Source organism: Ranitomeya variabilis, chromosome 5, assembly GCF_051348905.1.
Source record: "Ranitomeya variabilis isolate aRanVar5 chromosome 5, aRanVar5.hap1, whole genome shotgun sequence".
NCBI lineage: Eukaryota > Metazoa > Chordata > Amphibia > Anura > Dendrobatidae > Ranitomeya > Ranitomeya variabilis.
The window spans coordinates 649,153,703-649,297,881 of NC_135236.1; the positions used below are offsets into that span (position 1 = coordinate 649,153,703).

The following is a 144,179-nucleotide window of genomic DNA, read 5'->3' on the forward strand; positions in this document are numbered from 1 at the left end:
TAGTACATGTGAATCTTAAGAAAATTTGTATAATTTCTGATTACAAAAGTCTGCTTCTTTCTCCACTTATGAGCCACTTTACACCCTCCCTCTGTCTCCTGTACTTGTCATACGCTCTGAAGAAACAGCTCACCTTGTTTTGCTCAAGACAAGATTGAGAACAAGCACAGTGAGATGTCAGGTTACACCTATTATACTTTATGGAGAGGAGAGGAGGAGCAGAAGAGTGAGAATGCAAGCAGAGGGAGACACAGAAAGATCGTGCTGAGCTTTTTAACAAGTCTTTTTTTCTCACGCCAGAGAAGGATTCACATGTACACAGCCTAGAACTACTGTCTAATGTCCTCCATGCTGTTGATCATTCAGTCTGTGTGCTAAGGTATGAAGAGCAGGAATACCTCTCGGTGTGCTGCACTGTGCATGATTGACGTCATAACAGTTGTTCTCCATCCACCAGTTCAGTCAATTGCAATTTAGGAGATAATGACTGCAAAAGGGAAAACTGATGAAAATGCAGGATATCATAGAATGAGTAACAAAAAAACACAACAAAGAAGAACATAGCTGTGACAAATCCCAATATAATTGCCAAAGGGCTAACAGAATGGCAAAACTATGGACAAACCCTAAAAAAGGGGGGAGGACTATAGCACAGGACAAGTCGCTAATCAGACACAAGAAAGGATATGGGTCACAGGGGACCCACATGAAGAAACGACCAATAAGTCCAAATAAAGTAATGTATTAAAAGTACAAACTTTTATTAAATCGTAAATTACATAATACATCAATGTACACTATAATTACAAAGGAACAGTGAGGTATAGTGCTGCAAAGTGCCTAGGCACCACATAGGTTTAAAAACATGTTAAGGGCGCATGGAACCGAGGACAAACCCACCCATATAAATTATTACATGTGCCGACCATGAAAAAATGGATGTGTAGCACGTATTAATAGGTGAATACCCATAATTGGACCTAACGCAAAGTCCAGCTAATACCAGCAAAGTCTAAAACATCCAGTATCAGGTACCTGCTCAGGGCACAAAAATGAAAAGATATAGCGTTTTTTTACCTTTTAGTAGGAAGCTGAGTGGGATGTACACAGGATCCGGGCGCCCTCCCCGACGCACGTTTTGGTTTTTACACCTTCCTCAGGGGGCATGATGAATAGGACTAAGTGCGGTGTTATATAGCAATATGTACCGGAAGTGACCGGGACTAACCCGGAAGTAACTAGCGGTAACTATGGCGACCACTATACATTACCCTTAATGGCTAAAAAAGATCGTATAATAGTATTGTAACGATATAGGGCGCACGCCGCGGACCGCCGACCGCCGGACAATCACAGGGCCCTGTGAAGTCCAGCGGCGGACGCACACACGGTGCGTGCCCAAACCGAAACACAAAGCAAAACTGCGCATGCGCGGAACGTCCGCAAAACCGGAACCGCCATCTTATAAGAGGGAAAAGAGTGCCCAAACCATGGTGAGTTTCACTCCAAAAAATAAAGACAGAACTATACAAAATAGAGATACTACTAAGACAGATGGATGCTAGTAAATATTATATTATACATAAGGATAGAGATTTAAATAAATATCCATTTACATACTATTCCATGGCTGGATAATAAATAAGACGAAATGATGTATTATGTAATTTACGATTTAATAAAAGTTTGTACTTTTAATACATTACTTCATTTGGACTTATTGGTCGTTTCTTCATGTGGGTCCCCTGTGACCCATATCCTTTCTGATATCATAGAATGGTAGAGTTGGAAGGGACCTCCATGATCATCGTGTCCAACCCCCTGCTCAATGCAGATGTCTGTCCAGCCTCTGTTTGAAGACCTCTATTGAAGGAGAACTCAACACAGCTTGTTTGCTCATTACAAACCATCAGTCATTTACCTTCGATCTAATAGTACGGAGAACAGAGCATAAATCGGCCCCACTCTCCAGTCACCTCTCTATCCCCATGACCAAATTGTATCTGCTCATTGCAAAAAATGGATTAAATGGATATTGGGGAATTTGATTTGTAAGTGATCCCCTAGTATGTAAGAATAGGTGAACCTTTGTTACACATAGAGGGCATTCTTTTCAACACAGATTTTCCATACAGATATCAGTGTTGTTTCCAATCATTGTCGTCTCGTATTGGCTGATGCATGTTCAGTATTTCTCAGTTGGGTCTCGATGACCCATGGCACGTTTCTGCAGCCAAACTGGTTCAGAGGTGAAAACAGCTGAACTCAACTAATTTTGTGGTGCTGAAAATGAGTATGACGCTTACATTTGCTGATTGGCTCCAATTTTCGAGATCCAGAGGTGGATGTAATACTTATGACACCTTTCATACAGGCTTTTTGAAAAATTGTCTTTATTATTTCATCCCCTGCATAATTTCCCCTGTATAATGGCCCCGACCCTGTAGGAGGGGCCCCCATACTTTGATTCCCCCACAGTCCCACCACACGTTTTTAAATAACATAAAAATATACTCACCTAATCCAAAGCGTGCGTAGACCAACGAGCTGTCATCCCTCGCACAGGACATCAAAGTCTCTGTGCGGCACGATGACGTCACCGCTGCGGGAATCTGAAAGTCTGGTGTTTAGATCGTGTCTCCCTACTGTACCGCGGAGGCTGCGCATGCTGATATAGTTAACAGTGAGAGTAGCTCCAGGAGGGGCCCTCCGAACGCGGGGCCCAGGGTGACTGCACCCTCTGCTATCCTCCCGGTAGCTATGCTACTGGATATACCATACATTTTAGATAGGTACGGGTCCTACATCTGGGGCCAACATTTGTATCATCCCATCTTGTGGCCGGGGACTATATGCCACAGATGCCTAGTCTGAGGTGGGTTCCCAGTGGCTTCTCCCCACCCTGATCCCCATACACAATACAATGTACAAATAAGGGAGGAACCTATCAGTCTAGAGGAGCTGGAATAGGAGAAGCTGCCGGGGACCTGCCTGGTACTAGTCATCTGAAACACGCAATTCCTGTCCAACTCTTCAAAGTATATGTTCTGTGAAATGCAGGGTTTGAGTTAGGCTGTGTTCACACGTTGCTTTTTTTCTGCAGCTAAATTCTACTCTCTTGGCAATAAAAATGTGGAGCTCAAAACACCCATTTTGCGGTGTTCAAAACGCCTGTTTTCCGGTGTTCAAAACACCTGTTTTTGGAGTTTTGGTCACTTTTTTTCGACGTTATTTTTGAGTAAAGATTAATATTTGTGATTTATCTGCAGTACTTGTTAAGTTATATTTATTAACATTTTTTTGTGTTTTTTATTTCACTTTCTCATTGCTTCCCATGGGTGAAAAAACTGCAAAAACGATGAAAGAATTGAAATGCTACAAATTTAAAAAATACTGCGGTTCTTCAGTTTGTCAGGAAAAAAAAAATGAAGCGTGTGCATGAGATTCCCAAAATTCATAGCTTTTGCTGGTACTTTAAGGCTATGTGCTCATGTTCAGGATTTCTTGCACAAATTTCCTGAGCAAAACAGGACATTTTCTGCAAGAAATCCACATGCGTTTTTACCACGTTTTTGGTGCGTTTTTTTTGCGGATTTTTTCCGGAGTTTCCCAATGCAATAATATAGTGGGAAATCCGCAAAAATCAGCAAAATTAGTGAACATGCTGCGTTTTTTTACCAGAAAAAACGCATCATGTGCACAGAATGCATTCTAAATGATGGGATGCATAATGTATGCTTTTTTTTATAGTGAAAAAACGTGAAAAAAACGTGAAAAATATGCAACGTGTGCACACAACCTAAAAAGCAGCTTCTTTTCTGCCACCCAAAATATGCTGCAAAAACGCAACATGTGAACATACCCTAAGCATTTTTGCACAGGTTGAGTATTTGCAGCAGATTTTTGTGCCGCAATAACCGGAGTGTTGGCAGGAAAAACGCTGCGTAAACTAGGCACGTTATTATATGCATTTGTGATGCGCTTTTAAATGCGTTTTTTTTTCTATTCTTTTGAATGAGTGAAACCGTTGAAGGAAATTTACATCCTGCAGATTGGATAAAAAGGCTTTGATGGCTCAAATCCACAAAGAAAAAATAAGCAGCGTGTGAATGAGATGTCAGAAATCGCATTCACTTTGCTGGTGAAGTAAAATGCTGCGTTTCTTTTTTTCCTGTAGCAAAAATACATAAAAAATTAGCCGCAAGAACGCAGCATATGAACAAGCCCTAAACCGTACATGGATGCAATCACGAGGCCAGTGTCTGATTCATGCTGCTCGAAATTCCAGGATGGGACCCTCATTGTCCCCTTTAGAACATAATCTCCTATGTACAAGAAAAACTATTGAGAATGAAATTACGACTTTTGGGATTAAGTTGAGATCATCTCCAAAAAATTGTACAAACTTTTTTTAAAAAGTTCTAAATGTTCTAATTCTAGAAGACAACATCTGTGTGTAGATGGAGGAGTCTGTTCCGGGAGTCGTTCATTCACCTTTCCCTCCATGAAATCCAACAAATCGAATGAAATGGATGTGAAATATGTATAAATGTAAAAGAAAATGTTCACCTGCTTTTCGAAGTTTCTTGTTCCGGAACACAGATGTGATGACCAGAAGGTTCCCAAAGATGTCACCACTGATGGTCAGAATGAGGATTGTAGCGAGGGTGTTGACCAGCCAGGTGGGGTATTCTCCTTCTTCTTCCTCGGGGTCCCCAGGTGAGTGCTGGCTGTGGGTAGGGACCACCTGTTCCATCTCCCTGACCTCTGTCTCCCCCCTACATTGTGGATACAGTCAAGACATCTTATAGCTGGAACGTCCTTCACTTCAACCTGTCAGCGCCAGAAAGACAAGGAACTCGTCAGTCTCCCCTTCCCTGCATCACAGTATGGGTGGGATTTATCGTTTCCTCCATTCAGCTTTTCGTGGTCCATGGGAACGACTCTTCCCCCAGAGTGACAGCTCTGATAGTACAGATGGATGTATTGATTTTCAGCTCGCGTGCTCTACCATTACTACCGTCATTCCTTCATGTAAAGGGCAGTAAACTCCTTCAAGACCATGCATTACGGCTATAGGAGCTGGTGCAGATCGTTAGATTGTCATTTTCTTATTTGCGCCCTCGGTGGATAGCCCTTATAGTGTGCACTGGGGTCTTCACTCTCCACTTCTCACCTTTCCTTTGTGTTTGGTGAATGTTTTTTCGTAAATGAATGTGTATGCACTTTCGGGGAAAAAAAAGTACAATAAACAGTACAGAGTTAAATTTATGATCAAGGGCAATTTTTACATCACTTTTTTTGGAATGCACTGTGTTTCTGATGTTGCATTTTGCACCAATAGTTTTTTTTCTACATTTTGCAAGATACTGTAAAGTTCCAAACAATGTGGAAAGATTGAAGCACCCTCTGATGGGCGACGGGTCTCTTAAGATCTCATTCATTAAAAAATGTAATCTGTAACGGTACAAACTAAAAAAATCAAACTATTTTACACTAACTGTGAACGTCATAAAATACAAAAATGTCTAAAGCCAGACAAAAAATGAATATTCCTACTGGATTTGTACCACAAAATTCCAAGAAGAACAACTCATCATGGGGAAAAAAACCCTCATACTACTCCATCTCATGTAAAAATATACAAAATGCCTTTAAGAATAAGTGGTAAAACAATTACATTTTCATAAAAATATCTCAAAGGGGTTGTCCACTACTAGGACAAATCCTTCTTGAACTAAATGTTTGGCCCCGACAAAATAAACTATACTCTCCTCCCATGCCGGCGCCGTTCCAGCAGTGTGCTCAAAAGTTTACATACCCGGCAGAATTTTTGCTTTCTTGGCCTTTTTTCAGAGAATATGAATGATAAGACCAAAACTTTTTCTCCACTCATGGTTAGTGGTTGGGTGAAGCCATTTATTGTCAAACTACTGTGTTTTCTCTTTTTAAATCATTATGACAACCCAAAACATCCAAATGATCCTGATCAAAGTTCACATACCCCATTTCTTAATACCGTGTATTGACCCCTCTAACATCAATGATAGCTAGAAGTCTTTTGTGGTAGTTGTGGATGAGGTTCTTTATTTTCTCAGATGGTAAAGCTTCCCACTCTTCTTGGCAACAAGCCTCCAGGTCCTGTAAATTCCTGGGCTGTCTAGCATGAACTGAGATCTCTCCAGAGAGGCTCATTGATATTGAGGTCAGGAGACTGAGATGGCCCCTCCAGAACCTTCACTTTGTCTGGCTGTAGCCAATGACAGGTGGACTTGTCCTTGTGTTTTGGATCGTTGTCATGTTGGAACATCCAAGTACGTCCCATGCGCAACCTTCGGGCTGATGAGTGCAAATTTGCCTCCAGTATTTGCTGATAACGTGCTGCATTCATCTTTCCTTCAACTTTGACCTTGTTTCCTGTACCTTTTGTAGCTCACACATCCTCAAAACATCAGCGATTCACCTCCATGCTTTACAGTAGGAATGGTGTTCCTTTCATCATAGGCATTGTTGACCTCTCTCCAAATGTATCGTTTATGGTTGTTGCCAAAAAGTTCAATTTTGGTCTGATCACTCCAAACTACATTGTTCCTGAAGTTTTGAGGCTTGTCTCTGTGCTGCTTTGCGTATTATAGGCAAGATACTTTGTGGCATTTGTGCAGTAATGGCTTTCTTCTGGCGACTCGACCATACAGCCCATTTTTCTTCAAGTGCCTCCTTATTGTGCATCTTGAAACAGCCACACCGCTAGTTTTCAGAGAGTCCTGTATTTCAGATGTTATTTGTGAGTTTTTCTTTGCATCCCGAACAATTTTCCTGGCAGTTGTGGACGACATTTTTGTTGGTCTACCTGACCGTGGTTTTGTTTTTATAGAGCCCCTGATTTTCCATTTGTTAATCATAGTTTGAACGCTGCTGACTGGCATTATCAATTCCTTGGATATCTTTTTGTATCCATTTCCTGTTTTATACAGTTCAACTACCTGTTCCTGTAGATCCGTTGACAATTCTTTTGCTTTCGCCATCATCACAATCCAGAAACGTCAGTGGCTGGATGAAAGATGCAAGAGTCTGTCTGGATCCTGGAAACTCACTCAGCTTTTATGCTCACACACTGATTACAACAGGTCACAGGTGAGGATGTTACCTTTAGTAGCCATTCAAACCCATTTGTTTCATCTTCTGTGCATTTAATCAGGCCAAAATCACCAGGGTATGTGAAGTTTTTATCAGGGTCATTTGGATGTTTTGGGTTGTCATTATGATTTAAAAAGAGAAAACACAGTAGTCTGACAATAAATGGCTTCTCCCAACCACTAACCATGAGTGGAGAAAAAGTTTTGGTATTATCATTCATATTCTCTGAAAAAAGGCCAAGAAAGCAAAAATTCTGCCGGGGTATGTAAACTTTTGAGCACAACTCTGTGACCGCAAGCATACAATTTGTATACTTCCAGGCATATTCTGACTAGACTGTATCCGGCCTCGCTCAATATACCATACTTGTTGTCACGCGCCGGCTAGCATCAGAGAAACGTGACGGTGTGCACACTGCGAGTATTCGCAAGTCTGCAGTCACATAGTGACTTGTCATGATTCCCAATGGCAGGGACATTGGCAAAAACGGACTAGCTCTAGGAAGATGGTATCTCAGGTAACCGCGATGCTGAACCTAACACGCAAATAAAAGTAGCCAGGGGGTGTGCCTACGTTGTATCCCTAGACACCTCGCGCCAGCCGGAGAGCTAACTACCCCTAGAAGAGGAATACACAGACCTGGCTTGCCTCCAGGGAAACCCCAAAAGTTATAGTAGCCCCCCACATGTAATAACGGTTAGGTAAGAGGAAAACACAAACGCAGTATGAATATAGATTCAGCAAAGTGAGGCCCTCTGACTAGATAGATGAAAATACAAAAGAGGACTTCGCGGTTACCTCAAAACCCTAAGCAGCCATCCTGAAACTACCTTAACTCCGTTATCAACTCATGACACCGGAGTAGTAATTTCAGATCACTAGAGCTTCCAGCAGCACGAGAAATATAAATGCATGCTGGACAAAACAAACACAAAAAAGCCAAAGATTTCAACTTAGCTGAATTGCAGACTTGGAGCAGGTAGCAAGCAACAGAGATGCTCTGGTAACATTGATTGTCGGCACTAGAGTGACTGAGAAGCCAGACTAAATAGGAAACTCCCAATTTCCTGATGAAAACAGGTGCACTGGAAACACAAGACCAAAGTCAACCAGTACCACCAGTAGCCACCAGAGGGAGCCAAAAACAGAATTCACAACAGTACACCCCCCTTAAGGAGGGGGCACCGAACCCTCATGAGAACCACCAGGGCGATCTGGATGCGCCCTATGAAAGGCGCGAACCAAATCAGAGGCATGAACATCAGAGGCAGTCACCCAAGAATTATCCTCCTGACCGTATCCCTTCCATTTAACCAGATATTGAAGTCTCCGTCTGGAAATACGAGAGTCCAAAATCTTCTCCACAACATACTCCAATTCACCCTCCACCAGCACAGGAGCAGGAGGCTCAACAGAAGGAACAACCGGTACCTCGTACCTCCGCAACAACGACCTATGGAAGACATTATGAATGGTGAAAGATGCTGGAAGGTCCAAATACACAATCATAAACTTATCCAGGTATTTACGGAAAATATCGTGCATAAAGGACTGAAAGACTGAAGGAGCATTAGAAAGACCAAAAGGCATTACCAAATACTCAAAATGGCCCTCGGGCGTATTAAATGCAGTTTTCCACTCATCTCCCTGCTTGATCCGCACCAAATTATACGCACCCCGAAGATCAACCTTAGAGAACCACTTTGCCCCTTTAATACGAGCAAATAAATCAGTCAATAGTGGCAAAGGATACTGGTATTTGACTGTAATCTTATTCAACAGGCGATAATCAATACAGGGCCTCAGGGAGCCATCTTTTTTACCCACGAAAAAAAAACCTGCTCCTAAAGGGGATGAGGATGGACGGATATGTCCCTTTTCCAAGGACTCCTTAATATACTCTCGCATAGCAGCATGCTCAGGCACAGATAGATTGAACAAACGACCCTTGGGAAACTTGCTGCCCGGAATCAAGTCTATAGCACAATCGCAATCCCGGTGAGGGGGGAGAGAACTAAGTTTAGGCTCCTCAAAAACATCACAATAGTCAGACAAAAATGCCGGAATTTCAGAGGGAGTAGATGAAGCAATGGAAACCAAAGGTACTTCCCCATGAGCCCCCTGACATCCCCAGCTTAACACAGACATTGTTTTCCAGTCAAGGACTGGATTATGAGTTTGCAACCATGGCAATCCAAGCACTAAGACATCATGCAAGTTATGCAACACAAGGAAGCGAATCACCTCCCGATGGTCAGGAGTCATACACATAGTCACTTGTGTCCAGAACTGTGGTTTATTCCTAGCCAAAGGTGTGGAGTCGATACCCTTCAGAGGGATAGGAACTTCCAAAGGCTCTAGGCTAAACCCACAACGTCTGGCAAAGGACCAATCCATAAGACTCAAGGAAGCGCCAAAATCCACATAGGCATCCACAGTAATAGTTGATAATGAACAGATCAAAGTTACAGACAAAATAAACTTAGACTGTAAGGTGCCAATTGCAAAAGACTTATCAACCTTTTTTGTGCGTTTAGAGCATGCTGATATAACATGAGCAGAATCACCACAGTAGAAGCACAACCCATTTTTACGCCTATAATTCTGTCGTTCACTTCTGGACAGAATTCTATCACATTGCATAATCTCCGGTGCCTGCTCAGAAGACACCGCCAAATGGTGCACAGGTTTGCGCTCCCGTAAACGCCGATCAATCTGAATAGCCATAGTCATGGATTCATTCAGACCTGTGGGCGTAGGAAACCCCACCATGACATCTTTAACGGCGTCAGAGAGACCTTCTCTGAAATTCGCCGCCAGGGCGCACTCATTCCACTGAGTAAGCACAGACCATTTTCGAAATTTTTGACAATATACTTCAGCTTCATCATGCCCTTGAGAGAGGGCTAGCAAGGCCTTTTCAGCCTGAATCTCCAAATTAGGTTCCTCATAGAGCAACCCCAGTGCCAGAAAAAACGCATCCACATTGAGCAGCGCAGGATCCCCTGGTGCCAATGCAAATGCCCAATTCTGGGGGTCACCCCGCAACAAGGAAATAACAATTTTAACCTGCTGAGCGGGGTCTCCAGCGGAACGAGATCTCAGAGAAAGATACAATTTACAATTGTGCTTAAAATTCAAAAAGCGAGATCTATCTCCAGAAAAGAACTCAGGTATAGGGATCTTGGGTTCAGACATAGGAGCATGTATAACATAGTCTTGGATATTTTGAACCTTAGAGGCAAGAGTATTAAGATTAGAAGCTAAACTCTGGATATCCATTTCTCAACAGCAGAGATCTGAGCCATTCAGGGGTTAAGAGGAGAGAAAAAAAAACAAAAAAAAAACAGCAGATTGCAATTATGGCTAGACAGAACCTCTGAGTAAAAAAAAAAAAAAAAAGTGTCAGAAACTTCTTTTTCCTCTCCTTCTTTAGCCAATACCTTTAATACATTCTGGCCGGCAATACTGTCATGATTCCCAATGGCAGGGACATGGGCAAAAACGGACTAGCTCTAGGAAGATGGTATCTCAGGTAACCGCGATGCTGAACCTAACACGCAAATAAAAGTAGCCAGGGGGTGTGCCTACGTTGATCTCTAGACACCTCGCGCCAGCCGGAGAGCTAACTACCCCTAGAAGAGGAATACAGACCTGGCTTGCCTCCAGGGAAACCCCAAAAGTTATAGTAGCCCCCCACATGTAATAACGGTTAGGTAAGAGGAAAACACAAACGCAGTATGAATATAGATTCAGCAAAGTGAGGCCCTCTGACTAGATAGATGAAAATACAAAAGAGGACTTCGCGGTTACCTCAAAACCCTAAGCAGCCATCCTGAAACTACCTTAACTCCGTTATCAACTCATGACACCGGAGTAGTAATTTCAGATCACTAGAGCTTCCAGCAGCACGAGAAATATAAATGCATGCTGGACAAAACAAACACAAAAAAGCCAAAGATTTCAACTTAGCTGAATTGCAGACTTGGAGCAGGTAGCAAGCAACAGAGATGCTCTGGTAACATTGATTGCCGGCACTAGAGTGACTGAGAAGCCAGACTAAATAGGAAACTCCCAATTTCCTGATGAAAACAGGTGCACTGGAAACACAAGACCAAAGTCAACCAGTACCACCAGTAGCCACCAGAGGGAGCCAAAAACAGAATTCACAACAGTGACTGCAGTCTTGAACCTCAAGGCCAGGCAACCTCTTTAAAACATCTGACTTGAAAAACAAGTTCTTCCAGAGTGAGAAACGCTTTTTGTAAATGCTCCTCAATGAGGACAATGTTGATGCGTAACAGAGGACTCTCTTCTATTAACTCAAAGTTCCTTAAAGGGAATCTGTCAGCAGGTTGTTTTTTTATGTAATCTGACAGCAGTATGATGTAGGGAAAGAGACCCCGATTCAAGCGACGTGTCCTTTACTGGGCTGTTCCATATTCATGAGCTCTGTATAACTCTGCCCCCAGCACTGATTCATTGGCAGTTTTCTGCCTATGCACAGTATACACCGAAATCTGCCAATCAGTGATGTGGGCGGGGTTATACAGAGCTCAGCATTGAGAGAACTGGTGATCTGCAGCAGAGAAAACAAGGATTTTATCAAAATGATAGCAAGCAGCTCAGTAAGTGGCACATCACTGGAATCAGAGTCTCTGTCTCTACATTATGCTGCTCTCAGATGTGGTAGGTAACCTGGTGGACCGATTCCCTTTAATAGGGTGTATGTAGATACTATAGATTGTCTAAACCAGACAGCCACCTCTCGGTATTATTTCTTGGATATTGCATATTTTCTCGCCAGTGTATGTATGGTGGTGCTATTTGGTCTCTATATGACACTTTTTCTTTGGTTTTATGTAGTTGAAATATATGATGTGTAAGTTGAAATTGGGAGAAAAAAACATTCCAAAATTTGCAGTGGGTTCTCCCCAAATTTGACAAAATTGGCCTTAGCTGTGGATCGAGGAGCTCATTCACCAATGAACTAAAGGTTCATTTTTTATAAAAGTCAAAGGTATTTTCCGAGCATAAAATATTGATAACCTAACTTTAATATATCTCATTAATATCAGATCAGTGGGGGTCCAACACCTGACAACTCTACCGATCATATGTCATTAGCTCCAGAAGTAAACGTTAAGCAGAGCTGAACAGCACTGCTCCATTTCACATGTAGCGGCCGCTGCCGAGTGCTGCAGATCAGCTTCTGCTTTAGCGAATAGGAGCAGTAGTTCACAATGCACATAGTACACAATGAATGGAGCTGGGCTGCTCAGCGTCGCTCATTGCTTACATGCTGCCATCAATGGAGCTAATAACAGTTGGTCAATGGTAGTGCCAATGTTAGATCCCCACCAATTTGATATTGATGACTTATCCATTGGACAGGTCATCAATATCGTAAGGCAGGGTAACCCTTTTAGGCTGGCTACCAGCTCTCAGGAAAATGTGCATGAGAAGAATAAGGCTGGCGGTACACGTTAGATTCACATCAGCCGAATTGTCCATTTTCAGTGCGATCGGTCAACTGCCCTGGTGTTAAATGGATTGTCTAGCATTATTTATTTAATTTTTTTTTTTTACTACGTGGATCTCTACCAGCCAGAGTGGTCACAGATCACTACTGCAGGTGATTTAGCAACTTGTGCTGACGTCATGTCGACAGGGCAGCGGCTTCTCTTCCGCTCTGCTCAGCCCACGTCTGGCTGATTGACAGCTGAATTGCTGGCAGGAGCAGTCAGAGACAGTTCGGGGCTGGCTAAGGGTAGAACAGGTAGTTAGTGGTCTCTGTTAGCAGCTATCTGCCTGTTAGGTTTTTAGGCCCATTGTAAAAAATAACAAAAGCAATAATCCTGGACAACCCCTTTAAGCAAAATAGAGATCAGAGAGATGGACTACAAGGTTGCCCAGTCATTGTGTTCTCATGGCACATAAATTACTGCCAGAGTTGTCTTGCTCCCTGTAATCCAAGGAAAAGAAGTTCATGCTCAGCTGAGCTGAGCGTGCATGTATATGAGGAAGCCGGAAAGATCGAAAGTTCGGTTAACTGGTATCTAAGGCATATGAGAGCACCTGAATCTGCTATCAGACCCCTGGATTGTTGGGAGCTTCTCTTACACATTGGATCATCTGCCAGTCTTGATGAAACATGCGTGTTCTGTCTACTTTCATGTAATGTTTGACCATCTTTAGATCAGATATGGACAGTGATGAAGAAGAGAATTTGGATTTCTCCCGCGCATCCGCCCTACTCTGGAACTCTCTACCCCAACATCAGACTCTCGCCTACCATAGAAACCTTCAAAAGGAACCTTGAAGACCTACCTCTTCCGACAAGCCTACAACCTTCACTAACCATCCTTCCACCAAACCACTGTACGACCAGCTCTACCCTCACCTACTGTATCCTCACCCATCCCTTGTAGATTGTGAGCCCTCGCAGGCAGGGTTCTCTCTCCTCCTGTACCAGTCATGACTTGTATTGTTTAAGATTATTGTACTTGTTTTTATTATGTATACCTCTCCTCACATGTAAAGCGCCATGGAATAAATGGCGCTATAATAAATAATAATAATCCTTCCAATATTCCTATGAAGAGATTGAACTGTTACAATACACCTTGGTTGTATTGTCAGTTCCAGCTTAGAAGCTCCAGTCTTTCAACTTGTTAGATCCATTACAACCCTACACACGAATATGGTCATTAAAATGTTCCCTATTATAGTGACCTGTTAGAAGGTTTAATCGATGGGGATCGGGATACTGAGATCCCATCTGATCAATGGGACCAGAGCTATGTATGGACACCCCTCTCCTTGCTCTCCGAGAGCTGGAGAAGCACCATGCACAGTTGATCACTTCTGTCTCTTTGTTTCAACGATTGATGGGGTTGTCATGACCCGGACCCACACTTAGCACAATTTCTCACTGAAGTGTTTTTGATAGGTAAACTTTAATGTGTAGTACTGTAATATTTGTTAAATACTTTACTTAGTCTTGGGTTGTTGATCAGTCATTGAGCGTTTGGTGCTGGGTAGACTTTGATGACCCTTCAAGGGTCTTGTCACCACTTCAAGAGTCTTTTTGCATAAAGTCCATGGATTTACACTCACAAAGTGCCAGGAATTTTAGTGTAGAACATGAGTATTAACCATCTCCACTATTACACCGTAAGGAGATTGCTGAAACTTGTCCTGTCATTGAGTCGTGGTGTCACTGTCCCAACTTGCATCTATTTACATGATGTCATCAAACAAGAAGCCATTGATCGCTCTAATTCCTGGTATTCTACGTCTTGATCATATAAGGCCGTAAATAATTCAAACAGGATTTCACCACTTGAAACTAACGTAGATGTCCTGAAATTATAGGTGGTTCCTCATAAAAGGACTGACTGCACCTGCTGACCTTTATGTGGGATTCCTCTCATCAAGCAGGTGATGGCTGACATCATTGATGGGCTGAGATGACAGCAGGTGACTGGGACCTTTAAGTACAGAAACAACTTTGAACATTTATTGTTTTGACTGCAAATTATTATCTTTTTTCACCATATGATGATCTGCGATAATCCTGTAATCTAGAATAGTTACGGTAATTATCGAAAATCCACAACTGCATTTTCCACCCCACCACCCGACTAACTAACAGAAACTGGACGAGTTATACACAGCAACAATCTTGATACTGACGTTATATCATGTACATTATTGGGTGTTGTCCATCTTCTTTAAGTGATTTTTCCCTTGGAGACTCTTGGTGTTTACTTGTTTGTGAATTATTACATGACAACCATTGAGATGAATGCCGTAGGTGGATACCAACGATCCATAAGCGCATGAGCCCACTTTTTTCAGCAACTTTCTACTCTGGTTAATAGATAGTGGGTCCTCATCCTGAATGTGTGATTGGATGTACTGCGGCCCCATCTGATGACCGAGCATCTTAATATCACGCACAATAAACCTTCTGTAAGTCTCGATATCACGCACAATAAACCTGCAAGTCTCGATATCACGCACAATAAACCTTCTGGAAGTCTGGATATCACGCACAATAAACCTTCTGGAAGTCTGGATATCACGCACAATAAACCTTCTGGAAGTCTCGATATCACGCACAATAAACCTGTAAGTTTCGATATCACGCACAATAAACCTTCTGTAAGTCTCGATATCACGCACAATAAACCCTCTGGAAGTCTCGATATCACACACAATAAACCTTCTGTAAGTCTCGATATCACGCACAATAAACCTGTAAGTCTCGATATCAGACACAATAAACCTTCTGGAAGTCTCGATATCACTCAAGAAACATTCTGTAAGTCTTGATATCACGCACAATAAACCTGGAAGTCTCGATATCACGCACAATAAACCTTCTGGAAGTCTCGATATCACACACAATAAACCTTCTGTAAGTCTCGATATCACGCACAATAAACCTGTAAGTCTCGATATCAGACACAATAAACCTTCTGGAAGTCTCGATATCACTCAAGAAACCTTCTGTAAGTCTTGATATCACGCACAATAAACCTGGAAGTCTCGATATCACGCACAATAAACCTGTAAGTCTCGATATCAGACACAATAAACCTTCTGGAAGTCTCGATATCACTCACAAGAAACCTTCTGTAAGTCTTGATATCACGCACAATAAACCTGGAAGTCTCGATATCACGCACAATAAACCTTCTGTAAGTCTCGATATCACTCACAAGAAACCTTCTGTAAGTCTCGATATCATGCACAATAAACCTGGAAGTCACGATATCACGCACAATAAACCTTCTGGAAGTCACGATATCACACACAATAAACCCTCTGGAAGTCTTGCTATCACACACAATAAACCCTCTGGAAGTCACGATATCACGCACAATAAACCTTCTGGAAGTCTCTGTCACGCACAATAAACCTACTGGAAGTCACGATATCATGCACAATAAACCTGTAAGTCTCGATATTGTGCACAATAAACCTGGAAGTCTCGATATCATGCAAAATAAACCTGGAAGTCTCGATATCGCCCACAATAAATCATCTGGAAGTCTCGATATCACGCACAATTAACCTGGAAGTACTTGTTTTGCTGCTGCCGGGGAAATTTGCCATCTTTCAGGAGGTCTTCCCTCTTTTCCAGAATTCCTGAATTCATGGCTATTATTAGCCTTGTACATTATTAATTTGCTCTACAATTATGTTCATGTCTATTAGTTCTATGACATCACTGTTTTCATTATAGATGTTCTGTGACATCACAGCTGTAAAACAGCTGTTTGCATGAGACCTCATATCTTTGTACCAGGTGCATGATCCTTTAAGATAAGATTATATTATATATTTTCATTAACAGAAGTATTTAAAAAATTATATTTAATGTTTTTAAAAATACAGCTATATACACAAAATGATACAATATAACAATATTATACATTTATGGAGGGAATAGAAGTGTCCATTACCCTCAATGGCAGCAAACACAATATACATAACTTACAGTATCACTGTTGTAATATTTGTATACACCCTGGTGACAGTAGTATATGTCTTAGTCATGAGATTCACTGTTTTCCAAAAGTTGTTTCTTTTTGATAAAAAAAAAAAGACTTTAAGGTGTGGTCACCTTCAAAGGGCTCACAACTAAATTCCCTGCCAGAGGTAATAATACTGTGTGCCGTGTGGCTTTTTAATGTCACCAGGACTTAAATGTTTCATGCTCAGCATGTTATAGGAATATTTGAGTTCTGTATAATCTTATTTCAAGATATTACCCTCTTCCATAGTTCCTTTATTCCACAAACTGAATGAATACATTCTCCACAGTATTACATAGTATTTAGATGCTTAAAGATATTCTTCCTGATGATGGCACAGATGAGAACCCCATGGCGGTTCCCAATTTTTTGCTGCAGAATACCTAGATCATCTACGTAGTCTTACTGTAGCAATCTTGTGTATGGCCTCTCTTCTTTGTTTTCTCTAGGTCTTTTCTTGACCTTCTATAACCAATCACTGCTCAGTTTTAAAACATAACTTCTTCACAGCTGCCATAGTCACTTTCTGCCAGATCTGGAGCCCGGAAAGTTGAATTGGTCATTGGTGGGACACTACAGTCAGCATAAGAGGGCTGTGCCACACTCAGCCGTACGTTAAGACGTTGGACTCCATTCTCAGTTGGATAAGGTAAGCCTTTAGGCTGCATGAGTTGTGAGGGATAATAGCTGATGGCAGTGTATTGGTCATTACAAGTAGATGGTTGTTCAAGAAAATCATCCAGGTTGCGGTTGCTATAACAAGGAGAAATTGGGGCTCTTCTTTTGCTTGTTTCCAAAGGAAATGGGAACCCACCAAATAAGGGCTCCTGCTCCGGTTGTCTTGGAAGAGGTGGGATAGGAGGTGCAGTTGAGGGTTTTGATTGTGGATATCTCTGTATTTCCATAGGATTATAGCCAGACTGCCAAAATGATGAATCTCCTGCATACACTGGAACATAAGAAGACAAACAGTATAAGAAGGGGGATAATGGCCAAGGAGTAGGCTACTAGCTCTTAAAGGGCATTTTCATCTGAGATCGAAAAAACCCAATTAAGTCCCAAGTTGTTTTCTTATATCAACTGAGCAAAAATTATATTTAGTCATTTCTTAGGTATTAGGTATATTGTGCAAAAACAGGAGTGGAAACCAATATGATCGGAATTATGGTTTTAACGGAAGTTGTCACCTAGCTTTATAAATGGCAGATCTGCCCAGTTGTGCAGCTTTACATCCTCCATTTCCGTATTGGGCATATCTGGAAAACATCGTATGCTATACAAAATAACAGACCTAGTTCTCCTTACTGATTGGGGAAAAAAATTGCATTCATTAGACTACTTGTCACAAAGGGTAAAGCTAGAACGTGTGATAATGTCATAGCGTTCCACTCCCAGAGCCGACAAACAAAGGTAGCGAAATGACTCCGACATTCCTGGAGCTTACAGAGAGTAAGGGCTGTCAATCAAAAACATGTAGATACACTGCAGGGAATTCCAGGCCTCTGACTGAAGGGAGTGACAACAAGTAGCATCTTTGCTGCTGTCACTCAGACCGGCCACAAGGGGTCAGTAACATCACAAGTCTACACCTCGCAGTGCTGCCTTCTGGCAGATTGGCATTCCTCTTAAAGGGACTCTTTATAAAAGTTTAGAAAAGGTGTAATATCTGGGGAAAATCAGCTTATAGCAAGAGTTAAAGGGGTTTTCTAGGAAGTAAAAAATTGATTACTAATTTTTAGACTTGTTCATCATTATTAAATTGGTGGGGGTCTGACTTCAGGCACCCCTGCTGGTTAGCCGCTTCAATAGTATGTGGTGCTCCTCTAAATTGTCCAGTTATAGCTCCATACTGTTACTAGTGGCTGTGCGCGGTATTACACGTCAGTCCTATTCACTGTAATACAAAGTACAGACACTGCTTTGCCTGGTAATCAAATAAAGGTAGTTGATTACTGTTGGACTCTCAATGATTCAGTATTGTTAAGCCGTTAATATTGTAGTCCTAGGAAACCACTTGAGGAGCTGTGTTTAATTCTTTAATGGGAACCTATCATCACATTTTCCCTATAAAAGCCATTGGCACCATGCTTTTCAGCCTTTTAAGGGGAATCTGTTTCTAGGATTTTGCTATCCCATCTGAGAACAGCATGATGAAGGAGCAGAGACCTTGATTCCAGCGATGTGTCACTTATCTGGCTGCTTGCTGCAGTTTTGATTAAAATCACTTTTGCAGATCTAGCGGTTCTCTGATTGTTGAGCTCTGTATAACCGCGCCCACACCACTGATTGGCTGCTTTCTGTGTACCCTGTGCAAAGGCAGAAAGCTGCGAATCAGTGGTGGGGACGGGGTTATACAGCTTTCATGAATATGGAGGACTACATGGCAGCAGGTTTGCTAGTGAAAATCTCCTGCTGATGACAGTGGTTTTATCAACTACAGCAAGCAGCCGAGTAATTGACACATCACTGGAATCAGGGTCTCTGTCGCTACATTATGATGCTCTCAGAGTATGTGGCACAAATCTGGTGACAGAGTCCCTTTAATACATTTCTAACATGCCCACTATGTCCCCCAGACAGCGCCATTTCCCTTTCATCCTAATGAGCACCAAGCGTTCTGATGGTAATTTCAGGACCATGCTTGGCGCCCCCTCTTATAACACCTCTTCTCCATCTATGATTGATGGCTTTGTGGGTGAAGTAGAAGACATCCTCCACGTTATTCATGGGTGGAAGGGTGGCACTAAAAGGCAGAGATGGCACCGAGCATGGTCAGAAGAGGCACATTGGACCTCTCGGGGCTCACTGGACAAATCCAAACTTTTTCATAAGGTATACACCGCTGTTTTTGGGAATAGTGAGCTTGTTAAGAATATATTAAAAGGCTGAAGAACGTGGTGGCAACGGCTTTAATAGGGAAAAGCTGATTACTGATTCCCTTTCAAAAATTATTTCAGTGCTAGACATAATATTAGAGTATATTCTTGACTAACTTGCCTGTCTACGATATGGGCCTTTGCCCCAAGAAAGCCCATCTACGGCTTTGTCTCATGTGTTGGTTCCTTCTAGCTGCAACATTAGACCATACAGATATCATAGACTGGGGTTCCCAATTTGGGACCCTATTTTAGCCCTTCTTATCCATACAGATGGCACATTGATGTTCTCTGTGACCCTATCTTTAGGTCAGGGTTAGCTTGAGCCTACTCTTTCTTTACCATCTAGTGGAGCTTGGTATCTGAGAAGATAGAAGAAACACTTACTGCTCTCGTCACAATCCCAGTTGTTCTTGGCAATGGACTCGTTGTCAGAACTGGACGGAGGAGCTGGAGGTAGATTAGGAGCCACACTGCAGACGGCCGGACCCCGGGCTCCCTGTGGTTTACAGAAGATGAGTAGCTCTGGAACATTGTTTCTCCTTGATTGACCTTCAGCATCCAACTGATTCCGAGGTACAGAACTGAGAAGGTTAAGTTCCATGGGTGCCCCTTGGGTGCCCACTCCTATGTCCCTGGATATATATTGCTTGATGTCTGGATCTTCTTGTGGAGTAGCTTTATGGCTACTGGCTCGTTTGCAAATACGTTTTCTGAAAATGACGAAAAGCCCCACTAAGAACAGGACTGCAAGGACTCCTCCTAGGATCTCAACGATCTCCTGAGCTCCAGAGATAAGGGATCTTTTATCTTTTCCTGGCATATCCACCTCGGCACACAGCTGCCCACCATTAACATCACTGCAGTTGCACGTGCCGCTGGGTGTGCAGAGGTCAGCCGGTCCACAGGACCCATCTTCACAGCTTCTCGACGCAACGTGACATCTGAAAGAAAAAAAGGATAATTATAAATGCTGAATTCAAAATGGCTAGCATTCGCATTAAAGGGGCTTGTTTGTGTATCTTTAGTAAAAGGGAACCACTTCTGGGGCTGGTTGACACCCTCACAACCTTAACCATCTTAGACCAGAGTGCTTGTCGTAACGCTTGTTAGTCCTCTACTTTCAAGAATTCTTGAGTTGATACCCACACTCAAAGTGAGAAATCTGGATGAAGCCACCTTTGATAACCAAACGTTGGTCCCAATTCTCCAGGACATCACACTACTGCTAAAAGCTACCTAATCTTGTATAAAATAGTGCTGGATACTCACCTCTCACCCTCATATCCCGGAGGGCAGCTGCAGGTGAAACCATTGGACATAGGTGTACACGTTCTCCCATGCATGCAGGAAGATGTGGCACATGGGTCCACATCCAGATTGCATTTTGGACCCATAAATGGAGAATGACAAAGGCATGAATATCCTGGAGGAATAAGGGTAATATAAGTATATATATTTGCATACCGAGTACTGATCAGATAACTCTTCGTAGCTGTTTGGTAAAGTACTTACCACCATTGACCAAGTCTACGCACATCCTGCCACTGGCGCACGGCTCTTGGCCACAGGCGTGGGTATGTTCACAGCAGGGCATTATCCCTTTCTGATGAAGAGTTGGTCCCAGGCTTGCCGCTGTTTGCCCATTAATGATTATGTCGTCCATACAGCCCTGAAATCCCCGAGAGACGAGGTCTTCTAGTATGAGACCACCAATGATCAGGTGAGATGTCGGCCCAGGGCATGGTGGTAGTGGTTGCTCCATGTCCACACCATCCACATGCAGTTTGACTTTGGCACTTGTTACCTCTAGCAGAATGGTATGAAAAGCCCCATCATTTACTTGTGACTTCAGTAGCAGATTGTGGGTGGTAGCTCCTTGGCAGAGATGCTTATAATGCAGGTAGCCATTATCAACCTGCGAAAGGGTCAAAGAAAAAAATAAATATTGCGATAGGCCATATACTCATATGTGACAAGACAATATTGCCCAACTGTATATTCACTATTTAAGACCGAAAAATCCATCTTTAAAGTGAAACTCAACCCATCGAAACCATTTTATTTTTTTTAGTCTAAATGGATCTAGTTGTACTAATAAGCGTTAAAGGGGCAGTATCATCAGAGGCCCCTGGGGTGATCAGCTGATCGCCTGCGGGAGAGTCGATCTCTTGGTACCCCTGGCAAACAGCTCTCCGATCTGACTCAAGGATGGGCCTCCTATCGGAGGAACCTTGTTATAATGCTCATGTGCTCTACTATAGCACCTGGACAGGTGTTATCTTCATGAGACAACCCCTTTAAAGAGGACCTGCCACTTGCTATAGATTTTTTATATATACCTGTTGTAAACGCTGCTGTTCTCCTGAATCCGACGATGTTCTCCTTTTGTTCCTGCGCCTCTCCATTCCTGAGATATGGCCTTTTCATCCTCCTGTATCAATCTGGTCTTGTTAGCCAAGTGGGCTGATCCTCAATTCTTTTCTGGGGGTGTCTTCTTGAGGACCACACCCCCTTGTCTTAAATAACTAGATTTAGATGCAGTCAAGAAGGGGCCATATCTCAGGAACGGAGAGGCGCAGGAATAAAAGAAAAACATCGCCGGATTCAGGAGAACAGCGGCATTTATGCCAGATAATGAAAAGACATATTTATGGTAAGTGATAAGTCTTCAATAAGTGTCAATATTTTGGTTTTCCTGCAGCCACCACTAGGAGGAGCGTAAAAAATCTTGACAAGACTAAAAATGTATCCGGCATTCAGGTCTGAACGTAATGGCAGTGCACCCTGTCACATGGTTAAACAATCTCTTAATTATATCAATTATCATTGAAGCTAAGTGTCTACTCATGGCAAATGCCGCTACTGAATTAACGAGCAGTACCCAGAGTGACCAGCAGGGGGCAGTCATAAAACCATAGCGCCATCTCCAGCGTTTTGATAACTGAAGTGATTGTGTAACTGAATAATGACTTCTTCAAGGACACGAACAGATTCTAGGAGTACAGAGAGTCGTCTTAATTACTTCTCGGACCAGGTGCCAAATCTTCAAGCACTTAGCAAGCAGAAACCAGAAGCAGCGAGTCCGGCGGCGCACACGTTTACGGACAAATTTTGAAACTAATTTATTTTATCAGCTACAAAATGTCAAAAACACCCAGAACTTGTTTTCTCTTGTAGCGATCAGAGACAATGCCAGCCGCCGCTGCCGCCCGAGGTGCATGAACTCGGGAGTCTCCTACTCGTTGGTTTGGCAGCAGATCAGGGACTGGTTGTAGATATAGTAATGATTGACACTTCTGATATGGCCGCCACCAGTGATGAATCTCCTCTCCTGCTAAATCATGAAGTCTTCACTTTCCATGTTTCAAAAAAAAAAGGACAAGAATTCTAGTTAAGAAGACATCTGGGCAAGCGGAGACGTGTCGGGATCAGGACGCCTCTGGGCAAAGCTGCCTGCTCATCCATACATCCTTCCTGGTCACATTAGGTCTTGTGTCGTAGCTATAAAAACGTCAACAGCGGGCAGGAACATGGCAGATGAATTGTAATGCTGGTTAAAGTCATGCAACTAAACCGTAGTATGCTACATGTATAATAAATGGGAAAAAACAAAGAAGGACTTGTGTGTTCTGGTTACGAGAATGCTCAGCAGCAGCGCTCAATGCCAAGCAGCAGCTGCAAAAGCAAAGAACATTTTAGGGTATGTAAAAAAAGCTAAACTTGTGACCTCAATGTAATATTACCCCTCTATAAATCCCTTTTAGGAGCACATCTCGAATATGGAGTCCAATTTTGACTTCCACCTAGTAAAAAACAGCGTTTGAGAGCGTTTAAAGGCGAGCAACAGGAATGGGGTAGAAGATCTCTCTTAGGGTACGTGAATATGAATCGCCGTCAAGTTTTCCAAGACAGTTCAAAAAAATGCGGGGCATTGTGTTAATTGTTTGAACATTTTTTTTAGCTCTTTTTTTTTAGATGGAATCCACCTGAAAAAGAGGGTGTGTAACCCTTAGTTTGTGTTCAGACTGAGTTTTTTTTATTTAGGAGTTTTTGGAGCAGAAACTGTACGGAAACTCTCAAAATCCTCCTGAGAATTGGAGGTTTCCACTCCGTTTCTGCTCCAAAAAGTCTTAGGTGTGTGCATACCCTTAGGTTGGTCAAAAAGTTTTCTCATTGGAAACTCGTTTACGAAAACCTCCTTGGTGGGGGAGTTTTTGGAGGAGTTTTATATTTCCCGATGCAGTTTTGAAGAGTTTTTTAAAGCATTTTGGAAGAGTTTTTTTTTCCTCAAACATTTTTTATAGCCTTTTTGTGCCACTTCAAAGTGGTGACACGGATGTTCATTTTTCCCAGTATGGGTATGTTCATACTGGGTCTTTTGCCGCTTGTTTTTAAGAGGGTCTAGTCAAAATAATGGACCTAACAAATCGATCAAAAGAATGTTGCTATTTGTAGGGGAAAATTATCGTGTTTGTTTTCTAACCCTTTTTCTCATTTTTTAAGGGATTTAATAAAAACAGAATTAATTAAAAATGTGCTCCAAAAAAGCAGGAAAAAAGTTTCAATAAAACAAGTGGAAAAAAGCGCTCAAGAAGCAACCAAAAAAATTCTAAAAATAAGATTTTTCAGCTTTATAAAATTCCTGAGAAAAGGAGAGGTGTTAGCCGAGTGTCTTTGGCGTGCCAGAAAAATATTTCCGAGTTGTATGTCTCACGGCTGTTCGACAGCCTAATAAACAGACAATCCCTCCAGCCGCGAGACATGGAGCCGCGGGGACTCGGACATATTTTTCGAGCACGCTGAAGACACTCAGATAGCGCCTGAGCATGCTCAGATAACACCTGATCCCAGTATGTTCGCTCATCAGTAACTGCAATACCAGACACAACCTGTTAACAAGTGTGGCACTGTTTCTAGAAAAAAAAAAAAACTTTTTTTTTTCTATTCCTGGAAAATCCCCGTTAAAGAAGGTGTAAAAGATTAGTGGGGGTTCTGTTTTGGAGAAGCTTATCTGCAGCTGCACAATGGACGCTGAAAGATTGGTACTGAAAACTTGGCATCCTGTTATAGCAGGAATTTGGCACGTGTAACGACGGCTACTATAACAGCGGAGGAGGACGGGGAAAGAGATTACAGGGGGCTGAAAACTCCAACTATCCTCTGCCACCTGCGCAGGAGATTAATGACCCGATCCCACAGGTCTATGAATTCCCTAATTGGAGCAAATAAAAGATCTAATAATCTTCCATCCTGAGGCTGGGGTCACACATGCGTGTTTTACGGACGTAAGAGCGCAGAAACTACGTCCGTAAAACTCGCATTACATACGGCACAATTATTCTCAATGGGGCTGCTCCTATTAGCCGTATATTACGGTTCAGTATTATACGGCTTTCTACGGCCGTACAAAATCGCAGCATGCTGCGTTTGTCAGCGTATTGCGCAAAAAAATCGCCAATGAAAGTCTATGGGGGCGAGAAAAATACGGATTCCACACGGACCAGCAGTGTGACTTGCGAGAAATACGCAGCGGTGTTAGTGAAAAGCCGGTAATTCAATTGCCGGCTTCTCATTTCTCCTGCACAAACCCGACATGATATGAGACATGATTACATACAGTAAACCATCTCATATCCCCTTTTTTTTTTTGCATATTCCACACTACTAATGTTAGTAGTGTGTATGTGCAAAATTTCCGCGCTGTAGCTGCTAAAATAAAGGGTTAAATGGCGGAAAAAATTGGCGTGGGCTCCCGCGCAATTTTCTCCGCCAGAATGGTAAAGCCAGTGACTGAGGGCAGATATTAATAGCCAGGAGAGGGTCCATGGTTATTGGCCCCCCCGTGGCTAAAAACATCTGCCCCCAGCCACCCCAGAAAAGGCACATCTGGAAGATGCGCCTATTCTGGCACTTGGCCACTCTCTTCCCACTCCTGTGTAGCGGTGGGATATGGGATAATGAAGGGTTAATGTCACCTTGCTATTGTAAGGTGACATTAAGCCAGATTAATAATGGAGAGGCGTCAATTATGACACCTATCCTTTATTAATCCAATTGTTTGAAAGGGTTAAAACACACACACACATGATTTAAAAGTATTTTAATGAAATAAACACAGCGGTTGTTGTAATAATTTATTGTTCTCTCAATCCATTAGGAAACCCTCACTTGGCAAAATAATAAACGCACAAGATACATACCTTCTGATGTCCGATCACTTCCCACGATGTAATCCATCTGAAGGGGTTAATTATTTTACAGGCACGAGCCCTGCTAATGCACTCGCTCGTGCCTGTAATTCCCCGGCGAATGAATGAAATGTAGGTCATTGACCTACATTTCCTTCAGTCGCGGTGATGCGCCCCCTGGTGGATGTCCTCATATGACCTGGAGCGTGGGAAAAAGTTCCCAGGCTGCAGTTCATGAGAACATCCACCAGAGGGCGCATCACCGCGACTCAATGTAAGTACAGATCCAGCTTTCCTTTCAGCACCCGGGGATTACAGGCACGAGCGAGTGGTTTATCGCAGCTCGTGCCTGTAATATTAGTTAACCCCTTCAGATGGATTACCTCGTTGGACGTGATCTGACATCAGAAGGTATGTATCTTGTGCGTTTATTATTTTGCCAAGCGAGGGCCTGGAAATGGATTGAGAGAGCAATAAATTATTACAACAACCGCTGTGTTTATTTCATTAAAATACTTTTAAATCATGTGTGTGTGTGTGTTTTTTAACCCTTTCAAACAATTGGATTAATAATGGATAGGTGTCATAATTGACGCCTCTCCATTATTAATCTGGCTTAATGTCACCTTACAATAGCAAGGTGACATTAACCCTTCATTACCCCATATCCCACCGCTACAGGGAGTGGGAAGAGAGTGGCCAAGTGCCAGAATAGGCGCATCTTCCAGATGTGCCTTTTCTGGGGTGGCTGGGGGCAGATGTTTGTAGCCACGGGGGGGCCAATAACCATGGACCCTCTCCTGGCTATTAATATCTGCCCTCAGTCACTGGCTTTACCATTCTGGCGGAGAAAATTGCGCGGGAGCCCACGCCAATTTTTTCCGCCATTTAACCCTTTATTTTAGCAGCTACAGCGCGGAAATTTTGCACATACACACTACTAACATTAGTAGTGTGGAATATGCAAAAAAAAAAAGGGGGATATGAGATGGTTTACTGTATGTAACCATGTCTCATATCATGTCGGGTTTGTGCAGGAGAAATGAAAAGCCGGCAATTGAATTACCGGCTTTTCACAGATATCGCGCTGAATGAAATCTAAATACAGAATATATATATATGTGTCTCAATGACATATACACTCACTGGCCACTTTATTAGGTACACCTGTCCAACTTCTTGTTAACACTTAATTTCTAATCAGCCAATCACATGGCGGCAACTCAGTGCATTTAGGCATGTAGACATGGTCAAGACAATCTCCTGCAGTTCAAACCGAGCATCAGTATGGGGAAGAAAGGTGATTTGAGTGCCTTTGAACGTGGCATGGTTGTTGGTGCCAGAAGGGCTGGTCTGAGTATTTCAGAAACTGCTGATCTACTGGGATTTTCACGCACAACCATCTCTAGGGTTTACAGAGAATGGTCCGAAAAAGAAAAAAAATCCAGTGAGCGGCAGTTCTGTGGGCGGAAATGCCTTGTTGATGCCAGAGGTCAGAGGAGAATGGGCAGACTGGTTCGAGCTGATAGAAAGGCAACAGTGACTCAAATCGCCACCCGTTACAACCAAGGTAGGCCTAAGAGCATCTCTGAACGCACAGTGCGTCGAACTTTGAGGCAGATGGGCTACAGCAGCAGAAGACCACACCGGGTACCACTCCTTTCAGCTAAGAACAGGAAACTGAGGCTACAATTTGTACAAGCTCATCGAAATTGGACAGTAGAAGATTGGAAAAACGTTGCTTGGTCTGATGAGTCTCGATTTCTGCTGCGACATTCGGATGGTAGGGTCAGAATTTGGCGTAAACAACATGAAAGCATGGATCCATCCTGCCTTGTATGGAGCATCTTTGGGATGTGCAGCCGACAAATCTGCGGCAACTGTGTGATGCCATCATGTCAATATGGACCAAAATCTCTGAGGAATGCTTCCAGCACCTTGTTGAATCTATGCCACGAAGAATTGAGGCAGTTCTGAAGGCAAAAGGGGTCCAACCCGTTACTAGCATGGTGTACCTAATAAAGTGGCCGGTGAGTGTATATATATATATATATATATATATATATATATATATATATATATATATATATACTGTATATATGTTTTCCCGAACATTTGAGCACATAAATCCATTAGATGTCGGTTTTGCAAGCCTGCGTGAAAATCTCGCAGTACGGATGCCATACGGATTACATACGGAGGATGCCATGCGCAAAATACGCTGACACACCCTGACTACGGATCAATATTTTGGGAACATTTCTCCGTATTACGGCCGTAGTACAGACGTATAATACGTGGCGTATTGTCTTACGCCAAGTGTGACTCCAGCCTGAAGCTGATGTCTGCTAAGGCTCTGTTCACACATTATTTCCCTTTTTTGGATCCGTTTTGATCATAAAAAACAGAAATAAAACCGTCCAGTACAGGACACATTTATCTGAAGGGGGACAGAAAAGTCATAATATTTTTTATATTTGTTACCTTTCTAGCCGCTATAAAAAAAAAAATGGATAGGAACTTGGAAATGGATCATATCCAATGTTCATCCATTATTTAATCTGTTAACAGATCCGTTTTTTTCAGCACAGAACACTACCTCTACAGTAGGAAAACCGGATCTGTTCAAAAGGGAACGAAAACAGATGCAAAATGGAAGTTTTTAAACTTATCCTTTTTTTTCGGGGGCTTTTGTAACAATTTTTATTTTTTTATTGCATTTATTTTGGGCTCAAAATCATGTTTTGCAATTGGGTTCCGTTACAAATTTTGCACCATTTGCCTTCTATAGTCTCGGTTTGACACTGTCTATTGCCGGCTGCAGAAAGAGTTAACCGAGGACCCATCAGTGAGCCCGCTTATGATAATCTGATGGAGAAATAGTTATCGTTTTATCTGCTGACTTATCGTCACATTAATTCTGAATGTGCAGGGGAAACAAGAAGACTGTAAAAACCTAATAATGATTTTTTTTTTATAAAACTCAATTGCTTAAAAGATTTTTAGCCCCAAATACATGCATTTAAGTAAAAAAATATATATATATATTGGGCCAAAAGATGGACAACCCTGGTTTTGATTTTGCATTCATTTTTTGCTTCTTTTTGTAAGGGATCCAGGTTTTTTTTCAGTGTTACAGACAGGTGATGACTGGACGTGTGAACGGAGCCTTAACCTATATATACTGTATAATCTTACAGATCGTGATACTAAATGGTTCCACAATTGTCGGTAAAATGTTATATTACATATTATTAGGAGTAAGATAAATACCACAAAAAAACACCCATCAACTGGATTTGTATGAATTGGGGATCGAGCATGCCCACTACTGCTCCATACAACTCTATGGGAGTCATGAAAGAACTTGGATGACAGTTCTTGGTGGAGAGGAAGTGGAGAACGTGGTCTACTAGCACTTGTCTCTTGGCTTGTTCCTTAACTATCATGGAGCTGCGTGGAGTGGTAGTGGGCATGCTTGACCTCCAAATAGCTAAGTTTCTAAGGAATGGAAATGTTCCCGGGGCTTAGATCTTGAAATGTTCTACCATTTCTTTCTATTCCAGACTTAAACTCAGTTGGACGAAGTCAGGTGCCCTCGTTCTAGAGATAGGTCCAGGTCTCAGACTTGTCTGATTTCCCATGGATCTGTCGTAAATGTCTAAGGTAGAGATAAGGGCTCCATAACTAGTTAACCTTACAATAAAAAAATAGTTTATTTAGTAATACTTTTTGACATACATCCATTAATTTTTTCCATCTTTTTAGCTTACCTCCAGCAGAGAAGAGGCAGAACCATTAATATGCAACACGACAAATTGAGGTTGATGGGTCTTAAGCTTTAGCTTGATCTTCCATTCTCTGGAGATGTCTTGACGATAATGCAAAAAGCTTTGCCCATCAAATCTTGAGGCAGTACCTAATGATAAAAGTTTGGATGTTTAGATGTTTAGAACTTTAGATGTTATCAGATAGTTGAACATGTATGCCAAAGACTTTGACATTTTTCTAGTCCTTCTTGACAAAGAGAAACCAAAATAATTTCATAGGAATGAAGAAAGCCCCCTCCCGTAAGGATACATCTAGAATGATGGACTTACTGTTGCACGTGCAGACTTGTTGTAGACTGTATTGTGGTGTAATAACGCTCAGACGGGCAGTGCTGTAAGAAGATAATACTGACTGGTCCAGTTTTATCACCTCATGGCAGGTACGACTTTTGCATTGGGCTCCATGACAGGGCAGGTAAAATATGTTGTCCATGTGTAACCCCACAGTCTGGTCCAGCTCACGCCTGGCCGCACTGATTTTCTCTGAAATAATTTGAGGACTTCTAATTGAGTTGGAACCTGTTCCAGTCACCAATACAAGGTCCAAAGAAGAAGACTCCTCATTCTTCTGTAGACTGGCCATCTGAATCTGTTGGCGGTCCATGGTTAGAAGGTTTCCAAGAAACCTTTGGAAACTTCTCCAATGGTCACCTATGAAGTCCTCCGGAGATAGTTTTCTGAAACGTAGAACCAATGCTTGCTGAAGAGCTTCGTCACTAAAGCACCATACATAGATATGTACCGAAGCTATAGATGAAAATGTCCCATCGCTGACTGTGACGTTGAAGAAGTAATGTCCATGTTGAAGACTTTCAAGCGCTATCACTTTGCCATCTGTTATTCCTACAGAGAAGAGGCCTTTTCTCATTTCCTCTTCGGCCAACCTGTACATCAATGTGTCATGAGGATCCTGGTCTGTGGCATGAAGCTTGCCCAAAACACTGCCATGGAAAGACACCTCACTACTGGTGATGAAGATCTCTAATGGCAGCACTGTAGGCGAGTGTCGGCTTCGGTCAATGACTTGAATACTGATAAATGTGGATGAGGAGAGATGAGGAGTGCCACTGTCCGTAACCTACAAAATAATAATTAGAAATAAGTGGGGGCTAATGCTATTTTAGAGAACCCAAGCTGTCGATACATTTTTATTTCCAAGTTGACAGCAAGATCCAAGGTTGGACACATAATTTTAACTACTTTTATGGACCTATTGGCACGGCATTGTCAATACAGACCATGAGTGATGGACACATTACTTATTGTTTTCAAGACATTCAAGAAAAAGAAGTCATGGGTTTCAAATCAGATGACCCTCGTCACCTACTAAGCCTTATTTCATATAAATACTTCTTAATTACGGGCTTTAGTAATAAAAGGAACCCATCTAATTGAAAATCCTGTACACTCTGTAGTCACCATCTTTTAGCCAAACAGACCAATATATAGTTTGTGGGAAAAGATTCAGTAAAACTGATAATTTAGGAGTGCAGTGGGTGGTCCTATGGGCTGTCAAACACTGAACAGGACCATGTACGGGACTCCTAAACCTAAAGTGAATGTTCTTCTACAAAATATATTTCAATCTTCTCAGCTCATTTTGCTCTAAAACATGGTGTCTCCAGGCCCTTTTAAGCAATTGGGCACTATGTTTGGAGTCCAGGGTTGTATATTATATTATTATCTGCAACTTTTATTTTTTCCACTTGAAGTACATTGTGGTTAATTATATATTCTAATATGAAGAACACATTCTTACCTGGATCTTTAACACATACTTCTCCCTCACACTTTTGGTGAGAATAGACGTTGTAGACAGGAGACCGTCTTGGCTAATGTGAAACACGTTGTCCTCATTTCCTTTAAGGATCCGGAAATTGAAGGGTGGTCCATGCTTGGGGGAATCCTTGTCGATGACAATGAGTGTCATAACACTAGTCCCGGCTGGAGATCCATTCTGAGGAAATGAAGTCAAAAGTCAAGTAAGAGAAATCTTTAGGAGTTGATGAAGAAGCTCGCACATAATAGTGACCCGTACCTGAAGCACAAGACTGTAGTTGGACTGTAAGAACATGGGAGGGTTGTCATTCACATCCAGTACGTGGACATGGACGAGTCCTTCACTGAAGAGAGACGGGACACCGTTGTCTGTGGCTCGCACCGCAAGGGAATATTTGGATTTCTGGTAAGGAAGAAGAACATAGAAATATGTATCATGGAGAGGAACAGATCTACATATTAGATGGTCTCCAGGAGAAGAAGACATTTAGAGATCATCAAATCTTTTGAACTTCGAACTTGGTAGCTTTAGTGATTTTTTTACCAAAAATATTTACTCCAATTGCCCTAAACACTTTGAAGACTCCAAGTACTGTATCCAACGCATTTTAGTCTCACAAACACAGGGTTAATAATGTCAAAATGACCCCAAACTTTATGACTTTGGCTAAACACAGTAATGTTCCTCTTTCCTGACTTGTCACTCACAATATCTGTACAGTATATTTAGAGATTTTTTTACTTTTTCACCCTATTTCTATTGCTAAACAGTGACATTCTCTCACTAAACAGATTCACCCCAAAATGGTTGCAGCGCTTCATTCCCTGCTTTGGCTTTTATATAGGATATGATAGCCTGTGCCATACTATATAATGGGATAGCTGCCTGGCGTTAAAATGCCCGATCGCGCCCAAGGTCATGTAAGCCTTCTATGGCTAATGCAATCTTCTGAATTGTAGCAGTCAGAATATTTGGCGATTCACGCAAAATCTCAGATTGTTCGAATTTGCCAGGTCTAATTTCCAAAAATTCAATATGAACTCGATTGGTTCATCTTGAGAAGCATTTTATTATATTTTGTGCTGTGTTTATTGCTAATATTTAATTTCATACTTTACTTTATCACCAGCAGAATATCATTTGCTAAGAGGATGTTTTTTTTACCATCATTTTCACGTGCAGATCAATGAGGGATGGGATCTGGGCACAGTTCATCATTTTAGATCCTCCAAGAAAGTGGGCAAAATGTATATACAGATTATTTTACAATTCCCATGTGCTGAAATCCAATCCCAATTTTGTACAAATGATGTATGGAAGAGCCATCTCTCAAAAATGAAGCGCAAAGGTCCTTAGACTGACACTGATTAGTACATGGAACAAGATGCTTCAATGTGATAAGACGTACATTATACAGGCAGCATAGCATGTGAAGAGTAAATTAACCAGAACAGGACACACATCAAAGCTAAAAACTCACATAACATTTTCAATCAAACTCTAAAAATAGCTGGAAGAACAGAACCAGACATGTCCTGAACGTTTCGGTGCGTTTTACTTATGATGTAGGACTTTCAAAGTTTACGAGACAGGCTCAACCATTTTGTGCACAAGATCTCACCTTCTCTCTATCTAGCCGACTTAAAACCCTTAGGTCTCCTCGCTCGGGGTGTATTGAAAAGTGGCCCATAGGGTCCCCTCTCACAATTTGGAAGGTGACCTTATTGTTGCTTGGTCCATCCAAATCGATAGCCGATACCTACAGGAGGTAAGAAAATTTAACCAATGGAAAAAAAAACACACATACATAGCATTACTGACATGAAAAGAACATGTCAGGTCACTGTCTCCTGCATTATCAACATACTCATCTCCTGCTGTAAACATTCTAGTGATAAGGTCACCACACACAACAGATAAAAGTGGACCAATGAATGACCTCGTGTTGGTTTGTCAGTTGTAAAAAAAAAAAAGCATTTCAGGCCTCCTCAACCTTGTTTGATGATACAGCCAGCGCTGATCTTCGGATAAAAAAAGTCCAACATGCTCGATTAGTATTTTGAACAATAATAATCACTTGTTGGACGACCATAGCCATAAGGTGTCCATGCACATTAGATAAAGGTGGCCCGATGAATGACGTTTCATTGGTCAGAAGAACGGTTGTTCATTGGTGGTAATAAAAAGTCTCTCAGGCCTGGTTGATAGTGTTATATTTTTTTTCAGTCAATGCAGCCAGTGCTGATCATCTGCCGAAAAGTGATGTTTGAAACAATAATTTAAGATCAGGCAGTGACCAAAAGGAACATTCATTAGCTTCACCAAAACAGTCGAGGAACATTTTTACGGTCAAAATTTTGGCCAACTTTAATCTTATGTCTTTGGGGTCCTATAGGCTCAGTTTGAAGGTAATGGGTCCAACATACCACGTGCCAATTCTGGTGTCTCATTTGGCAAAAGAGCCTTTAGGGACTTTCAGGGAAAAAGGCCCATGTGCTACTGCTACCTCTGTATTCCCTTGATTTCAATAATGTAATTTTGCCCTCTTTAAAACCACTTCAATAAAATGGCTCCACAAATTTGTAAGTCCTCGTAAAGAACCATAGCTGGGAACCCAAGAAGAATAACATCCTGGCTGCACTTCGCTATTTTATAGTGTATAGTAAAATTGAAGAATGATCTTATTCACCATCACAATTAGGTCGCCCACAACAGCATCCTCTCGGATTTCGGTCTCGTACTCCTCCAGGCTGAAGATAGGCTTGTTGTCATTTACATCGGTGATGTTGACCACAAGGACCGTGACGTCACTCAGGGGTGGAGAACTCGCCCTTGTGCCTTCGACTGACAGGTAGAACTGATGTTGAGATTCATAATCCAACTTTTTGTTCAAGTATAACTTGCCTGTGATCGAAACACAACAATAAGTTACACCTATCTGAATGAAACCTAAAGAAAATGGAACAAGCAAATAATGTCTCCAAACATTGGGATCCAGGATGGATCATCTGGGTCAAGACGTATTTGGTATGCTAGGTTAGATATCAATTTAGCATTAAAAAAAAAGTTTATGAAATCACATTAAAATCACTGCTTTCTTTCAAAAACAGCGCCACTATTGTAAGTGGGTGGTGATTACACTTTTAGCTGCATACACACAGCTCATGAAAACATTTGGTGGTATTAATGGGAAAAAACGGCCTCTATGTAATCTGGGCACAGCACGAAGTAGGGACAGAGACCATTATTTAAGCCATGTATCACTTACTAAGCTGCTTGCTGTAGTTTTGATAAATTCACTGCTTTCTCTGCTGCAGATCTAGCAGTTCTCTGAATGCTGAGCTCTACATAACTCCGCCCACACCACTGATTGGCAGCTTTCTGTGTACATTTGCATAGGCAGAAAGCTGCCAATCAGTGGTGGGGGCGGGGTTAAATACAGCAGAAGGACTACATGTCATGACACAGCTAGTTCCCAAGTGATAATCTTCTGCTGATATAACAGTGATTGTATTGAAACAACAACAACCAGCCCAGTAAGTGACACATCACTGGAATCAGGGCATTGTCCCCTTCATTGTGCTGCTCTCAGATTACATAGCAAAAACCTAAGACAGATTCCCTTTAAGTACAACTATGTTTTGTCTTCCCTTAGGTTATTACATGCAGAACTGTTTTCTAAGTAGACAGAGAATTCAAAGCTTTTCATGACGTATTGCTCTTAGTTTTACTAGAAACAAGCCTAAAATAGTTTACAACAAGAAAATTATGCCTGTAGGGATTGAAGACTTTTCCAACATTGGTGCCCGGGGTGCCGAAACAGCTTGTGTTCCTACTAATTTGACCTACCGTAATTTCTGTAGTCAAGTAAATCTAAACTTCTCAACATACAGACGACCGTACCTGTATCATGCAGAAGGAATATCCCATTTTCATTCCCACTCAAGATTTCATAAGTGATCTTTGATTTGCCATCCAAGTCTTGAGTCAACTCTGACAGATTCAAGAGCTCTGATCCTAAAGCCTGGTTTTCCGGCACCAATATAATTTTTTCAGGGTTTCCGAAAACCGACCGGTAATAACTCAGAGACACCACAGATACTGAAATGGGCTGACATGTTGAAAGTGGACGGGGCAAACCACGGTCCGTGGCACAGATGATCAACTCAATCACTTGGTCTTCCATGTTTTCTAGAGGCTTTTCAAGATAGATCACTCCGGTGTTTTCGTCTACAGTGAACAGTCCATTGGCAGAGTTTTTGAGGGAATATCGAACTTCAGAATTCAAACCTAAAGGACAAAACCAACAGAACAATTTTATTCTCGCTATGAAGACTGCCCAAAGGACGCCCTTGCCATGATGATTCCCACACACAAAGAGAAAGAAAAATTGTTCAATCAAGTTCCTTCTGATAATTCAACCAATTTTAATTGAATCACATTTTACAATTCGCCCATCGACATCTTTATTTTGACTGTCAAGTACAGTGTCATAATTATTTTCTATTACCTTCATCTGGATCTTTCGCGGAAACGACTGCAACTGGAGTCTTCAAAGTAGTGTTATCAAAGACGGTGATGGAGTAGTGGTCCATGGAGAATGTGGGGCTATTATCGTTAACGTCTTCTAAATATAAGACTACGTCTGCTTGACACGACAGTCCTCCTCCATCTGTGGCCTTTGCAATCATGTGGTAAGAGGGTTTCTTCTCTCTGTCCAGTGGAGCCAACGTTGTAAGCTCACCTGGTAGACGTGATGAAACATTAAATGGTTATATCAGTCAAAAAAATGTAATACACTTCTAATAGTAGCAAGTGATAACATGTTTCTAGGATTTGCGGATCATGGGGTCCGTCTGCTGAGACCCTAGCTAGTTGTTAGGTAGGACAACAACAATTGCAAGGACCACGGTTCCGATATGCTTCAAGATAAGCACCACTGGCTTTTCGACACTGGATGGGATCTTCGTTGTGAAGATCACCTTCAGTCTCTTAATTGGTAGGGTTACATGCAATCAAACCCAAACATAGAATAGTTTTTGACCATGTGTGCATGTTTTTTGTTTTTATTTAAATAGGGAGAAAGGAATAGCCATGTCCAGACATTGTCCCAACTCCACCAAAAACTGTCTATTCGGCTTACTTTTTTTTCAAGTGAATGGCCAGCTCAAAGGACGACATACACCTTAGATATCTCTTGGCCAAAGCTATCTCCACCAAACCTTTCAAAACTTGCCTACTGGTTCAGAGTTCTGGTGGCGACTTATCGCTCATGAGAATAAAAGGATCAAACTTGCTGAAATCCAATATGCCTGATCCTCCTTTCCTCCAACATCAGGACACTAGATGCATAGACACTGGATGCATGCTTCCCAATATTTCTGCTGGGGGAATAGGGACAAATATTGCCCAGTAATGCCACTTTTTATCCAGGAACGTCCTTTATAGATTTTAGATGCTCTAAATTTGCTGCATTGTGTCTGAAAATTTTTGACATGTAGATAGTTGTCCAGCCGAAACAAAGAATTGGCCATGTTGAAGTCTATCGTGGCTGGTCCTTTTTTCCGTTGTTGTGAATACTTGAGACACCACATACACATTTAGATTCAACAATCATCTAATATATAGTCATGGATGAAATTGTTCCATAAAATTAAGTATTTCTCCAAGAAAATTACTGCAATTACACATGTTTTGTTATTCACATATTTATTTCCTTTGTGTGTATTGAAGTAACAAAAAAAAACTGAAAGGAAGGCAAATTGGACATACTTTCACACAAAACCTTCAAAATGGTCTGGACAAAATTGGTGGCACCTTTCCAAAATTGTGGGTAAACAACTTTGTTTCAAGCATGTGATGCTCGTTCAAACTCACCTGTGGCAAGTAACAGGTGTGGGCAATATGAAAATCACACATGAAATCAGATAAAAAGAGGGGGAGTTGACTCATTCTTTATATTGTGTCTGTGTGTGCCACACTAAGGATGGAGAAGAGAAAGAGGAGAAGAAACTATCTGAGGACTTGAGAACCAAAACTGTTGAAAAATATCAACAATCTCAAGGTTACAAGTCCATCTCCAGAGATCTTGATGTTCCTTTGTCACTGGTGGATAAACAGCCCCAATCAAGTTCCAAAGAAATTCAAGCTGTCCTGCAGGCTCAGGGTACATCAGTATCTGTGCAAACTATCCATCGACATTTGATGAAATGAGACGCTATGGCAGGAGACCCAGGAGGACCCCACTGCTGAGACAGAGATATAAAAAAGTTAGACTGCGGTTTGTCAAAATGTACTTGAGTAAGACAAAATTCATCTGGGAAAGCGTCTTGTGGACAAATGAGACCAAGATAGAGCTTTTAGGTATAGCACATCATTCTACTGTTTACTGAAAATGGAAAGAGGCCTACAAAGAAAAGAACACAGTACCTACAGTCAAATATGTTGGTGGTTCAAATATGTTTTGGAGTTGTTTTGCTGCCTCTGGCACTGGATGTATTGACTGTGTGCAAGGCATCATGAAATCTGTAGCAATGTAGTGCCCAGTGTCAGAAACCTGGGTTTGTGTCTTAGGTCATTGATTTTCCACGAGGACAATGACCCCAAACATACGTCAAGTTGCACCCAGAAATGGATGGAAACTAAGTGCTGTAGAGTTCTGAATTGACCAGTAATGAGTCCAGATCTAAATCCAACTGAACACCTGTGGAGAGATCTTAAAATTTCTGTTGGGAGAAGGCGCCTCCGGATATGAGAGACCTGGAGCTGTTTGCGAAAGAAGAGTGGTCCAAAATTCCAGAAGAGAGGAGTAAGAAGCTTGTTGATGGTTATAGGAAGCGATTGATTGCAGTTAGTTATTCCTAAGGGCGTGCAACCAAATATTAAGCTGAGGGTGCCAACAATTTTGTCCATCCCATTTTGGGGCTTTTGTGTGAAATTCTGTCCAATTTACCTTTTTTTATTTTCTGGGAGAAATACTTAATTTTCTCTAACAATTTCAAGGGTGGCAACACTTTCGTCCATGAATGTATATGGCTGCCTTATGTTATGCAAAGGAGATTCCAAAAATGTGGGTGCCTATACAGTAAAATCACAGAGCAATGTTTCTTGGTAAATACCTACCAGTATATTGGTCCAGTCGGAACTGATCATCTCCAAGTCCATAAAGTCCGTACGTGATCATGGCATTGTTACCGATGTCAGAGTCTCTGGCTGATATCTTGAGGATAAAGACACCAGGAGGGGCATCTTCTGCTACTTTTGCTGTATAAAGCATCTGATAAAAAAAAGAGAATTATCTTAGCTTTTTTTTTTTTTCTTGATTCTCCATGGAAGCAATTCAACCGTTTCAGGAATGTGAAATCCTAAACAAAGCTGAATAAGAGCGTCTGTTCTGTAATGTGCGGTTATTTCTAGCTGAGTAGGGACTAGGTATCTCCTACTTACTGAGGGAAAACCAGGTTCTCCGTGCACTCAAACAAGACACGTATCAAGATGCTGCGGCTTATTATCAGGGTGATCAGAGCAACTCACTTTGACAGCCCCTTTCATCTGCAATTTTTGGAATCAGCCAAAACAAAAAATGAAATTTCAGGCACCAGAGAGCTGGTTCTTCTTATCTCTTCCTTTGAGTTATGAAGATGTGGCAGACTGCTATCCTTCAGAAGTCTTCCTCGTTTGAAGCATGTACACTTCTACATATGAGCATAATCCACTGCATAACTGTCCCCAAAGTCCAAGAACAGAGGTCTGAAAAATACATTTTTGGCCCAGTACTACATTACGGTGTCATGCATACTGTTGAGGCTTCAAGAACTGTGGGTGCAAAATTGATGCACCGTATTATGCCAAAAGTGGTGGACATTCATGGATTTTCTATTTAGTGTTCTCAAATTTTTATACTATAGGCCCATCACTACTTGTCAAGTTTTACCTAACCTAGTGGTTGGAGAATAGTTGGTATGATGTTTCCTATACAAAGTACAAAGAGACACAAGGGATTCCTGCTCATCCATTTCTCTATACTAGCTTCAGACGTGGCATGAAAGACATTACTCAGAAGTGCTAAGCAGTGTAGCTGTGAATCCAGCACATGCACAGATTAAAAAAATAATAGAAGTAGCGGTGTCTGTGTGTGTGTCACTGTCTGTTTCCAACTCTTTTCTTATTCTTCCCTTTCCCTTTTCCAAAATATTAAATCATCTCTACTCTCATTCCTGAGTGAAGGGTTAAGTCAGCTTTATTGCACTGATCATCACAAATGGCCGGGAGAGGAGAAGAGGAGTCTGATAAGTGGAGAAAGAGGCACGTCTCTGAAATAAAATATTTTTTAAAGCTTTTTATATTTACTATTGATTTATTGGGTAAAAAAAGAAATACCAGTTACCATTTAAAGAAAATCTTTAGCTTGCCACAAATATATCTTTTTTTTACCTGGTGTAAATGCTATTCCCTCGAATCCGGCGTTGTTTTGCTTTTTTTCCTGCTCCTCTCTGTTCCTGAGATATGGTCCCTCTCCCCAGTCTTTTTATCCAACTGGGCGTGGTCCTCAGGAATACATGAATAGAGAAGACTCAAGGACTATGCCCACTTGGATAAAAAGACTAGATACATACAGAGAAGAAAGGGCCATATCTCAGGAAAGGAGAGGAGCAGGAACAAAAGAGAAACAACGCCGGAATCAGGAGAACAGCGGCATTTACACCAGGTAAAGTAAAAAAAAAACATTTATGGCAAATTACAGGTCCTTATTAATGTAATTTATGGTAAGTGGAATTTATTTAGCAGTAATTTTGATGTAGTTTTTTTTTAGGCTAATCAATTGCCAAATTGGGGAAAAGGCCTTCTTCGCAAAATCTCAGCTTAGATCCCTAAAATGGGAAATGCGAAAGAACTCACAATTATGTTTTTCCTGCCTTATGGCTTCCTTCTTCTTTTTGTCTCAAAAAAGAAAAAAAATTATATAAAATTGAAAGTAAATAAAAAAGAAAAGTCTTATTCAAAATTTGCCAAAATTATAGAAATATACAAATTTTGTATTGTTTTATTAACTTTTATAACACATATTTATCGACCACTTACCTGCTGACAATCCGGAATATTATCATTGATGTCCAACACGGTGATTTCCACATCAGTAGTTGCCTGGAATTTCCCATCAGAAGCCGTCACTCTTAAAAAATGTCTCTCTGTCTCTTCCCTGTCCAAGGAGCTTTTAGATAAAATCACCCACTGGTTCCCAACTTCGTTGATGCTGAAGAGGCCATATGGGTCTCCATCTGTCAACAGAACATTATATTTTCCATTGATGACTACTATCTCTACTGATGTCATGTAAAGAAGCTGCATGAGGCTATGAAGTCCAGGAATTACAGTGATAATCTTTAGAAGGTCTACAAGTTGCTTTTTTACATTTACTCTTGGCTTAATAAACTCAACATGAGTGACACGAGATAACCAGATTAAATTACTTTTACAAAATTACATGTTTCACTCCACTTGGGCATCTAGAGCCAAGAGAAAAGGTAAGGGAAGACATACCAGTATATTATGGAAATGTGTCTAACTTACCTGTTATGTAACATGTGACTTTCCTGTTGCTTTCGGTTATATCAATGTCCCCTGTCTTGATGGTTGAGATGACCTGTCCTGGTTGGCTGTTTTCAGCTACAGATCCTCGGTAGACCTGAGAGGTGAACCTTGGAGGGTTATCGTTATCATCAGTGACGGTGACCTCTATGAGTGCTTCTGAAGAAAGACGTATTTTTTTGCCTAGATCTGATGCCACCACGTAAAAACGGTAGACCTCTTGATTCTCACAGTCTAGCTCCTTAAGGGTTGTGATCCAACCATTGTTAGTATCGATGGTAAAGAATGTATGGATCATGTTATTATCTCCTTTCAGACTGTAAACCACGATTCCATCGTAGCCAGTGTCCTGGTCATTGGCAGTAACCTGTATTACAGTGGTTCCGGCAGGCAAATTCTCCATTAATGAAGCTCGGTAGACATCTGCTTCAAAAACAGGTTGATTGTCATTAATGTCCTTCACTTGAATGCTGACTGAGACTAAACTCACCAAGTCTTTCCCCAAGTGAGGGCAGTTGGCCTGAACATCTATATGGTACCATTTGGTTGTCTCATGGTCTACACCCTTCTTCATTATCACAGCTCCCGTGTGCTTATCTAAACTAAACACCCCATCTTTGTTACTTTCTGGGGTCGTTCCTTCAACGAGGCTGTAGACGATTGGTTCTGCAGCCTTTGCTTTCACCAAACCTAATTCAGTACCTGTAGGCAGATCTTCCGATGCTGAAAAACTATACAGTGGTTCTGTGAATTTGGGCAAATTGACCTCTGTTGGCACAACGTGAAGATGAACAGGTACCAATGTACTCCAGTTAGGTGGTGCCCCATCCTTGGCTATAACTGTAAAGCTAATATCTTTATTTTCCAATCCAAAAAGACTTCTCTTGGCTATGATAGTACCATTGTAGGGATTAATCTGAACCAGATCTTCATCATATTTATCTATAGAGTATGTGACATCAGCATTTTGTCCTTCATCAGCGTCATAAGCAACCACCCGAATAATGGGCATTCCGTTACTTAAATTAGATTGGACAGATAATACATATTCATTTGCTATAAACACTGGAGCATTGTCATTTTCATCCGTGAGAATTATTTTTACTGTACAGAAAGAAGCCCTTCCACCTCCATCTGTGGCCATAACTTTAATAGCTATGAATCTCTCCGTTGCATTCTCTCTATCTAATTTTCTTAAAGTTGCAATATGTCCTGTATTATCTATTGCAAACATTTCCAAAGCCAGCTTATTTATTATAGTGTAATTCACAGTCCCGTAAGGTCCTTCATCAGGATCGTTTGCTATCACTTCAACCACAGTTGTCCCAATTTCTGCATTTTCGGCAAGTTCTACCTCGTACAGATCTTGTTGGAAGAACGGCGTATGCTTATTTGCATGGGTGATATTGACATATACTGGTACAATATCCCTGTAGACACCATCTGAGGCTGAGACTTGTAAATGGTAAGAGACATTTAAACTGCTCCGACATAGGTTCGAAAGGGATATAACTCCAGATGCCTTGTTTATGGTGAAATGTCTATGATGATTACCAGAAAGGATCAGATATTCCAGCTTTCCAGCATCAATATTATCCATGTCAAGAGCTTGGACTTTAACAACAATATGTCCACAGTTGGCCAGTTCGCTTACATTGGCCTCATATTTCTCTTGCCTGAATTTTGGAGGGTTGTCGTTCACATCAGTAACATTTATGATAACCAGAGCATCTGAGTACAGAGGAGGAACACCATTATCTGTAGCCCTCACTTTGAGTTGAAACTGACGGGTGGTTTCATAGTCCAGCTCTTGGGTGGTAGAGATTTCGCCTGTTTTGTGGTTTATGTGGAAGAATTCATGAGTTCCATCTGTGTCATTTCCTATAATGTGATATGAGACCTCTTGGTTTTTTCCTGAGTCTTGATCTGAAGCCAGAAGTTGAATTACGGCTTTGTAAGGAGGTAGTTTTTCCATGACATGGCCTGTGTAAACTGACTGTGAGAAGATGGGTGAGTGGTCATTTATGTCCTCCACATTAACTGAGACCTTTGCTTCTGAAAAGTGACCCAAGGCTGAGTCTGTAGCTCTTACTGTTATCAGATGAGTGGCTTTTGTCTCGAAGTCCAGCTGCCCTGAAACGCTCATGGACCCTGTCTTAAAGTCTATGCTAAATAGACTAAGGGCTTCATTTTCAACAATATTGTAAATTACACGAAACCCCTCGTGACTCCGAGCCTGGAGGTGCAGTATGGGAGTGTAAGTTTGTACATTTTCTGGCACGGTAACCCTGTAGTACAGACTTTGAAAAATTGGGTTAGATTTGTTTCTTACAATGATTACTACCTCTTCTTCAGCTTGCAGTGCAATTTTACCATGATCCCTGACAATCACTTTCAGAACATACTGATTTAATGCTTCATAGTCAAAGGGTTGTTTGAGAATGATATCTCCAATCGAAGGATCAATCCAAAAATATTTGAAATCTTCTTTCAACTGGTATGACAGTTCACTATTTCTTCCATAATCTTTATCAATAACGGACACTTGGAAAATAACATCTCCCGGCTCTAGGTCATCCTCCACAGCTATGTAATATGGGGTGTTCATGAATACCGGAGCGTTGTCATTGAGATCTTCTATATACACCTCAACCTTACTTTGAGATACTCGAGGTGGATTTCTACTGTCTTTTACTTCCACCATCACTTCATATTTGTCCCGATACTCTCTGTCAAACCCCAAGCCTTTAGTCTGGAGAAGTCCAGAAGATGCACCTATCTGGAACTGCTCTGTGCAAGTAAGAATGGAGAAATAAACCGGCTCATTTATTTGGTTTCCGACCACATCTACCACCATTAGATCCAAGATGCGAGGATCATTTTCAGTAACATTTACTGTATAAAACGGCTTATCAAATTTTAGGTTGGTTGTTTGCATCTCAGTCACGTTAATCTTTACAATTGCGGTATTTTGGAACATCCCATCCCAAGCTTTTACTGAGAGTTCATGGTAAGCGCTCAAGTGGGAAGAATCATTTACAACAAGGCGACCAGTGTTGGGATCAATGGAGAAGATCTTGTCTGTGTTGCCTTTTAAGATACTGTACTCCACTTTGGAATCTTTATCTTCGGCCGACAAATTCAGGAGCTGCATATTGGTATAAACTGGTGAGTACACATTGAGTTCATACACGTCTTGTCGGAACTGAGGTGGGAAATCATTGACGTCAGTGACTTGGATGGTAATCTTGGTTGGCTGAGAGGCGTACAAAGTTGGATTTCCTGAATCATATACATGTACATAGAAAGAAAACTGTGTAGTCTGTTCGTAATCAAGTTCTGCCGCTGTAAATATTGTTCCCATACTTGGATTGACCATAAAGTAATTCTGCATTTCAGGGTCTAGGATTTGGTAAGTCAACAAAGCATTCAACTCTGTGTCATTATCAGTAGCATGAATGATTAGAGGAGTAAGGTCCAAATGGGTCACCATGGTTCCAACTGGAGCATCTTCACTGACTTGACCCAAGTAAGAGGCTCGTGAGAAGACCGGGGCGTTGTCATTCTCATCAATGACATAGATAAAGACTGTTGTGTCGCTGGAAAATCCAAGGGAGCTATAACTGCGTATCTTGAGCTGGTAAGATGAGGTTGTTTCAAAATCCAATTTTTTTTGAGTAGTGATAATTCCCGAATAGCAATTGATGTAGAACACTTCTTCCTTGTTCCCGTCTTTGATGTCGTAATTGATGGAGGAGCAGCTGGTTGCAGACACCATCGTGACAAAAGCTCCGACAGGCACTGATTCACTTATCTCCACCACGTGTTCTGTAGAGATAAATTTGGGTGGTGACGCATCAGATGCTCTGACTTTTAGGAGGACTGAGGCTACGTCCTGAAGTTGTGGTGTGCCTTGATCTACAGCTAGAATGCTCAAGGAAATTTGGCTTTTTGTAGATTGCCGCAGTGGTTTTGCGAGGGTGATCAGACCTGAAGATTCATCAATCTGAAAATATCCTTCATTGTCACCTGTTAAGCAAAAACAAAAAAAAGTCAAATTTCTACAGTTGCATGACAACAAAAAGTTCCTTTTTGAATTCTAGAAACAGCACCACCCTTTTCCATGACTTTTGAATGTCACCTCCATTCAATTAGGGTTCACACATGCGGTCTTGTGGTGGCACATGGGGTCTTGACAATTACATATCACACACACATAGACATTTAGCGTCAACGTAAAAGTGCCTGTGTTCTCCCATACAATCAAATCTTCTAGTGCAATACAGCATAACATGGGTTAAGGTACTTTTAAAAAAAACTTTTTTATGTTTTCCATATTAATATATGAGAAAACATTCTGTACAACATCAGAGGAAATACATTCTGGGTCCAGACTATAGATGCATTGGAGACAATGGCTTCCTTCGCTGTTTACAAAGCCACAGCACCATACGTATGAATGTGGCTTTGCTTGGTATTGCAGTGTACTTAAGTGGGTTTTCTGTTAAATTATTTTATTCTATGTTCTGTTTTATTCCTCTATACAGTTGATCCGGTATTTGTTGACAAGTTACAGCACACAGTGACACAATTACATCACATGAGACCACTGCAGACAATCACTGGGGTATAGTCATGACATCAACACTACAGCTTGTCAATAAAAAATGGTGACCGCGGCAGACAGGCTACAGTAGAACAGCGATCTGTGAAAATGACAGCTTTTGATATTTTTAACCTTCCCAAGTCCATAGAATAAAATTATTTAACAACAGAAAATCCCTTTAATTTTTTTACAATACCAGGCAGAGCGACATTCATATGATCAGCTTTGGGCTTCTGTAAAAATGAAAACTCCTTTAAAAAGGTTGTCCCACAATTAGAAATGATTACCTATTATTGTGCTTGATTGTTTGGATTTTCCCCCTCCTTCAATCCTAAAGATGGGGGCCTGTGTCTTACATTTGAATGGAGTGGCGATCACGTATGAGCATTGCTGTTCCGCTCATAGTTTACGGCACTGATGGGGATATGTGAGAATTTCACTATCTTTGATAGCCAGTTTAAGTGTGCAGTCCCAGACAAAACCACACTCGTGATTGGTACTGTGCCAGTGTCTGGTGCTGTGCCCGTGTATGGTACTGTTCCCATATATGGTGTTTTCCCATGTATGGTGCTGTGCCCGTGTATGGGTCTGTGCCCATGTATGGGTCTGTGCCCATGTATGGGTCTGTGCCCATGTACGGTGCTCTACCTATTTATGACGCTGTGTGTGTGTGTGGATGGTACTGTGCCTGTGTATGGTGCTGTGTCTATATAAACAATGAAAGGACCATGGATTTCACTAGTAATATTCTGTCAGCCCCAAAGACATGAATGGCTGCTGCTTCATTCAAGCAGAGGACACAGGACCACATTATGGTGATCCGTGGGTTCCTGGTGTAAACAAAAGAGGACCATGACCATTTCATTCTGCTGATGCTAGAGTTCACATAGAACTACCGATGTAGCGAGGAATGGCGCTGTTATGGCACAACTGAATACGACTCAGCTGATTACAGGACAGGAATGGCGAGTCAGCAATCTGCACAACTATCTACTATATTGCTCTCAGCACATTCTTCTGATAATAAAATCCTTTGTCTCAATCGTGGAAGGCTGCTGTTTATCCGGTTTGACAAACTATTGTTATGAACCATTCAGTACATTTGCGGAAGGATTCAGATGATATATTTAAGAAGAAGAGTTATTCTACATTATTATATTGACCCATATTCTAGTCTAAAACTATAGACTGGATTTGTGTAAATACAAAGTGCTACATAAATTTTAGCCGAAAAATCACAGTAAATATTTTAATGGAATAATCACCTGACTGTATGGAGTACTGGATATTTGCATTAAGTCCTTGGTCCTTATCTGTAGCACGTACTTGAAGAACCTCAGTTCCAGCACTCCATGAGTCTGAAACGCTTCCTTCATATACAGATCTAATGAAGTGAGGTGAATGGTCATTAATGTCTTCTACCTGAATGGTGACTCTTACAAAATCTCGCTTTGTTTGAGCTCCCTGATCTCGTACCTAGAAGAGAAAAAAAATGAGCAAATAAGTTCACTTATAACACATTTGTCATGGTCAATGATTCTCTGGTAAGGTATGTTGGAGATCCGAGCCTTACTCATGGGTTTTACAATTGCCCTTAGTGCTCCACAGCCAAACTTGGATTGAGTTGCACAATGATCACCGTGAGTTTTAAAAATAATCGGCCTATACCCTTGCCTTCTTTGATGGTCTTATAATGTCCTGTTCCCCATTGTCTACTGTCTTTCATTTCTTTTTGTATGCTTATCACCTCCAAAGCCCCTTTTATAGTGGGCCTCCTCAGATGTCTACTTAGAAGCTTCTACCCTGGTTGTCATACCCATAGCCTATTTTCCAATGTGTAGGAAACTTTTTACACTCAAAAATACCTGCTGACACCCATGAAATAATATTTGTGCCATGTTTCGTGGTGGAGAACACACAATCTACAATAAAGGACTCAAAGGTCTAGCAGAAGAAGGTAACCCCATTTGGAACCAATCACTTGCCACTAGAGTCTACTTTTTGTGGGTTAACATACGAAGAACTGATTAGATCTGACTTATGATATGTCTTGTATGTGCAATGCATCTTCTGTATCGATGGAGAATGGGCCCTCAGAATCATCTGGTGGGCAGAGGAACCCCAGTCCAATGCTGTTTCTGTAATACAATCTAGCTGGTTGGTTTATGAACAACTGTAGAACCTACCATAACTGTGAGAATGTGAATTGGCATTGACTCAAAGTCCATTGTCTCTGTGATGTACAAGGCACCGGATTTGGAGTCCATCCTGAACATTTTGGAACTTCTTGGGTCTGCACCACCTTGTATAGTGTAAACCAGGCTGGTCCTGCTGTCTTCATCGGTTGCGTTAACGCTCAATACTTTGGTTCCCAACTGCACATCCTCCAGAACATGAACTGTGTAGTGATCCTGTACAAACTTTGGACGGTGGTGATTAACCGGGAGAACATTGATGTGAACCTATAAAGGAGGTATAGATAATAAACCAAGGCCCTCCAATAATATATACAGGAAATCAATAATTCACCTGTCAACTAATGCATTCCCGACTATTCATAACATAAATGAGTACGTAATCAATTGCTGATTCACTAACCTTAACTGAAATGATCTGAAGAGTAATAATTATGTTAATTACAAGGATGATGACATACTTCATCCATTATTCAATTGTTTAGAAGAAGTCGCCAAGTGTTCATGTAGGGCTTGGCCAGAACCATGCATCAGTGAAGGTGAGAGTATAATGAGAGCATACACCATACAATGCAAAATTGTGAATGATGACTATTGACGAATAGCTCTGGAATTTGCATTGGTCCATCACATTTCCAACTGGGGCTATTACTACAGCCACATCTGCTACAGATTTCCAAATTTGCGCCTTCCAATGCATGATCATTGCTATGGAAGAGCGAATTGGCTTAATCCAAGGCCGTAAGGACCGGGCCACCCATATTATTATATGACTGCTGGTTTTAAGGATTTACACCAGTTCTACAGGATGTATGGTCCTCAAAAAGGTTCTGCAACCTCATTGTCAGGCATGCATGAATTTGTGGTTGGAAGATGATCTTAGGTTGGTAACTGCATATTAAAATGAAATATTGCAACATAAACCATCTCGACGTTGAAATGTTCAGTAGATGTTAATCCACAGACTGTATCCAACTAGATAAAAATGACATCATGAAAAATTACCTGGGTGCTTATTGAACGGGAGCCATCTGTAACCTGTACAGTGAGGTTGTAGAATGATTTTCTGCTTGACTGCAAAGGTCGAGCAATGACCAAACCGCTTGTGCTCTTGTCGATGTCAAAGTCTAGGTCATCGTTGCCACCTTGGGACAAAAATTGGAAATAACTCTGAGCTCCATGTAATCTCAAAAATGTTAGTTGGCTTCATTGCTCCTAGATATAAATCATACAACTACTGTATATAGTAAGGGGTTGAAAGGGTAAACTTTACCTGTAATATTAAACCAACACTGACTGTACATCGGCTCTGTACTGATCAGCCCCAACATGTGGTTCACGGGATCGCTCTCCATGACTGTGAAGGCAAACTGCAGGTCATCGAATGCCAGAGATTCATCTGAAGGTCCGGGATTTTTGATCCATTGGATGTGAAGTCTCACAGTGGAAGATCGAGAGGGATTACCCCCATCTGTAGCTTTTACCTAGACAAATGACCAGAAATATTCAAATTTGAAGCTTTGAATCTCTATATTCTACTGTAATTGCGGGGAAAATAAAGAGCTCAAATCTAGGAAGCTGGAAAATTAATTAAAATAGAACACAAACTCCATGGTTTCCTAATTTTGGACAACCCTTCTAGCAAATAAATGCATCAACAGCTAAAAAGTATTATATCCCCTTAGTAGGATAGGCAATGTTTTTGGCTGTATTTTAGCAAAAATTATACCAAAAATTTATGGTTGACCACCGACTTATGAAGATTCCCTAACTTACCGTTAGTATGTTATACTCTCCAGCTGGAAATGAAGCAGCGGAGGAAATGACACCAGTGTTGGGATCCATAATAAATTTTTCATCGTTTTGTTCCATGATACTATATGTCACTTGGCCATTGTTCCCTTTGTCCCGGTCCAGAGCTATAAGTCTGTAGATGGGAGAAGGTCCGGTGGAGGCAACATGTTCTGGAAGTTGTACAGTGAACAGTTTCTGGGAGAATGTTGGAGTATTGTCATTCACGTCTAAGATTTGTATTACAACACGAGAGACAGACTGAAGAAGAGGCGACCCGTTATCTGACACTGTGACCTATGGGAAAGGCAACATATACCATGAAATCTGAGCCTAAAAGATGCCAAAATCTAAGCAAATCATATTTGAGGTTCTACCTCGAGAATGTGTTCTTCACGATTTTCTCGGTCCAGCTGTTTCTCAGTGGTAGAAATCAAACCTAAAGAAGGAGGGACATTTAATAAATGTATTCTAAACTTTATGCAGTGCTTGAAGTTGGGTGAATTACTTAAAATATCAAATGCTGTTAATAAAGTCTTGATAAGAGAGTAGCCTCCAACTTGTGTCTCTCCAGTTGTTGTGAAACTACAATTCCACATATTTTTGTACTTTCATGGTAAGAGTGCCATAGGTTGAACATCATAGCACGAAGATATGATACATCTAATTGAAATTTTGTTGGCTCCTTAGAAACAGACTACAAGATGCCACTTTGTAGTCTGTTGCCAAGGAGACAAAGAATTGTGCTAGATTAAAGGGAACCTTAACATTGATGGCCGCCTATCCTTAGGATAGGTCATCAATGTCTGATTGGGTGGGTGCAACAACCGACACTCCTGCCGATCAGCTGTTCCTGGTGTCGTCGGAGGTTAGAACTGCTCAGATAAAGAGCTGCACATCACAGCTCCGTCAACTGAGTAGTGACCACTGTCGGGTACAGCACATCCACCTGTTATTCAAATCAATAGGGGGTCGACTATTCTGTCGACAGAAAAACAGTTCTGGCTGCTGCTGACACCGAGAATAGCTGATTGTCAGGGGTGCCAGGAACCACACCCCCACCGATCAGATATTGATGACCTAGCCTCAGGATAGGCCATCAATGTTAAAGTCCAAGACTACCTCTTTAATAAAACATCACTGCTATCTTCAAAAAACAGCACAACATCTGTATATGAGGTGTGCCTGCTATTAATTTTTACCTGCACTGAACTGAACAAGGCCAAGCTGCAATACCAAAAACAACCTGTGGAGAAGTGTGGTGCTGTTTTTGGAAAAAATAGGTTTTTCTAATCGTGGACACCTGCTTTACGGAAACTGAAGTTGAAATGGCATGTGGCACACTGGAAAGATTAATATTAGCTCAAAATACTCTTTACAATAATGCCGATCTACTATTTCACAGCCTACACTGTCACACTGTTGCTTTACCTTACCAAAAATCAGTTTTCCCTCCCTAAATGATCTCTCCAATTTATCAAAAGCAGCATCTACAGCAATGCCTCCACGCTGTGCCAGTCATTACACTGGTTGCCCTTTCACTAGAAAATGAAATTTAAACTTCACACTAAAGCTGACTGACTATCGTAGATTTTTCCCAATAATAGGGCAGTATAAGCAGGTAGTCAATCACCTGATGAACGAGCAAAACACTTGTTCGTTGGGTGAAATGATTTTTAAACATGACGTGTGCTGCAGAGAACAATGGCGGTTTAGGTGTACAGAATGATCTATTATTGACCATTCTGTGCACAAGGGAAATGTGGTCTGTTCTAAACATTCTATTAAACAAGCACCAATTAAAAAACCAGTAGCTGATCAGCATTCATTTAATAATCAGTTCGGTTGTTGAAAGCTCTCCGCCGTAACGTACTCACACTTATGTCTACCACTCTATCCAGGCTCTATGTTCCATCAACAATTTACTACTAAGATCCTCCGTAATCTGAACATTAAACACTCATCTATAAAATAAGCACTTCTACACTTGGAGTCACCCCAATTTTCTCTTGTAATATCTTGCATGTAGGACTCTCACATCTTTTGTTAAAATTCTTAAAGGGAATCTGTCATCAATTTTTTACTGCTCCAACTGAAATCAGCATGACTTAGACGCAGAGGCCATGACTCCAACAATGTATCACTAACTGGGCTGCTTGCTGCAGTTTTGATAAACGTTTTATCTGCCTCAGATCTAGCAGTTCCTGAATGCCGAGTTCTGTATAACTCTACCCACACCACAACTTTTTGTGAACACTGTGCATAGGCAGAAAGCTGCCAATCAGTGGTGGGGATGGAGTTATACAAATTTTATGAATATGGGGGACTTCCTGACAAAAGGTTTACTAATCTTCCAGTGATAATCTCTTGTTGTTAAAACAGTGATTTTGTAAAAACTACAGCTAGCAGCCAAGTAAGTTATACGTCAATGGAATCAGGGTTTCTGTCTCAGTCTACATTATGCTGCTCACAGATGAAGTGGAAAAAACCTGGTGACAGATTCTTTTTAAAGCATACTTGCTAGCTCTTTCAAATTTTTGGATACAGAAAGGGAAAAATTGAATGCCGTGCCAAAAAGTGGGCATTCCTGGGTGGGTAAGGAGGATCAGGGATGTTCCCAGGTGAGCTGGGGGTGGGACATAAATGTTCCTTTACCCCCAACAATAAAGTTATTTATATTCTCCGACAAAGCCCAAAAAATTAACTGTATATGGTACATGGTGCCCTTCTTATGAAGCATCCCCTGCCGATATTCCTCTGTTCTTTCTCTAGCTAGACCTTTGCCGCTGATGTCATAGTTGCTCCTCCATCCAAGGGAGATGGGAGAGGTAGGGGCACATGTTAGATTTTTCTAAAGCTCTTCATAGTGCTGTTTGAATATGCCAATTTTTGAAGAGTTGCTCTGGGAGCCAAAATAGAGGAAGGGTGGCAAGATCATAGAGTCATAGAATGTTAGAGTTGGAAGGGACCTACAGGGTCATCGTGTCCAACCTTCTGCTCAATGCAGGAGTCACTAAACCATCTCAGACACATCTGTCCAGCCTCTGTTTGAAGACCTCCATTGGTGGAGTTGATGGTGGTTGTGCACCTCAATGTTATTGCTCCTCGATCGGGAAGTACCGGTCGTCTTTAAGTCTTTGCACGCCGCCGTTCTTCGTACATTACCGAGTCTTGAAAGGACCCAGCTGTGTGGGAGGGGAGCATTGTGCCTACAGCCATAGTGAATAGCTGCTCGGCATTGTTAGCGCGAAGCTCGTGTTGGGACAGGCAGGAGGAGGATCAGCTGGGGCATTGTTATTTGTTAAGCAGAACCTTTCACCAGAGGTTGTTGCGTTGTTTATCTGTGTGAATGAAAGCCAGGAATTTTAGGGTTTAACCTACTTCAGACAGGAGAGGCTACCAATGCCAACGTGAAAAAAAAGGTTCCCCATGGTATATTGTTTACTCTTACAAATAAAGAATCTGTAGGTGCTGGGTGCAGACAAGCAGAAAATAGCTTTGCCTAACCCCAAATTTTCTTCTTCACAAAGGAACCATCAAAAATGTTGGCACCGATCCGCCGTAGGTTGTACACTTTATATATTGTGTGAAGCCATTTACTCAGCGCAGCTGGGTATGCTAAGCATGCAACCTCTTGTCTACTCCGGCATCCTTTTACGAGTTTTCCATTGAGTTGGGTTACAGTAAACATCTGCGTTTAGGGCTGGTGGTGATGGGGCTTCTATTAGGATAGTCATAGGTGTAAAGGCATTTATCAGTACATAGCATCTGCTACCCAAGGTTAATAGCACTAGATCAAAAGGTAGAAACAAGGTTCCCACTAAAAACTATGGAGACCCTGGTGCGGACATTATCTCTCATCTTCGAATTTATTTTTTTACAGTAATACAGTTTTTTTTTTTGTACCGTTGCATCAAAAAATTGCATTAAACCAGCATAGTAACATTTTTATTTGATTGGGGTCTAGGAGATAATGTTTCTCCTTATGGCCTATAAGTCTCCTGACACTGGAGAAACATTAGCCCTTAGAGCCCAGTCAGAGGCCTTTTGTACATTCAAATCAGATCTCTTGTTTAACACTGAGGAGGGGCAACATCCTGAAACACGTTTCTGCAAATTGAGACTTTGGTTTGGCTTTGATCCAAGGCTCGTTAAAAGGTCTCCTTTCCTAACAGCTCGTAAAGGCATGAGATGGATGTCGGATCTAGCGGTGGGACCAGCACATATTGGACATTTATGGCATGTCTTGTTGACTTACACCTTTTTTATAAACTTATCATGTTCTGGACTTGATGTTGAATGTGTTTTCTAGCCTCAAACTTGCTTATGAAAGAAAATGTGTAATTGTAAAATTATCTACTGCTTAAATGTAATTTTTTTTAATTTAAAATTTAAATTAAAAAAATAAATATTTAGGTTAAAAAAAAGTCTTGCAATTCTCACAGTGGCCAATAGACCTAATATTAGACCCCTACTCCTGTTGGGCACTTGGATTTTCGAAGCAATAGACTGACTCAGATCCTACTGATCTGAAATGAAGTATTATCTACTGTCTATCGAGGTGTTACCTCTCTATGAAATCCTGGCAGTGATGATAATGAAGCTGCTGAAAAGTCTTTTGTCCAGAACAGAACATTTAGTATAAGGCTCAGTGACCAGTGTGAACATTTCAAGATTTCTGATTTACAGATGGACAAAATAAAGAAAAATGTAGAGCCTTATTCATCAAAGTGTTTATGCCAGAATTTTTGGTGTAAACACCTTGAAATATCGTAAAATTCTTGCAGTTGTGCAAAACTTTATCAACTTTTTCCGGTTTTATGTCAAGTTTTGCCAAAGTGAGCGAAGGTGGGGTAGGACGGGACGTGGTGAATCCCGCCTGGCAAATTCATCAAAACTTATGCCAGAAAAGTGCTCCAGTTCTTGACTGGTGTAATATTTTTGGCAGAGGCGCCAGTTGTAAGATGCGCTAACTAATTAAGTCTTAATGAATTAGCGCATCTCATTCCAGCACTCTCCTCATTAGGACTGGAGTGAAAAACGCCCACATTGGTATCATGCAAGGCTCCATAATGACCCAACTTTCAACATCATAGGTGAAAATCTTAAGAGCTTTGCCGGGTACCACACTCAGTTCAACACTCCCAAATAGGGGTTAGCTGCAATACCATACACAGCCAATAGGCAAGAGAGGCGCTACTGAGCAAAAGGAAGTATATAACATACGTTCTACACAGCAGGTGCTTATTTATTAGTCTCTCTGTCACTCTTAACTATGACCTTCCCAATCATCTAAGCTTGTGACTGTCAAGGAGATCTTTACATTACTCAACGATTTGACAACATTATCGCTAATTAAAGGGACAGATCTTCAGACAGAAGCTTAGCAGGTCACTGGTTTAATCCCACGGCAGCTCTGAGGTGTCAATATATAAAGTTCAGCTTTTGCAAATGTGATGACGGTGTCATAACTTTAAATAAATGCAATTTGGCAACGCACCGGCCAAAGTCTCCAACTGGGAAGCTGCCATCTTTTGCAGTAACGGACCCTAATTTAGTGACTGCAAGCAGCTTAAAGGGTCATGAAAGGATGGTGTATGGCAATGATTTGCCATCGCTTTATGATCGATTGAGGTCCGACCTGTGGGACCCCACGGTATATAGTCAGTCACATACATGAGCCATTAAACCAGATTTATATCCCATAAAGTGATGGCATATCACTAGATTGCAGTATTTAATCACTTTATGATCGACTGGGATCTAAAATTTGGAACCCCAGATTTTTGTAATTTTCCTTGCCCTGAGAACTGGAGCTGACTCCATTTATTTGCACAGAAGGGGGGCTGAAAAGTTTGTCATTAGTCCCTCGCCTATTTTAAAGTGTTGGCACATGCTAGTAATAAGGCATCACTTTATGAGACAAGAAAACCCCTTTTATGGCTCCATACCATTTCTGAGTGCTGCAGAGCCACAATATGGTGGTAATGTGGCCCGATCTGGTTTTTTTTACCTCCTTGTATGTGCTGAGATGCTTTAATATGCTCTCCATATGTCATAACGTTGAACGAAATGTGCCATTTTTCATCGGGATAGCAATTTTCTTTTATCGAAGTCATTGTAGAGTGAAAAAAAGTATCTATGTATATGGCGCCATAAGAAAATCATTCTAAAAGTTTCATACATATTACAGTAAAGTCTTCCCAACCCAACAATACCGTCAGAATCGGCCAACAGCCTTATGTGTATGGTGGCCTGATGAAGATGTTGGGAGAGAGAAGGATCCAACTTGTTCGATTTCCAATGGCTGATCCTTTTGTTCTCATAGACATAAGCTACTGCCGCAGCAGTCTACCAGCATCTCTCATAGAGTACACAGGATCACGTGGCCGAGCTAAACGTTCCTATGGCTGCCTAATGTGCCGGGGGCTGAAGACCAAACCTCCATCTCTACAGAACATGCACCCAACCAGATCCACTTGACTGCTCGTAATCTTTGCAATCATCACCGTGCCTAAAGGATATATCATCGATAAGATGTAGTAGGTCAGTGGTGAACCATCCCATAATAATAATAATAATATTCTTTATTTATATGGCGCCAACATATTCCGCAGCCCTTTACAGTTTAACAGTTTCAAACACAACAGTCATAAGTAACAACGTTAACAATACAATAATAAAGCACAATAAGACGACCATGCTCGTGAGAGCTTACAATCTACAATGAGGTGGGGGAGATACAAAGTACAGGTGTGTATTTAGAATGATATATTTACAATGATGGTCCAGCCATCTTCAGGGGGTGGGGGTAGATGGAGATAGTGAATGGGCTACACACACACACAAACATAAAATGACTTTGATTAGATAACGTGATAGGCCGCTCTGAACAAATGAGTTTTGAGCGAGCACCTAAAACTATGCAAGTTGTGGATGGTCCTAATATCTTGGGGTAGAGCATTCCAGAGGATTGGCGCAGCACGGGAGAAGTCTTGGAGTCGGGAGTGGGAGGTACGGATTAGTGCAGAGGGTAGTCGAAAGTCATTTGCAGAGCGCAGCAGTGGGCTAGGCCGATAGACAGAAATGAGGGAGGAGATGTAAGGGGGTGCCGCACTGTGGAGAGCTTTGTGGGTGAGAACAAGTACTTTGAATTGTATCCTGTAATGAATGGGCAGCCAGTGTAATGACTGGCGAAGTGTGGACGCGTTTGAGTAACGATTAGCTACATGGACAACCCTGGCTGCTGCATTAAGGATAGACTGGAGAGGGGAAAGTCGAGTGAGGGGGAGGCCAATTAATAGAGCGTTGCAGTAGTCTAGGTGGGAGTGGATCAGGGCGACAGTGAGAGTTTTTGTTGTTTCTATAGTGAGAAAAGGGCGGATTCTAGAGATGTTCTTTAGGTGTAAGTGGCACGAGCGGGCAACAGATTGTATGTGGGAGGTGAAGGAGAGATCGGAGTCAAACATAACACCCAGACAGCGTGCCTGCTGCCGGGGTGTTATTATGGTGCCACCCACGGAGAGGGAAATGTCAGATTTAGGGAGGTTAGCAGAAGGCGGGAGCAGAAAAAGTTAAGTTTTGGAGAGGTTGAGTTTCAGATAGAGAGCGGACATGATGTTGGAGACTGCAGACAGACAGTCAGTGGCGTTCTGTAGTACAGCGGGGGTAAGGTCAGGGGCTGACGTGTTTAGTTGTGTGTCATCAGCGTAAAGATGGTACTGAAAGCCAAATCTGCTGATGGTCTGTCCAATTGGGGCTGTGTAGAGGGAGAAGAGAAGGGGACCAAGGACTGAGCCCTGAGGTACCCTAACAGTGAGAGGAAGAGGAGACGAAGTGGAGCCAGAGAACAGGACACTAAAGGTGCGGTCAGAAAGATAGGAGGAGAACCAGGAGAGAGCAGTGTCCTTAATGCCTAGTTATTGGAGCCTAGAGAGTAGGAGAGGGTGGTCAACAGTGTCGAAAGCTGCAGAAAGGTCGAGGAGAATGAGCAGAGAGTGGTCACCGTTACATTTTGCTGTCAGAAGGTCATTGGTCACCTTGATGAGTGCAGTTTCTGTCGAATGTAGGGGGCGGAAGCCGGACTGTGAAGGGTCTAGGAGGGAGTGAGTGGAGAGGTAACGGGTAATGCGGGAGTAGATCAGGCGCTCCAAGAGTTTTGAGATGAAGGGGAGATTGGAGTCCGGTCTGTAGTTGTTTGTGCAGGATGGGTCGAGGGTGGGTTTTTTTAGTAATGGAGTAATGATAGAGTGTTTGAAGGAGGAGGGGAAAATGCCAGAGGAGAGGGAGAGATTAAAAATTGTAGTTAGGTGAGTTGTGACGACTGGAGAGAGAGACTGGAGGAGGTGTGAGGGAATGGGGTCGGTGGTGCATGTAGTCGGGCGAGAAGAGGAGAGGAGCTTGGAGACTTCTTCTTCTGTGATGGGATCGAATGTGGAGGGTGAGCCAGGGGAGATGCAGGGAGGGATGGGAGTCATTGCACTTGGTGTCTGGGAGCGGATTTCCTGACGGATATTGTCTATTTTCTCTATAAAGTGGGAAGCCAGGTCATCAACACAAATGTCTGTGATAGGGTCTTGTGCTTTTGGCCTGAGGAGGGAGTGAAAGGTGTTAAAAAGTTTCTTGGGGTTGTTGGATAGTGAGGAGATCAGGGTGGTGTAGTAGGACTGTTTGGCGAGGTGAAGGGCAGAGTTATAGGTTCTTAACATAAATTTGAAGTGTATGAAGTCTTCTGATGTGCGTGTTTTCCTCCATAAGCGTTCAGCACTCCTAGACCATCGCTGGAGAAATCGGGTTTGCGATGTGAGCCAGGGCTGTTTCACTCTGTGTTTGGAGGTTCTGAGGGTGAGGGGAGCTACTTGGTCTAGGGTGCTTCTAAGAGTGTCATTGAAGTGCTGTACAGCCAGATCAGGACAGGAAAAAGAAGAGATTGGGACAATGATGAGTGTAGGGAGTCTGAAAGTGCGTGAGGATTAATAGCATGTAGATTTCTGAAAGTGTGGTAGGTAGGAGAGTGATGGGGTGGGCGAGGAATTGTGAGTGTGAAGGATAGAAATTTGTGGTCAGAGAGGGGAAGCGGTAAGAAATAGGTCTTAGTGTCAAATGATTGGCTTCAAATTCATCTCCAAATGGGTGTCTTCTACTGGACTTTTGGGTTATCTCGCTGCGTGAAAGCCTAGGACCACTGGAGGAGCCTTTGCGGATCTGGTGGGACAGTCAAACGCTACAGGCACAGTATATATTTTCTCCTTGTAAGGCTCAGTACATGGTGCAACCTTTGTAGAGCTCCAGAGACTGAGTCTAACCCTTGTGCCAAACAAGACCCGACCTGCCGTTAGACTGCATCTTGTACAAATCCTTCAGGCTCTTGTTTCTAAAACACACATTTTACCTGCCGCCTCCCTCAATTATGTACAAATCCAGAAGTGAGAAGTGAACACAGCAGCGTTTGTCATTTTCACTCAAGTTTTTTTTCTTCTCTCCCCAAAATTGAGGTTATCTGTTGTAAAGCCGAGAAGTCAAACAATAGAGCATAGAACATCGCGGCTCATCCCTTACAATAGTCTTTGTGTCTTTCGAGCACAGAAATAGATAGAGCCTGATACTTGCTGAGGGATCAGTTATGATTATGACAGAAAAGGTGCAATTAGCGCTGCCCTCCATCCTTCCACTATCATCATTGTGTCACGTTCCTAACAGTAAACTATCACTCTCGAATCTTAGCCGCTGCTCACTTGACAAATTGCAAAGAGATTTTTGAAGCTGTAGCTGAACATGCAGTAAGAGATCACTCAAGCATTTCAGATCCTACAAAACATGTTAATATTTGGAGGCCTAGACTAGTTGGGATTGTATAAATACTAATTCCTAAAAATCATGTAATAAGGAAGGACACTGTAATCTTGTCCTACTTAAAAAAGTTGGCTAAATTCTGTAATGTTGGCAGAATCTGCCTAATATGGTTTGACCCGAGACTGTCCCCTAAAGGAAGATTTCCGAGGTAAGAAGAATTGGTCATACTGGATTCCAGCATGGCCAATAATTTGTTCCTATGGGAGATAAGCTGCTTTCAGGCATGTTTGGAATGTGAAAGGCCATCCTAATACTTTCTTCTTAACCTGCATATTCCCTCCTTGCACTTCCATTCGGTTGTGGTCTTCTTCCAGTCTTAGCTCCACTAGCAATAACTTTTCTGCCACCTAAAACCCAAGAATACTTTGCTTTGTGCTGCTGTAAAGGGAATGTGTCAGCGCAAAATGACTGTTCAAACCAAGCACAGATGCTCAGTGCACCCTTGGTGTGGCCAAATTGATCAGTGCACCTTCAGGGCTACTGGTTTTCCATCTATCTCCACCCTACTCTTCCTTGATTGACAGCTCTGGCTTAAAATGAGCCCTGGGAGGGCAGAGATAGATGGGAAATAAGTAGGTAGGGAGGTCCAAAGAACTATTTGGCCATGCCAACGGGACACCTAGTACCTGTGCTTGGTTTGAACAGTCATTTTGTGCTGAAAGAGTCCCTTTAAACACTCAGATCTCCCATTTTCATACCCTGCTTCCTCATCAGTTGTTGACTTTCTGTATGGGTGACTGCACTGTCCACAGACATCAGAGGCCACAGACACAATACCTGTGGTCATCAGTAGTAGCACATTCTTACCAAAATTTGAAAGGCTGCTCTAAATCAAGTGGAAATGTCAATTTTTGGATGGGATTTACATGAATCCCATATCTTTTGACACCCGACATGCCCAAATTTTCCTGGATTGTTCCCAAATATTTCAGATAGTCCTAGAGAAAATGAGACTGTAGGCATTTATGGTTACAGGTGAAATATTACTTATATGAACTGCTTGGCAGATCATGATAGCGCTGCTTCAATATAACTACCATACAGTTTAGATTTTTCTTTGACTGAAAGTTGTTCCCAAAACCATTGTAGCCTGGATAATATCTTTAAATTTTTGGGGTATTCATGTCATGTGGCAGTCCCTCAGTGAGTGTCAACTAAAGGTCTCCCTACACATTACATAAGTCATCTGCACCATTTTTGGTCTGATGACCATCTAATGACATAGGTCCTCCTGACTCTCCCCTGATGATGTCAAGGAGGAGGAGGATCAGATGATAAATTTCAATGGCTGATCCTTTAGTTCTCGGGGGAGATAAACTTCTACAAGGGGGACAGAGAAGTCTAGCAGTGGTTCTCTCATAGAGAACACAGGAACACCCAGCTTGGCTGAGCATGGAAGAGTTGGAAGATATAGCTGTTGGCTTCAAGGGGTTGTCCTCTTTCAGAAGTCCCCTGGTCCAAGCTGAGTCTCCTCTGCTGCTCTCAGTGTCTGGTATTGGCTGCAGAACTGATGTCACGTCGATAGCACTGCAGATGTACCTGCAGCGCCCCAGAGTCCTGGTCGTTGCAGTACTGTGGCTCCGCCACTATGGGGGGCTATGGTACGTCTGATGGCACTGAAGGAGTTCATCTGATCAGGTATCACAGACACCAATACATTTCACAGCCGGGCCCCCGGGGGGAGCTAAGGGTTCTATTCACTAGGCCACTCCCCACCATAGTGGGTAAACTGGGGGTCAGGCAGGAAGTTAGATCAGAAAGCTGACTGGGTTGGAACCAGGCAACACCTTGTGGCAGAGGGTGTTGTGGGGGAAGATACAGTAGGGTCTCTGTCAGGGGTGGGATCCTGACAGAGGCTTGGCAACTTGAATGAACGTAACGGGACCGTGCCTGCTCCGGGTAGCGGCGGTGCCCAAGGAAGGATTAGAAGCGAGATAGATTGTGCTGAGTGAGAAACGAGATCACGCAAAGGAGAAATACCAGTGCTGTAAGACCGAAGCAACATCCTACTGAGGCGCACTACTGGTGGCCGGAACGCCGAGGGCGTATAATAACATTCAGCTTCAAGCAATACTCCAAACAGCGGCAGTACAGTCAGTCTAAGGTGGGCTGTCTACCTTAAATCACCTATGCAGTCTTGGGGGGCAACCTGTGGAGAGGGGCGACTCTAGGGTCCCGGAAGAGCTCCGAGCCTACCCGTCAAACGGGTGCCGTTCCAACCAGAACATCAGGGAGGGATGGAGGATTAGCAGAACATCATCTAATCGAGTTGTGAGGGAACTTAAGAAACAGACACAACAGTTGTGGGGGACTTTCTGTAAGCACAGCAGGGAAGGACCACAACACATAGCGCTAGAAGGAAGGCACCGATTTCCACCTGTGAAGAGAACTCTAGAGGTGCCATTGGACCGGCCGGACTTGCGCAGCCTGGTGAACCGTGTTCCGGACTGAGGACCCAGAGATCTTCAGTGAAGAGGTAAAGAGACTGCAATCTGGTGTCCTCGTTATTTACTGCACCGCACCACCACAGCCTCACTACTACAACATCACTACCATTATCCATATCTATTATTCACTGTACGCCCCTCGGCAGGGTCACGGACCGGGCCTAGCCACCGTGACAACCCCAGAGCAGAGACTCAGAGGCCCGGTACCGGGTACCCCTCGGCCCTGCGGCAGTGGGGGCGCTACATACCCATGGAGAAGGAATGCGTCAGAGCTCACTGATGGTCTGCAGCACTGATGACACATTGACAGCGCGGCTGCCAATTACACTCCCTGACAGAAGTTATGTTGCTTATCCATGTTATGTAAATAAAAGCTTATAACCTGACGTTAAATTCATCCATTGGTTGTATAAACTATTCTTTTGAAAGCTGAAACCCTCCGAAATGTGGTTTAGGTTAAGAAAATAAATTGGCATCAATGCAGAAATATTGATCAGTTAATGGACACAGAATGGTCAGATTTTGGCAAGACAAAAGTTTTGTCGCCGGGTCATATAATGTACCCAATCCTAGTTTACATCCTCACCTGTGCTCAGGGAGGGGGAAAACGGCAAAGTTTGCATATTTTCTTTTTTTATAACAAACTACATCTGGGGACCAGATATTTTGAAAGGGGCAACCTCATAATTCTTCTGGAACTTATACAATTTTTAATTAAGCACAGCCCATCTCGTAAATGGGTATTTCAATGCCAGTAAGTGATATCATATTTGCTAGGATTATGATTATGGGGGATCCTGCTGATGCTCAGAATGAAGGAGTAGAGATAGTTTTTAAGTGTTGTCCAAAGTAAAAGTTTGAGGGACACGGGTCTCCTCATTGTCATTTTCAACAGTGGCCCAAGAGGTCAGAACCCCTCTCCAATCACAATGTTCTGGCATATCCTAGCGATTTTACCATAGAAATAACCTATTTCTTAACCGGACTTTACTGTTAATGGATCCTTCAACTTTAATTAGAACATGATCTCAGTAAACATCCAAACTCTGACTCCCTTTGAACTTCATTCATGCTCATATTTTATGCATTAGGTGCAGTTTTATTCCTGAGAAGATTAGATGAGATAAACTGATAGATAAGTTTCAAATAATATCACAGTGCAAATCTATCCTTAATCTGTTTATTATTATTCATCCGATCACTCGCTTGCTCATGTCACCTGCATTTTAAAAACATCTCCAGAATTCGACCTTTGAATTTGCAAAAACTCTTACTGTCGCTCTCACTCACTCTCGTCTGGACTACTGCAACTCTCTATTGGTTGGTCTCCACTAGCCAAACTTTCTCTTGCCCAATTCGTCCTGAATGCTGTGGCCAGGGTCGTACTTCTGTCCAGCCGCTTCACCAATGCCTCTTCCCTGTGCCAGTCATTACACTGGTTACCCATCTGCTACAGAATACGATATAAACTTATCTCTCTCACTCCCAAAGATCTCCACAGTTCTGTACCACTCCCTCGTCTATGTCTATCACCCTACCAGTGCTCTCTGCTCCGCAACTGATCCAACATCCTCCAGTATACAATCCTTCCACTTCCATCTCCAACACTTCTCACATGCTGCGCCAGTTTTCTGGAATGCGGTTACTCATCCTATGAAGGGGACGGATCACCCATGAAACACGTGTGTTGAATAATTCGACTTTTCTTATCTGACCTGGGTAGTTCCTGACTCAGAGCATGGTGCCCTGTGGATCTCCACTGCCCACCTTTCATTATTTTTCACTATTTGCACCAGAGGGAACTCTCTTTGTGTTTCCTCATAGGGTATCTGCATGGGATAAGTATTTGTTGCGGATAGTTCTGAATCAAAAACGTGTCTCTTGGCAGGAAAAACTCTGCATAAAAAAACGCACATTTTTACCTTATTTGCCTTATTTCACCTAGGAGCAGCTTGTTTGAAAATAACAAACTGGGATTTACTCACCATCACCAGGTCCCGTACTATTCTCTGCCACAGTTACTGGGCTGCCATCATGACCACAGCCCTGCAACTAGTGAGTGAGCTCAGCTGTTCTGCCCAAGTTGGGAGCCACTGATTTCACTGATTAGCTGCAACGCTGTTGACGTTAGGTCAGTGCTGCAGACAAAAAAGACATTGGGAGCAGCGACACAGGACCTGGGCAGGGTGAGTAAGAATTATATTTTTTTAATGAACTGCAGCCAAGGGAGAGGAGAATTCTGAAACAAGAAAAACCCTTTAAGAAGACAGCAACCAACTTGTGTCGTAATCCTGTGGTTAAAAGATTATCTTAGATTTTTTTTAAAAATTGGTCATAAACCACAGAATGCCATGATATAATTCAATAGCCTTTACTCACTCGATAAATCTCCGACCACTCCAGCGCTACTCGAGGTGGTCCCACCGATTCTCATGAGCTGATGACATTCCGAACACAAGCCCATGACCACAGTAGGCAGTCACTGGTCTTATAGTAATGGTAGCAAGGGTTTTGTGTCATTGGTGAAGCCTATGGTTAGCTGTAGTCTTTGTTTTGTGGCCATTATTTGAAAAATTTGGACAACTCACAAGAAGAGGAAGTGCTATACATGAAATGCTCAGTCCAGTTGCTCTGGCGTTGAACAACTAAAAACCAAGTTCCTTACGTGTAAACGTCAACTATTGGAGACCATAGGGCCATTATTATTTAGAGTCAGTCAGAAGAGTTACATCAAAGCAATCGCCTCGGATTAAGACATTAATTAATTAATTCCTATCCTCAGCAATCAATAGCCCCATTAGCCAGCTGTTGCCAAGGTGAAGAAGTACAAAGGGTATGGAGCCAGAACTTCACAGCTCAATGGCCGTTCTAGGGAATTGAAGTTCATCTTCCATGTGTGTGTCCTTTTGGAGGCCACAGAACATGATTAAAGCTGGCCATGGTGGTGCCGAAGGTTGGACCCACACTGATCTGACATTGATGTCCTATCCTAAATTGATCTCGACAACCTCTTTACTAGAAATCCCAAAGCAATCACCAATGTCTGAATGCATCAAATCATTTCTTCTCTGGTGACCATCTAAATTGTATGTTCATCTTTGCGATCTTTTGACAACAAGCTGGACAACACCGTTCAATGACTACGACCAGAGTTGTCAATGCATTGTAAAAAAAAATAGGCTGTAATAGTGAGGCGAAACTGGAAGCACCGATGAAAAATCTGTAACGGGCCATATGTAGTATTCGTGTTCTCCATCAGGCTCGTTAAGCATCAGGAACCTAGAAGTGAATGCAACCTATGCACCTTCAGAGTTGGACACAGACTAAATGTGGCGCCTCTTTGCAAATCATCAGGGGTGAACACAGACTAAATCAGGCACCTCTTTGCAGACCCTCAGGGGTGAACACAGACTAAATCTGGCACCTCTTTGCAGACCCTCAGGGGTGGACACAGACTAAATCTCAGGCCTCTGCAGACCCTCAGGGGTGGACACAGACTAAATCTGGCACCTCTTTGCAGACCCTCAGGGGTGGACACAGACTAAATCTGGGGCCTCTTTGCAGACACTCAGGGGTGGACACAGACTAAATCTGGGGCCTCTTTGCAGACCCTCAGGGGTGGACACAGACTAAATCTGGGGCCTCTTTGCAGACCCTCAGGGGTGGACACAGACTAAATCTGGGGCCTCTTTGAAGACCCTCAGGGATGGACACAGACTAAATCTGGCACCTCTTTGAAGACCCTCAGGGGTGGACACAGACTAAATCTGGCACCTCTTTGCAGACCCTCAGGGGTGGACACAGACTAAATCTCAGGCCTCTTTGCAGACCCTCAGGGGTGGACACAGACTAAATCTGGCACCTCTTTGCAGACCCTCAGGGGTGGACACAGACTAAATCTGGGGCCTCTTTGCAGACCCTCAGGGGTGGACACAGACTAAATCTGGGGCCGCCTTGTAGACACTCAGGGGTGGACACAGACTAAATCTGGGGCCTCTTTGCAGACACTCAGGGGTAGACACAGACTAAATTTGGTGCCTCTTTGAAGACCCTCAGGGATGGACACAGACTAAATCTTGCACCTCTTTGCAGACCCTCAGGGGTGAACACAGATTAAATCTGGCACCTCTTTGAAGACCCTCAGGGGTGGACACAGACTAAATCTGGCACCTCTTTGAAGACCCTCAGTGGTGGACACAGACTAAATTTTGCACCTCTTCAAGATCAGGTCTTTTTCGGTCCAGTGACAGAAGCCACTTACTGATTTGGAGGTGGAGGTGGCCCCTTTACCTCTTGGTCCCCTGTGTGACGGTGCTAATGCTATGTCAGCCCTTGCACCCCCAATAGCTAAGCTCTTGCTGAAATATATGTTATATAACCTAAATGCCAGACAAAGCTTACGGTGCAGCCATCTCCTGTTCTCACAAGCCTTACAGTAATGCTTCTTAGAAAGAGATAGTTGTAATATGGGAACATCAAGGCCTGAAATGCATTTTTAAAGACGTCTTTTGTTCTACATTAATGCACTCATGAAAAAAGAGATGGGCTGCAAATGATCATACTGTAATTTACAGTGAAAGTGTAAGCATGCAAGACAAACATTTTCAGCAACGTCACTCTTCTAATCTGTTTCATAGTACACATTGGATCAGAGTGGGGATCAGTGTGCGGTTTCGGGAGTGGTTATGTGGAGGAGTAAGATTAGCAAGGAGAAGTCAAGGGTGCAGGACAGGTTTGTAACATAATGAGTCTGGTAGTATCCTATATTAGCCTTTATTAGCCTGAATAAATTGCTGTCCAAAAGGAAATGTCTTAAAGGGAATCTGTCACCAGGTTTTGCTTCCTAATCTGACAGCAGCATAATGTAGGGTCAGAGACCCGGATTCCAGTGACGTGTCACTTACTGGTCTGCTTAGTGTAGTTTTGATAAAATCATTGTTTTATCAGCAGGAGATTATCACTAGAGGACTAGTAAGCCTGCTGCCAGGTAGTCAAATCACGCCCCCACCACTGATTGGCAGCTTTCTGTGTACACTTTGCATAGGCAGAAAACTACCAATCAGGGGTGGGGGCGGGGTTATACAGAGCTTAGCATTCAGATAACTTGTAGATCTTCGGCAAATAAAACAGTTTTTAATCAAAACTGCAATACCCAGTAAAGTAAGTGATACATCTCTTGAATCAGGGTCTTTGCCCCTACTCTTCTCTGCTCTCAGATTGAGATTCTTCAGAATAATCTATTTTTTTTATGTTTTGTATATTTAGGGTGCATTAGGGTTATTGAGGGTAAGCCTCACGGTGAGCGGGAGCGCCATATCGCAATCTTAGGGCGCCAACCTCCTCAACGTTGATGAGTTGTCAACAAGGAGACAGGTCGTTTGGCTTCTTTATTTTGAAAACAAAGGGTTGGGCATGTTGAAAATCAACATGTCCATTCGTTTTCTTCTCAGCATCTGTCAAATGAACATTGGTCTAACAGCAAATCGCCAGGTTCAGGTTGAATCAATTTTGCCCAATGTATAGGCCACCATACAATGGCCATAGTCTTGGAAGTAAGAGTATGAGAAACCCATTTTGAACACATATCAAAGTCTCATAATGGCCAAGTAAAAAATAACTATTCTGAAAAAAGGAAACACTAAACCAAATAACCAAATAAAACTTACCAGTGCTTGGGTTCAGTGTGAAAAACCCTTGATTATTTCCACTGGAGAAATGGAAGGAAAGTTTGCCAGCTGAAACCAGATCTGCATCGGTAGCATTTAGTTGAAGGATGGAGACATTTGGAGCAGAGTTTTCCAGTACGGGAGCATAGTATACAGCCTTAGATAATTGAGGGATGTTATCGTTGACATCTGCAACTTCGATGTAGACTTCAGCCATAGCAGACAGAGGAGAGGAACCCAAGTCTGTAGCGCAGATGGTCAACCAGTAGCGTGATGCAGACTCCCGGTCTAGAGGAGCCACTGACCGAATTAACCCTGAAAGATGCATCAAACGTTACTGGTTAGTTCACACATTATAAAAGACAGAATTGCAAAGAGATTGCCATCAAAGAACTTTAAAAAGTGGTTTCTATCCATTAGATGGCAGCTGGGGCTCTAACGATTCTGCCACAACTGAAAACATTTCTTAATTTCTCATATTTATTCTTAAACAGCTGATCTCACTGCAGAGCTGTGCCTGATTAGAACTAACACAGTAAAGCAGAGCTGAGCTTTGTCTCTTTACAAACACATCTGCAGCTCCAGCACTCCTCTCATAGTGCTGACAATTCAGCCGTACTCCCCTCCTTCCACAATGGCTACCTGTGAGACAAGCTGAAGAAGCGTTACTTGTAATCAGGCACAGCTCTGCAGCAGAGCTAACAGCACTGTAAAAGGAGAGCTACAAATGCAGATGTGTTAATGAATGATGCAAAGCTCAACTTTGCTGTACGTCCCCCCACTGTGGCTGCTTATGAGATGAAAGCTGAAGAAGTGTTATAATAACACACAGCTTTGCAACTATTTTGAGATACAAGGGGACCTTGCCACTAAAAGTTTACCGCTTGGTATGTATTTTTCTACAATGGAAGCCAATGGCCGATACATGCCACAATGAAATTACACTTTCATTATAACTCACCTGTCTCTTCATCTATGCTGAAAACTGAGAGGTCCGTGCCATCCTTTATGGAATAATGTATGTCACCATCCTTTCCTTTATCTTCATCCTGAGCCGTGATTGAAAGGACTTGTGTTCCAGGTGGTGAATTTTCCAACACTGACCCAGTAAAGACGAAAGTTTTAAATACAGGTGGTTGTAGATTTTCATTTACATCCAGCACTTCCACCTCCACATGACATACAGAAGAATGTGAGAAAGGGTGGCCATCATCAGTAGCTCTGACGGTCAAATTGTAGAAGGTTTTAGACTCAAAGTCAAGTTCTTTCTCTAATATCAAAGCTCCCGTTAACTTTTCCACGTTAAATATCCCTTGCTCATTGTTAATAAGGGAATACGATACATCTCCATTAGGTCCAGAGTCAGAGTCCTGAGCATCCACAAAGTACAAAACAGTTCCTACAGGAATGTCCTCTGCAATTTTCACGTTGGCCGTTAATGGACGGCAATATGGGGCATTGTCATTGACGTCTTCCAATGTTATAATCACGTCAGTTACCGAAAAAAGTTGCCTGTCTTTTTTCGATTGATCTCTGGCCTCTACTTTGAGTCTATATTTTGGCAATAGCTCCCTGTCCAACACGCTCTTAACTGTTATGTCACCTGTGATAGTGTCAATGGTGAACTTATCAGTTGGTCTTAGTAGTGAATACCTTACCCGGCCATTGTCCTCTTTGTCGACATCATCTGCCTTTACTTTAACAACAACACTACCAATTTTAGAATCCTCTCTTACCATTACACAGTATCCCGATGAAGGAAACTTCGGTTCATTATCATTTACATCCAACACGTTAATAGCTAGAATTTTCCAAGAAGATTTTTGAGGTGTCCCAAGGTCATACACTGTAATATTAAGAATATATGAACTTGTGGATTCATGGTCCAATGGTGATGAGACATAAAGATCTCCAGTCTCCATATCGATGTCAAAGCATCCATCATCACTTCCATCAGATATGGCATAGGCTAGTTTGCCATTAAAACCAGTATCCAGGTCAATGGCAGTCAACGAAGCAATGGAAAAGTTGACAACTGTATCCTCAGCCACATCAACAGATCCTGGAAAATTGTCATCAAATTGAGGTGCATAGTTATTTATCAGATGATTATTAAATGATGTATCCTCCTCATAATTCTGCTTTTCAGATTGAAAGCCGAAGGAATTTTTCATATTTTCCATTATCTTGTCAACCACACCAGTTTCTTCACAATGGACATATTTGGGCGAACCTTCATTTAATATTGTGATATTGATAAATGTGGGCACAGCTTCATTTTCTCCATCGCTAGCAGTGACAACCAAGGAGAGATGATGGTCTGATGATGATAGGTCATACAAGTCCCCTCTGATGGTGATTTCTCCAGAAGTGGGGTCTAATCTGAACTTTTTTAGCTCATTGCCAGATAAAATCTGATATTGTACGGTCTGAAGTTCATCTACGTCCACCGCGGAGAGTTCTACCACCTTCTCACCAATAGACATGTCTCTCGTGATGCTTATGTTGCAGTTGACCTTCTCAAAAATTGGGGCATTGTCATTCAGGTTGTTCATATTAACAGAAACGTACACTTCAGTTTGTCTACGATAAGGTGAGCCTAAATCGGATGCCCAGACTTTCAGATTATATATCCTTTGATTCAACTCATAGTCAAGCACCCTACTGTTAGAAATAACTCCTGATATTGGGTCAATTACAAAAGGAGAAGATTTTGGACTAATTAGCTTGTAGTTTATCTTGCCATTGTTCCCCTTGTCTACATCAGTTGCAGAAACTTTTAATATCTTTGTTCCAATGGGAGAATTTTCATTGAAAGCTCCCTCATATTTAGAATGAGTGAATATAGGGGCGTGATTATTACAGTCTATAAGGTCAACAATAACCTTAGTGGAGACTTGGCCGTCAAGTGCCGTAACTTCTAATCGGAACTGGGATTGTTCGTTTGTATCCATATGTTTACTGGTAAATATCAAACCACTTTTGCTTATAAGACGGAAATTATCTGTCGAAGTTTTCATATAATATCCACCCAATGGAGCTGCAGGGTTAATTTTAACGGTAGCCACGTGACTACCAGGTGGGGCGCATTCATTAATCTGGACTTTATAGATATCCTGTTCAAATCTTGCCATAGCATATCTCCATGGAGGAATGTAAATTGTTTTGAGGGGGGAATAAACTGGTGGCTTTCTCTTGTCTTTGGCTCTAAGACTTAAATTAAAACCTTGCGAGTGTTCCAGCCAGTTGATCTGTGCAGTGGAAACCACAGTAAATTCATTTTTCCCCACGTAGGACCTTAAAACTTTGAAGTAACCAAAGGAATCTCCGTCAACAATCTCAACTGAATCAATACTACACCCTGGATCTAAGTAGTCCATGACCACAGTGGCGTAAAGGAGCCTCTCAGATGAATCAGCCAAGGCCGTTGTAACCGATGAGATGAAAGGAGGTTTCCTCAGAGCCGGTTGCACCGATACCTCCAATGAAGCTACATTCCCAAATCCATTACCCTCTGCAATTTTTCTCATACGGTCAACAGCTAAAATTTCCAGTTTGTGGTGACTTATTTCAGTTGCATTCAAGTGTCCAATTAGCATGACGATACCACTTGTTGGATGGATACTGAAGAATGAGGACTTGGCATTGAAGGTATAGTAAAACATAGCATTCTGACCCAAATCAGCATCTGTAGCACTAATCTTACCAAGGATAGTTTTAAGAGGAGCGTCTTCATTAATCGTAAATTTGTACAATGTTGTTGAGAAGAGAGGTTTTAGATCATTCATATCTAATATTTGGATGGCAACTTTAGTACGGGCTTCATAATTTAAGGATTTCTCAGAGGCGTGAATGATGAGCTGATAATTGTCTTTAACTTCCCTATTTAATAAGGCTGTATTGCCACTCCTTATCCTAATACGTAAAAAGCAGAAATCCCCAACCACCATTTCCTCCGTTTTAAAAAGTCCAGCTGGGTCTTCCGATACAATCCTATACTTTACTGTCCATTGTGGATCCTTCAAGTAAACACCCATCTTTACATGACTAAGTACATAGGTCTTAGGAGCAGAATTTTCATGGATGGTTGTGTGATACGAACTTTGAGTAAAACTCAAAGAAGAATCTTCATTGTTGGGTCTTTGTTCGCTAGTTGTGTAATGAAGCAGCAATATTACAATAACCAGGGCTTCTTGGGTGGTGGTGGTAAAACCAACCATTGTGTGACGTCTCCCTGAAAATAGAAGAAAAAAAGACACTTTATAAGTCAAAATGTAGTCTGAATATGTTATCAAACATCAAATATAATATTGTATTGATGAATATAACTCGTGTGTTTCGGAAATTCTATTTTCTTTTCTGAGAAGGGGATCAGTCTCGTTTGGCAACCAAGACCACTAGCTATCTCAATTTTGTCTGTCCACCTGATGAGAACCTTACCAAATCAACCAAGTGGTAAATGTCGGAGGCCTAAAATGAATGTATGCACATGGATTCCTCAGCATTTCAGTACATACTGTAGTAATCTATTCATAGTTCTATGTTCAGTTGTAACCTAAATTGCTCATGTTGTACACAAAAAATTTAAATTACAGGGTAAGTATCCACAAAGAGTTAAAATATGCAAAACTCTTAATGCCAAAGGCTAACGATATAAAGAAACAAAACAACAAGAAGGCTTACGTACGGAAAACCTGTTGACTTTTTCAGAATCGGGAAATCAGCCAAGAAACACCCTAATTGTGGTTTTACTTCCACAATCTAAATAGGAGAATGTTTCAGAAATCCGTTTTCCTTATGATCCAGCTTCTACGTAGAGGTTCCAGACTGTAATTTTAGAAAATATTAAGACATTTTGTTTGAAACTTTGGGTAAAGATTATAGATGGTGGATTTGTTTACGAAGACCCAGTTCAGCAGCCAGGTCAGAAGTTTGTGGCCCTGGATGGGAGCTCTTTGAACTCCATGTTCTTTTATATCCATTTGTTTACTGCTAAATATCAAACCACTTTTGCTTATAACTAGTCAAAAATTATCTGTCGAAGTTTTCATATAATATCCACGTAACGGAGCTGCAGTTTTAATTTTAACGTTAGCTACCTGATAAAAACCTTACCATCTCAGGGATTTTGGCCCCCTTCTACATAAGAAATATTTCAAGGTCCTGGAGTAGCCTAGAACCTGAACCCAATAAAAAATCTTTGGAGGAAGCTGAAACGCAATGTTGTCCAGCGACAGCCCCGAAACCTGAGAGATCTGGAGAAGATCTGTACGGAGGAGGGGGCCAAAATCCCTGCTGCAGTGTGTGCAAACCTGGTCAAGAACTACAGGAAACGTCTGACCTCTGTAATTGCAAACAAAGGTTTCTACCAAATATTAAATTCTGCATTTCTATTGTATCAAATACTTATTTCATGCAATAAAATGCAAATTAAGTTTGTAAAAATCCTACAATGTGATTTTCTGGATTTTTTTTAAGATCCTGTCTCTCACAGTTGAAGTGTACCTACGATAAAAATTACAGACCTCTCTATTCTTTGTAGGTGGGAAAAGTTCAGTAAACAATTGCTGATATACAGCGAAAAGGTCAAAATTTTAATCTAATATAGCAAACAACCTAAATTCATTTATTGATGAAATTGATTAAAAACTTCAATTTTTATTGTACCTCAATTAAAACCATGACACAACTACAACAGATAAACACATATAACACATAACCGTGCTCTCTACTCTGACCTGAGATCAGAGTAGAGAGCACGGTTATGTGTTATATGTGTTTATCTGTTGTAGTTGTGTCATGGTTTTAATTGAGGTACAATAAAAATTGAAGTTTTTAATCAATTTCATCAATAAATGAATTTAGGTTGTTTGCTATATTAGGTGGGAAAAGTTGCAAAATCGGCAGCGTAAAAAATACTTGTTTTTTATTTATTATGCTTCTTTACAGAGCGCCAAGATATTCCGTAGCGCTTTTCAGACATTTCGTGAAACCAAGTGCACTTTGCAAGTATGAATAGCCTGAATAGCTAAACAATATGTGTATAGGAAGCAAATAGCGGATGTATGCTTTCATCTACTTCATGTGACTAAAACGCATCAAAGCAAAAAATATGACTTCCCTTTCTTAAGCAAACATCCAGCTATTTGCTTTTCCCTCTCCTGCCTATAAGACACCTGTGTATCAGATTTGTGTTAGAATATTCGTGTCAGTAGATACTGTGGTGCCACATGCTGCATAAAATGAGGCTGGGAAATTGTACACCATTCGTTTAAAAAAATCCAACTCAAAAAAATAATTAAGTTAAATACCTTGTAAAAATCCCTGAACTCCCCTAAATCTGCCACTGTTTTACATTTTGCTTTGCGTCACTCCATTGAACAGATATTAAAATGAATTTTTTGTGGAGCGCAATATGTGAAATTTCTTCTCGGAGTTCAACTGGGCGTTTCTTCACAGTCTTCTTTGGAGGCATATCTTCACCCACCCAGGTGAGGCCAACTAATGCCCGGCAGCTGATCTAGCGGTCTATCAGTCTCAGACATTGCTGAGCTGTAATTGGAAGTATCTGGGTGGGAGGGGCAAAAGTACAAGCCCCCAGAGAAGACTCTGTAGAAACGCCCAGTTGGAGTGCTGAGCAGAAATTTCACATACGCTGCTCTTAAGAACCAAAAGTGAATATCTCTGCAATGGAGCGAAGCAGCGCAATTCGAAAAACAGCAGCAAAATCAGGGGAGCTCAGGGATTTTTACAAGTTAAACATTTTTGACCAAGTAACAGGTCATCTTTTCTATCTAAAAGGATAGCAAAATATGTGGTAAGGGTACATTCTTGGTCACATTTAATGTGGTGTTTGGCAGAAACCGTGGGCAAGGTACTCATCTGGCATGTTACATGAAAGTGGGGGTCCTGGCTGGGTGTGTGGATTTATGCTATGGGGCACTACGTCCTTTGCAGGACATATGTTACCAACTGCTTGGCTGGCTGGCTGGCCGGGACCCGATGTTAAACAGTTCAATGAGGGAGACCACTAGTCAAAAATAAACTTTTTACTGAACAACTTGGTTTGGGTTATATACAGTAGGTAGCCATTACACAACGTTCTGAACGTTTCCATCACATTACGGAGCATTTTTTTACACACAATTTCTATTCCTTTCTCTTTACTCGCTTGTTATCTTTCTTCACTGTTCCTCTCTACTTCACCACTGTCCAGCTCAGTACTACAGTCCAGTTAACAAGGTGTTGTGGATTCTGTTTGTGGGCTCCCTCTGGTGGTTACTGCTGGTACTGGGTGACTTTGGTGGGTTGCGGCCTTTGGTTTCCACCTGTCCATCAGTGGCTGGGTGTTTCCTATTTTACCTGGCCTTTCTGTCATTTCCCTTGCCGGCTATCAATGAATTCAGATGTGCTCTGTTTGGTTCCTGCCTACCTGCTCCCAGATCTTTCAGGATAAGCTAAGTGCTGATTTTCAGTTGTTTGGTTTTTTTGTCCAGCTTGCTTATTATGTCTCTATGCTAGCTGGTAGCTCTAGTGGACTGAGGTTCTCCCCATGTGCCATGAGTTGGCACATGGGTTCTTGTAATCTCAGGATGGTTTTTTTGATTAGGGTTTTTTGCTGACCGCTCAGTCCCCTTTTGTATCGTTCTGCTTTCTAGTTTACAGCGGGCCTCAATTTGCTAAAACTATATATATCATCTCTATGTGTGTGCCTTCCTCTCATTTCAGCGTCAATACATGTGGGGGGCAACTATATCTTTTGGGGTTCATTCCGCTGGAGGCAAGTGAGGTCTTTATTTTCTCTGCAGTGCTAGTTAGCTCTTAGGCTGGTGCGTGGCGTCTAGAACCAACGTAGGCACGCTCCCTGGCTATCTCTAGTTGCGTTTGTCAGGCGTAGGGCAGCGGTCAGCCCAGGTTCCATCACCCTAGAGCTCGTCCGTAATATATTTGTACTTTGCTTGTCCTGTGCTATCCCTAGCCATTGGGATTCATGACAACAAGGGTCCTATTCCCAACCCACAGTTCTGCATCTTCTTTGCCATCAAGGGAACTTTGCAGTCAATATGATCGGTATTTAGCTTCTCTACTGAACTACCGCAATATGGCACTCTCATTCGTCATCTCCCTTTTTCCTGTCCCATCATGGCCCGTTACCTCTCTGAACGGTAAACTTGGTGTCTTAATACTAGGCGTTCTCTCCTGGGACCCATCTCCGAATAACCACTCTGTCCTTCCTTCGGTTTTCCTTTCCTCCTTACGTCGGTTCATGCTAGACACCGTGTTGGTCTCCCCTCACTTCAGGATACCCACATCATGCGGCACTGCTACTGTCTAGACCTTAGGTTTTCTTCAGTCACACACTGGACCCTATTTGAAGTCTTGACAGTAAACTGTCACCTTATCCCTCCCCACTTTGGGCAAGTCCCAACCATTAACTTTAACTCTCCCTAGTGTCGGGCAGAAACTAGCATAACACCATTAACACATGTCACAATTCACATTACACAATACAATGATACACTTGTTCTTCAAGGGGGAGCGTGGGTAGTATGTCCATCTCCTTACACACTAGTGCTAGAGAGGTGCCACAATGGGTCAGTTTTTGGCTTTGCTCTTTGTGTTGTATTTTAAGAGATTTTAATAAAAAAGGACTGATTTCTAACTAGCACTTTCAGATATACTCAAGGTTCTTGCACCAGGATACAAATACTTTGCACAGCATTCATGCATTTTTTACTTTTGTTGTCCCATGGAGAAGTTCTTGACTGCTTCTTAAGAGAAATCCACAGACTTGGGATGCAGAGGCCATAATTGGTGGTTATGCCATGTTTTAGTTTTGTGGCTGTCTACAACAAAACTCTATGATGAGACACCCTGATCAGTATACCATTTTTGTCATGACATACTAACCCAACGTACTGCCATTTTCTTGTTCCCTTTCTGTGTTCTGCTTCCATGATGAGTATTGTACAACGCTAGGTCTAACCAAACACCTCTAATTTCTGCTTCCATATAAGCTCACGACCCTTAAATTCTTTTAAAACTGAGATCTGGTTGATAATAATTCTCACTGCTTTGGATGTCACTCATGGACGTCTCATAATCACCAAAGCGGACGCGAAATTAATTGACTTGTCATGTCTGTCACTGCCCGTCATTTACATTGACACATGTCAGCTCGTTGCTCACTGGAGTGTGGTGCGTGTTTGTCTTTCGCACTGCCCACAACATAGACATCCCAGTTCTTATCATTATGTGATTGCTACCGGCAGTCGTCGGGAGTGAAATTTCCCCAAAACATCCTGTTTGCCATTGAGAGAAGAGTCTGGCTGTGGGTGGCTTGTGCATGCAACTGGTGGGATAGGAAGAGCCAGGAAGACAAACAAGACCATCATTGTGTGAACTGGATTATTGATAGAAACCTAATCCTTGGTGGCTGTGGGGAACCATTGATAACTTTGTCAAACGTGTCTTTGATATAGCACCTTAGATACAAAAAATACACGACAGCCACACCAAGACTGTCTTGTAACAAGGATTACATAATTAATCTAAGTTTTACAAAGGATAGATTAAACATGTATGACCACTGAGGGTGTTACTACTGCAACCTCACAAATCAATAAAACGGGTGTCCCAAGTACCTAATTTCATGATTCTTCAGTACCGTAGATCTTGGATGGAGTATCCATGTGCAACTCAAATTCTTTCTCACTGTAATCGTGTGGCGAAGCAAAATGTGGACTTAAGATCGCTACTCTAATAATTAGTGAAGGTCAAGGGAGTGGGATCCCCAGAAATCATAGATTTTATTGATGAACTTGATGAAATATATACTTGTTAGCAGGTACATAACTTGATTATCAGGTCTTCTCTTATCTTATCACTGTTCACAACCCACCTTTGAGCAGGACCCGTGCCAAGGTCTGGCAAGTCCAGTTTCCTTCACTAACACTTCCTGGTCTGGCCTACACACTGCCTCAGCCTCAATCTTTTCCTTTGCTGTCTCAGTGTCCCCACCAATCCACAGCTTACCTTCCTGGGCTCCTGGCCGTAACCATTGCAGCGAGCCCTCTTCTTTCTCTGCTCCATTTCTCAGGGTATCAATGATCCAAACATGCAACTTTAATCCTGTTACAGGCTTGCTACCAAAAAGCTCCTTCCTTTCAGACACCTAATATGCGACCTTCGCTTCTGCTTCTCAGTCTCACTGCAACACCAGCTAACTACCAACCAGTGATCCTACCCACTGTAGAATTGGCTACTTGCTAACCATTCCCTGCCCACATAAATTGCCTTAACATATTTCCTACTATAAAACTGCCTAACAGTCATATCTCTACACTAATATGTCACTGGTGCATATTGTCATACAATTTAGCATTAGACTGTCAAAAACAGGTCTGCAGGGGAGTGTCAGCAATCTTCAACTCCTTTGCAGGTGAAAAGAGGATCAGGTGGATGGATTTCAACATGCTCAACCCTTTTGTTTTGATAATGTTGATTAGCCTGTGTCTGGCAGTGGCCTACTTCCCTCTCCTAATTTGTAACACAAACATGTAAGGCTCACCTAATTATGGATGTGTAGGGGAACTTCAATGTATCACTAGTCACTACAGTGTCGGACTGGGGTGCCAAGGGCCCACCAGTAACAATGACTTTGCGGGCCCACTTTTCACCTGCATACAAATATTACACTACCCTTGTTCACAAATTTACCTGTATCTCATTCTCTATATAATAATAAACTAGGTACCGTAGTTTGGTTAATGAATGATGAGATGCTGCTTTTTTCTGTATGCAGTAAATCATGTGAATTATGCCAAGTACTTCCCATATAGTGGGGTTGGGGGCCCATGTTTGCACAGGGGCCCACCGGGGGACTCCCCTGTTCCCCTATGGGCCAGTCCGAGCCCGAGTCACTACTCACGGACAGACTGTGAGGCAGGGAAGTCAGACTTTCCGAAGTCAGTACCAAGAGAGCATGAGATAACCAAGGGAAAAAGACAAAGTCATAAGTTAAGTCATGTTGTAGGGTCAAAATACCAGAAGATAGCGGATCAAGCAAGAGAACAAGACAAAGGCATAGTCAGAACACAGTCCAAAGTATCAGGCAGCAAAAGATTAGCACTCAGAACAACAGAATCAGGCAAATACTCACCAGGAAGCACATACTACATCTGGCAAGGATCAGGGTCAGACAGCTCAGTTAAATAGCTTGTGCAATCTCCAGAACACAGAACACCTGGAGAAAGTCCTGCACCTTCCATTCACAGATTGGACAGCTGAGCTGTCAATTAAAGCACAGACAGCTCAGCACGCCCATCACAAGAATGGACAGCCTAGATGTCAATCAAAACACTGACAACTCAGCATGACCCATATTCCATAGGACAGCATAGGACAATTGCTCACTGAGTGGAGGAATTGTGACAGTCAGGAGCAACAGATGATACACGGTATGGATAGAGTAACGTTCCCGTCATGGTGAGTGCTAACTTTGTCTAAAAGATTAAGCCAAACAATCTTTCCAAAGTTTCAATATTTATGTTGGAAAAAAGGCTTATGTACACTAATTTGGTGGAAGCATTGGATATTATTCTCTAATTTTACTCATTATTTCTTTTCTGTCCTCACATATTTACTTTAAACCCTCCACAGCTGCCTGATAGGAGGTTGCACTAGGCCAAAAAGTCAGAAGAATACAGATGTCCCCTGAAACACAAGAGATAGCAGCTTATCTTTCCTGAGATCAAATCAGGTGTTGAAATTTAGCATGCCGATCCTTCTCCACCCCACACCCCTATCATCCCATGTCAAGGAAGAGTACAGACACCCCACAGACACTTTGAAATCAATGGATTTGTCAACTTTCTTGAAATGTGTTTGAGCATATTATGGTTTCATTAAGATTAGTCACCCTTTGCTAAGCCACCTTGTAATCTTAAGGTCCCCATACACATTGGATAGAATCTGCCCATTTTGACACGATTCACTGACCATCTAATGTATATAAGGACCTCCCAACTCCACCATACGCAAGAACATTCAGCATCTTACAGCAGCTTATCTACCAGCAAAACAAAAAGATCCGGTAAATAAATGCAAACCACAAGATCCTTTCTTCCCAAAAACTCCTGTCCGATCTTGCGGTTTGAGATTATCCCTTGTTCTGCAGGCAGATAAGTCACTGGGAGATGCCAAGTGTTCATGCCTGCGGGAAGAAGTGGCTGTCAGTTGAACGAATGATTGGCCAGCAGTTATCTAATATATGTGGGCACGTATATTCAGGTGCAGCTAAGAAAGCATGGTTCTTGTGACATAGCTAGGCTGGCCGCCATGAAGGGAAGATGGGTACCAACAAGCCACTTTGCCTTTGCCAAAATATGTAGATACTTATCAGCAAACGGAATCTTTGCCTTAGGGGAAAGTCTACTTGTGTTCATCATATTTCACTGAAAGATGAAGTGAAAGTAGAAGGATCATTTGCCATTTCTAAGAGTGCAACCCACTAAGAATTCGTCATATATTTTAAGTGGGCAATACATGTTGGATTGATGTTGGCCGAACCTACTGATTTTGGCTGAACCGGCCAACCATCTAATTTGTATTCAAGCCTCCTGACTTTTCTCAATGGCGGAGGTCGGGGAGAAAAAGACCCAACTTTTAGATGTCAAAATGCCCGATCCTTTTGTTCTCATTGAAGAAAGGACTCCAACAGAGGTGTCTAGCAGTGGCTTACTTCTTTGTCCAATTGATCCTACATGAATATGGGGGTGTCGAGTGAAACAGCTGTTGTCCGAATGAGCATTGGTAACATGTTGCCCCTATACACTTAAGATAATTGTTGGCTTCAATGATGGTTTGGCCAATTGTTCTGCGGCAGCTACATTGCCGTCTCTCCAATACAAAGGAGCACTCGTTCTGCCAGCGGCTTATCTCCCAGAGAATAAAAGAAACAGCCATCCGAAATTGGACATGCCAGAACCTTATCTTTCCCGACGTGATCTAAATAACAGAGACTCCCGTGCACATTAAATTGTTGGCCAAACCAGTAAATATTGGCAACGTTATTCTAATATGTATTGGGGCCTTAACGCTTATGATAAGCCTTATGGTGGTCACTTATATGACCTTAGTACGATCTGAGCATCTATGATTTCCAGCTAAATTGTAGGAACCTGCCTAAAACGTTATTGGTTACTGTCTTTTTTTCTTGTTGCTAAAATGGTATCTTTCCTAAAGGTACCTTCACACATAACAATTTCGTTAACGATATCGTTGCAACGTCACGCTTTTGGTGATGTAGCAACGATCCCGCTTAACGATCTCGTTATGTGTGACAGCGACCAACGATCAGGCCCCTGCTGGGAGATCGTTGGTCGTAGGGAATGATCAGGACCTTTTTTTGGTCGCTGATCACCCGCTGTCATCGCTGGATCGGCGTGTGTGACGCTGATCCAGCGATGTGTTCACTTGTAACCAGGGTAAATATCGGGTTACTAAGCGCAGGGCCACGCTTAGTAACCCGATATTTACCCTGGTTACCATTGTAAAAGTAAAAAAAAAAACCACTACATACTCACATTCCGATGTCTGTCATGTCCCCCGTCGTCAGCTTCCCTGCACTGACTGTCAGCGCCGGCCGTTAAGCAGAGCACAGCGGTGACGTCACCGCTGTGCTCTGCTTTACGGCCGGCGCTGACACAGTCAGTGCGGGAAGCTGACGGCGTGGGACGTGACAGACATCGGAATGTGAGTATGTAGTGTTTTTTTTTTTTTTTTACTTTTACAATGGTAACCAGGGTAATTATCGGGTAACTAAGCGCGGCCCTGCACTTAGTAACCCGATGTTTACCCTGGTTACCCGGGGACTTCGGCATAGTTGAAGACAGTTTCAACGATGCCAAAGTCGTTCCCCTGATCGTTGGTCGCTGGAGAGAGCTGTCTGTGTGACAGCTCCCCAGCGACCACACAACGACTTACCAACGATCACGGCCAGGTCGTATCGCTGGTCGTGATCGTTGGTAAGTCGTTTAAGGCCCCGTCTCACTAAGCGATTTACCAACGATCACGACCAGCGATATGACCTGGCCGTGATCGTTGGTAAGTCGCTGTGTGGTCGCTGGGGAGCTGTCACACAGACCGCTCTCCCCAGCGACCAACGATCAGGGGAACGACTTCGGCATCGTTGAAACTGTCTTCAACGATGCCGAAGTCCCCCTGCAGCACCCGGGTAACCAGGGTAAACATCGGGTTACTAAGCGCAGGGCCGCGCTTAGTAACCCGATGTTTACCCTGGTTACCAAAAAAAACAAACAGTACATACTCGCCTTTCGGTGTCCAGGTCCCTTGCCGTCTGCTTCCTGCTCTGACTGAGCCGCCGTACACTGAGAGCAGAGCGCAGCGGTGACGTCACTGCTGTGCTCTCACTTCTCACTGTACGGCCGGATCTCAGTCAGTGAGAGCAGGAAGCAGACGGCAAGGGACCTGACGGACATCAGAAGGCGAGTATGTACTGTTTGTTTTTTTTTACATTTACGCTGGTAACCAGGGTAAACATCGGGTTACTAAGCGCGGCCCTGCGCTTAGTAACCCGATGTTTATCCTGGTTACCAGTGAAGACATCGCTGGATCGGTGTCACACACACCGATTCAGCAATGTCAGCGGGGCCTCAACGACCAAAAAAAGGTCCAGGCCATTCCGACACGACCAGCGATCTCGCAGCAGGGGCCTGATCGCTGGTACGTGTCACACATAGCGAGATCGCTATGGAGGTCGCTGTTGCGTCACAAAACTTGTGACTCAGCAGCGATCTCGCTAGCGATCTCGCTATGTGAGACGGGGCCTTTAGTGTAATGGTACCTTTACAATCTTGGCCAATATTGTTGTTTGTTTAAGAAGATTAGAGGGACAAGGTCTAGAGAAGTGTAAGGCTACGTTCACATTAGCATTGTGCGACGCAGCGTCGGGCGCCGCTGCGGCGACGCATGCGTCATGCACCCCTATATTTAACATGGGGGCGCATGGACATGCGTTGCACTTGCGTTTTGTGACGCATGCGTCCCTGCGGCGCACGCGTCCGGGCGCACAGGACGCAGCAAGTTGCATTTTTGGTGCGTCCAAAATCAAGCAAAAAAAGGACGCATGCGTCACAAAACGCTGCGTTGTGCATGCGTTCACATTTGCGTTGTGCGTTGCGTCGCCGACGCTGCGGTGCACAACGCAAATGTGAACGTAGCCTAAGAGGTGTATGAAAAAAATGGGCACCATTATTTTTGCAAATTTCAGCCATCTACAGTATGTATGTTCAAGACTGAGCAAAAAAATGATAAAAATAAGTTTTTGTTGCTAATAAATGTACAGTACAGACCAAAACTTTGGACACACCTTCTCATTTAAAGATTTTTCCGTATTTTCATAACTATGAAACCTGTATATTCACACTGAAGGCATCAAAACTATGAATTAACACATGTGGAATTATATACTTGACAAAAAAGTGTGAAACAACTGAAAATATGTCTTATTTTCTAGGTTCTTCAAAGTAGCCACCTTTTGCTTTGATGACTGCTTTGCTCACTCTTGACATTCTCTTGATGAGCTTCAAGAGGTAGTCACCGGAAATGGTTTTCACTTCACAGGTGTGCCCTGTCAGGTTTAATAAGTGGGATTTCTTGCCTTATAAATGGGGTTGGGACCATCAGTTGAGTTGAGCAGAAGTCTGGTTGAATTTGTATTATGGCAAGAAAAAAGTAGCTAAGTAAAGAAAAACGAGTGGCCATCATTACTTTAAGAAATGAAGGTTAGTCAGTCCAAAAAATTGGGTAAACTTTGAAGTCCCCAAGTGCAGTTGCAAAAACCATCAAGCGCTACAAAGAACCTGGCTCACACGAGGACCGCCCCAGGAAAGGAAGACCAAGAGTCACCTCTGCTTCTGAGGATAAGTTTATCCAAGTCACCAGCCTCAAAAATCGCAGGTTAACAGCAGCTCAGATTAGAAACCAGGTCAATGCCACACAGAGTTCTAGCAGCAGACACATCTCTACAACAACTGTTAAGAGAAGACTTTGTGCAGCAGCCTTTCATGGTAAAATAGCTGCTAGGAAACCACTGCTAAGGACAGGCAACAAGCAGAAGAGACTTGTTTGGGCTAAAGAACACAAGGAATGGACAATAGACCAGTGGAAATCTGTGCTTTGGTCTGATGAGTCCAAATTTGAGATCTTTGGTTCCAACCACCGTGTCTTTGTGCGACGCAGAAAAGGTGAACGGATGGACTCTACATGCCTGGTTCCCACCGTGAAGCATGGGGGAGGAGGTGTGATGGTGTGGGGGTGCTTTGCTGGTGACACTGTTACTGTCACTGTTGTGATGCTACCACAGCATCTTGCAGCGGCATGCTATTCCATCCGTTTTGCGTTTAGTTGGACCATCATTTATTTTTCAACAGGACAATGACCCCAAACACACCTCCAGGCTGTGTAAGGGCTATTTGACCAAGATGAAGAGTGATGGGGTGCTACGCCAGATGATCTGATGGTTTGGGGTGAGCTGGACCGCAGAGTGAAGGCAAAAGGGCCAACAAGTGCTAAGCATCTCTGTGAACTCCTTCAAGATTGTTGGAAGACCATTTCCACTGACTACCTCTTGCCTCTTGAAGTTCATCAAGAGAATGCCAAGAGTGTGTCATCAAAGCAAAAGGTGGCTACTTTGAAGAACCTAGAATATAAGACATATTTTCAGTGGTTTCACACTTTTTTGTTAAGTATATAATTCCACATGTGTTAATTCATAGTTTTGATGCCTTCAGTGTGAATTTACAATTTTCATAGTCATGAAAATACAGAAAAATCTTTAAATGAGAAGGTGTGTCCAAACTTTTGGCCTGTACTGTATATATTTTATTGTATATTTCAAATGTAAAAAATAGCCTTAAGGCTAAAAATATACCAGACGACATAACCAGATCATAAGTGACAATAATAAGGAACACTTAATAGTAGATAAACCAATAGTAAACTATATAGGGTGTACGTTTCGCATGTTCACACTTGCTTCCTCAAGGAGTGCAGTAAAGCCAACGGCACCACAGTCTCATATATACGTATGTGTGTATATATATATATATATATATATATATATATATATATATATATATATACTAGATGGCAGCCCGATTCTAAAGAATCGGGAGTCTAGAATCCATATATACTTTATTTTTTCAAATGTAAGAATAATTTGGTGGGCGGGGACCCTCTGATTTGGTTGGCGGGGCCCCACGGCCTCCGATTTGGTGGGCGGGGTCCCTCTGCCTCCGCTTTGGTGGGCGGGGCCGCTCGGCCTTCGATTTGGTGGGCGGGGCTCCTCGGCCTCCGATTTGGTTGGTGGGGCCCCTCGGCCTCCGATTTGGTAGGCGGGGCCCCTTATCCTCCGATTTGGTGGGCGGGGACCCTCGGCCTCCGATTTGGTGGGCGGGGCCCCTCGGCCTCCGATTTGGTGGGCGGGGCCCCTCGGCCTCCGATTTGGTTGGCGGGGCCCCTCGGCCTCTGATTTGGTGGGCAGGGACCCTCGGCCTCCGATTTGGTGGGCGGGGCCCCTCGGCCTCCGATTTGGTTGGTGGGGCCCCTCGGCCTCCGATTTGGTGGGTGGGGACCCTCGGCCTCCGATTTGGTGGGCGGGGACCCTCGGCCTCCAATTTGGTGGGCGGGGACCCTCGGCCTCCGATTTGGTGGGCGGGGACCATCGGCCTCCGATTTGGTGGGTGGGGACCCTCGGCCTCCGATTTGGTGGGCGGGGCCCCTCGGCCTCCGATGTGGTGGGCGGGGCCCCTCGGCCTCCGCCTTGGTGGGCGGGGCCGGGCCCCTCGGCCTCCGCTTTGGTGGGCGGGGCCGCTCGGCCTTCGATTTGGTGGGCGGGGCTCCTCGGCCTCCGATTTGGTTGGCGGAGCCCCTCGGCCTCCGATTTGGTTGGCGGGGACCCTCGGCCTCCGATTTGGTGGGCGGGGCCCCTCGGCCTCCGATGTGGTGGTCGGGGCCCCTCGGCCTCCGCTTTGGTGGGCGGGGCCGGGCCCCTCGGCCTCCGCTTTGGTGGGCGGGGCCGCTCGGCCTTCGATTTGTTGGGCGGGGCTCCTCGGCCTCCGATTTGGTTGGCGGGGCCCCTCGGCCTCCGATTTGGTTGGCGGGGCCCCTTATCCTCCGATTTGGTGGGCGGGACTCTCGGCCTCCGATTTGGTGGGCGGGGCCCCTCGGCCTCCGATTTGGTGGGCGGGGCCCCTCGGCCTCCGATGTGGTGGTCGGGGCCCCTCGGCCTCCGCTTTGGTGGGCGGGGCCGGGCCCCTCGGCCTCCGCTTTGGTGGGCGGGGCCGCTCGGCCTTCGATTTGTTGGGCGGGGCTCCTCGGCCTCCGATTTGGTTGGCGGGGCCCCTCGGCCTCCGATTTGGTTGGCGGGGCCCCTTATCCTCCGATTTGGTGGGCGGGACTCTCGGCCTCCGATTTGGTGGGCGGGGACCCTCGGCCTCCGATTTGGTGGGCGGGGCCCCTCGGCCTCCGATTTGGTGGGCGGGGCCCCTCGGCCTCCGATTTGGTTGGCGGGGCCCCTCGGCCTCCGATTTGGTGGGCAGGGACCCTCGGCCTCCGATTTGGTGGGCGGGGCCCCTCGGCCTCTGATTTGGTTGGTGGGGCCCCTCGGCCTCCGATTTGGTGGGAGGGGACCCTCGGCCTCCGATTTGGTGGGCGGGGACCCTCGGCCTCCGATTTGGTGGGCGGGGACCCTCGGCCTCCGATGTGGTGGGCGGGGCCCCTCGGCCTCCGATGTGGTGGGTGGGGCCCCTCGGCCTCCGATGTGGTGGGCGGGGCCCCTCGGCCTCCGATGTGGTGGGCGGGGCCCCTCGGCCTCCGCTTTGGTGGGCGGGGCCGCTCGGCCTTCGATTTGGTGGGCGGGGCTCCTCGGCCTCCGATTTGGTTGGCGGAGCCCCTCGGCCTCCGATTTGGTTGGCGGGGCCCCTCGGCCTCCGATTTGGTGGGCGGGGCCCCTCGGCCTCCGATTTGGTGGGCGGGGACTCTCGGCCTCCGATTTGGTGGGCGGGGCCCCTCGGCCTCCGATTTGGTGGGCGGGGCCCCTCGGCCTCCGATGTGGTGGTCGGGGCCCCTCGGCCTCCGCTTTGGTGGGCGGGGCCGGGCCCCTCGGCCTCCGCTTTGGTGGGCGGGGCTGCTCGGCCTTCGATTTGTTGGGCGGGGCTCCTCGGCCTCCGATTTGGTTGGCGGGGCCCCTCGGCCTCCGATTTGGTTGGCGGGGCCCCTTATCCTCCGATTTGGTGGGCGGGGACTCTCGGCCTCCGATTTGGTGGGCGGGGACCCTCGGCCTCCGATTTGGTGGGCGGGGCCCCTCGGCCTCCGATTTGGTTGGCGGGGCCCCTTATCCTCCGATTTGGTGGGCGGGGACTCTCGGCCTCCGATTTGGTGGGCAGGGACCCTCGGTCTCCGATTTGGTGGGCGGGGCCCCTCGGCCTCCGATTTGGTTGGTGGGGCCCCTCGGCCTCCGATTTGGTGGGAGGGGACCCTCGGCCTCCGATTTGGTGGGCGGGGACCCTCGGCCTCCGATATGGTGGGCGGGGACCCTCGGCCTCCGATGTGGTGGGCGGGGCCCCTCGGCCTCCGATGTGGTGGGCGGGGCCCCTTGGCCTCCGCTTTGGTGGGCGGGGCCGGGCCCCTCGGCCTCCGCTTTGGTGGGCGGGGCCGCTCGGCCTTCGATTTGGTGGGCGGGGCTCCTCGGCCTCCGATTTGGTTGGCGGAGCCCCTCGGCCTCCGATTTGGTTGGCGGGGCCCCTCGGCCTCCGATTTGGTGGGCGGGGACTCTCGGCCTCCGATTTGGTGGGCGGGGACCCTCGGCCTCCGATTTGGTGGGCGGGGACCCTCGGCCTCTGATTTGGTGGGCGGGGACCCTCGGCCTCCGCTTTGGTGGGCGGGGCCGGGCCCCTCGGCCTCCGCTTTGGTGGGCGGGGCCCCTCGGCCTCCGATTTGGATGGTGTGGACCCTCGGCCTCCGATTTGGTGGGCGGGGACCCCCGGCCTCCGATTTGGTAGGCGGGGCCCCTCGGCCTCCGATTTGGTGGGCGGGGACCCTCGGCCTCCGATTTGGTGGGCGGGGCCCCTCGGCCTCTGATTTGGTTGGTGGGGCCCCTCGGCCTCCGATTTGGTGGGAGGGGACCCTCGGCCTCCGATTTGGTGGGCGGGGACCCTCGGCCTCCGATTTGGTGGGCGGGGACCCTCGGCCTCCGATGTGGTGGGCGGGGCCCCTCGGCCTCCGATGTGGTGGGTGGGGCCCCTCGGCCTCCGATGTGGTGGGCGGGGCCCCTCGGCCTCCGATGTGGTGGGCGGGGCCCCTCGGCCTCCGCTTTGGTGGGCGGGGCCGCTCGGCCTTCGATTTGGTGGGCGGGGCTCCTCGGCCTCCGATTTGGTTGGCGGAGCCCCTCGGCCTCCGATTTGGTTGGCGGGGCCCCTCGGCCTCCGATTTGGTGGGCGGGGCCCCTCGGCCTCCGATTTGGTGGGCGGGGACTCTCGGCCTCCGATTTGGTGGGCGGGGCCCCTCGGCCTCCGATTTGGTGGGCGGGGCCCCTCGGCCTCCGATGTGGTGGTCGGGGCCCCTCGGCCTCCGCTTTGGTGGGCGGGGCCGGGCCCCTCGGCCTCCGCTTTGGTGGGCGGGGCTGCTCGGCCTTCGATTTGTTGGGCGGGGCTCCTCGGCCTCCGATTTGGTTGGCGGGGCCCCTCGGCCTCCGATTTGGTTGGTGGGGCCCCTTATCCTCCGATTTGGTGGGCGGGGACTCTCGGCCTCCGATTTGGTGGGCGGGGACCCTCGGCCTCCGATTTGGTGGGCGGGGCCCCTCGGCCTCCGATTTGGTTGGCGGGGCCCCTTATCCTCCGATTTGGTGGGCGGGGACTCTCGGCCTCCGATTTGGTGGGCAGGGACCCTCGGTCTCCGATTTGGTGGGCGGGGCCCCTCGGCCTCCGATTTGGTTGGTGGGGCCCCTCGGCCTCCGATTTGGTGGGAGGGGACCCTCGGCCTCCGATTTGGTGGGCGGGGACCCTCGGCCTCCGATATGGTGGGCGGGGACCCTCGGCCTCCGATGTGGTGGGCGGGGCCCCTCGGCCTCCGATGTGGTGGGCGGGGCCCCTTGGCCTCCGCTTTGGTGGGCGGGGCCGGGCCCCTCGGCCTCCGCTTTGGTGGGCGGGGCCGCTCGGCCTTCGATTTGGTGGGCGGGGCTCCTCGGCCTCCGATTTGGTTGGCGGAGCCCCTCGGCCTCCGATTTGGTTGGCGGGGCCCCTCGGCCTCCGATTTGGTGGGCGGGGACTCTCGGCCTCCGATTTGGTGGGCGGGGACCCTCGGCCTCCGATTTGGTGGGCGGGGACCCTCGGCCTCTGATTTGGTGGGCGGGGACCCTCGGCCTCCGCTTTGGTGGGCGGGGCCGGGCCCCTCGGCCTCCGCTTTGGTGGGCGGGGCCCCTCGGCCTCCGATTTGGATGGTGTGGACCCTCGGCCTCCGATTTGGTGGGCGGGGACCCCCGGCCTCCGATTTGGTAGGCGGGGCCCCTCGGCCTCCGATTTGGTGGGCGGGGACCCTCGGCCTCCGATTTGGTGGGCGGGGCCCCTCGGCCTCCGATTTGGTTGGTGGGGCCCCTCGGCCTCCGATTTGGTGGGAGGGGACCCTCGGCCTCCGATTTGGTGGGCGGGGACCCTCGGCCTCCGATTTGGTGGGCGGGGACCCTCGGCCTCCGATGTGGTGGGCGGGGCCCCTCGGCCTCCGATGTGGTGGGCGGGGCCCCTCGGCCTCCGATGTGGTGGGCGGGGCCCCTTGGCTTCCGCTTTGGTGGGCGGGGCCGGGCCCCTCGGCCTCCGCTTTGGTGGGCGGGGCCGCTCGGCCTTCGATTTGGTGGGCGGGGCTCCTCGGCCTCCGATTTGGTTGGCGGAGCCCCTCGGCCTCCGATTTGGTTGGCGGGGCCCCTCGGCCTCCGATTTGGTGGGCGGGGACTCTCGGCCTCCGATTTGGTGGGCGGGGACCCTCGGCCTCCGATTTGGTGGGCGGGGACCCTCGGCCTCCGATTTGGTGGGCGGGGACCCTCGGCCTCCGATTTGGTGGTCGGGGACCCTCGGCCTCCGCTTTGGTGGGCGGGGCCCCTCGGCCTCCGATTTGGATGGTGTGGACCCTCGGCCTCCGATTTGGTGGGCGGGGACCCCCGGCCTCCGATTTGGTAGGCGGGGCCCCTCGGCCTCCGATTTGGTGGGCGGGGACCCTCGGCCTCCAATTTGGTGGGCGGGGACCCTCGGCCTCCGATTTGGTGGGCGGGGACCCTCGGCCTCCGATTTGGTGGGCGGGGACCCTCGGCCTCCGATTTGGTGGGTGGGGCCCCTCGGCCTCCGATGTGGTGGTCGGGGCCCCTCGGCCTCCGCTTTGGTGGGTGGGGCCGGGCCCCTCGGCCTCCGCTTTGGTGGGCGGGGCCGCTCGGCCTTCGATTTGGTGGGCAGGGCTCCTCGGCCTCCGATTTGGTTGGCGGGGCCCCTCGGCCTCCGATTTGGTTGGCGGGGCCCCTCGGCCTCCGATTTGGTGTGTGCTCTGCCTGGGGCCACTGTGCTCTGCCTGGGGCCCCATATGCTGACTGGGGCCCCTGTGCTCTGCCTGAGGCCCCATATGCTGCCTGGGGCCCCTGTGCTCTGCCTGGGGCCCCATATGCTGCCTGGGGCCCCTGAGCTCTGCCTGGGGCCCCTGTGCTCTGCCTGGGGCCCCATGTTCTGCCTGGGGCCCCTGTGCTCTGCCTGGGGCCACCGTGCTCTGCCTGGGGCCCCATGTTCTGCCTGGGGCCACTGTGCTCTGCCTGGGGCCCCATAAGCTGCCTGGGGCCCCTGTGCTCTGCCTGGGACCACTGTGCTCTGCCTGGGGCCCCATATGCTGCCTGGGGCCCCTGTGCTCTGCCTGGGACCACTGTGCTCTGCCTGGGGCCCCATATGCTGCCTGGGGCCACTGTGCTCTGCCTGGGGCCTCATATGCTGCCTGGGGCCCCTGTGCTCTGCCTGGGGCCCCATATGCTGCCTGGGGCCCCTGTGCTCTGCCTGGGGCCCCTGTGCTCTTCCTGGGGCCCCGTGTTCTGCCTGGGGCCCCTGTGCTCTGCCTGGGGCCACTGTGCTCTGCCTGGGGCCCCATATGCTGCCTGGGGCCCCTGTGCTCTGCCTGGGGCCCCTGTGCTCTGCCTGGGGCCCCATATGCTGCCTGGGGCCCCTGTGCTCTGCCTGGGGCCCCTGTGCTCTGCCTGGGGCCCCATGTTCTGCCTGGGGCCCCTGTGCTCTGCCTGGGGCCACTGTGCTCTGCCTGGGGCCCCATATGCTGCCTGGGGCCCCTGTGCTCTGCCTGGGGCCCCATATGCTGCCTGGGGCCCCAGTGCTCTGCCTGGGGCCACTGTGCTCTGCCTGGGGCCCCATAGGCTGCCTGGGGCCCCTGTGCTCTGCCTGGGACCACTGTGCTCTGCCTGGGGCCCCATATGCTGCCTGGGGCCCCTGTGCTCTGCCTGGGGCCACTGTGCTGTGCCTGGGGCCCCATATGCTGCCTGGGGCCCCTGTGCTCTGCCTGGGTGTAGGACACTGGTGACGTCACTTATCTCCGGACATTAGCTCCGGACATTAGCTCCGGACAATAGCTCCGGACATTATCTCCGGACATTAGCTCCGGACAAAGCCACGGAAGTTGGCACAAATTGCAGGAAGTAGTATTCTAGGCAATTATATATTAGATATTTATATATATTATATATATATATATATATATATATATATATATAATATATATACTGTATATATATATGTGTATATATACATACACACACACAATGGGGAAAATAAGTAGTTGATACACTGCTGATTTTGCTAGTTTTCCCACCTACAAAGAATGGAGAGGTCTGTAACTTTTATCGTAGGTACATTTCAACTGTGGGAGACAGAATCTAAAAAAAAACCAGAAAATGACATTGTATGATTTTTGCATAATTAATTTACTTTTTTTTTGCATGGAATAAGTTATTGATACAATAGAAAAACAGAACTTAATATTTGCTACAGAAACCTTTGTTTCCAATAACAGAGGTCAGACGTTTCCTGTAGTTCTTGACCAGGTTTGCACACACTGTAGCAGGGATTTTGGCCCCCTCCACCATACACATATTCTCCAGATCTCCCAGGTTTCGGGGCTGTCACTGTTCAACATTGAGTTTCAGCTCCTTCCAAAGATTTTCTATTGGGTTCAGGTCTGGAGATTGTCTATGCCACTTCAGGACCTTGAAATTCTTCTTAAGGAGCCATTCCTTAGTTGCCCTGTGTAGTGAGCCTGCCATGTGACCCAAAATTAATCAGTGTGGTCTGTTCATAGCATCACAAGTGCATTCAGTCGTGTACGTCAGTCGCCAGACCGAAAGCCATCAAGAATCACTGTGCATCTCTGGAAATAGGGACGCGTCACCACCAGCAGGTTTTCAAACATTCGCAGGCAACGCCAAGATGTCGGGTGTTGGGCATGGGCCGGTAGAGGCAGGGACCAATTAAGGCAACATACTAGGACTTAAAAGTAATAAAGTGCAATATTGTGTGAAATGCAAAATATGTAAAGTGAATAACAATAACAACAAAACACATGTACAGGGCGTAAATATCTAGAAATCTGATGACATACGGTTGACCTACTGGCAAAATTATTATTCATGTTGATTGTGTTGAGAAGCGATTGAGATTCAGAACATGCACAGAGCAGGTCGTTTTCGGCTCTTCATTACGACTAAGCCTTGGCAGCCGGCATTGTGCAATACCAGTTCCGTGCAGATTTCACAGGTTTCTGAATACCTTGTATGTCCCTGCATTGTAAGTTGCAGCAAATTCATGTTTTATGTGTCCCATATGTTTGGAAAACGAGGTTCCTCTGAGTTCTCCGCTCTACTGTCAGCTATTTCTGATCATAGAAGTTCATTACTGGATCCCTCTTTGTAAAATTCCATGATCTACGATTCAAAGAAACCTCTGGAATCTTTTATGTTATGGACGATGACCTAAAATTCCCGTAGGTACCACTCCGCATAAGATAATTATGTTCCGATGTGTTATATTTAATGACACAACGCAGAGTTTTGAATTGACATGGGTCAAAAATGGATGTGTCTTCACCAAAAAAAATATGTTATCACTTTCCATTTAACGTATAAGCCCCTTCAATGAGATGCCATTAGGCCGATACCAATTTTGCCGGGAGGAAATAAGCAAATTAATGAAGTATTTTAATTGCCTGTACGATGGAGATTGACAAGCTCCGAGGTCTTAATTGATGCAGCCATGTCATACTAAAGTGCCCTGTTCTGTTTCATGACTTGACTGGCGTGATTAGGCATTCTGCAGGCCAGGGCATGTAGCAGCCATTCACCCTCTTGCTTCATCGTTGACTCTGTGACCTCTGCAGAGAAGACTGAAGCATAACACGTACGACTGGAAAAGAAGAATGCCGAGACCACTTGAGTCCACAAACTATTCATCGCAAACATAAAGCTCGATGATAGACACCTGCTATGTTAGCGATGGTGGTTGACTAGTGGACCCCCATAAGGTTTAAATCTGAGGCTAGAGATCAAGTTGCCAAAAATATGTTAAAGGTCAGCTCAGGATTTGGGATTTCTCCTGTTACAATATCTCTTACCACTGCCATATATACAAAGAATACAGGTGCGGAGATTGTCCCATTAGGACAACCTTTCTCCAAATATCTTATGAGTGAATATGGGTGTCATAGAGGGGTTCCTTTGCTTGGAAACACCTATTCTTTGCTAAAATATACAGTCAATATTACCTATTTTGGAGTACTTGATACTATTCACTGTAAAGCCATGTTCTCCATGACATATGTTGCATATATTTGTCCTGAAGAACACAAGGAAACAGTAGTTGTGTCTGGTTAACAGTCACCTTCTCTCAGTAAGGTATCAACTCAAGATGTCTAGAGGGGTCTTTATGGTCTTCAACATGGATAGCCAATCCTTAAAATAAGGCCCAACTTCCAACCGATCAACTGATTAGAAGTGTCATGGCTCCGCACATTGCATAGTGGCTGTGAACGGTACTGTAAGCTTTCTCCCGTTCCTGACATTCATGACGCATGGTGCCTTTAATGAGCTGATTGGTGAAAGTGGCAAGAGTTACACTCCTACCGATTTAATATTGATGACCTAATTCCAGAAATACTTATTTTAATTCCATAACTACGAGCTTGTTTACACTAACAGCGCCTATTAAACTACCCATGATCGGCTAGTAGGAAACCGATTGGCAAGTAGTAAACCGATCGGCGGTCGTATAATATCCTATCATGCACAAAAAGGTAGGTAATAGATCGTCCTGTGCACATAGACTGTTATTCTTCTCGGCAGCATATGTCCTGATTACACAGAACAATGTGCTGCCGAGAACAATTATTTGTAAGCAAGCTTAAAAAATCATGTCACCCGATTGAATGAGCGCTTTTTTCATGTGTCGGTTGGTTGGAATGCTTGGTCACGATAATTGGCCAATGTAAATGTACCCTAAGTTACTGTGAAACCAGATCATGATCACGGGCTTGCCTCAATTTATAACTTCAGTGATGGAGACCTCACTAAAGACAGCTTTAGATTGGGTTATCTTCTTCTGGACCGCAAAGTCCATGTCGTTGATGGGTCTAAATATATGGTAAGGATGTCTCCTGACTCCCCTGTACGCATGAGTGTTTGACTGGCAAAAATATTAACCCTTCTCCCTCAGTGGTAGAACATCCTCTTTCTTCTTTTGTGATGGGATTGGTTCTACTGGACCTTTACGAACCATTTATTGACCCTATTAAACTGTCTGAACTTAGATTATCAGAGATTATACTGATCGGTCAACCCAATCCCAATGAGGTTATTACTATAGATAAGGGTTTCCCAAACTCCAGACATCATGGCCCCCAACAGATCATGTTTTCAGTATTTCCTTAGTATTGCACAGGTGATGGAAGTATCATCAAGGCATCAGCAATTCTCTCAGCTGGGCAATTATATAGAAATCCTGACCTATGGGAGGCCGTGAGGACTGGAGTTTGGGAAACACAGGTATAGATGGGAATTTCCCAATCAGAATTTTTTTAATTATCACTCTCGTTTTTTATTTTTACAAATTTATATCACAAAATCACAGTCCTTAGGACACAATAATGTATAATACAGTGAGTGTTGGCATACTCATCTTCTTTTGTGATATATGCTGTAAAATTCGATAGCATCTCCTGGATAGATAAAGTGCAGAGAAAAGCAATCATTCTAGTATTCATAATTAGATTCACAATGGTTTATAAGAGGAAGCGATAATGACGTGACTCCATGGTTGTTACAGAACCCAACAGAATAATCTCTGGATGTCTCATTTTTCAGGAGGAGCTAAGTGAGCATCTCATAGAAATGTAAGGCCGATAAGGAGGTCAGAGAGATAACATCATGTACTAGTGAAAGGTGTGTACAAACAAATACATCAATCTAATTATCACTACGAACCTAGCCTTGTAGTGGCCACTTTGCCGAAAATTCAGACAGTACTGAGATAATCCCTGTTTTTATTCTGTTAGTCTCATTAAAGGAAATATGGTCTTTGACGCATGAAGAATATTGAATATTAAAATAAGACATTGCCTATTGGGAGAGGGAAATAAGACATTTCCTATTGGGAGAGGGAAATAAGACTATGCCTATCGGGAGAGGGAAATAAGACATTGCCTATTGGGAGAGGGAAATAAGACATTGCCTATTGGGAGAGGGAAATAAGACATTGCCTATTGGGAGAGGGAAATAAGACATTGCCTATTGGGAGAGGGAAATAAGACATTGCCTATCGGGAGAGGGAAATAAGACAATGCCTATCGGGAGAGGGAAATAAGACATTGCCTATCGGGAGAGGAAAATAAGACATTGCCTATCGGGAGAGGGAAATAAGACATTGCCTATTGGGAGAGGGAAATAAGACATTGCCTATTGGGGAAAGGGAAAAAAGACATTTCCTATCAGGAGAGGGAAATAAGACATTGCCTATCGGGAGAGGGAAATAAGACATTGCCTATCGGGAGAGGAAAATAAGACATTGCCTATCAGGAGAGGGAAATAAGACATTGCCTATCGGGAGAGGGAAATAAGACATTGCCTATCAGGAGAGGAAAATAAGACATTGCCTATCAGGAGAGGGAAATAAGACATTGCCTATTGGGAGAGGGAAATAAGACTATGCCTATTGGGAGAGGGAAATAAGACATTTCCTATTGGGAGAGGGAAATAAGACTATGCCTATCGGGAGAGGGAAATAAGACATTGCCTATTGGGAGAGGGAAATAAGACATTGCCTATTGGGAGAGGGAAATAAGACATTGCCTATCGGGAGAGGGAAATAAGACATTGCCTATTGGGAGAGGGAAATAAGACATTGCCTATTGGGAGAGGGAAATAAGACATTGCCTATCGGGAGAGGGAAATAAGACAATGCCTATCGGGAGAGGGAAATAAGACATTGCCTATCGGGAGAGGAAAATAAGACATTGCCTATCGGGAGAGGGAAATAAGACATTGCCTATTGGGAGAGGGAAATAAGACATTGCCTATTGGGGAAAGGGAAAAAAGACATTGCCTATCAGGAGAGGGAAATAAGACATTGCCTATTGGGAGAGGGAAATAAGACTATGCCTATTGGGAGAGGGAAATAAGACATTGACTATTGGGAGAGGGAAATAAGACATTGCCTATTGGTGAGAGGGAAATAAGACTTTGCCTATTGGGAGAGGGAAATAAGACATTGCCTATCGGGAGAGGGAAATAAGACATTGCCTATTGGGAGAGGGAAATAAGACATTGCCTATCGGGAGAGGGAAATAAGACATTGCCTATCGGGAGAGGGAAATAAGACATTGCCTATCGGGAGAGGAAAATAAGACATTGCCTATTGGGAGAGGGAAATAAGACATTGCCTATTGGGAGAGGGAAATAAGACATTGCCTATTGGGGAAAGGGAAAAAATACATTGCCTATCGGGAGATTGAAATAAGACATTGCCTATTGGGGAGAGGGAAATAAGACATTGCCTATTGGGAGAGGGAAATAAGACATTGCCTATTGGGAGAGGGAAATAAGACATTGCCTATTGGGAAAGGGAAATAAGCCGTTACCTATTGGGAGAGGGAAATAAGACATTGCCTATCGGGAGAGGGAAATAAGACATTGCCTATCGGGAGAGGGAAATAAGACATTGCCTATTGGGGAGAGGGAAATAAGACATTGCCTATCGGGAGAGGGAAATAAGACATTGCCTATTGGGAGAGGGAAATAAGACATTGCCTATCGGGAGAGGGAAATAAGACATTGCCTATTGGGAGAGGGAAATAAGACATTGCCTATTGGGGAAAGGGAAAAAAGACATTGCCTATCGGGAGAGGGAAATAAGACATTGACTACTGGGAGAGGGAAATAAGACATTGCCTATTGGGGAAAGGGAAAAAAGACATTGCCTATCGGGAGAGGGAAATAAGACATTGCCTATTGGGAGAGGGAAATAAGACATTGACTATTGGGAGAGGGAAATAAGACATTGCCTATTGGGAGAGGGAAATAAGCCGTTACCTATTGGGAGAGGGAAATAAGACATTGCCTATCGGGAGAGGGAAATAAGACATTGCCTATCGGGAGAGGGAAATAAGACATTGCCTATTGGGAGAGGGAAATAAGACATTGCCTATTAGGAGAGGGAAATAAGCCGTTACCTATTGGGAGAGGGAAATAAGACATTGCCTATCGGGAGAGGGAAATAAGACATTGCCTATTGGGAGAGGGAAATAAGACATTGCCTATCGGGAGAGGGAAATAAGACATTGCCTATTGGGAGAGGGAAATAAGACATTGCCTATTGGGGAAAGGGAAAAAAGACACTGCCTATCGGGAGAGGGAAATAAGACATTGCCTATTGGGAGAGGGAAATAAGACATTGACTATTGGGAGAGGGAAATAAGACATTGACTACTGGGAGAGGGACATAAGACATTGCCTATTGGGGAGAGGGAAATAGGACATTTCCTATTGGGAGAGGGAAATAAGACATTGCCTATTGGGGAGAGGGAAATAGGACATTGCCTATTGGGAGAGGGAAATAAGACATTGCCTATTGGGAGAGGGAAATAAGACATTGCCTATTGGGGAAAGGGAAATAAGACATTGACTATTGGGGAAAGGGAAATAAGACATTGCCTATCAGGAGAGGGAAATAAGACATTGCCTATTGGTCGAGAGGGAAATAAGACGTTAACTGTATGGAAGAGGGGAATAAGACATTGGCTATTGAGGGAAGCTGAAGCTCATCATATAGGTCATGTTTGGATACTAAAGATGAACCTATTTGGGTATATTTCTTTCCTTAAAAAGTCCTTCCCAAAGAATATTCTCAATGTGTCCGGACACAAGACTGATTTCATATGCTCCATAAGAAGGTCAGGACAGAACAAGTGATTCATGTATTTCATATACATATCTTTTATAATAATTATACGGAATTTACTGTAAAGACAGTTGAAGAAAATGATGGAAATGTTGAGTGATTAGTCATCCGGTTATATATTAATGTTCAGAGTCACATCTGGGATTAGGGCTATAAACCCATTATACATACTTCATAATATTAAGCAAACATTACAGACTGCATTGGACGTGTATTTTGTCCTTATGATTGCCAGGTGTGTTCCTTCAATGAAACGCCCTCTCCAAAATGATCTGACCATGAATTGCTGACACATCTATCTTGCTGACATGCTGTGCAAGTGGTAATTCACACCGAGCATTTATCTTTTCCAGCTTTATGACTGTTTACAAAGACAAAAAATATTTTAGATCTATCTATCTATCTATCTATCTATCTATCTATCTATCTATCTATCTATTATCTACCTATCTATCTATTATCTATATATCTCTATCTGTTACCTATCTATTATCTATCTATCATCCATCTATCTATTATCTATTTATTTTCTATCTATCTATCTATCTATCTATCTATCTATCTATCTATCTATCTATCTATTATCTACCTATCTATCTATTATCTATATATCTCTATCTGTTACCTATCTATTATCTATCTATCATCCATCTATCTATTATCTATTTATTTTCTATCTATCTATTATCTATTTATCTATCTATCTATCTATCTATCTATCTATCTATCTATCTATCTCTATTATCTTTCTATATATCTATCTATTATCTATCTATTATCTATCTATTCTCTACCTATTATCTATCTATTATCTCTCTACCTATTATCTATCTATTATCTATCTAATATCTGTGTTTTGCACCAGTCTTCTATAGGGGTGGTTTGGAATTAATATTCTGCGTGATTCTCTCATAGGATTGCTCTTTTGAAAAGGTCTCATTCTATAATAGATTTAGTTTTTGCATTCTCCAATAAGATAAGGATATTGGTGGGATACTAGAGATGCTGCAGATTCGTCTGTCGTCACAATGACATCACAGTCTCACTTCCAGCGATACTTTCCCATCTTACTAAACAAGCTGCAGAATCAAATATTAGGCCCGAGGTGCTGAACAATCCGCAGTCTTGCAACACGTGGCGTTTCGTGGGAACAGATTCAATCAAAGCTGACATAAATCATGCTTTTCTTCAGGGCTTAGGTGTTTAAGGGAAATTTCTGGCTTAAAGGGATATCACAGAGTTTAAAAAATAAAGTGAAAAGAAAAAAGGGATGTGTCATCAAAAAATTACCTTTGGTTTTAATCAGGTCTTTATGTTAAATGCCTTCTTGTAAATTGCTAATAATTTATTCATTTTTTTCATATCATGATCAGTAGTAAAAAATAAATTTTGGAATTTTCACAATGTCCACTAGGGCTGTTCTGGATTCAGGAAATTCACATGTACATTAGCAGCAATAGATTGACTCCGACCCTATCTTTTGTATTGAAGCATCTAATGGGCATGTGCAAAGGCCATTGTGAAGGGAGGAGAGCAGGGGCAGCGGTGATGGCAACTATTGTGATTGGTAAATGCTGTGTCATCTACTACGGTAGGTGTTACTTACCTGTCAATGTGATCCTGTCTGTGATGATAATGAGACTCCTGAAAAGACTTCTGAAAATAACAGGAAGTATGAATCTGAAATAGTCCCAGTGATCAGTGTGAAAATTGAAAGACTTCTCTTTTTCTCATTATATTTACTGTATTATAAAATAAACTATTGCTAAGTAAAAAAAAGAAATACATGTAACACAAAAAAACTGATTTAAACAATAGATCATTTTCTGATGACACATCCTCTTTAAAGAAGTTTTCCACTATTTCGACAACTTCTTCTTACACTCCTCACAAAATAAAGCCAATACTCACATCCTGTGCTGGCGCCGTTCCCGTGGGGTCAGAACTCCGTCTCCCGGGGCTCTACTGCGGTGTTGTGACACGTGACACCGGCGCCCAATCAGCGCTGGCGTTACTGTCCCCGCCTCCTGTCCAACTGAGCAGGAAGAGGAAGTCCAAGATCAGCTGCAGCTGTCTGCATCCTCTCTTTTTCTTCCTCCCCTGCCCAGGAGCTGTGGTATGATCAGACCATGTCCCTGCACGGTCAGACACAGCCATTACACAGTACACAGCAGGGGAACATTTATCAGATTATCTCAGCACAGGAACATTTTTCGTTAACATAACCAATTGTGGAATTTATTATTATTCCAAGATCTATTAGAATCTATAAATCAATAGTATGTATGAAAATAAACAACTTTGTCATAAATCTTATCATATAAATCTGCTTCTTTCTCCTCCTGGACTGATCATGCTCTCTCAGAATTGTCAATATATGGGTACAATCTATCTTCAGTGAATATAGATTTTACTGATTTTACCCCAGAATTGAGAAAGACCAGTCCAGGAGGAGAAAAAAGTAAATTTCTGTGATAAGATATATTATAAAGTTACTCATCCTCACATGTACTATTGAGTTATGGAATACAAATTAAAAGCACGAATAGTCTTTAACATTCAGGGAGTGCTTTATAGCAGGATAAATGATGTACGCACTACAGAAGGTGAGGTATTCTCGAACATGAGGACAGCTTGACCTTGTCTCCTTGCTCCTTTACCCAGCACTATGAAGGTGTCACTCATCCCAAACCACAAGCTTCCCAAAGCTCTCCCAGTAAGACCTGTGAGCACACGCCTCTCGCTTTCAGAGACATGCTGGTAGCGAATTCTCTGGTTACACGGCTTTTTTTATTGCAGTCATTCTGCCTAGGGTCATGGAGGAATAGGAGGCACAGCCAAATCTTTATTATAAGACATGAGAAGCGGTGAAGGGGGTTGGGGAGGAGAACTTACGGAAAAACTGCTTACTTTGATGTTCTTGACAGAATGAGCTGGTTCAGTGATGGCACGTGTTGGAATGAGTTACTTCTAGATGTTCGCTAATCATGATTCATGGCCACTCTAACTATATGGTGTGTTGTAAGGGTTAGAGCAGGGCGTATAACCTGTGGCCTGGGGGGCTTCATGAAGCCAAAAATGTCGCTCAGTGTGGACCTCAGCCACTCCTAGCACCATTCGGACTCTCGTCTGTACAGTACTCCAGAGCAAAAGTGATGGCAGTGCATGGCGTGCCGAAGACCAGTAGAACGCAACCCTTGGCTATCTTTGGTGGTCACATTAAGAAACAATGGAGCTGCAGTGATCACGATTGACCATGTCCCCATTCACAGAGGGCTCTTCAGAACTCAGGATTGGTGAGGGTGCCAGCAATTGAACTTCCAGAGATTGGGAAGTTTTCTACCTTTAATGAGCTACGTTAGGTTGCTTAGGATTAGAGTATCATGGCTGATTTCTTCCTGAAACATCTCCAATCCTGTCCATAGGATGTGCCTGCTAATGCAAGTGAAGGGAGCTGAGTTGCAATAACACACTTAAACCTGTTGGCAGGTGTGGCGCCATTTCTGGAAGAAAAGTAGTCATGTATTGGGTCAACCACAGTAGAATCTCTGAAATGTTGTTGCTTTGGAGGGTCTCAAGCTGGAGACTGCTAACTCTCTACAGTCAATATGCCCTTATAAATTATATGGACAGGGGGTCATGTCATTAGACAACCCCTTTTACTAAGAAGTTTTCTGACCATGGCAGGCTCTTTAATGTCCAAATGTTGAGTCTGCCCTTGGATCCTGAATCTCTAACGTGTCTATGGATGAGCATGTTCCTTTCCATCGTTGTTGACTTCACTATGGTCAATGCCTAAGAACTAAGCCACTATCAGAAAGATATAGTATCTATCTGAGCCTTATTTATTAAAAGAAAATCCAATCCCCCTTTAATAATCACTTTTCTAAAGGTGTTTTAGAGGGGCACGAAAGCTGAGAACATCCAGAATAAAATATCTCCATGTTTCTGTTAGGTACACGGATTTATGAGTAAGGTCAACATGCGTTTAGTCAACTTTTCCAGAGGTTCAACTTTCTATAGGAGATGTTAAGGTTGTCTTTCTTAAACTCCTGTCATGAGAAGGAGATAGAAATGTTTGGAATGGACTAGAACCTATCCAATCACTCTTCATGTGCTCTTGATGTGACACACAGATATTCAACATCTGTCAAAGGGCTGAGGGCAATCCTTATCCTTCAAAGGTATGACAAGACGGAATCTGGAAGGGTACTCCATTCCAGCTATAGGCCAGATGGGGGTCTGAAGATAATTTGCTGTTCTCCTAACAATTCTTACTTGATCTATTTTCTGTGAATGTTCCTAGCGATTTACTATTCCCCATCTTACACTTAAAAGGGGTGTTCGGGATTAGTAAAAAGAAGAAAAACAGAACCAGTCTGGTCCATTGTCCAAGAACATGAGCTGCAATACTACAAATAGCCTAAGGACAAGAGTGGCGCTGTTTCTTATCTGAATGGTTTATTTTTCATCCTACAGCTGTTATTTGTCAACTGCAAAGTCATCAGGCAGGGTTTTATTAGAAACCAATCTGTCTCTGACTATGACTCCTCAAGACCTAATGGTAGAAGTATGAGGGTAAATAAGATGTCAGGTGACAGATGAACACATTTGACCAGTCTCTTATTGATGACATCTGCTATTGGAGAACACACATGAAGTCCCAATTTATATGTATATGGATGTTCTGATATACAGTATATATACGGTTGCACCTCTGTTACGTGACATACCCAGTAGCTAATATGTTGTGTCCTTCTTTTACTGAATATTTTTGGCAGGTGATCATTAACACGCACAGACCTGAGTTGATTCCCAAGAGCACAAATTATGAAAGTTGAAATCTCTTAAAGGGGACCTTTCATTTATTTATTTTTATTTAACCTGAGTACATCCTCCAATTGGTGCTACTCCACTGATTCGGGAACAGTTTTTCTTTTTTTTCTGTGTCCCTCGGCTCCAAAGTTATTCCCCCCAGTAATAAAGATGCAAATATACCCTTCAGTCACCTGGGTGTATAGCACAGAACTTCTCTGTGGGAGTTTGCGTTTTCTCTTCCGATGCTGACCAATCAAAACATGGCCACGCCCACAGAGAAATTCTGTGGTACACGCCCAGTTGATTGAAGGGAAAACTTGCATCCTTATTTTCGGGGTCATAACTTTGGAACGGAGAAGCACAGAAGAAAAAGGAAAACTGTTCAAGAATCAGTGGTACAGTACCAATTGGAGTAGGAACTCAGTTTTTAAAAAAATTCAGTGGACAGTGATCTTGTTGCCATGGAAACTCGAAATTCAAAGATACATTTGGTGATGGGTCTAAGACTGATGTTAGTAGGACCAGTGCCAGTGTACACATGCCAAGCAGGATGCCGACTGGATTATTGACGGATATTCTTGTATGAGTGCTCATACAGATAATATTATTATAATTAGTCACTGAGTAGGACCGCCCACTGGACTCCTCAGATTTGGAAGTGCAGGGACTTCAATGAATAAAATAGAAGATATACTGGATTTTCTCCCACAAAACCATATATCAGTCTGATTAGCTCCTTTGGCTCTATGACAAATTGCCTTTATTTCGTCCAACGTGACAGGTTCCCTTTAATTTTTCCAAAAATGGCAATGGAAAATTATATCAAAGACAGTTGTCACATAAGTTTCCAGGCTTTCACATGCAGTAATACTTTGAACAGATGACAACCTCTATGAAGTGGACATTATCTGTCTTAGAAAAACACAAAACTAAGAAATGGATGAATAGAGCTGTAAAAAAAAAAGATAGAAGAGAATAGCAACAAAAACGGTATAGAAATGTGACGCAAGAGAAGATAAAAATAACAGCAATAGCTGAATAAAAATCGGCAGAAAAGAATCAGAGAAATGGATACTGTCATATATGCATTGAGAAGGCTTAAAAAAAGAGTTGTGACTTGCCATAAAATATGTATTTTTTTTTAACCTGATCTAAATGTTGATTTTCTCCTGAATCGGGCGCTGTTTTTATTTTGTTCCAACTCCTCTCCATTCCTGAGATATGGCCTGTAAATAAATCTAGGTTTTTTTTTAGCCAACTGGGTGTGATCTTCAAGAAGACGCCCACGAAGAACAATTGATGACCACACCCACTTGATTAATAAGACTAGATTTATATAAATGGAAGAGGAGGCAATATCTCCGGAACAGAGAGGGTCAGAAACAAAAGAAAGACAACACCGGATTCAGGAGAACAGCGGCATTTATACCAGTGGAAAAAATTATATATTTACGGCACGTGATTGATTTTTTTAAGACTATGTCAACAGGTTCTGGTCAAAATCTGTTTGGCCTAGCTTGGAGGAAACGTCTTGCTCCCCCTCCCCTTATCATTAGTTTATTAGGTGGTTTTGTTTTCTCAGCAGGATATGGTATCAGTAGTAGTTATGCCATTTTGCTTAGCAGTGTTCCTCAAGAACAACATCAGAATAACAGTGTGCGTAGATATTGATTGTATTATCCATTGTTGCATTGCAATCTTTCTTCATGATCAAGCAAAGGTCATTAAACAGACTCAGCCGGTCCTGGATTTGTTAAATGAGCTCAACCCAGGCTCACCTTATCTCCTACTAGAGGATTTGGTGTTCCCTTCTTCCTTTGATCTCCCACCCTTTGATAATGTTTTCCTAATTTGGGTAGTGTAATTATGACCAGGAGGGGTAGATATGGCTCCAAGCACCTGAGCAGTCGTCACCTTTAGGGCATGCAGAATTAGATTTGTTTTGAGGGTGGGCATCAAAAGTGCTAATAGGAGATTGGAAAGAAGAAGAATTGCCTCATACACCTTAGATAACGATCCCCTATACACATACAAAGGGGAAAAAGCCATTGCCATACTCCTCTGTGATAGGCCTGCGCATATATTTGCCTTCTGATACAAATTGATATGGGGATTATAGGGTATATATATCCATTGATTCACTGTGAATTTTGTCAATCTAGTGAAGAATATGGCATCTTGCAGAGGTGTCATTTGCAGTTGCGTACCGCCAATGGCGGCAGACCAGGCAGCCGCTATGGGGCCCCTGAGTCAGTGGAGCCAGTTGCCAGCATCCTGGATGCCAATAAAGTTGATAACAATGATAAGAGAGGGAGCAATCAGCTTACACTCCCTCTCCCATCATTCCCCCTCTGCGCCTGAGCTCTGACGTCTCAGCGCAGAGGGCGCGATTACGTCACTACAGTGCATCCTCTGTGCCGAGCAGCGCAGAGAGTCAGAAGACTGGAGCAGCTGGGGAATGGGGAGAGGAGTATTTGCTTTTTAATTTTTTTTATGTATGAAGCACTATATGGGGTCCATTATACTATATGGAGCACTATGTGGGGCCCATTATACTATATGGAGCACTATGTGGGGCCCATTATACTGTATAGAGCACTATGTGGGGCCATTATACTGTATGGAGCACTATGTGGGGACCAATATACTATATGGAGCACTATGTGGGGCCCATTCTACTGTATGGAGCACTATGTGGGGCCATTATACTGTATGGAGCACTATGTGGGGCCCATTATACTGTATAGAGCACTATGTGGGGCCATTATACTGTATGAAGCACTATATAGGGACCAATATACTATATGGAGCACTATGTGGGGCCCATTCTACTGTATGGAGCACTATGTGGGGCCATTATACTGTATGGAGCACTATGTAGGGCCCATTATGCTGTATGGAGGACTATGTGGAGCCCATTATACTGTATGGAGCACTATGTGGGCCCATTATACTGTATGGAGCACTATATGGGGTCCATTATACTGTATGGAGCACTATATGGGGCTTATACTGTATGGAGTGTTATATGGGGCCCATTATACTGTATGGAGGACTATGTGGGGCCATTATACTGTATGGAGCACTATGTGGGGCCCATTATACTGTACGAAGGACTATGTGGTGCACATAATACTGCTCATAATGGTGCCCTTTTATCCCAGTTTAAGCAGAGCACCAGTGGACATGCTCAACCACAGTTTATCTCATTCCCAGTGGGGCTCCAGACTGTTGTGTTTGGCTATTTCCAGTAGCCACATAAATAATGAATGGAGTGACTGTGGGGCATCTGATCTGCGGCTCCTTTTTGTAATGGGAATAGAACTGCCCCATCGGGATAACATTTTTCTGTTTTGCCGATCAGAGCAGGACCTAGCGTTAGGAGGACCCCTTACCAATCAGTAAGTCATCACCAATCCTGAGGGTTTTTTTTCTATGTCTCGGATAGGGGCATCTCTAGAATTTGTGGATCCCACCAGCCACATCTCAGCCTCTTGCATCAGTCATCTCCAGTCACAATAGGATTTAGGCTTTTACGTCTATACATAGTCATTGACCCAAAGACTTTGTGGCTTCAGATATTCTCCATTGATGTGGTATATCTGACGACTGCTCTAATTACAAGTAAATCCAAGCATTTTGTCATATTAGATGACAGGACCAGTGAAAAGATACAGATCACAGACTATAAAAACAAATTATACTGTCATTTTAAAGGTGCAGTGATCATGACTCATGGGTCACCTCACATGTAGGAGAATAATTTCGAGAAGAATGAACCTCACGTCGGCTTTGAAATTTTTGAAAGTCATAATATAATCAGACCCGGTTTCCTTAAGATCAAGCGCTTTACACTTTATGATCACAGCGGGATTGTGCTAATGATCTGTTTACATAGGGAAGGTATTTAGGGCATATTAGGACCTGATATAAAAATGACGAAGGTTATATTACTTTACAGGTGCACGCAGATCACGCCGATGCCTGGAAATGTACAAAGCTTTCTTTGGGTGGATACCTGCCAATCTGATGATAACACTAAAATTATGGTTTTGATGCCAACTCCAATCTTCTGAGCCCAAACTGGCCGTATGCAATTGTCACATTTCCTAAAAAAAAGAGGGTGCCACATCAGATGCCACCATTTGGACTACTTGTCTTTTTACATATGCTAACGCAATCTGTATGGGTACCAAACAATTTGACCCCACCAATATCGACAGGTTCGGCTGATGGTCTAATGTATATGGGGGTTCTGGCCACCTGATGGTTGGGAGAGAAGACGATCGCGGATGTCTGATTTTGGAATGCCGATCTGATTGTTCTTCCTGAGATAAACTGCTGGTCGATGTGTCAACTGGTAGCTTTCCAATAGAGAACACAAGAGGGCTCAGCCGAATGAGTGCTCCTGTGTATGGGAGGGAGATGGCTGTTGGCTGAATGATCGGATGAAGCACTGTTCGTCGAAAGTCATCTAATGTGTATGGCCGGCTTTAGTCCCACCTAAGCTATCCAATCAGTTGTCAAACGGGCCTTTTGCTTGTTTATTGGCTGCTCATTGACCGGTTTACAAGGGTCATTGATTGGAAACAAGCATTCCTATGAATGGTCGTTTGGAGAACTAATGGCACATGTAGAGGGGCTACAAAAGTGACATATAATGGGGGTGTCCTTGCTATCCATCAGTGACCGGTGAAAGCAGGATCAAGCTGTTGGATTTCAACATGTCTCATCCTTATGTTATCATTGGATATAAGTGGCTTTCTTTCCTCCCTCTATTGGAATCACAGGAATCACCCATGAATACCATGTGTATGGGGGTCTGGACACACTAATGCTGAATTAGATGGGCCCATAATTGGGGAATGCTCCTAGGAATGCTCATTCCCATCAAGCCATGAAAACACTCATTCGTTGGGCGAGATGATTTCTAATTAAGCTTAAAATATATCATTTTCGGCAACACATCACCCAATAAACGGCTTTGTGGGGTTGATCCTACAGACAGATTCCCTTTAAATTGTTTTTCTTGGTTATGCTTTGGATGCATATATTCTAACAAGTAGACCTTGCCCCTATACTAAAAACCCATGCAAAAAATGACCAACAAAAAGTCAATCAGGCTATGTTCACATGTCCAGTAGTGATCCATTAGAAGGAATCCAGCAGTATTCCGTTGGCAAAAAAGTTGTAAAGACCAAACTTTTTAGTCCATTTTTAAATAACATCTCTGCTAGATCAGTTTTTTAACATTGAAATCTATGGAAAACAGATCCCGTAATGGATAATTTTTTTGCCTACTGGATCCAGTAAGCAAAAAATGGATCTGTTTCAAATTAAAGAAAAACGGATGGCTAATCAACGGATCTGTTTTCTATAGACTTCAATGTTAAAAGAATGGATCCAGCAGAGATCAGGTATTGAAAAACAGACTAAAAAGTTGGGTCTCAAAACTTTTTTGCCAACGGATTGCTGCCGGATCCATTCTAACGGATTACTATTGGACATGTCAATATAGCCTAAGGGTACTGTCACACTCTGCAACTTTCCAACGATCACGACCAGCGATACGACCTGGCCGTGATCGTTGGTAAGTCGTTGTGTGGTCGCTGGAGAGCTGTCACACAGACCGCTCTCCAGCGACCAACGATGCCGAAGGCCCCGGGTAACCAGGGTAAACATCGGGTTACTAAGCGCAGGGCCGCGCTTAGTAACCCGATGTTTACCCTGGTTACCATCGTAAAAGTAAAAAAAACCAAACAGTACATACTCACATTCCGGTGTCCGTCAGGTCCCTTGCAGTCTGCTTCCCGCTCTGACTGAGTGCCGCCGTAAAGTGAAAGCAGATCACAGCGGTGACGTCACCGCTGTGCTCTGCTCTTACATTCCGCCCGGCAGTCAGTCAGTGCGGGAAGCAGACTGCAAGGGACCTGACGGACACCGGAATGTGAGTATGTACTGTTTGTTTTTTTTTACTTTTACGATGGTAACCAGGGTAAACATCGGGTTACTAAGCGCGGCCCTGCGCTTAGTAACCCGATGTTTACCCTGGTTACAAGCGAACGCATCGTTGGATCGGTGTCACACACACCGATCCAACGATGACAGCGGGAGATCCAGCGACGAAAGAAAGTTCCAAACGATCTGCTACGACGTACGATTCTCAGCAGGGTCCCTGATCGCTGCTGCGTGTCAGACACAGCGATATCGTATGGATATCGCTGCAACGTCACGGATCGTACCGTCGTAGCGACAAAAGTGCCACTGTGTGACAGTACCCTTAGTCCTCCTCCACCAGGTTTAGAGAAATGTCTTATCTTAAATTAGTTTCTTAAGGTGTTAATACACCAAAAACCAGTCGGCCAGCAGTTGTCTCTCCTGACCCACCCCCATACACAGGTAGGCTCAGCTTCACCAAGCTTGCATGTGTTTTCAATGGAGAGGGGGGAGTTAGTCATTGTCAGAGTTGGTTTATCTCCATGAGAAGAAAAGGCGTTAAGAAATAGCATATCGGAGAGTCGGGAGGCGCCATACAAATTGGTCGAGGAGTCGGTTCTACCGAACTCGGCTGCCAATCTAACGGACAAAGGGGATGTCCACTATTGGGACAACTGCTTCTGGATCAAAATGTTCCAGAAGGATCAAAATATTTGGCCCCCATAAAATAATAAAGCCTATACTCACCTCCCGTTCCGGCGCAGTTCCCTCTTAGGTGGCAGTGAACATTTTTACATACTGTGCTCTTGCACAGCCGTACAAGTTGCACATATGGTATGTTTTTCTCTTATTTTGCCACTGAGAAGTTAGAAGGACAGCCCTTGGCAGAGACGAAATGATAAGATTATCACTACCAAAAATGTATGCTACTACATAGTAACGGAAAACTAATTTTTTTAGTTGTTTTACGTTTTTCATTTTAGGTAGAAAGGCTTAGTCCAATACTTAAAGTGCTACTTTTTCTTGAGGATAATTATTGTGAGCCTTGTTCCTACCTGCAGAGACAGTGTTTTAATGAAGAGCATAGTGGGGGTTGTGTCTTGTCGGTTTACTGCAGTGTTACAAGGACATGCACCATTTTGGCATAGGGGCAGGGTTTTCTTGTTCTTGTAAGATATCGTTAATCACTGTCAGCTCGGAGCCGTTGTAGAAAACTCATCTGTGTAGATGTCACAAGAACCACAGAAATTAGAGTTGCAACATATTTTGGAAACCCGCTGAAACTTTTCAACTCTTGACCCCATAGACAGAACTTAAAGGGGTCTTCCAAGGATTGGAATTGTTGCCCTATCTGTAGGGAAAAAAATATATTGACTTACTCCAGCAGTCCTGTAGACAATAAATGGAGTAAAGGTGTGCATAGTAGACCCCCTCTCCATTCAGATGAGGCTTTGCATTGCTCCACTCTTAGGATTGCTGGGTGCCCCAGTTATGACTTTCAGTTTTAGGAAAAATATATATTTTTTAAAAGAATGGTGATTTTTGGGCAGTCATCTTCCAGAAGACTCACTATTGATACACTTCATTAGATTAGGCCACCCATGCACATTAGATAGCTGCCAGCCAAGAGCTCGTTCAGTGACAGCTAACTCAACCAACCAACCCAGGCTTGGAAAAGAGAAGGCTTGGAAGAACAAAAGATCAAGCAGTTGAAATCCAATGGCACAATCTGGATCTCCCATGTCATTTGCTGTCAGGGATTGGTTGGGATGCCCTCATTCACATTACACAGTTGACGGGTCCCACCAAAATCCATGGGTTTAGCCAAAAATCATCTTTTGTGTATGGATACCTTTCTTAAGCTCTGTTAAGGCCCTCACACACATTAGACTAAAGTCCTCAAAACCTAAATATGTCGACAAGATCAACTGACCATCTAATTGTATGGAGACCTACCGACTATTCCACAACAAATGATGTTGGGCAATTGAAGGTTGGCAACTTTGAGACCTTTTGTTCTCCCTGTTAGTGGGTCTAACAGAAAACACACGTGGCAGTGCATGAGGGACTAGATAGCTGTTGACCGAACAATCATTCAGCCGAAAACTACCAAATGTGTATGGGGCTTTAAATTAGTTAGCCATTGTTTTGTAATTTAGAGCATTTCTGGACTGGTGTTCCTTGGGTCCACAAGAGGACCCACCATTCATCTATACCAAACATGTGCAGACTTTTATTCATCGGGGCAAATGCTAATTTTGATACCTTAGCCCGGTAACAAAATGTCCTGGTTGACCGCCCTTTTTAGCTATGACCCAATTAGTTGTTATCATTGAACACACAGGACATAATATTAATAAGATTTAATAGGTTATTTGTAAATCATCCCATAAGAAACAGACCTTTGTAGGGTCATCTGGACCCTATTATTGTGTCAGAGCCTGGGTGTTCAATTGATGCCATAGATTCAATATTGGAGGTCCAAATTTGTCCAGAATTATTCTGATCCTGCCCTGAAATAATGGTTTATAGGTGGGGTTTGTGTGAACCCTACCCCTTTTAAGCTCTATCCTCCCAGGACTATTTAAAAAAAATGGTACATTCCCTGCAAATTCAGGACAGTTGTTCTGTATATAGCTATTGTCCCCCGATGGTGGTTGTCAATACCTGGCAGACCCCATCAATGCTGACTTGTTGGCCGATCTCATTGAAATCAAGGAAATCTGCCAACAGAAATCAAATGTTTAGACTGCCACTACCGCTTCTCATTGTGAAAAGTTCTAAATATCCACCAATGTGAAATATTTCCTTAAGGTACCGTCACATTAAGCGACGCTGCAGCGATAGCGACAACGATGCCGATCGCTGCAGCGTCGCTGTTTGATCGCTGGAGAGCTGTCACACAGACCGCTCTCCAGCGACCAACGATGCCGAGGTCCCCGGGTAACCAGGGTAAACATCGGGTTGCTAAGCGCAGGGCCGCGCTTAGTAACCCGATGTTTACCCTGGTTACCAGCGTAAAAGTAAAAAAAACAAACAGTACATACTCACCCAGCGTCCCCCAGCGTCTGCTTCCTGACACTGACTGAGCTCCGGCCCTAACAGCACAGCGGCTTTCACTTTCACTTTAGGGCCGGCGCTCAGTCAGTGTCAGGAAGCAGACGCTGGGGGAGGTATGACGCTGGGTGAGTATGTACTGTTTGTTTTTTTTACTTTTACGCTGGTAACCAGGGTAAACATCGGGTTACTAAGCGCGGCCCTGCGCTTGGTAACCCGATGTTTACCCTGGTTACCAGTGTAAAACATCGCTGGTATGGTTGCTTTTGGTGTCAAACACAACGATACACGGCGATCGGACGACCAAATAAAGTTCTGGACTTTATTCAGCGACCAGCGACATCACAGCAGGATCCTGATCGCTGCTGCGTGTCAAACTAAACGATATCGCTAGCGAGGACGCTGCAACGTCACGGATCGCTAGCGATATCGTTTAGTGTGACGGTACCTTTACATCTACCCAGAGATATCGAGATTACCTGGGAAAACAGAATCATAAAGGGAAATGCAATATGACACCTCATATTAGCTGGGCTAATGGAAGAATACACAAGTGAGTACAACACCATGAGCCTCAAGCATCCGGGGTGGAATAACAAAAGGCGTCCATGCTGCCTGTATTTCCATGTCCTTTTGCAGTATTTATTGACGAGAAAGCAATAGCTTGCACCAGCGGCGTGTTCTCGGACTTGTCCCCATCAGATAAGTGCCATGTTCACCAATGAACTGGGAGACAAAACAATTCATAATGAGGAGATTATCTGTAGGGTCGTATTGACATAAGTCAGGGGTAGGAGTTCAGTCCTATCCCAGCACACACATGTGGCGGCCTAGTATTGAGTCCTATACACAACCCTCCCCCACAAGCTCCACGGCTCAAGGGTTTTTTTCATTCCCTCTTCCCTTGAGTATACTTTGGTTTTCCATTGACCACTTTCACACCCCCTACTACTTATTATCAACACCCTTTTGTGATGGCGGGGGATGGGTAGCATGTGAAGTAAAATAATGGTATTTTAATGAAATCGCTTAGTAAGCGCTAATTGAGGTGAGAGTTTGTCTGGTGCACCTTGTACAGAGCTGTTACCAACGCCATTGACGACATCAATGCAGAAGAGCCTAATTTTTGTGCTAGAGTTTTCTTTACCTTTGACAAAGATTCAATCTGGTGACCTAGTTCTGGATCTAAATACCCTGGACAAGACAACATGACTTGTTGGCATCCGAGCTTCTGGACACGTGCCCCACCAGTCCCACCAGCCCCTGGAACTAAGGGCGTAATTATAGTAGGTCCATGGGTTGCATCCGGCCCTTGGAACGTAAAGGGGTCCGAAAAATCTCTTTGGTCGATATTAAAAAAGTATTACCATTAACAACCTGTGATAGTTGGGGGGCCGTGTTGGACATTTTGCATCGGGGCCCATGAGTTTCACGTTGCCTCACTGCCTGGAACTATATAAAACATCAGATAAAATATTGATTCACAGTTACTAATGAAGATGCACTGGAAATCTGGTGTAGGTGGCACTGCCATTTTGGCACAAATCAATTTCGACAAATGCATGACAGAGAATTTTTACACCTCACTACACAATTTTTTCAAAGTGTCTAAAATAAGGGGCAAAGGCTTTGGAGAAAGGAACAAGGACCGAAATGTGTTATTGATGCGCAATAGTTTACAGGAACAAAATTTTGGCTGAAAGTAAGCCAACTAAGACATATTCACACAGCTCACATATTCGACTTCCATGGCCCAAGTATGGGCCGCAATTTCGAAAGTGGCCCAGATCTGTTACCCTGAACTTAACAGGCTGTTATGAGGCTGTTGAATTCGGGTCAATAGACCTGCGGTCAGTCAAGATATCGCGGTCCGTTGTTGGGAAAACAAAGTCGGATGCGCGAAACTGGTCTAACAGACAGCGTGCGCCACTGGGATACAATTAGTAAATGTGGGTCACTGCGATATCATCTGTGAAATCAGGCGTGCCATATTTCGAAATCAGCACAGCTACCTCTGGATTCTCATAAATTCTCATAGACTGAATGGAGATTTCAGGGATCACAATTTAGTATTTTATACCATTTTACTAATATGAAATACGATAAGTGTGTGATGATTTTGACCATTATAACCAACCATTTTTTTAATATCGTACATGAACGATCATTCGTAATGGACGAAGGTAGACTACTTTCTGCCAAAAATGTGCAACCTACTGAAGATCAGTGGCGGACATATCATTGTTGTGCAGCACACAGGGGTCCACAAGATAACGGGGGACATTTGAAGCTCCAAAGCAGGTGGACTTGTGTATTATGATGAGCTATTGGACTGCAAGGGTCCCGATACTGTTCTTCCACAGGGGCCTCTCCTCCCTGTGTCCACTTGTGCCGAAGGAACTTCCAAAAGCAGATAATCATTCTCCTCTTCGTGCAAGTTTACTCTGTTGTTGAGCTCCCTCTGTGATTCACTAGTTCAGTCTGGATTGATTAATCGATATTTGATTGATTGACACATTTTGGCTGAAATCGATCTTAAAGAGTAACCATCATTTTTTTTGTAATATATCTTATTAGTGAAATCTTCCTTCTCCTCCTGGACTGATCATTCACGCTCAATTAATTGGTAAATTCAGCGAAGACAAGTTTCCCCATTACTGAGATAGGAGATGACAGTTGGTGCTTTAAAGTTCTATGGAGGAGGGAGGAGCTAGAGGAAGGTGCAAGTTTTCCTGAAACGTTAGTTACATTTCTCCATAGAACTTTATGAGCACCAACTGTCACCTCCTATCTCAGTAATTGAAAAGTCTGTATTCACTGAAGATGCATTTTACATGTGCATTGAGAATTTTGAGAATGAAAGATCAGCCAGGAGTAGAAAGAATAGGATTTGTTTAATAAGATATATTATAAAGTTTCTTATTTTCACGTGTACTATTGATTTATGTAGAAAACAAATTAATAAAAATGAAGGTTACTCTTCATGGCCAGCTTTACATCTAGTAAAAGTCTTTACAGGTCGTTACACAGACATAGAATAATATCTACAGAAGATACAGATACATAACAAGGTACACATAAAGAACAGTAGACTTATAAGTACAACACATAGAAAGACATCTTCCTTATGCATTAGATATAAAGCACAGATATCGTGTCCAAAAGCCCTGCTTGCAGTGAAGCTCACAATACACTTTTCCTATCACTCACTACATATATACTATGTATATAGCACTAGTGAAAAAGACCTTTATTACCACCGACATGCAAGCATGGCAAGCTATAGACATAGAGCACTCGCTGATTGACACGTCCATTAAAATAGGTCATTGCAAACATCGCCTGCATTCAAAACTGACCCCTCCGTGCATTAACTTTTGCAGACTGACAAAGCAAGAGAATAAAACCTCACATATCAATCAGGAGAAGTATTACTGTGCAAAAATATAGCATGAGAATAGGTAGAACATTGCATGTCATCTTTCATATAATGGAAAGTTGCTTATGTCCCATGACATTTTTTTTCCAAGGAAATTGGGTCATCATGACCTCGAGAGAAAAGGGTAATACCATACCGTGCATTTCTTCACCTTGTATCTTTACAGTAAATTTATAGTTTGTTTATGGGACACATGGGCTTTGGGGGCACATGGAGTGACAATGGGTTCATATCATAGACCCGTAGGCCCTCCATGTGCCCATGAGGACAGGTCACCTACAGGATAAGGTATCTGATAGACCATGCCAAAACTTCTGCGTGCCTCCAGATAACATAGGAGAAGGTGAAGTACTGGCCCATTGCAGTCGATGAGCATCACCAAATTATGGATGAGGTCAACACTATAATATGTCCATGTTCATATGCCCTTACGGTGAAGGACAAGAGGCCGGGTTTCGAGATGGCTCATACATATCCTATGTAAACTGAGAAACATATAACGCTCAACAAACTCCCATCTTATGTCATAACCAACATAGATTATCTAAAGTCCTAAAGTATCTACTTCTTCCCTGTTGACCCTAAGATAACAATTTAACAACCTTTGCTCTAAACCAGAAGACACAGACCCTACAACAGTGCTAATAATCCTAAACATTTTGATAACACTTGGCTACTGGACATTTCAACCAGTCTATCTTTTTATGTGTGATCAACTAGGGTTAGAAATAAGGAACTATTCTTGAAAGCCTAAGGAACATTTTTGTTAGAATTTTCTGTTATCCCGAATTTTGCAATTTAAAGGTTATAAAATAAAGAAAAAAATCGAATTGAGTTACACCTCATCCATGTGTGCTCTACCAGTGACGTATAACTAAGACCAAACATATTCATCTGACAAACGATCATTCTACCATTTTATACACATTTTAGTTAACATTTCTTTCATTATAATATGAGCACTCTGATCAGCAAAAGAAATCAAACACGACCAAGATCATTCTAGATGAAGGTGTCTTAACGAAAGGCAAAAATGATCATTGTTAAATCCCACCTGACAAGAAATGGTTGAAATCGTCCATTTTCATCAACCTTACTCTAATGTGTATAGACACCTTATGATTCTAGCCAACATTTTTTCCACATACCACAGCCACATTTCATAATTAATTATTATCCAAATTACCCATGGCATTCTTAGACATTCCTACCTTGTTCATCAGCTCCAAAACTTGTACCTCAGCACTAGGCACAGTTGTCCTACCTAGATCCAAAATGCCTCTAGCTGGTTTAGTGAGTTTCTATTACAGATTAATATTTTTTAAGCTTCATAGAAAGACAAACTTTGTTCAAGTGGAAAATTGGAAGACAGGATTAGTCATGTTGCGCAGCCAGATGGTCTTCAATGTGCATCTGTCAAAGTTACTCCATGCTATCCACACCAAACTAAGACCTCAAGCTTCTCCCAAAATCAAACGAGCCACCCAAAACTAGAAGACGTCAAGCTTCTTGCTCAAACTTTTTCCAAAATCCAAGGAGCCACACCAAACTAGGAGAAGACCTCAAGCTTCTAGCTCAAACTTCTTCCAAAATTCAAGGAGCCACACCAAAATAGAAGAAGACATCAAGTTTCTAGCTCAACCTTCTTCCAAAATCACAGGAGCCACACCAAACTAGAAGTAGACCTCAATCTTCAAGCTCAAACTTCTTCCAAAATTCAAGGAGCCACAGCAAACTAGAAGATCTCAAGCTTCTAGCTCTTATTTTTTCCCAAAATCCAAGGAGGTCAATCCTTGTAGGGTGCTTAAGCCTGGAGCTAAGACTTTCCACAAACCTTAACAATGCCAGTGTTATGTGTAATGAAATCATTAAAGTCTTTACTTAAGTTCCTTTTCAGTGTTTTTGCATTTCAAAAAACGGGCATCCTCCACCGCCATAGGACTCCCACCAGCTGATAATGATAATTTATTTCTCCTTTTTTTCCTGGTCTTCTCTCACTTATGCCTTCTGGCATCCTTCCATTGTTTGACCTTCTCTTTTGTTATCTCTTTGTTCTGCGATACTCTTTTTACTTTTTGACCTACTGTAAGTTCCTGTTTGAATACTTTTTTTTCCACGTGCGCTACAGCTAACTCTTTTCTATCCCAACATCAACTTTCTGCAAATACAAAAAAAATGTCACTTACCGTAAGGGGATTGACTTTTGCTTTTTAGGGTCAATTAGGCCTTGGCAGCCATAGACAGGGGGTGTCTGACTCCCCTAAGATGCAGGAAAGTCCACTGCTCCATGTCTTTACTGAATGGAGATACGCCTGGTGTAGTAGTAAGAGTGTCCTACAGTGGCAGCCGAACAGGTAGAAGCACAGGGCTAGCAAGCAGGAGAGGTGTGTCCTGAGAGCCCAGCTCCTGTCAGACAGGCTAGGGTAGAGGAGGAGGAGGGAGTGCTTCGCTCCCCCAAGGTGAGGGATTGTGACAGAGCCAAATCCTAGATCTGTATGCAGATAGTTATATTCACTGCAGCAATTACAGTGGGGGAAGCGTGAGCCATTGTTACAAACCGTGCAAAAAACAACTACATTTCTAATGAAAATCGCATTAATCAGGGTAATATACACCATGCACTGAATGTATTGCAACCTGGCGCAACTCACCTGCATAAAACTGATTGACATGCCGTATGACTGTGCAGATCTAAATTTGCAGGTCTAATGATTTCTGGTTATACTGCTGGTGGAGTCATTAGGGCTTTCTATTTCTTTGAAGCAGGCCATACACAACATAAATGTTGCCTGATTTTGACCATAAATTCGCGACCACACAGAAACATTACTCCTAGTGAAACCCACTAGAGATCCCACACAGTACAATACCTCTTTCATGACCTCCACATTGCCCACCATACACAGTATGATGTGATGTCCCCGAAGTCCTTAAGGGACCAACATACAGAATGATGACCCTAAAGTGAAAGACACACAGTATGATGCCTCCACATTGCCCCCACGCACAGTATCATGTCTTCATAGTGCCCACCAAACATAGCATGATGGCCTCACAATATGATGCCTCCACATTGTCCCAACAAACAGTATGATGACACCAGATTGCCCCGCCACACAATAAGGTGTCCCCACAGTCCTGCCATACAATATAATGCACCCCCACAGTGTGATGCCTCTACATTGCCCCCACGCACAGTATCATGCCCTCATAGTGCCCACCAAACATAGCATGATGTCCTCACAATATAATGCCCCTACATTGCCCCAACACACAGTATGATGACACCACATTGCTCCGCCACACAATAAGATGTCCCCACAGTCATGCCACACCATATAATGCACCCCCACAGTATGATGCCTCTATATTGCCCCCACGCATGTATCATATAGCCATAGTGCCCACCAAACATAGTATGATACCCACAGTCCGCTCACATTATGATACCCCTACATTACCCCAACACACGGTATAATGACACCACATTGCCTCGCGACACAATATGATACCCCCACAGTCCTGCCACACAATGTAATGCACCTCTACACAGTATGATGCCCCCACAGTTCCACTACACACAGTATGATGCCCCCATAGTTCCATTACACACAGTATGATGCCCCCACAGTTCCACTACACACAGTATGATGCCCCCAGTTATCCCCACAAAGTAGAATGCTATCACAGAATGAATTTCCCACAGTGGTCCCCACAGAACTGCCCCATTTGCCTGAGTGTCATGCATGGTAGGGCGTTGATCTGACGGGCTCCCTGCTGTTTTTCAACTGTATCTGTGCTACAGATATAGCTGAAGTCAGGACATACTGCCAACCTCACGGGACAATAGGACAGCTCCCTAAATTAGGTATGATTGGTTGACTATGTTCTAGAAGATCTATGTCTTATATGTAAGTCTAAGAGGGCTGAACTAACCAATAATGGCCCTTAAGTTTTCAGGTATCTTGGAGCTCCTCTGGAATATCAATCAACATGCAATTAAATAAAGTCTGCTGACCTCTCTCTATGCAATCTTTCTTTTCTTTTGAAATACTGACTTGTACATGGGTATAACGCTATTGCCTGCACTCCTGCATGGTTCCCCTTCCCCCACCATGCAGGGATGCCGGCATTCTCACCGCCCTGGCCCCGTGGCATGGTCACCATTGTGTTCTCTGCTTCCTGTTTTGTGTGCACGCAGCACCTTCTGGTAGCGCACCTAGGGCGCTCTTAAAGGGAACCTGTTACCCCCAAAATCGAAGGTGAGCTAAGCCCACCGGCATCAGGGGCTTATCTACAGTATTCTGTAATGCTTTAGATAAGCCCCCGATGTATCCTGAAAGATGAGAAAAAGATATTAGATTATACTCACCCAGGGGCAGTCCAGCTGCGGTCCGATGGGTGTCGCGGTCCGGTCCGGGGCCTCCCATCTTCTTACGATGATGTCCTCTTCTTGTCTTCACGCTGCGGCTCCGGCGCAGGCGTACTTTGTCTGTCCTGTTGAGGGCAGAGCAAAGTACTGCAGTGAGGAGGCGCCGGGAAAGGTCAGAGAGGCCCCGGACCGGACCGCGACACCCATCGGATCGGATCGCCCATCCAGGTGAGTATAATCTAACCTCTTTTTCTCATCTTTCAGGATACATCGGGGGCTTATCTACAGCATTACAGAATGCTGTAGATAAGCCCCTGATGCTGGTGGGCTTAGCTCACCTTCGATTTTGGGGGTGACAGGTTCCCTTTAAAGGGGCAGCACGCACATATAATGCCCTCAGCCTGTAGTTTGTTTGTGCACCTGCAGGATGTCTCCCGCCCAATAGGTGGGAGGCATTTTGCATAAAAGACTCCTGCCCTTTTAGGGAACCGTCAAGAAAACCGTTTAGTCATTAGGTAGTGTGGTGTTCTACCAGTGCAGTTGTGAGGTCCCCTGTCCTTGTGTGGCCAGTGTCCTGAATCCGAATCCCGGTGTTAGTGCAGCCAGTCCTGAACCCGAAGTCCCTGATCCCAGTGTGGCCAAGGTCCTGAACCCGTATCCCTAGTCCTTGTGCCACTGTGTGAGTATTATCCGTATACTGTCACATCGCTGTGTTTCTTATCACTATACTGTGACAACACTGTTTATTATGTGACATCACTGTGTTTACTGTGCCTTTACTGTGACATCACTGTTCGTTATCCCTCTACTACGACATCACTGTTTATTATCCCTGTACTATGACATCACTGTGTTTATTATCTCTGTGCTGTGACATCACTGTGTTTATTATCTCTGTGCTGTGACATCACTGTGTTTATTATCCCTGTACTGTATCATCAGGGTTTATTATCTCTGTACTGTGACATCACTGTGTGTATTATCTCTGTACTGTGACATAACTGTGTGTATTATCTCTGTACTGTGACATCACTGTGTTTATTATCTCTGTACTGTGACATCACTGTGTTTATTATCCCTGTACTGTGACGTCACTGTGTGTATTATCTCTGTACTGTGACATCACTGTGTTTATTATGCCTGTACTGTGACATCACTGTGTTTATTATCTCTCTACTGTGACATCACTGTGTTTATTATCCCTGTACTGTGACATCACTGTGTGTATTATCCCTGTACTGTGACATCACTGTGTTTATTATCTCTCTACTGTGACATCACTGTGTTTATTATGCCTGTACTGTGACATCACTGTGTTTATTATCTATGTACTGTGACATCACTGTGTGTATTATCCCTGTACTTTGACATCACTGTGTTTATTATCTCTCTACTGTGACATCACTGTGTTTATTATCCCTGTACTATGACATCACTGTGTGTATTATCCCTGTACTGTGACATCACTGTGTTTATTATCTCTCTACTGTGACATCACTGTGTTTATTATGCCTGTACTGTGACATCACTGTGTTTATTATCTATGTACTGTGACATCACTGTGTTTATTATCCCTGTACTGTGACATCACTGTGTTTATTATCCCTGTACTGTATCATCAGTGTTTATTATGCCTGTACTGTGACATCACTGTGTTTATTATGCCTGTTCTGTGACATCGCTGTGTGTATTATCTCTGTACTGTGACATCGCTGTGTTTATTATCTCTGTACTGTGACATCACTGTTTTTTAACCCTTTACCATGACTACAAAGTGTTTGTAATCCCTGTACAGTAAGTTCACATTTTGTTATGATCCCTGTATTGTGACATTGCTGTATTTATTATCCCTGTACTGGGACATTACTGTATTTTTAATCCTTGTATTGTGTCTTTATTGTGACATCACTGTGTTGATAATCTCTGTGCTGTGACTTCACTTTATGTATTATACCAGGACTGTCACATCACTGTGTTTATTATCCCTATGCTACGATATATTTGTTTCCCCTGTAATTTGTGTGCATTGAGTTTTTTTACTTTAGGTCCCTACACACATTACAGAAAAATTGTCCAATGCTGCTGTTTAGATGACCATCTAATGCAATCTTTCCCAAACTCCAGTCCTCATGGCCCTCAACAGATCATGTTTTCAGGATTTTTCTTAGTACAGGTGAGAGTGCGGCGCGCCCCCACACCGCCGCAGGGCCGAGGGGTACCCGGAGCCGGGCCTCTAGTTCTCAGTCTCGGGGTTGTCACGGTGGCTAGACCCGGTCCGTGGCCCTGTCCGTCAGTGGGGGACGTCCGGTGTAATTGGTGGTAGTAATAGTAGCGATGGAGCGGTGCAGTTGTGGGGTGTAAGTCGCGGTAAATAACGAGGACACCAGGTTGCAGTCTCTTTACCTCTTTACTGGAGATCTCTGAGTCCTCAGTCCAGAACACGGTTCACCAGGCTACGCAAGTTCGGCCGGTCCAATGGCACCTCCAGAGTTCTCCTCTCAGGTGGAAATCTGTGCCTTCCTTCTAGCGCTATGTGTTGTAGTCCTTCCCTGCTGTGCTTACGGAAAGTAACCCCACAACGGTTGTGTCTGTTTCTTAAGTTCCCTCACAACTCGATTTGATGTTCCTCTGTAATCCACCCCTTCCCTGTATTCAGGTTGGAATGGCACCCGTTTGTCAGGTAGGCCTGGAGTTCTTCCGGGACCCTAGAGTCGCCCCTCTCCCGCAATTGCCCCCCAAGACTTCATAGGTGATATGTGGTAGACAGCCCGCCTGAGACTGACTGTCCTGCCGCTGTTTGGAGTATGGCTTGAAGCTGTATTCTAATCCACTCCCTCGGCGTTCCGGCCACCGGTATTGCGCCTCAGCAGGGTGCTGCCTCTTTCAACAAAACCCCTGCTGGTATTCTCCTTCTGCTTGATCTCGTTTCTCACTCAGCACAATCTGTCTCGCTTCTAGTCCTTTCCTTGAGTCCCGCCGCTTCCAGGAGCCTGCGCGGACCCGTTACGTTCTTTCAATGCCAAGCCTCTGCCAGGATCCCACCCCTGGCAGAGACCCTACAGTCTCTCCCTTCACAACACCCCCTGCCACAGGGTGTTGCTCCGTTCAATCCCGTCAGCGTTCTCTCTAACTTTCTGCCTGACCCCCAGTTTACCCACTATGGTGGGGAGTGGCCTAATGAATAGCACCCTTAGCTCCCCCCGGAGGCCCAGCTGTGAAACATATTGGTGTCTGTGATACCTGATTGGAGGAACTCGGTGCCATCGAACGTACCATGGCTCCCCTTAGCGGCGAAGCCACAGTACTGCAACGACCAGAACTCTGGGGCGCTGCACTCCCCCCTGGTTAAACACAGTACTCCGGGACTGGGAAGAAAAACAACAATACAGATTAGTAAACAGACATACAATTTTGTTGAGTGCAAAACAATAAGTATACTTGAACAGGCTTCCCTTTATGGGAGGTGAGGACACTTTTAACGTTACAAACATAGTCAACATTATAAATTACAGGCTATGCATAACTCCTGTTACCCAACCGGGTATTCTACTTAGTGCAAATTCGGGAACAATAAATTAACATTGCCTTTAAGAAACATACACTCTTAGTTTACCAAAGGCCTTCCTATAATCACATTACAGGGTAAGGTAACTTCACATTCTCCTACTTTGAACCTGCAGGACCGCCTGTCCCTATGGCACCAGACCTACTGCCTCTCCTTTCTTTTACAGGACCGCCCTGTTCATCCAGGGCCTACTGCCTTTCTCTACTATACATGGTATAGACATAACATTCCTTTCGTTTAAAGAACTCTGAGCCAGCTCTACTCGGCTCCTTTAAGGACTCACTCTCTAACCCCTACGGGTTCACTCTCTGTCCTTAGTAACAAAGTAACTTTCAATGGGGACGCGGGGTTTACCTTCTATCCTCACCTTCATTATTACTTCGCTTACTTTCAGCTATGCAGATCTCTATCTCTACCCCTACGGGCTCTCTGCATCTTTTCTTTCTGCAAAACATTATTTAGATTTCACATTTCAACAAATTCAACACATATAACTTAGCATGTAAAACAGTTACATTTCTATTCAAGGCATCATTATGGCATTACTGTTCTGCAACAGTATCTCTCTCAAGTTCAGTTTCTCACATCCCCTTTAAGAGGAGACCATTGACCAAGTCTTTCTAAGGTAGCTCGTCTTCTCAGCCTACCGGCCCATGCAAAGGTTCCGGCATGGTATCTTCGCAAAGTGTCTTTAACTAGAACCGGTAGGAAAGATATCTTCACAAAGTGTCTTTGGCTCAAACAAATAGGGCAAATATCTTCGCAAAGTGTCTTTGGCTAAAACCAGTAGGGAGCACCTTTAAGAAGGTGCAAACTATTTACAAGGGAAGTTCGAATCATGCACAGTCCATGATTTCTGCAGTTTGTATAACTTTTGTGCAACAACTTCAGAAAAGGAAAACAAACAAAGAGGATCCCGGGTCAACAGAGGGATCCATTAACCCTGGGCGGGTTTAGCAGCAACTTAAAGGAATAAAAGACAAACAGTAACTATTTACATTTTCACAAAGTGACTCTTCTTTCAGAAATTTCCATGAGGCGCCTCCTGGCGGGCGGACCCCTGCAATCCAGGTTTCAGGTCCACTCCCGCTGCCAGATACACCCCATGGGTTCGGGTCTGTTGCACGACCAGGTCGTGCGCGGCGATCAAGGTCTGTGTTCCCACTTCTCTCTGTGCTGGCACATCCGGAACATCGGTCACTCGAAGGGGCACCTCCTTAGGCACGACAGTGGTGGCGGCGATCGGGTGGCAGATCGCAAGTTCTGTGGTCAGGCAGGTGGGGCCGACCAGGGTGGTTACAGATCGGTCACACGGCGGCACTTTGGCCACAGGGGCTGGTTTCTCTTTCTTGTAGACGTTCAGAGCGAACCACCCCTTTTCCCCAAGGTGCCGGGTGTAGGTAACACTGTCTCCCGGATAGAGGTCTCGATCGGGGTGACCCTCTCTAAGGTGTGACTCGACATCCCGTCGGTTAACAAAGACCTCTGCGTATAGCCCCGGTTCTTTGATGAAGCCCCAGCCTCCTTGGAGTTTAAAGACGGTGATGATGCCCTGCCTGCGCGGGGCCTGGTGAGTGGTGGGGTCCTTACGGGCCCGGTCCTTGACCGCCAAATCTTTTTGATGATAGGCCTCCCGTTTAGCCTGATGTGTTTTCTCTTCCTCTCGCCACCGCTGTTCTAGCTGGATCTGGTATTCCTCCCAGCTTAGGGCCTGTACCATTTCTCCCTTCTGGGTCTCCACCCCGGGGAACCCCATGAGATTGGATCCAGGGTTCACCCAGCGGCACACCGTGCGCTCCGCGCTGACCTCACACGGCAAGGGAGTAGGGGTGATTGGGGCTCGCATACGGTGTTCCATGCCCGTGGCTTCCTCCCATGGTAACAGGCGCTGAAGTCTATGGGTCCCCGGGAGAGGTGGTGCTGCTACGGGACCCACTAACACACCCTCTGCTAGTGGGGTAGGGTCGGCGGACTCACCCACTGGTACGATTCCACCTTCCGCGACAGGTCCCGCTGGTTCTTCCGATGTCCGGGAATCCACTGCCGGTCCCACCTGATGCGGGGCCTGGACTCTTACATGCAGTTGGAGGAGCTGGTTATATAAATCCTCCATCTCGGCTCTCAGGAATTTGGTGTTATCCACGGAGGACAAGCTGCTGGGCTCAGCCGGGTAGTCAGGGGAAACTTCCACTTCAACCCCGCTGTCGGGTTCGGAGCTGCTGGCCATAGCGTCCTCCACGTGGGTCGCTTCCTGGTCTTTTTCCCGCTCTCTCCTGCGTGAGCAGTTTCGTTTTCTCTGCCTCCGCCCCCCATTAAGGATTAGGAGGCGGATCTCTGCTGCTGACGGACACGTCCTCACTGCACAGAAATATTTAGACTGGGCGGCCATTACTGTTCGCGCTCTCCAGCTCGGCTACGCCCACTCCACGCCCCTCTTCTCTTCCTGCGCTCTCCTCAGCGCTGCAATGGCGGCGGATTTTGGCGGCAAATGGCACAGCACAGTCTTTTCAATAAAGTACGGTTCAAGTACAGTAAATCACAGTCTCTAGGCACACATGACCTGATTCTTCAGGCTTAAGTAGATCCTGTTCGTGACGCCAAGTCTGCGGCGCGCCCCCACACCGCCGCAGGGCCGAGGGGTACCCGGAGCCGGGCCTCTAGTTCTCAGTCTCGGGGTTGTCACGGTGGCTAGACCCGGTCCGTGGCCCTGTCCGTCAGTGGGGGACGTCCGGTGTAATTGGTGGTAGTAATAGTAGCGATGGAGCGGTGCAGTTGTGGGGTGTAAGTCGCGGTAAATAACGAGGACACCAGGTTGCAGTCTCTTTACCTCTTTACTGGAGATCTCTGAGTCCTCAGTCCAGAACACGGTTCACCAGGCTACGCAAGTTCGGCCGGTCCAATGGCACCTCCAGAGTTCTCCTCTCAGGTGGAAATCTGTGCCTTCCTTCTAGCGCTATGTGTTGTAGTCCTTCCCTGCTGTGCTTACGGAAAGTAACCCCACAACGGTTGTGTCTGTTTCTTAAGTTCCCTCACAACTCGATTTGATGTTCCTCTGTAATCCACCCCTTCCCTGTATTCAGGTTGGAATGGCACCCGTTTGTCAGGTAGGCCTGGAGTTCTTCCGGGACCCTAGAGTCGCCCCTCTCCCGCAATTGCCCCCCAAGACTTCATAGGTGATATGTGGTAGACAGCCCGCCTGAGACTGACTGTCCTGCCGCTGTTTGGAGTATGGCTTGAAGCTGTATTCTAATCCACTCCCTCGGCGTTCCGGCCACCGGTATTGCGCCTCAGCAGGGTGCTGCCTCTTTCAACAAAACCCCTGCTGGTATTCTCCTTCTGCTTGATCTCGTTTCTCACTCAGCACAATCTGTCTCGCTTCTAGTCCTTTCCTTGAGTCCCGCCGCTTCCAGGAGCCTGCGCGGACCCGTTACGTTCTTTCAATGCCAAGCCTCTGCCAGGATCCCACCCCTGGCAGAGACCCTACAGTCTCTCCCTTCACAACACCCCCTGCCACAGGGTGTTGCTCCGTTCAATCCCGTCAGCGTTCTCTCTAACTTTCTGCCTGACCCCCAGTTTACCCACTATGGTGGGGAGTGGCCTAATGAATAGCACCCTTAGCTCCCCCCGGAGGCCCAGCTGTGAAACATATTGGTGTCTGTGATACCTGATTGGAGGAACTCCTTCGGTGCCATCGAACGTACCATGGCTCCCCTTAGCGGCGAAGCCACAGTACTGCAACGACCAGAACTCTGGGGCGCTGCAAGAGAACCTGGGGCAATTCCTAATGTCTTGGTAATATTTCCATCACCTGTGGAATCCTAAGGAAATCCTGAAAACATGATCTGTTGGGGGCCCTGAGGACTGGAATTTGCGAAACACTAATCTAATGTACATGAGGTCCTCTAGACCCTTGAGCAACCTACTTTCCTCCCCCATCAAAAACATATGCACATTCAGTTGACATGAGCGTCCATCTATTCGTAGGTCTTCTAGCTGGGGACCAAATGAGCATTCAGCATCTCCATTCATGTGTTGACTCTGGTCAGGTTCAACCCAATGCTTCAAGGAAAAAGTATGCCTTCCGAAACCTTGAGGGATTCCAAGGTTTCTCCAATATTAAAGTTGTTTTTAATCTCGACACAAGCGCAAAGGTCATCCTCTAACTCCCAAAACCTCCTTTTAGTAACTTTAGTTTCTAACCATTGAGCTGTCATACATCGGCCCTGCTAGCTGCCATTATCTGCCTACACAAATGACCAACTCTAGTTATCTGCAAACATGTTTGTGTGCAAAACATCACACACCATGGTATTATTATCATGGAGGTTTAAGGTACCACACCTAGCTTCTTAATATTATGCCAGTAGCACATAAAACCAAGTCGACAGCAGATAGATGGAAACCTCAAAATTCCTTAATCTGCAGCTTCAGATATTACTGTCCACTTATGGCACCAGGGTTATCCTACCATAAGTAAAACTTGGCTCCAGGTTGAGGTCCATATCACTGCCACCAGTGGTATAACTACAGTTACAAGACAATATTTGGGAATTGGTCCCCTGTCTCCCTCACCAGAATGTTGCCTAAATGCGTGGGTCCCAGTAGCATTGATAGAGTCTGTGTTAGGGTACCGTCACACAGTGCCATCTTCATCGCTACGACGGCTCGATTCGTGACGTTGCAGCGTCGTATGATTATCGCTCCAGCGTCGTAGACTGCGGTCACACGTTGCAATTCACGGCGCTGGAGAGATAATTTCATGACGTATTTGCGATGTAGAAGCCGTTGGTTACTGTGCGCACATCGTATACAACCTGTGTCACACGATGCAATCATGCCGCCACAGCGGGACACTAGACGACGAAAGAAAGTTTCAAACGATCTGCTACGACGTACGATTCTCAGCGGGGATCCGGATCGCAGTAGCGTGTCAGACACAACGATATCGTAACGATATCGCTAGAACGTCACGAATCGTGCCGTCGTAGCGATGAAAATGGCACTGTGTGACGGTACCCTTAGATGCCCATTAGTGATGAGCGAACGTGCTCGAATAATGTCTTATCCGACCATGCTTATCTGAGCATCTGGGCGTGCTCGTATATTATGTTCAAGTCCCTGCTGCTGCATGATTTGAGGCCTGTCTCATCCACAAGTTTGGTCATGGTCGCACCCCCGTCAACTGTGATTATTATGCCCCTGACTACCACTCTGTCCTTGCCTTAGGTTCAGTGATTTGGCCAAGCTTCAGAGCGAGCAGTGCTTGAAATTTCGATAGCAAAGAGTTTGTAAGTGCTGTGCTCCTTGTCATGGAGACTGGTCACATCTGACAGGAAATGGTGGTCGGTAACCTTGTCATTGAGGAGTACGCTAAAAAATTTGTAGTAAATTCCCTCTTTGACCATCTAATGAACACGAGGATTGAATGTTAGTGGAAAAATGTAATGTGACGTGTGACGACCTACTAACGAATGCCTAAAAAATTATGCAGAACAGATGCAAAACTGAAGCACAGTAGATTAAAAATGGAAACTACGGAATGTGTGAATGTGCCCTAGGTGTTAATTTGCTTACATGTTGAGTGTTTGGTGAGATTTTTACCTCAGTATTTGTAAGCCAAAACCAGGAGTGGGTGAAAATACAGAAGTGGTGACGTGTCTCTATTATACTTTTCCTCTGATTGTCCCACTACTGGTTTTGGGCTTACAAATACTGAGGTAAAATACTGACCAAATACTGAACGTGTGAACATGGCCTAAGACTTCCTGCTAAGTTCTGTATAACCTCGCCCACATCACTGATTGGCTGCTTTCTGTGTACACTGTGCATAGGCAGAAAGGTGCCCATCAGTGGTTTATACAATGCTCTTGAGTATGGCAAACTACGTGGCAGCAGGTATAGTAGTCCTGTAGTGATAATGTCCTGCTGATAAAACAGTGATTTTATCAAAACTACAACAAGCAGCCCAGTAAGTGACACATCAATGGAATCAGGTTCTGAATTTGTAAATTATCCTGCTCTCAGATTAAGTGATAGATTCCCTTTAAAGGGTCAGACAATGATTTATAGAGTGGCTATACCAATATGTGGCTCTAAAGAGACCCATTTCTTTCACCTAATTGTGAGCTAATTTGCATACACTTTCCCCAGAATCCTTTGCCTGGCCTATAAGACTTCACCTGCTAGTGGTCTCCACAAGTAAAAGCTGTATTCCAACTCCTAGATCAAATTGCATCTTAAAGATTGCCCAACAGGACGTGATTTGAGGCTATCCCACTGAAAGAACACCGGTGGCAATTTCTAGGACCATAACTTTACAAAGCTAAGGCAATTCTTAAAACATAACCCGTTAGACAGGTTTCACGTGTGTGACACTCACGGTCCGAGTATGGACCATGATGCACGGATTGGCCGCAGGTCTCCTGACCTGAACCAAACAGTTTCATAAAGGCCTCTGAGGTTGTTGAGGTCAGGTCAGGAGAACCAAAGATGGTCAGGATGAGAACTTGGATTGTGAATGTTAGATGGGTGAAACCAACAATTAGGCGGACTTATGGCGGGTGCAGATGGCCTTATATTCTCTCATCAGACCGATTATGCTATTCACACTCTGAGCAGACTCTGATCAGAGTGTGATCCGATTCTCTCAGATGAGGAGAAGATGGAGAAAAAAAATTCTCCATCTTCTCCATTGTGTCAGTGCGCGGAAATCAGACTGAACTCAGATGTCAATCCGATGTTTTCTTCTCAATATCGGATTAAGCTTGGGCATGCAGAGAATTTTTCCTCGAAAAAATTGGATGTGTGCACGGCCCCATATCCTAACATTGGTCTGAGAGTGATCCACTGTTTTGTCGGATCGCACACGGACATCAAATACGCTCATCTACACCTGTCCTTAAAGACTGGAATCACGGGAATGACCGATCTACAGACAATCAATCCTCTGTGATCCAAGCAGTCAGACCTATTGACCTGCCGTGATCCATTGTAACAGACTATCAAGGCTGGATAAAGGTCTCTCCAACTCTTGCACGATACAATTCTGGAAAACTCTTAGCTGTGATAATATTATGCCTGTATGACTTTTTTTCCATCCACAGTATGTTCCCATTTAAGTCAAGATAAAGGATTGAAATATAAACTATTACACAGATACAGAACTTTTCACTATACAGTGACTGTCCATATTTCCCATTGGTCATTACTGACCGCCTTACTATAAGACCTGGCGCTGCAGAAGACTTTGTTGGGTGATATCGCCAGCCTTTGTCCTCCTGATTAATTTACTGATGTAAAGTTTAAAGCAATAAAAATTTGAGATAGTAGATTGGCCACAAGATACCAGCGACTGGTGTCTGGATGTCTGTGTTTGTGAATGTGAGCTCCAGGGCTTGGGAAATGAGGAAGCGATATACAGCACTCGGAGCTGGTGGCATGCAGCTTTTCTAAGCCTGGAGGCCAATGTACGTGTCCAGACAGGGTTTTTCAGGGTCCATCAGGAACGATAAACACCTTTACCCAAAGGTGTCCTCAAATCTATGGTATGTGACATAAAATCTATCCCTTACTAGCCCACATGGAACAATATACCTACCCACACCAAAACCGTCTTTGAAGTTGATACACAAAAATGCCGGAAATATGGAATACCTATAGATGAGATGTACTTGACTCTCAACCTTTCAAGCAAGTGATAAGACCCTGTAGGGATGCTGATATTGGTCGAAGAACTAGTTCCTAAAGCTTTTGGTTAATACAGTGAATTAAAAAAATATATAGATATACACTTTTTTGTATTTGTACTATATATCGGTATTTCTCACTGCATGTGATAATTTTTGGACACTGTATGAAGTTAATTTTTGGACACTTTACAGCATTGTTATTTGACCTCTCAGGGGGCACTTTAATTTGGGCACTATATGAGACTGATACCTTGTCACTGCATTGAGCCCTAATCAATGTTTTTCTATGGACCCTCAGAGGCTAAAACAGGTCCACCAGTATTGCCACCACCTCAGGTATTATACCTACTGTGATTAAAATAGGATGTTTCATCAGGAAACAACCTATTGTTTTCATCAGGTTTCCATGTTAAATGTATTATTCATAATAATATTTATAAAAACACACTAACCACTAAGCGCTAGACTCACACGTTTTCTTCTGTGTAAAATACTTTTCAGCAGTCTCATTATCATCACAGACATGACTGCAACGACAGATAAAGCCTCTGTGTACAGTAGATGACAGTTATCTATAACAGTTATTTATCATAAGAACCTGTTTTAAATAATAGGTAATACCAGGATAACCCCTTCTTATACCCCACACTTGGCCCCCATAAAATAAGAAAGCCTATACTCACCTCCCGTGCCGGCGCCGTTCCCCCAGTGTCGGCACTCTGTTTCCCAGGGCTCCTGTGCTGTTGTTGTGACACCTTACACCGGCGCCCAATTAACGCTGGTGTCACTGTCCCCGCCTCCTGACGAATTGATCAGGAAGAGGAATGCCACATTTATAAAGTGCACAAAATGTGCATTATAAGTGTATGTAGTTCATATTCAACTTCATTGGTCCATAGATAGCAAGATAAAAGATTATGCATGGGTCATCATAAGAACTGCAATCCTACATCCCTGAAAAGTCTCTGGCAGCCAACTCCACCCCCTCTTCAACTTCTGACCCAGCTGCTCCACTCCTCCCCCTTGTTTTATCTCTCATCATTGCTTCCTTTTGTCAATCTCATAGAATTGTAGTTCTAAAGATGACTCATGCAGGGAAAATTGACCTCCTGTTTCTACATAGCGCTTAGGAGGATTCGGCTAGTCAGTTTATAATCACGCAATGTCATAGACCTAATAGAAAAGAGAAGAATTATCAGGGTAGAAAGGCAAAAAGAGCAATTGTAAGTACACAGTGCTATATAATATGATGACTGCAATATATTAAGAGGATACATATTTTGATGGGAGCAGTTCTTAATTTTTTTTAAAGGGGTATTCTACTTTTAGATGTTTTGCGTCACTGCCACAAAGAAATTAAGTTTATAATCCCCTAATCCGAGTAACCGAGTCCCCTTTTCCTCTACACACAAAATGGGTCGGCACTAGAGGTCCAATGTCCAAGAAAGGTAAAGGATCCAGCTTCCAGTGTATATAAAAAACATCAAATTTTATTTAATCCGTTAAAAAAAAGAGAAAAAATACATACTTTGTGAAAGGTTGAAGTGGATATCCTCCATAAAAACCAATGGAGGCCTTATACCAGGACTAAGGACTGGACTTGAAGCTCATCCTTTACCTTTCTTGGTCATATCTGCAGTGTTCAAAACACCATGCAATGGGGTGCTTTTCGGGTTTCCTCAGTGACTGAATTAATTTTGGAAAGGGTGAGCTGTTACAATGCAGTGATGACATTACTTGCTACTTTCTTTTTTTAAAATATTGCACTCGTAAGAACAGTGTCGGGACAAGGTCTGTACAAGGTATATCCTATGCGCCATTCTGTATCCCGGGTAAATTTGGTACAGTACCTCCACTGGGTTGTAAAAACTGCACATTCTCCAAAGATCTAAGGCATCGGGTATTCTCCTTCCCAAAATTTTTTTATTGACTCCAGTGTACATGCTGGAAAATTAGCAACATTTTTTTCTTAGCTTGATAAAGGCCGTATGTGACTGAAAAGTTGCTATTTTTTTTGGAAGAATACCCTCTGCCTTGGATCTTTGGAGTAAGGGCCTGGTCTACGTATAGGCAGTGAGGTAGGTACTCGCCTATGGTTCTAACACTTGCCTCTCTGAGAGTCATAGGGGTGTCAAAATGCTATTAACCTCCAGAATAACCCCATATCTGTAGGTTAATGGTGTTATTTTACATGATGGGTTCCCTTTAAGGACATACAGGGCGTTGTTTTATGTTCATGAAATACAACTGTATGTGAGCCTGACTTGACAATATAATTGATTGCTGCACTAAGCTTGGTGATGTAGTCATGTACTGATGGTGGTTCTTGTGATGTAGTCATGTACTAATGGTGGTTCTGGTGATGTATACATTTACCAATGATAGTACTGGTGTTGTATTTACTGACGGTGGTTCTCGTGATGTATTCATGTACTGATTATGGTTCTCGTGATGCATTCATGTACTGATGGAGACTCTGATGACACAATGATGTACTAATAGTGGATCTGAAGATGTACTCATGTACTGAAGGTGGTTCTGGTAATGCATTTATGTACTGATGGTGGTTCTGGTGCCATATTCATGTACTGATTCTTGTTGTGGTGACATATTTACTTACTGATGATGGTTCTGGTGCTGTATTTATGTACTATTGATGGCTCTGGGGTTCTATTTATCTACTGATGATGATTTTGGTTTTATATTCATGTATTTATAATGGTTATTGTGATGAATACAGCACCAGAACCATAATCACTACAGGAATACATAATCTGTTGTGAATTTGCTTTTTGCTCCCTCTAGTGGTTACTAGTTTTTTGACTCTGGTTTTTCTGTCATTCCTTTTATCCGCACCTGGGTCGTTAGTTAGGGGTGTTGCTATATAAGCTCCCTGGACCTTCAGTTCAATGCCTGGCAACGTAGTTATCAGAGCTAGTCTGCTGTGCTCTTGTCTACTGATCCTGGTTCCAGTTATATCAGCTAAGTCTGCCTTTTGCTTTTTGCTATTTGTTTTGGTTTTGTATTTTTGTCCAGCTTGTTCCTAATCTATATCCTGACCTTTGCTGGAAGCTCTAGGGGGCTGGTGTTCTCCCCCCGGACCGTTAGACGGTTCGGGGGTTCTTGAATTTCCAGTGTGGATTTTGATAGGGTTTTTGTTGACCATATAAGTTACCTTTCTTTATTCTGCTATCAGTAAGCGGGCCTCTCTGTGCTAAACCTGGTTCATTTCTGTGTTTGTCATTTCCTCTTACCTCACCGTCATTATTTGTGGGGGGCTTCTATCCAGCTTTGGGGTCCCCTTCTCTGGAGGCAAGAAAGGTCTTTGTTTTCCTCTACTAGGGGTAGCTAGATTCTCCGGCTGGTGCGTGTCATCTAGAATCAACGTAGGAATGATCCCCGGCTACTTCTAGTGTTGGCGTTAGGAGTAGATATATGGTCAACCCAGTTACCACTGCCCTATGAGCTGGATTTTTGTATTCTGCAGACTTCCACGTTCCTCTGAGACCCTCGCCATTGGGGTCATAACAGTTTGCCAGGCCAATATTAAATGTTTAATGCATTGCAGAAGAGGGATTATAAGAAAGAAGATTCTGAGTTTTTTTTTTTTTTTTTTTTTTTTTCTTCTTCCCCTTTACCTCAGAGTGGCTATGCTTGCTGCAGACATGAATGTCCAGACCTTGATTACAAGTGTGGACCAGCTGGCTACTCGTGTGCAGGGCATACAAGACTATGTTATCAGAAATCCTAGGTCAGAACCTAAAATACCGATTCCTGAACTGTTTTCCGGAGACAGGTTTAAGTTTAGGAATTTCGTGAATAATTGTAAATTGTTTTTGTCCCTGAGACCCTGTTCATCTGGAGATTCTGCTCAGCAAGTAAAAATTGTCATTTCGTTCTTACGGGGCGACCCTCAGGATTGGGCTTTTTCGCTGGCGCCAGGAGATCCGGCATTGGCTGATCTTGATGCGTTTTTTCTGGCGCTCGGTTTACTTTATGAGGAACCCAATCTTGAGATTCAGGCAGAAAAGGCCTTGCTGGCTATGTCTCAGGGGCAGGACGAGGCTGAAGTGTATTGCTAAAAATTTCGGAAATGGTCCGTGCTGACACATTGGAACGAGTGTGCATTGGCCGCTAATTTTAGAAATGGCCTTTCTGAAGCCATTAAGAATGTTATGGTGGGTTTTCCCATTCCCACAGGTCTGAATGATACTATGGCACTGGCTATTCAAATTGACCGGCGGTTGCGGGAGCGCAAAACCGCAAATTCCCTCATGGTGTTGTCTGAACAGACACCTAATTCGGTGCAATGTGATAGAAAAACCGCAAATTCCCTCATGGTGTTGTCTGAACAGACACCTGATTTAATGCAATGTGATAGAATCCTGACTAGAAATGAGCGGAAAATTCATAGACGCCGGAATGGCTTGTGCTACTACTGTGGTGATTCTACACATGTTATCTCAGCATGCTCTAAACGTATAGCTAAGGTTGTTAGTCCTGTCACCGTTGGTAATTTGCAACCTAAATTTATTCTGTCTGTAACTTTGATTTGCTCACTGTCATCTTATCCTGTCATGGCGTTTGTAGATTCAGGTGCTGCCCTGAGTCTCATGGATCTCTCATTTGCTAAGCGCTGTGGTTTTACTCTTGAACCATTAGAAAATCCTATTCCTCTTAGGGGTATTGATGCTACACCATTGGCAGCAAATAAACCGCAGTATTGGACACAGGTTACCATGTGCATGACTCCTGAACACCGCGAGGTGATACGTTTCCTGGTTTTACATAAAATGCATGATTTGGTTGTTTTAGGGCTGCCATGGTTACAGACCCATAATCCAGTCCTGGACTGGAAGGCTATGTCAGTCTCAAGTTGGGGCTGTCGTGGTATTCATGGGGATTCCCTGCCTGTGTCTATTGCTGCTTCTACGCCTTCGGAAGTTCCGGAGTATTTGTCTGATTATCAGGATGTCTTCAGTGAGTCTGAGTCCAGTGCACTGCCTCCTCATAGGGACTGTGACTGTGCTATAGATTTGATCCCAGGCAGTAAGTTTCCTAAGGGAAGACTGTTTAATCTGTCGGTGCCTGAACATACCGCTATGCGTTCATATATCAAGGAGTCTCTGGAGAAAGGACATATTCGTCCGTCTTCTTCCCCTCTTGGTGCGGGATTCTTTTTTGTGGCAAAAAAGGACGGATCTTTGAGACCTTGTATTGATTATCGGCTTTTAAATAAGATCACTGTCAAATTTCAGTATCCTTTACCGCTGTTGTCTGACTTGTTTGCCCGGATTAAGGGTGCCAAGTGGTTCACCAAGATAGACCTTCGTGGTGCGTACAACCTTGTGCGCATTAAGCAAGGTGATGAATGGAAAACCGCATTCAATACGCCCGAAGGTCATTTTGAGTACTTGGTGATGCCTTTTGGGCTCTCCAATGCGCCTTCAGTTTTTCAGTCCTTTATGCATGACATTTTCCGGAAGTATCTGGATAAATTTTTGATTGTTTATCTGGATGATATTTTGTTTTTTTCTGATAATTGGGATTCGCATGTGGAGCAGGTCAGGTTGGTCTTTAAAATTTTGCGTGAAAATTCTTTGTTTGTCAAGGGCTCAAAGTGTCTCTTTGGTGTACAGAAGGTTCCCTTTTTGGGGTTCATTTTTTCCCCTTCTGCTGTGGAGATGGACCCAGTCAAGGTCCGAGCTATTCTTGATTGGACTCAGCCCTCGTCAGTTAAGAGTCTTCAGAAGTTCTTGGGCTTCGCTAACTTCTACCGTCGTTTTATTGCTAATTTTTCTAGCATTGTGAAACCTTTGACGGATATGACCAAGAAGGGCTCCGATGTAGCTAACTGGGCTCCTGCTGCCGTGGAGGCTTTCCAGGAGTTGAAACGCCGGTTTACTTCGGCGCCTGTTTTGTGCCAGCCTGACGTCTCACTTCCCTTTCAGGTTGAGGTGGATGCTTCGGAGATTGGGGCAGGGGCCGTTTTGTCGCAGAGAGGCCCTGGTTGCTCTGTTATGAAACCTTGTGCCTTTTTCTCTAGGAAGTTTTCGCCTGCCGAGCGAAATTATGATGTGGGCAATCGGGAGTTGTTGGCCATGAAATGGGCATTTGAGGAGTGGCGTCATTGGCTCGAGGGTGCTAAGCATCGTGTGGTGGTCTTGACTGATCACAAAAATCTGATGTATCTCGAGTCTGCTAAACGCCTTAATCCGAGACAGGCCCGCTGGTCATTGTTTTTCTCCCGCTTTGATTTTGTTGTCTCGTATTTACCAGGTTCAAAGAATGTGAAGGCCGATGCTCTTTCTAGGAGCTTTGTGCCTGATGCTCCTGGAGTCGCTGATCCTGTTGGTATTCTTAAAGATGGAGTTATCTTGTCAGCTATTTCTCCGGATCTGCGACGTGTGTTGCAGAGATTTCAGGCTGATAGGCCTGAGTCTTGTCCACCTGACAGACTGTTTGTCCCGGATAAGTGGACCAGCAGAGTCATTTCCGAGGTTCATTCCTCGGTGTTGGCAGGTCACCCGGGAATTTTTGGCACCAGAGATCTGGTGGCCAGGTCCTTTTGGTGGCCTTCCTTGTCAAGGGATGTGCGGTCATTTGTGCAGTCCTGTGGGACTTGTGCTCGAGCTAAGCCTTGCTGTTCTCGTGCCAGCGGTTTGCTCTTGCCCTTGCCTGTCCCGAAGAGACCTTGGACACATATCTCCATGGATTTCATTTCTGATCTTCCGCTATCTCAGGGCATGTCCGTTATCTGGGTGATATGTGATCGCTTCTCCAAGATGGTCCATTTGGTTCCCTTGCCTAAGCTGCCTTCCTCTTCCGATCTGGTTCCTGTGTTTTTCCAGAACGTGGTTCGTTTGCACGGCATCCCTGAGAATATTGTGTCAGACAGAGGATCCCAGTTCGTTTCCAGGTTCTGGCGATCCTTTTGTAGTAGGATGGGCATTGATTTGTCGTTTTCGTCTGCTTTCCATCCTCAGACTAATGGACAGACGGAGCGAACCAATCAGACTTTGGAGGCTTATTTGAGGTGTTTTGTCTCTGCTGATCAGGACGATTGGGTGACATTCTTGCCGTTGGCTGAGTTTGCCCTTAATAATCGGGCTAGTTCCGCCACCTTGGTTTCGCCTTTTTTCTGCAACTCTGGTTTCCATCCTCGCTTTTCTTCGGGTCATGTGGAGCCTTCTGACTGTCCTGGGGTGGATTCTGTGGTGGATAGGTTGCAGCAGATCTGGAATCATGTGGTGGACAACTTGAAGTTGTCACAGGAGAAGGCTCAGCGCTTTGCCAACCGCCGCCGCGGTGTGGGTCCCCGACTACGCGTTGGGGATTTGGTATGGCTTTCTTCCCGCTTTGTTCCTATGAAGGTCTCCTCTCCCAAATTTAAACCTCGTTTTATTGGGCCTTACAAGATATTGGAAATCCTTAATCCTGTATCTTTTCGTCTGGATCTTCCTGTGTCGTTTGCTATTCACAATGTATTTCATAGGTCCTTGTTGCGGCGGTACATTGTGCCTGTAGTTCCTTCTGCTGAGCCTCCTGCTCCGGTGTTGGTTGAGGGCGAGTTGGAGTACGTGGTGGAGAAGATCTTGGATTCTCGCCTCTCCAGGCGGAGGCTTCAGTACCTGGTCAAGTGGAAGGGCTATGGTCAGGAGGATAATTCCTGGGTGGTCGCCTCTGATGTTCATGCGGCCGATTTAGTTCGTGCCTTTCATGCCGCTCATCCTGATCGCCCTGGTGGTCGTGGTGAGGGTTCGGTGACCCCTCACTAAGGGGGGGGGTACTGTTGTGAATTTGCTTTTTGCTCCCTCTAGTGGTTACTAGTTTTTTGACTCTGGTTTTTCTGTCATTCCTTTTATCCGCACCTGGGTCGTTAGTTAGGGGTGTTGCTATATAAGCTCCCTGGACCTTCAGTTCAATGCCTGGCAACGTAGTTATCAGAGCTAGTCTGCTGTGCTCTTGTCTACTGATCCTGGTTCCAGTTATATCAGCTAAGTCTGCCTTTTGCTTTTTGCTATTTGTTTTGGTTTTGTATTTTTGTCCAGCTTGTTCCTAATCTATATCCTGACCTTTGCTGGAAGCTCTAGGGGGCTGGTGTTCTCCCCCCGGACCGTTAGACGGTTCGGGGGTTCTTGAATTTCCAGTGTGGATTTTGATAGGGTTTTTGTTGACCATATAAGTTACCTTTCTTTATTCTGCTATCAGTAAGCGGGCCTCTCTGTGCTAAACCTGGTTCATTTCTGTGTTTGTCATTTCCTCTTACCTCACCGTCATTATTTGTGGGGGGCTTCTATCCAGCTTTGGGGTCCCCTTCTCTGGAGGCAAGAAAGGTCTTTGTTTTCCTCTACTAGGGGTAGCTAGATTCTCCGGCTGGTGCGTGTCATCTAGAATCAACGTAGGAATGATCCCCGGCTACTTCTAGTGTTGGCGTTAGGAGTAGATATATGGTCAACCCAGTTACCACTGCCCTATGAGCTGGATTTTTGTATTCTGCAGACTTCCACGTTCCTCTGAGACCCTCGCCATTGGGGTCATAACAATAATCAAAGCCATCAGTGGTACATGAATAGAACAACAGAACAACCATCACTGCATGAATACATCACTACAACTACCATCAGTACAGGAAGACTGCATAAGAACCACCATCAGTACATGAATACGTCACCAGATCCACTATTCATAAAGAAATATGGCACCAGAACCACCATCGTTTTGTTGAAAACTGTTTGTTGCATGACAGACATAAAAACCATCATATGTATCCCTTTATCTATGATAGGGGGCCTTTTTACTTACTGGAAACCTTAATTGAAACCACATGGCCCCCATTAGGCAAGTTGTATTTTGATCACATGATACTTTTTATACATGTTGTCCTACTTCAAGCTGTTCAGGCTTGAGAGCCAACTACCAATTATATAAATCAGGTGATGTGCATCTCTGTAATGAGGAGGGGTGTTGTCTAATGACATCAAAACCCTATATAAGGTTTGCTTAATTATTAGGCGACTTCCTTTCCTTTGGCAAAATTGTGAGATGTCTTGCAGAGGGATGCAGCAGTCTTGAAATTGCCAAACTTTTGAAGCGTGATCACCAAACAATCAAGAGTTTCATGGCAAATAGCCAACAGGGTCGCAAGAAGCGTGTTGGGCAAAAAAGGCGCAAAATAACTGCCCATAAATTGAGAAAAATCAAGCGTGAAGCTGCCAAGATGCCATTTGCCTCCAGTTTTGCCATATTTCAGAGCTGCAATGTTACTGGAGTAACAAAAAGCACAAGGTGTGCAATACTCAGGGACATGGCCAAGGTAAGGAAGGCTGAAGAACGACCACCTCTGAAAAAGAAACATAAGATAAAACGTCAAGACTGGGCCAAGAAATATCTTAAGACTGACTTTTCAAAGGTTTTATGGACTGATGAAATGAGAGTGACCCTTGATGGGCTTGATGGATGGGCCAGAGGCTGGATCAGTAAAGGGCAGAGAGCTCCACTCTGACTCAGATGCCAGCAAGGTGGAGGTGGGGTACTGGTATGGGCTGGTATCATCAAAGATGAACTTGTGGGACCTTTTCGGGTTGAGGATGGAGTGAAGCTCAACTCCCAGACCTACTGCCAGTTTCTGGAAGACAACTTCTTCAAGCAGTGGTACAGGAAGAAGTCGGTATCGTTCAAGAAAAACATGATTTTCATGCAGGACAATGCTCCATCACATGCCTCCAACTACTCCACAGCGTGGCTGGCCAGTAAAGGTCTCAAAGAAGAAAAAATAATGACATGGCCCCCTTGTTCACCTGATCTGAACCCCATAGAGAACCTGTGGTCCCTCATAAATGTGAGATCTACAGGGAGGGAAAACCGTACACCTCTCGGAACAGTGTCTGGGAGGCTGTGGTGGCTGCTGCACACAATGTTCATCGTAAACAGATCAAGCAACTGACAGAATCTATGGATGGAAGGCTGCTGAGTGTCACCATAAAGAAAGGTGCCTATATTGGTCACTAATTTTTGGGGTTTTGTATTGCATGTCAGAAATGTTTATTTCTAAATATTGTGCAGTTATATTGGTTTACCTGGTGAAAATAAACAAGTGAGATGGGATTATATTTGGTTTTTATTAAGTTGCCTAATAATTCTGCACAGTAATAGTTACCTGCACAAACAGATATCCTCCTAAGATAGCCAAATCTAAAAAAAAAACACTCCAACTTCCAAAAATATTAAGCTTTGATATTTCTGAGTCTTTTGGGTTGATTGAGAACATAGTTGTTGATCAATAATAAAAATAATCCTCTAAAATACAACTTGCCTAATAATTCTGCACACAGTGTAGTAGTTTCCATGACTGTCCTTGGGTCTGACATTTAAAACATAGGCTGTCAGGGAGGAATATCTCTTTTTGTCCCTCGTATTGTGTAAATGGTCCACAAACAATGATTAATCCTATCTAACTATGAAAATGCACTCCCTGTTGAGCCTCACCCTTTAATGTGCACCACTTTTTTTTTAACTTTTGCTGGTATTTTTTGGTGAAAAAGGTAACAATTTTAGTGGAAGTGGTCATCGGAGCTTGTTACCTGACCCATTGTAGAAACAAGTGGGGTGCATTAGGGGTCCTGTTACTTTAGTCTCTGACCCATTCCTTTACTTTGGGGCTGAGGGTTCATCGGGGGTGGTCGCCATCGACTTCATCTTCCTAGGGCACCAAAATGCATTGTCCTGGCCCTGCCTAAGAATATTAAGCCCCCAGTCACTCCATTAATGCTATGCCACTGATCCACAGAATATAACCCTATAGTGTAAGTAAATGGTCACTATTGTTAATTGTTTATGATCTGTATAACATATATACAGCCCCTTTAATTAAAAGAAGAAATTACTGAGAGTGTTCCATGTATGTCATCCGATGCAGAATTAAATTGCTTTTCTATCAAGAATCGGACTCTTCGTCTCCTTCCTCTGGGTCATATATTAGCTCATCCAGGTACAGATCGTTCATGTTCTTTCTCCTTTATCTCCATTCCGTCATCGTCTGGCAGAGATTCCTCTTAGAGGGACCGGAGCAGATGGACAGATGGGCTCACTGTGCCGACATGTGGCTCTGTACTGGAAACCTATCACATTTGGACTTGCCCCGTCGGGCTGCAGAGTTGATCTCATCATACATATGGCAGCTCTGCTGGGATCACACAACTAAACCTCACATAGTCTATTGTAAAACTCTAGATCTTGCTAACTAAAAGGAGCTCTAAAATAAATAAAATGTATTCATTGTATAATGAAAAGCCATACAACTCACGTTTTTCCAAATCTCCGCTTGCTTTGAATCACAGTTCTGATAAATGTACACTGTATCATGGACACTCCCGTAGAGAACGAATGGAGTTCCACTGCAGACGCATCGATTGTCTTCATTCAAATGGTCCAGGTCACAATTTTGTGGCCAGAGGAAAATGGGGATCAGGTGATTTATTACTTCTTTATTCTACCCTAGTGCACTAAAATGAGTGTTATTCACAGTACTACTTTACACCACCATGGAAGTTTTAATTAGAAGATAAAATGTTTTTCCTATTTTCTGCAGTCAAAAGTATGCGGGTCTGACTTGATTATAATTGATTGCTGCACTAAGCTTGGTGATGTAGACATGTACTGATGGTGGTTCTCGTTACGTATACATGTACTGATGATAGTACTGGTGTATTTACTGACGTTGGTTCCTGTGATGTATTGATGTATTGATTATGGTTCTGTTGATGCATTCATGTACTGATGGAGACTCTGGTGACACAATAAGTACTGATAGTGGTTCTGGAGATGTATTCATGTACGCAGTGCATCTTATGGTAAAGTGCATCTTAGCCTATGTTCCCACGACGCACTTTGGGTGAGTTTTTGATGTTGCAGATTTTTTGCACCATTTCTGCACCCATTAAGTAAATTAAGTTGCTTGTAATTTTTTTCCCGAAAGTATGCAGCGTAAAAAACTCATCGAAAGCTGATCATGGAAATATAGCCTTATAGTCAGATAAATACGGTAAGTGGTGATATCCGGCAAAGGGGTCCATTCCATTGCTCCCCTGGAGATGCAATCATTGGGTACCTATGAACCTACTGAAGGCCCTCATGCCTGCCGCCTTTGGCTTGTGGCTGGTTTTCATACTTGTGTATTACAGTCTAGGGTGTACATAAAAATCATGGGGTCCCATGGCCTAAAGTTCCAAAGTTGTAATTGCCTCCCCATCTATCACCCCTCAAAAAATATATATTCAAAGAGTCAAGGTATTTAGGCACAGTCTTAGAAGGGTATGCCTTACAACTTTTAAAGACAGAGAGGACATGTATTGTGAGTGTGTTCCTATCAAAGCCCCTCAGTATTCTCACACACTGATACCCCTTTCATGGTCCCTATAGTGTATCATAGACTTTAAAATGCCCCCGATACAAGATGAGGCTCCCACACTGAATTTTCCCACCGTATCCCCCACAAGCACAGTATGATGACCCCAAAGGGAACTCCAACAAGATATAATGACACCACAATGCATAAACACATTATGATGCCCCCACAGCCTCCCAAAACAGTCTCTAAAAGTGCCCTCCACACAGTATGATGTACTCATAGTTCCCTCACACAGTATGAGGTCCCCACTGCACCTGATACACAGAATACTACCCCCACAGTGATCCCAACACAGTATAATTGCCTTACAGCCTCCCAAACATAGTATAATACACTCCATAGCCCCAACAATGTATAATACCCCTAAAGTGCCCCCATACAGTATGATGTCTCCATAGTTCTTCCACATATAGCATGATACCTCATAGCCCCTCACACAGTATGATTGTCCCCACTGTCACCTTACACACAATATAATGCCCCAACAGGCCCCCTGACACAGTATGATGGCCCCCACAGATGAGACATCCAGTATTGTGACCCTTACAGCTCCCACACACAGTATCATGACCCCTGAAGCCCCCCAACAAGTACTGGCAAGATAAAAAAGTATCTTGCACCCATTCCCCGATGCCCTTCTCTGATCCATGCACTGTGCGGACAGAGCCTTGGAGCAGGAAGATGATCATCATGGCACCTGCTCTGCTGAGAATTAGGCACAAGCTGATGGGCTGACGGCTCCATGTTCCACCACTGAATTTAACTGTATCTTATAGCTACCACTGTAACTGAGGCACCAGCCAGGTTACAGTGCCCAAGTCCCTCTCAAATCGTGG

At 44.0% G+C, this 144,179-nt stretch overlaps 2 protein-coding genes across 2 annotated transcripts in view; both read right to left on the bottom strand.

Moving 5' to 3' along the window:
* The window catches only part of LOC143773997 (melatonin receptor type 1A-like), an 8,901-nt gene extending 4,052 nt beyond the window's left edge, over positions 1-4,849 (bottom strand). The window contains exon 1 of the mRNA XM_077261293.1: positions 4,570-4,849. Within this exon, the coding sequence (XP_077117408.1) occupies positions 4,570-4,756 (187 nt within the window). The 5' untranslated portion in view covers positions 4,757-4,849. The remainder of the gene's footprint in view (positions 1-4,569) is intronic.
* An 11,658-nt stretch (positions 4,850-16,507) lies between these two features.
* FAT2 (FAT atypical cadherin 2) lies at positions 16,508-117,650 on the bottom strand. The gene is made up of 24 exons (XM_077266370.1): positions 117,496-117,650; positions 68,469-71,741; positions 67,508-67,822; positions 49,920-49,981; positions 49,528-49,839; positions 49,025-49,235; positions 48,757-48,896; positions 47,743-48,018; positions 46,822-47,032; positions 40,933-44,979; positions 40,444-40,640; positions 38,485-38,638; positions 35,873-36,106; positions 35,266-35,652; positions 34,052-34,266; positions 32,984-33,121; positions 31,621-31,764; positions 31,342-31,539; positions 29,853-30,660; positions 29,526-29,671; positions 21,077-21,479; positions 20,834-20,987; positions 19,949-20,505; positions 16,508-17,634 (listed from the first exon to the last, which is right to left on the bottom strand). The coding sequence occupies exons 2-24, from the start codon at positions 71,725-71,727 to the stop codon at positions 17,174-17,176; spliced, it is 13,029 nt and encodes a 4,342-aa protein (XP_077122485.1). The 5' UTR covers positions 71,728-71,741; positions 117,496-117,650; the 3' UTR covers positions 16,508-17,173.
* Positions 117,651-144,179: the final 26,529 nt, after the last annotated feature.

What these genes read in the sequence shown, in the direction of transcription:
- FAT2 (XM_077266370.1), bottom strand. Translation starts at nt 71,727, where the DNA reads ATGGTTGGTTTTACCACCACCACCCAAGAAGCCCTGGTTATTGTAATA. An exon ending in CCAGTACTCCATACAGTCAG is followed by an intron (nt 44,980 to 46,821) that starts GTGATTATTCCA and finishes TTTGCTTAACAG; the next exon opens with GTGACAATGAAGGATATTTT. An exon ending in CTGCCTCTTCTCTGCTGGAG is followed by an intron (nt 21,480 to 29,525) that starts GTAAGCTAAAAA and finishes ACCCTTTCGCAG; the next exon opens with GTTGATAATGGCTACCTGCA.